This window comes from Suillus subalutaceus, assembly GCF_016647625.1.
Source record: "Suillus subalutaceus strain FC151 chromosome Unknown DFJ58scaffold_8, whole genome shotgun sequence".
Classification (NCBI taxonomy): domain Eukaryota; kingdom Fungi; phylum Basidiomycota; class Agaricomycetes; order Boletales; family Suillaceae; genus Suillus; species Suillus subalutaceus.
The window spans coordinates 28,320-150,215 of NW_024540257.1; the positions used below are offsets into that span (position 1 = coordinate 28,320).

Here is a 121,896-nt window from a genome sequence, read left to right on the forward strand (position 1 = left end):
ACCATCCGGTGAGAACGAGACTGACCAAACCAGACCAGTGTGCCCACTGATTATGGTCTGAACAACTGCCCAGTTCAAATTACGGCCGGATGCCAGATGAAGATTATTTGGAGACCTTGCCATGAATTTGGTAGCCATGATGGAGTTGATGGGCGAGAATGGGAGCACTGATAAATATAGATGCGGCGTGCTGTGCAAAATCATGCCGCCAAACACTTGGAGGAATCTTTGTACATCCATCGTGGTGGTCCACAGATCTTCGTATGCAGAATGGCCCTATATTTATTTTATAAGTTGTTTATCCAACACTGCCTCGTAGGTGTGTGCTCACCTTCAGCCACTTGGCAATGAATGGGAGCACAATAATGGCACCCCTGATTGCATTGAGAAGTCCGAGTGCTTTGATCCAGAACAGCAGTCGCTCGTCGCCGAAGAATGATCTGATCGCCTTTGCAAGCTCATTGTCAAAGTCCGTTGTTTGAACATGCATAGCCCAGAATCGACAGGAATAAGAAAGATGTGGGGGAATGGATGCTTTGACTCGTTGAGACAGTCCAGTATCTTCGTGATTAGGGAGGAATGATGACTTTAAATCGCATAGTATTGAAGCGAAGGCCATGTTCCATCACTCGAAGTGATGCCAACGCTAAGTCGTGGTGTTGCGCCTTCGTCACCTCAACAAAAAAGTCTCCGCTGGATTGTTTGTCTGTGAGGAACTCTTGGAAGGATGCGTGAAGGGGTTTGACAGGGATATGTGAGCCCGTTGTACCACTGAGGAGGGATCCCATATGTTTCAAGATATCCATTTTGTAATGTTTGTTGTGGTTTGGAAAACAGTCCCGCATGGCATTGAGGGAATTGAAAGGGAGGGGTTCAGCTGTGCCGAGTATTTGTCCTATCACGGAATGAAAACCCTCTAGTGCTTCCTGGTATTCGATGTCGCTACACTGATCTCGTGGCCAGATATCTGCCAAAATCAGCCGATACATATCATACAACTTGTTTGTCCATTCCCCAGGATTGTGCTTCACGACAGTTTCAAAGCGAGACCTTGGGTTTAAGCCGGAAAGGCTTCCTTGAATGTATTCGCATGCAAGACGTGCCCACTCGAAAAGTCCATCGGCTTTCATAGTGAGGTTTACAAACTCTTTGTCCCCAAAACACGACAGCCCTTCTAGCTTGTCAGATACAAAAGTGCAGATGTCGCGCTCTGCCACTGCTGCTGGAATTTCATCCATGGATAATTGTAGAGTATGCTGAGCGCCGTGAAATGCATCTTCAATATCATAAAGTGGGCGAGAGGTAACAAGAACCCGAAAGTTAGATGGGAGTTCTGTGATTTGGGGAAGACCTTTGTCCCGAAGTTTCCTGGCAAGTATGCAGAGAAGGTCCCGCCGCGTCTCTGGTCCGCCGCTCTCGTCCAGCGCTTCGATCACGATCAAGACAGGTCCCACATTTGACCCAGAGGACTTCCGAAGTGGTTCCATGAGAAGCTTCTCCCACTGCTGGAAAATATCCTTCGAGTTCTTCAGTGAAGTGGAATCTTTGACCGCATCCGCCAATGCTCGTCTCATCTCCGGATTATGATCAGCTAGGTCATGAGTGATGGTGGAGAAAACATTTTCATGGCGATTCTTGGTCTTGTCGAAGCAGGAACATGAACCGAGCACCCTCATGTCACTGAACCACTTAGCAATCGTGTGAGTGATGGCTGATTTGCCCGTGCCTGCAGGGCCAGACAGCCACAGCACACGTTTAGTAGCATCATCACTGCCGTTGATCCAATCCGTAATCTGGGAGAGAATCTCCGTGCGCATCCCTGGTAGGCACTGTTTCATGGTATTTAGTCCTGCGCCCTTTGCATAAGCGATATCCCCAAGATCCAGGGTATCGCCTAAAATGATGTGAATGGATATAAAGAAAGAAGCGTGTCAGAATCCTTACTCGTTCGTTGGACGAAGACGGCAACGTCCCAATCAGTTTGGTCCCGGAATTGTCGCATAAGTACGTTGTGGTGAAAGAAATAGTAGTCAGCTAGATATACCAACTAACTTACTAAATCCTAATGGGTGCAAGTGCAGTACTTCGACCCAAGGGGACTGCTATTGAAGCACTTCCTTCTAATAGTGCGAGGGAAGAAAAAGGAAGAACTAAGATCTAAGACCTGAGATATCTGACTGACTGAAGGTCTGAGTCTGAGAATGTCCGATGTGATATGGGATACCGATGGTACACCCGACGCGAGATACCAATGTGAGATACCAATGCGAGATACCAATGTGAAAGAGAAATAGCGACTAGGCTGGTTAGAAACTAGCGCTACTTATCCAAATAGGCGCGAGTGTAGTATTCAACCCAAGAGGACCACTATTGAAGCAACTCCCTTCAAATATGCAAGGGTAGCGATGATGCAAAGGGCTAATAACCTATAGCGACCTAAGACCAAAAAAAAACTAATGAGTAGCATTGTAGCGATCAGCGACTAGCGACAAGTGAGTTCCGACAGAGAAATGTGCGTATAAGTGAGGAGCACTATGCAAGTTGTCCTATGCGATAGCGCTATGTGATGCCTGACTAGCGACAGTGGGAAGAAATAGAAAGAAGGGAAAGCGAGGAATAAGGTATGATGGTGCAAGTGGAATGCCCGATAGCAACTAGATTATAGCTCGACTACCGATAGCGATCCCGACGTTGTGAAAATCAAACTTATGAGGGAACTTTAGCGACGCGCACTCAAAGCAAGTCAAGCGACATGCAATCAGAGAGATTGGCAAGAGCGGAATCGATTGCACCAAAACTAGGATATAGCGACTAAAGTGACTCCGACACCAGCAAAGGTCCGGGGAAGGGAAGTACTGTACTGTATGTGCGACGGGTCATTTTATCATACTGTGTAAAAGTTTGGGAATGCGTAGGTGAGAATAGTAGCGACACTGATGAAGGCACAATGTCGCGACAGGTAATAAGACATGCAGCACAGCGGAACACGAGGATGCATGTAATAAGACCTGCAACTGATGAGTAGCGACATTTAAGGAAATATAACGCACCAGTGGAGGTAGGTGGACATAGGCAGGACATGGGAGGACGGAATACCTAGGTGTCGGGCCAGGCAGCGCGCTGTGAAAAACACAACCTGACTAGGCACTTGTTAAGGTACTCAGCCAGTATATGTCTAATGCTCTGCCTATGCTGCTATACTTGCAACAAGGGTGCGGGAACGTTCGACCCGAGGGAAAAGCTACTAAGGACAACTCAAGATCAAAAGACCTGAAAGAGCGCTAATGCGCGGGAAAGAGTGGAAGTCAAGAAAGCGGACACTGAGTTAAAGGAGGGTAATGAACAGCGAGTGAGATCAAGGGTATTTGATTGCAAGGGTAAGGAAAGTCAAATAGGGGCCATAGAGCGCAACTAAAGGGTGACTACTTCTAAGTAAAACCTAAGGGAAGGAAATACAGTCCAAGGGAAGTAATGTCAAAGTAGTCACCATAGGCTTCTTATACTAGTAAACTATACCATCTCGGACTCGGAAGGGATAGGATATACATGTAATAAGACTGTAGCACTTTTTACAAACTTGAGGCAAGGCAAATTACATACCAATGAGGTAGGATGGACCATGGATGGATTCCGACATTTCGGGTGATTCCTAGAGCGCGAGAACAGCGCGCTGGACTAGCGCTAGGCGCGGGAACAAGCGCTAGATAGAGCGGACAAGCACTAGGTAGAGCGGACATGCACTAATGCTCCTATAGATACATTGCTGGTAGTTCTGATAGCGCTATAAGCGCGGGAATAGCGTCGGATAAGTCGCGGGAGCATGAATAGCGCTGCGGGAATGTGCGCGCATAGTGCGGGAAAGTGCGGAATAGCGTCGGACATGGGTTATGGCTGAGACAAGTGAAAACTGCTGATAGGGGAGTAGTGAATAATGTGAGGGATAACTTTGGTCCACCTATTTATGCAGGTATACATGCCTAGCGCCAATATGATTGTCACAACGGTGTTGTAGGAATTCTGTGGGAAGAAAGTGTATGAGGGCCAAAGGTTGGCGGTTGGCTGGGGATCTCATGTTCTAGATCGTTCCTTGGGACGAGAATTCGTGGTGGCGAGCTTTGAGGGTGGGTTGAGGAGAGAGTGAGGGGTGGATGTGTTTTGCTTGCATGTATTGCAGTACAGTGTTTACTTTTGGGGTATATCAGTTCTGATTAATTAGGATGGTAGCGGGACTTCACTGAATGTTGTTTTCAGTCTGGCTGTGGCATTGATGTATCTTACAAGATGCGGGATGGCGTTGCGTTCCGATAGGAGAAATTGGAGAGATGTGGCTTTGTGACCTGAGGGTGGTATGGAGTTGATGACGAGCGAGTTGGTAATGAGGGCATTGCAGGAGAAAATGGTGGACAGTCTCTGGTGTTCGCGGGCAGTAGTGACAGTAAGGGGTGTCCGATTTTCTTAGGCGATGGAGGTGTTTGTTGAGAGGGATGTGTTGAGAGCGGAGATTCATGAGTAGGCTGGTGAGGCATTTCGGGTATGATGAGGTGAGTTTAATAAAAGAGCGATGGAGGATATTGGGGTCGATTTGGTTGATACGTTGGAATCTGGGCGATTTGTTCCAGGTACTGATCCATCTCTGGTGTGTGGATTGGCGATGTTCTTGGAGGAGGGCAGATATGCTGAGAGGGAGGGAGTTGCTACGGAGAATTTCAGGTAAGAGTTCCTTAGGGCTGTTGTTGGTGTTCGTTTCTGCTGCTCTTTTCACTGCTTTATCCACCTCTTCATTGCCATGTAGACCTTTATGGCCTGGGATCCAGTTGACAGTGACATTGAAGGTGGGGTGTTCGGGTGTGAGTTGGCGCATCATTTTCCTGAATCTATCTGCTAAGTATGTTCCAGGGTGTGCTATCAGGCTCTCACTGGATAAGATTGCTGCTTGGTTGTCGATCGAGATAGAGGTTGGGAAGGTTGGATCTTCTTCTGTTGCGAGCAGGTGGGCAGCTAATACCAGACCGACTTCTTCTGCCTCATAGACGGTGTGTTGTTTGTCTGTGCCTAGGTGATATCTTAAGGTATGGGGGTGTTTTCCTGTTCGGAAGAGAATGGCGGCTACTCCGATGTTACCTTTATATCCAGATTCGTCGCAGTAAATCTGGATTTGTTCTGCTGCATTCTCGTTCTCCTTGATCGCTAGCTCTCTTGATTCTGCTATGTGGGTCCTGAATGGGAGGCGGGTTGTCAGGGGGCGTCGGTCTGGTATGAGGGTTTTGATGTTGTCTGGATTAATGGAAAAGAGATGGGTGAGTTTGTGGAGTGCGGATTGGTGAGAGGAAACAAAATGCTTAGCAGCTTGTCTGATAGGCTGGTGGAGAGGGTGGTTCTTCAGGTGTGCGGATAGGCGGACTATGGCTTGGTGACATGTGTTTTGAAGCAGGAGTGGTATCGGAAGGAGGTTGGCAGTGGACTTCAACTAGCTCAGTTGCGGTACTTTTCATGGCTCCTGTCATGGCTATTGCTGCTATACGCTGGACTGCTGTTAGTTTGCGGGCGGTTCCGATGGAGCCTCGTTGTAGCGAGTCTGATCCAGTCCAGAATGCTGGTGTGAACCAGAGATCTGCAGCGTATAGCATCTTCGGGACTGCTACCGCTTGGTAGAGTTGTCGCATGAGCTGGAGGGGGAGACCTTTGGACAAAGTGCCGAGACACCTCAGTTGGAGGACATAAGCTGTTCCTTTGGCTATGGCATTATTGACTTGAGGTTTCCATCTAAGTTCCTGGTCAAGGAGGACTCCTAGAAAGCGATGAGTGGGTGACGGTTTGATTGTGGTTCCTTGAACTGTCAGAGTCGGTCTTTCCTTGTTTCTATTCATTGAGAAGTCCATGAGGGCGAACTTGCTGGGTTCAAAACGCAAGTTGTGGTTGTAGGACCAGTCGAAACCTCCTCCTGGGTGTACTAACATGTCTTTGAGGATTTGATGAGTGGTATGGAAGTCCTTGGCTATCGCCACAAAGGCCGTGTCATCTACAAAAGCTAAGGTTAGTTCTTCAAGAGCAGCCCTACCTTTACAGGGTTTCGCAACTTCAACTAGGTCTGCGTTATAAAATGATGTAGAGGACCATCGAGAGGGGGTCGCCTTGTCCAATGCTGTTCCTGATGGGAATCCAATCAGGTGTGAATCCATCGAAGTGAAGACGGGTTGATCTGTTTGTTAGTAGGTGTTCCGTGAAGTCTACTAGTTCTCTTGGTAGCTTCCTCATGTGCATATTATGTAGTAGTCTCTTCGTAACTGCGTTTGGAAATGCCCCTTCTATGTCTAGGAATAGCACAGATGCTACTTTGTGGTTTCGCCAAGCATGTTTGACGGTGCTTTCAAGCAGATGGAGCGAATCTGTCGTGGACCTGCCTGGGCGTCCTCCAAAGTGGGTATTAGGCAGTAGATTGTGGTGTTCCAGTAAGTAGACGAGTTGTTCTGTGACTATTGCCATGAGGAGTTTTCCAGTGGTGTTCAGGAGGGCGATGGGGCGGAAGGCTTTTGGCGTCGCATAGCTGGGTTTACCTGGTTTCCTGAGGACTACGGTGGTGAATTGACACCATTCGTCATAATATGTGTTGTAGGTGAAGGTGGCGTTGAAGAGATGGAGGAGGTAGGGTACAAGGATGGTGCTACATTTTTGAACACTATATTGCATATGCCGTCGGGTCCAGGAGCTTTGTAGCCGCTGAGTTTGCTGATTGCGCGGGTGACTTGGTCCTTGGTAATGCGCCAGTGCGGGGCTATTGGATCTGGATAAATATGGTCAGCGGGTACAGTATTGACTTGGGGAGGAGGAGGAAAGAATGCTTCAGCTATTAGGACACTTTTCTCTGCGATTGGTGGACAGCTTCGGTGATCGTTCCATCAGCGTTGGTCTTGGTGAGGGTCGGGATGCGAGTTTTCCCCCCATCGCTTGGGGCTGAAGTGAGGTATCGAATTTGCTGTCCAGAGGTCATTACCTTCCATGTTCTCTAACCAGTCAATCCAGTGCTGTTTTCTTCGTGTTGGTGATTTCCTGGGCATATTGATGTCTTGTTTTCTTGAGCTCATCGTGGCAAGGGTGGTTTGGGATTGCTCGCATTTGATATGCTTAGGCAGCTTAGGCCACTGACGTGTTTGCGAAGGTTTGAGAGGTCTTTGGTCCACCAACATTTGGAGTGAGGGCTCGGTTTGGAGTGAGGAATGCATAGGTCGATGGTGTCGGTGATGGCTTTTGTCATTCTTTTCGCTGCAATCTGAAATTCTTCATTAGATGCTAAGGGTATTGCGGGAATGGGGAAAGGAGGATTTTGAGCTTATCATTAAAATCTGTCCAGTCTACGTCACGCCAGTTGCGTCGAGGCGTTTCAGTCTGTCTTCAGGGTTTCGAGCTCTAGAATGGTGATAATTGGGAGGTGGTCGGTGCAGGGGCCCTTTTGAGAGGGGTATGTTGCGCATTCAATAAGAGCATCGATGGTGTGTTCTGTTCCGAAAACATTGTCTGGTTTTGTCCAGTTTTTTGTGCTTGTGGATTGTAGGGTGGGAGTGCCTAGAGGGAGGAGTTACATCATGCCGAAGTCAGCGATTAAGTCTATTAGAGGTTGTGCGAGAGTATAGTTAAATAAGTGTTGGTTTCGGGTTTCTTCCCATAGGGGGTGGTGTCGGTTGAAGTCGCCTAGCCAAAGGACATGGTCATTGTATGTGGGGCGAATTGAAGCTATATTATGTGCAAGGAATTCGTTTAGCGTGAGGAGCGTATTTTGTTGTTCACAGTCGTTGTATATGTTCAGGATGGTACAAGTTCCATAGGGTCCAGTTAGTTGTACAATAATGACATCGGATGAGGGGAAGGGTATCTGTTTCCAGTGGTTAGTGTCAAGGGACATATTTACGAATGTACATGCGCGTGTTCTTGTTTGGGGAGAGGTATGATGATGGGTCGGATATAGGACGTGCCATCTATGGTTGGCACGGGTGTTACGAGAGAAAGTTGATGTGAGGTTCTTGAAGGGCGATGATGTCATATTCTGAGAGTTTGCGTCCGTTCAGTAGGGATTCTTGTGTGGCGAGGGATTTATTGAGGTTTTGCTGTCAGATTTTCAGTCTGACGGGGTGAGTGTTAGGTTCGTTTAACATTAAAATTGATGGTCAGGGGTCTCACTGTCTGGTTCTAAGGTCATCGTTTGGAAGCATAGAGAAGAAGTTGGAGGTCGAGGATAGGGTGGGTGATAGGATGGGTTGGTGGGGGCAGAAGTTAAGGGTGCTTTGTTTGAGGTTTCTAGAGCTTTGCGTTCTGGCATATAGACTTTGCGGGGGGGGGGGGGGGAGTTGATTGTGGGGATTGTGGTTTGGGGCTTTGATGGGCGTATGACCTAAGTCCATTCTGTTTCCGTAGGGAAATATGGCATCCTGTTCTCGGGGAACTTCTCGTCGAGTTCATTGCATCGTTGCTTGAAGACCGGGCATGAACGACTCCAGCTGGCGTGATTTTGAGTTTTACAGTTGACAGCAGCATTCAGTGCGGTAGGCGTTGCAAGTGGATGTGCAGTGAGATCCCCCGCAAGTTGCGCAAGTGTCCCCAGTCGCTTTGCAGTTGCGTGCAATGTGTCTGAATTTCTGACATTTGGCGCATCGGATGGGTTCTTTCTTGTCTTTATTCACTGTTATAATGTTCATTAGTGATGCATATTCCCTCTCTAAGAATGGAATTGGCCAGTGTCAGCATCTCTTAGATGTATCATTGCAAAAGCTTTTCTTTGCTCATTGGATCGATGTTGAGGAGGTTTAATCCAGCGCATGGATGCTATGGAGTTGTCCAGGAGGTTGTTGTCCTTTTCGATTTTGCATAGTAGATTGCCGTCTTCTAGGGGGAGATTGATGGGCAGGTATTGAGCTACTATTGAGAAGGTTTGTTCGTGGACAAGAGTCGCGGACCCTAATTGTTCAGTTAGTAGAACCTTCCCTTCTGGACCACGGAGCCATTGAGCTATGTTCTCATTATCGAATTCGACTATCAGTCCCCCATTGCAAAGGGGGAGAACAGTTTTGATGTTGCCAGTCAGAGTGTTTTCTCGTTCCATGATCGCGAGGGCAAAGTGATTTTCTTTGCGATTTCAGAGCAGGGTGTGTTGGGAGGGAAGATCTGAGTGCCGGGGTTTGGGTCGAGTATGATTTGTCTTTCTCGTGTGGCTGCTCTGGCTAGTGCTCGATCTACCATAGGGGGGAGGTTGGCTGAGGTTACTGCGCTGTAGGATTGACAATTTGCCATCATTTGAGGTGGAACGGATGTGGTTTTGGTCGCTAAGTTATCAATCTTGGTCTTGAGTGAGTTGACCGCCGGAGATAACATTTCAATTGTGTCTTGACATCGGCTATGCTGCTGTAGAATCCATCGGCTGCTTCTTCGACCCTTTTGATCGTGGCTTGTAAGACTGTTTGGTCAGAGTTCCTTTCAGTGATGGTGTTGGCTAGTTTTTTCCAGGCGTGCAATGGGTTCTTCTAGTTTCACGGAGATACTGTTGGAAATGAGGTTAACTTTACGGTCATGATCGGTTTTAAACAAGAGAATAGCTATGGCTCTAATAACATCCACGTGCATGGGCATTAAGGAGTGGGCTTGAACAGAGAAGTCGAGGAGCGCAGTGGTCAGTGACTCCAGTGTGATTTCTGTGGTTGGTGTTATGAAAAACTTCTGTTCTAGTTCTGCTCTTGCCGTTTGTTCATCTCTGACGGAGGTTTGATTAGTTGGGTCATTTATTAGGTCGGGGATTGATCTGTTCGATGGGCAGAAGGTGTTAGCATGACAGTTTGGGTCTACTACTTTTCGAGCCTTGGGGCTCGTTTGGTTCTTCTAATGACATATCTGTGAAGTGATGTTAGTTAGGAGGGTACTTGATATGTTGCTTGGGTCTGAGAGGTCGCCTCTGGGCGACGTTGACGCTGGTAGGGGCAATGTTGACTTGAACTTTTTTCAGGGTCCTAGTTGGGGTGCCACTTAGTAAGAGACTAAGAAGCGATGATCACTTCATTTCCTTCTCGTCCAGCCTGGAACATGCCCTGCCCAACCCTACTGACTTGCTCGAACCCACCTCTCACCATAATTCTAATTCATCCCCTTTCTTGCTGCAGGCTGATGGATGGATCATGGGACCCAATAATCGACTCCTTTTCTGGGTACCTCCGGCTTCCCATCATGCATTTTATACTCCTTGGACTTCATTGGTGATACCCAGAGGATATCCCGAGCTTGATTTGAGCCGCATGGCACATGGGACACACTGGTCGAGTTGCCGAGATGCGTGAGTTCTTAGTCTCTACCACCCGTCCTTGCAGTTGCTAACATCAGGACCTCTAGCTCTATGTAAAGAAAAATTTACTGTCGCAACATCAAGTGTACCGTTTGATTCTTTGATTCCTTGTCAATTTCTATACCTAGCACCGAGCCTGAACAATTGCAGTTGTCCGACTGAATGATGTGTTACAGAGGTGCACTAGTTAGTATGTACTACTCTAGTTACTAGTGTGCATTTACACTTGTAGCGTTTTTGAGCCGTCTTCATTGTCTTCTGTTTTTGGCTTTCCAGTGAACCACATGTGCGCAAAGAGCTACTGAGAATTCGACGTAGCCAAGTGGCGAACATGCATTATTGAACAAGACTGAGCGTAAGTCAAATGAAAAGCAACTATGTACCATATTGATGGGTTGATTTATTAATGATAACATTCCCAACACTGTTTCGATGATATCAGAACTTCAAACCGACTTCAGCTGTAGTGCAGATGGCAGTGCCTCATGTTCAAACCAATGGCACAATTTTAGGCTCTATTGTTACCCACAAAGCACCTGCAAGCGGGCATATTTGGCTCCGAGGCAACAGACTGGGAAATACAAATGGGTGCACATATTGGAGAGGTATACAGTTCCGAAGTTTGAAATATGGAAATTTATTTTCTTGGCAACAAGCTGCACGAAACCGTGGCTGGATGCTACCGAAGTCGTCAAATTAACACGTTAATCAACAAGCTGGGTGTACGCACAAAATTGATCACACGCCAATATGCATGAACACTATGCGCTGGTCTAAGGGCATGTCCTCGTCGCGGGCCAACGACTGGACTGCTCGGTGCAGCACTCGGGCAGCTCGTTTGGACCTCATTTTGCCGTCCCCGCACAAGTGTTTGTAGAATGCCTCGACTAAGCATTGCACAGTACTATCATTGACCTTCCATAATGTCCCAACGATGCTCTTAACCCGAGCGAATTTCAGGCCAGTATCACTTCATCGGGAGTTCTAGGGACACCGACTGCTGTTTCACAGACCGAAAGAAATGCAAATTGATGCCAAGAGAGATCCATTTGGGTAATATCAAGGAGTGAAAGCGGGTGGTCGCGCATAAGAAAGGCCGAATTGAGGGGTTCGTCAAATTTCTGTGTCCCGTGACATGCGAAATGGACCCAAGTATTATTTCACAATGCGCACTGTGCTTTCGATTTCGTGGCATCGATGCTCATTATCTTGGTGATAGAAACAGTTGGGCAAAATACTCCACACCAATTCCAGCTCAGGCTCCACACTGTCCAAAATGAATAAAGCACCAGCTGGGCGATTCTGGCCAATGATGACGAAGAACACCGACAGCGACCTGTCATGACTTTTGCAAGCCCTCATCAGCACGGTAAGCAATGGGGTGTATGAAGATATATTGTTGTGAAAGGGACTCTCCATGTGCCCGTATTCGCCAGCAGCGTGCATGGCAAGAAATTGCCAATTTCTTGCCGTTGCACGCTGCTGGCTGAAGAGAGACGCCGGGCACCACCACATTCGCGAACCTTGTTGTGTAAATCCGCCCAGATTCTCGACCACCAGGCGGACAACATCGTTCCACAACTCCCTGAAGGCTTTTATCAGCACTGGTTGGTTCCATTTAGGACCGGCCTCTTTCGATTGCTTCTCGGAGTGCGAGCACCAATCTCTGGAATTTCTCAAAATTGGTAGGGAGTTGAATGCTAGTCAGAGGTTGCTTGTGTGGGATAATAATGACATCGCAGGACGACCCGCTTGCAATGAGCATGATGATAGGCCCACGAGCTGCATCTTGAAGATCGGAGAACAAAGGGGGAAGTAGGAAGCGAGAGAAGTCCTCGATCTTGCGGATCTCTTCTGCAGCTCCATTCAGTCCTCCACTAGACGTCTGTGCCGGGTTTCTTCTGCTTCTGTATCGACTCTTGGAGTCCCTGAAGTTCTGAGCTCGTAAGTATGGTGGACGATAGGTTATGGTTAGATTTGCCAATTTGCCACAACTTATTTGGAAGTCCGATCGATGCTTCTTCTAGTATTACAAGTATACCTAGGTATACCTGTAAATTCATGTCACACTCAGTGCATTCCTTGCTTGCAGACCACTGCAGATGACCAGTTGACCTGCAAGCACCTCACGCAACTCCCACAATCTCTCGCTGACCTCAAGGCCTGATAAATCCAGTAACATAAATTATCAGCTTCGGAAGATCGCAGACTCTGAAACAAACTCACAACTGTAGGAGTCGTTATGTTGAATCAACGAGTTGTTCGAGAATCTCACCCCTGTATGGTAGTTCAGTTGTTGGACAAGAATGGAAGGCATCGGTGTGGAATGCTCACTGTGCCAGTCGCCGAAATTGTTGGAACACTGACTGTATGCTGCCCATCACAATAAAGAAACAGAGCCTATGCGAGGATACACACCCAGCATGTATATCCTGATTATGAGAGATGGATAATGAGCGCAACATCAATAGCTTAAACATCCAAATGTACACAGCATATCCCATTCAACCATGGCGCACCTAGAATAGTCAGCAAAACCTGGACTTGCTAAGCGTAAATATTGAAATACAAGGTACATACACCAAAGTAGAGAAAGGTCATACTATCAGAAGATGGGAGCGAGTGAGCGGAGGAACTTAGTGGACGGATAACAATCGCATTCATGCTTGATATACCATAATCCAGTGTTTACATCGCCAAAGTGAGATTTGAGGAATGATATCTGATTGATTGAAGTGTTTCAGCCCACATTCCAGTGCAAAGACAATGTGCATCCAGGGATACCAATGGGATCAAGGGTTGTTGGTGAGATCGCAACACAGTGACTCACGAAGAATGTTTGAACGCCGCATATGATTTGGGCGCGGTGCCCGTGCGATCTTCGAAGTATTCTTGCTAGTGTCCAGTGTGCGATGCAACGTTCAGCCTCGACGCATTAATAAAACCATGTTGTTCATTGACCCAACACAGGTTTGAACGGCGCCCACGTCGAGCTTGTGACAGACACTGATTATAATTTTTAACACAAAGGAACTGAAGTGGAGTACATGCCTGAGCCAAAGTGGAGCAGAAGAGGGGTTCGGGTGGAGCGCATGGTGTCGACGTGAATTGGTTCCACGGGATTAAACAATCCGAGTCCGTTCTTACAATATGTAGATAGATATCTGCTGGGTAACTTGCAAATAATCATCGCCTCGATTTGATTCGCCTCTGCGGCATCACTACTAGTATGATACTAGTATTAGTATAGCCCAGAGAAAGATCAGATATAGCTGCTGCTCCTTGTTATCACCTTTCATCAGGCCAGGGTAACATGCTACTCGAATCTCGGACAGCAGCGGTCTGAAAGTAAGGTAATGTGAGAGCCAGTTCGGTAACCCAAGGTAAGGTGAGTTTGCCACCTTGAAATGATTATATAATGTCGGCGTTGTAGATGCCGATGACTGAGTCTCAATTGAATATCAGTAGTACTAGACTCGTTATCGATGATCTATCAGACCATTGCTCACTGTATTGATGGATGCCATCAACCCATTAATCCAACAGCTGACTCTGGCTCAGGCTGCTCAGCCGCCAGGCGGTCGGGCATCCAAGCGAGATCATGCACGAATTCTCCAACATATTGCACTGGTTGTCAGCGTCCTTCTTACTGCTACAGAGTCCTTGCTAGAAGACTCTATACCCAAGCCATATCACACATCGGCCCTCTCAGGTCAAGGGTGGGTCATGGAGCTCATTTTGGGCCACCCAGAGCGTATGCGCTGTGAACTTGGGATGCACACAGATGTATTTCACTCGCTTATAGCGGAACTTCACACCTTGGGTCATGCAAATTCGCGCTATGTTTCCCTCGAAGAACAACTCGCCATCTTCCTATACACGTGTGTTACGGGACTGACCATCCGCCATGTTGGTGAGCGCTTTCAACGGTCTAATGATACCATCTCAAAGTAAGTCAATTGTTATTGTTATATATGATACTAACGAGCTCACACTTAATTGTAGATATTTCCGCAAGATGTTGACCATTTTCGCATCTCCCCCATTCTACACCAATCATGTACGCTCTCCTGACGACACCTACCACGCCCCACACAAGATCCGTAATGACCCTAAGCTCTGGCCCTATTTTAAGGACATTGTTGGCGCGATTGACGGTAGTCACATCCACGCTCACCCCCCATCATTTGATCGTCCTGCATATCGGAATTGTAAAGGATTCCTTTCGCAAAATTGTCTCTTCGCCTGTGACTTCGACCTCACATTCTCTTACGCTCTCACTGGCTGGGAAGGATCTGTTACAGATGCACGCCTTTATGATGAGGCTCGTTCAGGTGGCTTGTATATCCCTCCCAGCAAGTATTTTCTGGCAGATGCGGGGTTCCCTTTGTGTCACGAGCTCTTAGTGCCCTACCGCAGTGTCCGGTATCATCTAACTGAGTGGGGGCGTGCTAATACCAGGTATGTTTTATTTCTTTTTACTTGAAGCTTCCTAATATCTATTCTATTTTTGCAGACCAGTCAATAAAGAAGAGTTATTCAATTTGCGACACGCATCTGCTCGAAATGTGATTGAGCGCATCTTTGGCGTGTTAAAAACGCCGTTTTCGCATTCTCTTACTGTCACCTGAGTATCCTATGACCATCCAGGCACGTATACCTGCCGCGTTATGCGCGATTCACAACTTTATATGCGCCCACAAACCTGATGAAGGAGAGTACGCGGATGACGATGAACACTTCGATTATGATAACCCTGAGCACCAAGGGATCCCTCAAGACGAGGAGGAGTTTGAAGAGGATGGAAGCATGAAGGAAGCGCGTGAACATATCGCGCGCTGCATGTGGGAGGATTATCAAGGCATTTTGCAGCAGCGGGGTTCGTCAGACGATTCCTTTGATGACAGCGACAACGAGATGTAGTAGCACATACAATTCATTCATTTATTCATGCAACTAGTAAGACAATTGTACCGCTAAGAATTGGACCCAGGAGGCAGTATCATAGGTTGGATTCCCAACCGCTGGGCCGTTGAGATAATGAAAGCATGGCGCATCTCCTTGTCAGTGGTTTGTGTATATATGTCAGTAGCTGCAGGGTCCATAGCAAAAACTTGTTGCATCATAAGCCGCTCCATGAATGGCAAGTCAGCATCATCAACCTGCAACATCTGCATGGCCCTTGAGCGCTGGTCCATCACCCGATCCTCGGGATAGACCATGCGCTCAGAAATCACATCTGTTAGGCGGTTAACGGGGCTCTGGAACCCCATCACAGCTACAGCAGTGGTGGTCTTCGACATCTTGACATCCGCTGTACCACTACCCCCAGTGGCACCGCTCCGAGTCTGTGCACGGCCTGATGTTGTCTTTGCTCTTTTGAGAGAGCCTGGCTTAGAGGGAGGCAGCGGCATCTGAGGGTCTTCGTCTCGCATAGAAACCGAGGTAGAAGGAAGTGAGGTAGTCGACTCTTGAACCATGTCAGAGTGAGAGCGTTTGGAGCTAGGCCGAGATACTAAGGATGTGGAAAGGGTGTTATTGCTGTCAATAGAGGCGGGACATTGAGAAGTAGGAATAGAAGTAGGGGCAACTACTGCAGGGGTGGCGCTGGGACCAGCAGGAGCGGCACTGACACTAGAAGTAGCAATGGTGGCGCCCATGGTATGATTTTCAGCTGCTGGTATGCTAGCGCTGGAGCTTGAGCTTAAGGGAGGGGGAGCTGTATGCGGTTGGTACCCGGTATGCCCTCGCGCGCCACTGTTTTTTGGTATGATATCATCCATTTGCTCAAAGTATCTCCATCCCGATACACGAAAAGGGCGCATGTGCGAATTTCCCTAGATATAAAACAGTAAGCTACCAGTACAAAATGTAGATGACACTGTGAACTGGACATACCTTCTTTGTAATATATTCGTTCCATACCGTGGTTGCACCCTCGCTCGTGATATTGGCTCCTCTGACATTATCCCAGTGGACACCAGACGTCTGGCAATACTTCTGAATAGCGTTATAGATCTGTTTTAACTATACAATATCTAATCAGTCTATATCTAAGCGATATATTGGTATATGACTTACTGCTCCCCATTTCGTCTTGCACATCGTTCCAGTCTTCTGTGGACCCTGCTGCAGGTGCGCAGCAATAGCCTCTGCAGCACCATTGTATGTTACATCTTTGAAGTTACCGGTGTCAGCGACCTTCTCCCGATTGTCGTACAGGTATTGGACAAGCTGATCAGTCTCTGTGTCAGTCCAGACCGCCCTGTCTGCATGAGATGATTGCTGAGCCATAGAAAGAATGTGGACTTGAGCAGATAACACTATAGACACGACACTAGCCCAGATGTCGTTCCGATCTCGTAGATCTTTAGTCGTATACCGAGGTATGCATGCAGACATGTCAAAGGGAAGTTCAAGCTCCGTCATCGGGCTTCAAACCGGGACCACCATGCCGACATTATATAATCGTTTCAAGGTGGCAAACTCACCTTACCTTGGGTTACCGAACTGGCTCTGAGAGTGTGACACAAATTTGCATGTATACCTAGGTATGCTTGTAATACTAGAATAAACATCGCGCGGACTTTCAAATATGTCGCGGCAAATCGGCAAAATCGAACCGTAACCTATCGTCCACCATACGTAAGCTATGAAATTTCGACGCAAACTTGACGCCAGCGAGTTCTCATGGAGCCACGTCTAGAAATATCGAGTTGCTATGGAGCATTATGCTGCTCCGTCGGGCACGTAGCAGATGCGTGTTTTAGCCCGTAGTGTTATTGGCAGAACTCGGCAGTTATGCCAAGTGAGTACGGTTGAACCGGTCTGGAAAAATTGGTTGTGGCTGGCCCACGGCAGAACTCGCGCGAAGAGAGGGTAGCGGCAGAACCTGGCAGCATTCCAGGGTATCGTATCCGGACGCGAGTCTTGCGGAGATATAATTTAAGTAGATCTGATAGCACAGTTCCGAATTCAATAGAACAAGAAAACCGGTTTGCCCGAGTAAGACTGTGCATGCTAGAGGACACCCCCTTGGAAATGACAATTTCGACATTGCGGCTGTCGAGACTGCACAGAATCTTGAAGCATAATTCGCGTGGGCACCTCACTCTCGACCGAGCCTCGTGATGCAGATGGCCTTCTTGCTGGTCAAGAGAGTATCTCGCCTGACGACGTTGCTGCTGAATTCGCGGCTTTCAAGGAGTCGAAGAGGACCAAAGAAGAGATGAGGGCTTTGACAAAGTTGAAGTGCTCGAGGGAAATGCTTTTGATTTTGGCCAGTTGGATCGTCGAACAAGGAATAATTCCGCGTGCTATTCTAGATGAGGTTAAGGTGGTTAATTGCAATAGCGAGGATGACGGATGGGATGAGGCAACATTGATGTCGCCGTTGGGAATGCCATGCACATTCTACATAGCCTAGGGTTCTGCCGCCCCGGAAAAACAAGTTTTGCTAGTTCTGCCGGTTGCAACCAGAAGAACTGACCCTTTGCAAGTAGTTCTGCCCTCTACACTAGTTTCGAGCCTGACCCCCTTTACTGCCTGTGCATAAAAGTAAAGCAATAACTTTCAGTTCAATAACAAAGAACACCCAAGTCGTCGAGCCCTATCCTGAAGTGCAACAATGAAGTTCATCTCACCCGCCACTATTATTATGTCTGCGGCAGTACTGGCGGGCATTGTTATAGCACAAGATCCTACCGGCGGTTCATGCAACCAGCCTGGTGAATACTTTCATCATACCAGTATTTTGATCTTAGACTGCGTACTTACGAGTGTTTGCAGGAAAGCATGAGTGCGGTCGATCCGCGAGCTATAACGGGGGCCATGCGTATTTGTATCTCTGTTCGACAGACAACTTTGTCACGGAAGTTGAAGATTGCAGCTGTATTGAGTGCTGTTCCGTGGCCTCTGATGGGACCACCAAATGCACATAATAGGCGAGTCCGGGTCTTTCTTGCTGTGTCAATAATGTCATAGTGATAAGTTACAGCTGTCTCCGTAGGTTATACCCACTATGGCGTGGTACGATGGGTTCTGAGATTGTACCGTAGTTGATATGGCCAGATCGGGTAAACAACTTGTTGTCACATTGTTTGGCGTCGTTCCTTGTATTGCTTTGCATCGTGCTTACACGACGGTGTTACATGATATCATCATTGTATCTGAGTTGTACGACTTACTAGTCACCTTCATCTTATCTTCTTGCTACTACAATCATGTAGGTATATGCGTTCGAAAAGCGCATATGGGCACCCGCCAGTTCCACGTGAGTCATTGGAGGGTCTCTGGTGTCTTTCTTCGCCAAAGGCTGTTAGTGTGAGTGGTGTTGCTCTTCTGCGTGATTTTTTTCAATGTGAGACGGTTGAAGGGGCAGGTATATGCGTTCGAAAAATGCAAGACTGTGCGGCTGTGGCATGCAGTGACTAGACAGCCATTGGGTGAACCCTTGGAGGGGCACACTAGTGATGTTTCCTCAGTCTCGTTCTCACCGGATGGTACTCGCGTCGCATCTGGTTCTTGGGATAAGACTATGCGGCTGTGGGATGCGGCGACGGGACAGCCATCATGATGGGTGAGCCCTTAAAGGGGTACGCTGGTTGGGTTGAGTCAGTCTCGTTCTCACCGGATGGTACTCGCATCGCGTCTGGTTCAAGGGATAACACTGTGCGCCTGTGGGATGCAGCGACAGGACATCCATTAGGTGAGCCCTTGGAGGGGCACACTAGTGAGGTTTGGTCAGTCTCGTTCTCACCGGATGGTACTCGCATCGCGTCTGGTTCTTGGGATATGACTGTGCGGCTGTGGGATGCGGTGCAAGTGCAGTCATCTCCCATGTCCAGAGAGCCAGATTTCTCCACATTTTCGCTGCATCGAAGCACTGCATCTCCCACCCAAGAAAGCTGTATCACGCCAACCGACACTCGCAACGATCACTTCATTTCCTTCTCGTCCAGCCTGGAACATGCCCTCCCCAACCCTACTGACTTGCTCGAACCCACCTCTCATCATAATTCCAATTCATGCCCTTTCTTGTTGTTGCCGAGATGCGTGAGTTCTTAGTCTTTACCACCCGTCCTTGCAGTTGCTAACATCAGAACTTCTAGCTCTATGTAACGATAATTTTACTGCCGCAACATCGAGTGTACCGTTTGATTCTTTGATTCCTTGTCAATTTCTATACCCAGCACCGAGCTTGAATAATTACGGTTGTCCGACTGAATTATGTGCTACAGAGGGGCACTAGTTAGTATGTACTACTCTAGTCAGTCTAGTGCTTGTTCACAGTAGCGCTTTCGAGTCGTCTTTATCGTCTTCTGTTTTCAGCTTTCCAGCGAACTTAATATTTCCACATGTGCGCGAGGAGTTACTGAGAATTCGACATAGCCAAGTGGCGAACATTACAAAACTGAGCGTAAGTCAAACGAAAAAGCAACTATGTACCATATTGACGGGTTGATTTCCAACATTAATAATAACATTTCCAACACTGTTTTGAAGATATCAGAACTTCAAACCGACTTCCGCTGTGGGAAATACAAAGAAGTCTACGTTGGGTGCACATATTGGAGAGGTATACAGTTCCAAAGTCTGAAACATGGAAATTTATTGTCTTGGCAACAGGCTGCAAGTAACCACAGCTGGATGCTACACGCGAAGTCGTCAAATTAACATGTTGATCAACAAGCTGGGAGTATGCACAAAATTGATCATACGCCAATATGCATGAACACTATGTGCTGGTCTAAGGGCATGTCCTTGTCGCGAGCCAACGACTGGGCCGCTCGGTGCAGCGCTCGGGCAGCTCGTTTGGAATTCATTTTGCCATCCCCACACAAGTTTGTGTAGAATTCCTTGACTAAGCGTTGCACAGTATTATCGTTGACCTTCCATAATGTCCCAACGACACTCTTAACCCCAGCGAATTGCAGGCCAGCCGCTAGATGTATCACTTCGTCAGGACTTCTAGGGACACCAACTGCTGTTTCACAGGCCAAGAGAAATGCAAATTGATGCCGAGAGAGATCCATTTGGGTGATATTGAGGAGTGACAGCGGGTGGTCGCGCATATGAAAGGCCGAATTGAAGGGTTCGTCAAATTTCTGTGTCCCGTGACATGCGAAATGGACCCAAGTATTATCTCGCAACGCGCACTGTGCTCTTGATTTTGTGGCATCAATGCTCGTTATCTTGGTGAAGGAAACAGTTGGGGGATGCAGCAAAAGACTCCGCACCAATTCCAGCTCAGGCTCCACACTATCCAAAGTGGATAAAGCACCTGCTGGGCGATTCTGGCCAATGGCAGTGAAGAACACCGACAGCGACCTGTCATGACTTTTGCGAGCCCTCATCAGCGCGGTAAGCGATGGGGTGTATGAAGAGGTATATTGCTGTGAAAGGGACTCCCCATTTGCCCTGTATTCACCAGCAGCATGCAACGGCAAGAAATTGAAGAGAGACGTTGGGCACCACCATATTCGGGAACCTCGTTGTGCAAATTCACCCAGATTCTCGACAACCGGGCGGACGACATTGTTCCACAACTCCCTCAAAGTTTTTACCAGCGCTGGTTGGCTCCCTTTAGGACTGGCGTCTTTTTCAACTGCTTCTTGGAGTGCGAGCATCAATCTCTTGAGTTTCTCAAAATTGGTAGGGAGTTGAATGCTAGTTGGAGGCTGCTTGTGCAGGATAATAATGGCATTGCAAGACCACTTGGTTGCAATGAGCATGATGATAGGCCCATCACGAGCTGCATCTTGAAGATCGGAGAACAAAGGGGGAAGTAGGAAGCGAGAGAAGCCCTCAATCTTCCGGATCTCTTCTACAGCTCCATTCCAGTCCTCCACTAGATGTCTGTACCGGATTTCTTCTGCTTCTATATCAACTCTCGGTGTCCCTTCTGGACGGCTCGCAGGAGGTTTATCAAGGAGGGAGCTGAGATCCTTGAATCTCTTCATCAAGGTCACTGCATGATCGCCGCGAGTCTGGAGGTCGTCAAGAGGCGTGCGGAGTCGTGTCATCTGGGTCCAGATAACAGTCCTGCCTTGTTCCAACAACTCAACAGCACGATGCACGTCACCACTACGAAGAGCACATGATGCAGCATCCACGGCAAACATGCTTGGGAAGTGGCTCATGACATTATGACGAGACGATACTGAAGCTGTTGCAGGCATGTGAGTGTCCAGAAGTCGCATAGTAGTCGTACAAGCCTCCAGTTCAGTACCGTGTGAGTGTAGACTAGCATGGTGAGCCCAGAGTAGAGCTGCTCACAGGCGAGGTAGCAAACATCCAGAGACAATATTTGCTGCTGCCTGGAAATGATCCATGGCAGCATTCAGACTGTCAATATCTTCATCCGGACCATTGCCGTCAAGTCTTGATCGATGGAATAACAAACAGACCTCAGCTAGAGACTGATGGACTCGTAATTGATGAGGATCATGTTGCGTCAACAGAGTCAATAAGCAGTGGAGAACATCCCGTGACTTGTTGAGGTCTTTGACACGGCCTCGGTGATCAAAGCGGGTGGAGAGTCTATCCGCAAGACCATTTAATGACCAGGGCCGATCTGCATGACCGACAGGGTACAAAGCCAGCGCTTCTCTATGAAGCGCGATAGCCTCATCTAAGTCTTCATCATTGCCTTGGTGATCAAAGCGGATGCCGAGTTGAACAGCAAGTCCATATAATGACAAGGACCGATTTGTGTGACCGAGAGGGCACAAAGCTAATGCTTCCCTGTGAAGCGCGATAGCCTCTTCCATTTCTTCATCATTACTACGTCGGTGTTGAAAGCTGGAGGACAGTCCCTGCGCAAGATCATGTAATAACTTGAAATGATCTGTGTGACTGACAGGGTGCAAAGCTAGCGCTTTCCTGCAAAGCGCGATAGCCTCAGTGTTCAAAGCGGGTGTTGAGTCCACTCGCAAGGTTATCTAATGACGAGCACCAATGTGTGTGACCGACAGGGAGTAAAGCCAGCACTTCCCTGTGAAGCGCGATAGCCTCATCCAAATCTTCATCATTACCTCGGGTTTCAAAGCGGATGTAGAGTTGACTTGCAAAGTTATTTGATGGCAGGTACCGATCTATGTGACCAACAGGCCGCAAAGCTAGTGCTTCCCTGTGAAGTGCAATAGCTTCATCCAAGTCTTCGTCATTGCCTCAGTGTTTAAAGCAGGTGGAGAGTAAAGTCACAAAATTATTCAAGAGCCCATACCAATATGTGCGACCGATAGGGCACAAGGCCAGTGCCTCGCTCAGAAGCGCCATAGCCTCATCCAGGTCTTCGTCCTTGCCTCGGTGTTCAAAGCAGGTAGAGAGTCGACCTGCAAGGTCAGTTAATGACCTGGACCGATCTGTGTGACCGACAGGGCATAAAGCTAGCGCTTCCCTGTGATGTGCGATTGCCTCATTCAAGTCTTCATCATTGCCTCGGTGTTCAAAGCGGGTAGAGAGTCGACCTGCAAGGTTATTTAATGACCAGTACCGATCTGTGTGACTGACAGGACGTAAAGCTAGCGCTTCCCTGTGATGTGCGATTGCCTCATCTAAGTCTTCACCATTGCCTCGGTGTCCAAAGCGGGTGGAGAGTTGAACTGCAAGGTTATTTAATGACAATGACCGATCTGTGTCACCAACAGTGTGCAAAGCTAGCGCTTCCCTGTGAAGTGCGATAGCCTCATCCAAGTCTCCATCATTGCCTCACCATTTAAAGTGTGTGTGCAAGCAATTCGCAAGATCATTTAATGATTGAGACCGATCTGGGTGACCAACAAGACGTAAAGCTAGTGCGTCGCTCTGAAGTACAATAGCCTCATCCAAGTCTTCGGCATTGCCTTGGTGTTCAAAGCGGGTGGAGAGTTGCTTTGCAAGATTATTTAATAACCTGGACTGATCTGTGTGACCGATGGGGCACAAAGCTAGCGCTTCCCTGTGAAGTGCGATTGCCTCATCCAAGTCTTCATTGTTGCCTCAGTGTTCAAAGCGGGTAGAGAGTCGACCTGCAAGGTCATTTAATAACCAGTACCGATCTGTGTGACCAACAGGGTGCAAAGCTAGTGCTTCTCTGTGAAGTGTGATTGCCTCATCCAAGTCTTCGTCATTGCCTCGGCGGTCAAAGCGGGTGGAGAGTCGACCTGCAAGGTCATTTAATGACCTGGACCAATCTGTGGGACCGATAGGGTGCAAAGCTAACGCTTCCCTGCGAAGTGTGATTGCCTCATCCAAGTCTTCATCATTGCCTCGGTATTCAAAGCGGGTGAAAAGTGCATTTGTAAGATTATTTAATGCCCCCCAGCGAAATGTGCGACCAACTGGGTGGAAAGGCAACACTTCCCTGCAAAGTGCGATAACCTGATCCAAATCTTCGACATTGCCTCAACGCTTGAAGCGAGTGTCTAATAATCCACCCAGATTACATAACAATACTCGGCAAGCATGCATGTTGCAATATCTGAGTGCATCGTAATGAAGCCATATCACTTCATCCAAGGCATGTGGATCATCTCTACGCATACACTGTACTGTCATATCAACAAGTTGATTCAGCGGTAACGGACGTATAGATGCAGTGGGCTGCTCCTGCCCGAGATCATTTGCAGTAGTGCTTCCAGCCGATGTTTCAATTGCAAGCAAAGCTGCTCTGTGAATGAGGCTGTTGGCGTGGCAGACATTGAGAACCTTGCTCAGTAACTCTTCAGCCGCATCAGCATCCGTCAGAAATCCCTGTTTCATGAAACGAGACAGCAAAGCAATGGCAAGATGGAGTTGGGTGGCAGGTCGGTCTGGATGACCAGTGGGACGCAATTCAAGAGCATCTTGAAAAATAGAGATAGGGATGTCGAAGTTGGGGTATGTTTCATTAGCCTGGCAACTGACAAACTTTGCGGTAGCTAGATTGAACAGTGCTGCAGGGCGGCAGGGATGATCCATGGGGCAGATATCCAAGGCATGTTCAAAGTGACTTATGGATTGATCGAAATCCCAACGGTGCTGCATTCTGCGGTAGCGTGCGAGAAGATCATGTCCGGCATCCATCCTTAGTAACAATGCATGCATATCGTCAGACATAGGCTATACATTACAAGCCCTCAGCATCAAGATATCAGATTGCATTTATCACTCATGGTAGTAAGGGGGCAAAGAGCTGCGGCATCATTTTCATCAGAACGTCGCTCTACTGTTATGAACAGTAAAGTGCACAAAGATACGACTTCCTCTTGTTCTGGCTGAAGGATGATGGCTGGGATATTCATTAACATCCATTAGGCGTTATTTGCAGTAGATAATACTGACGATGCAATTTTTCGCTGCGATCCAATAATTCTCCGACAGAGATCTCGAATGTGCGGAGGATTTCTCCATGACAGAGCATGGGACCCAACTCAAACGAGGCATACACGCTGACACGAATTTTAGAAGATGACTCACACGGCCTAGAGTCATTCTCAATACCTGCAAGAAAGACAAGATTAAGGACAACGTACAGAAGTATGTGCTCGTTCCATTCGATAACAGTCTGATCAACGTGTACAGGTTTATTGCTCGTCTGGCATTCAGCACTGTCGGTCTTTACTACTACGTGGAAACCAGCGGGGATCCGTCGGAGACCAAGAGTAAGATCGGTTGCGCGAATGGCTTGGAAATCGACAATACATGCTGAACAGAGATTGATATCACATACCAGTGATGACGACTTTTTGTACTTCAGTGATGTGTGTCTCTCCCGGGTCCTGGGTTTGTTCTGGGTGGCTCGGCCCCTCTCCCAAGGGTGGAGGGTATTCACTGAAATGACCAGGGACGAAGCTTGACATATGGCTGAGGAATTGATTCGATTTAACACTTGAGAGGGAGATGTGTGCTTAGCGCTAGAGGTCACGAAAACTGCAGTACCTGTGACTCCTGATGCCCACATGATGGACTATATATATAAGGGATGTAAGGAATTGTATTCCCTTGGCTATGGAACCGTACCTTTATCCCTTGATGGTGCGACTTCCCTTCTTACGTCTTCCGCTACATATAAAAGTACAATTTTATGTAGTAGTTCTACAGAGAATTGTCACCCTCTCTCACACGGCGTTCAAACTCGCAGCCTTGTCCCTACAACATGTAGCAGACTTACAACAGCATGCACATGTGCATCAGCAATGTAGGCCGTATCAGAGAAGCGATGAGTACTAGTCCTTTAGGGTACGTTGATTGCGCTGCGGGCAATTTACATATGAGATTGCACTACCAGCTTTTGAAAAACTCGACCGCACTGCCTTTACTGGGACTTCTTGTACTGCATTTTCATATGCTGTATAAGTTTACAAGGTCACGTAGGGTCCGATGGGTACACCAGTTGCAAATGAAAAGGGGATTCACGCTTGCCGTGTCAATAATGATAGTGGCCCATCAGCGAACCGGTGAAGAGTATGTATATCAAAATAACAAGAATCAACACAATTTTGCAATGATGCTGCCAGTAGTGGCAGTAGAGGCAACTAAAATTTATTTGCTTTTGTTTGTATCACGCGTGACGCTCACTCCCAGCAGCGCCCTCAATGCTTCACCCGCTCCTTCGAGGATGTCCTACTATTCACGATCACCCCCACCTCTTCAACACCCAGTTCCGACTCATCCAGCTTTCATACCAGAACCGCCTTCAACGCCAGCTTCACCTCAGGGTTATCAACGCTTTGCTAGTTCACCACAAAACCAACAATATGGTGCACGAACTCAATACCATCCTCCTCCATTTCAACCAATCCCGAATCCTCAACCCCAACACATTCCAGACTTTGCAGCATGGGGCATGAACGACACTACCGCTCAGTTCGGGATGCACTTGGGTCAAACAGCTGTTGCTGCAGGCCAGGACTATGTCCAAAAGAATGTACGTGTTCCCGATTTATTTTTAATCTACTTGCTCACCATGAACAGTTCGCTGGCATGATACAAGTCACCATGCTCAAACACCACTTCAACGTTTCAAATTCCTATGTCATGCACAAACTCCAGCTCGTCATATTCCCCTGGCGACATAAACCCTGGACACGAAAAGTCCGTCGCACAGAGGCTGGTCACACAGAGTGGCAGCCTCCTCGCGATGATATCAATAGTCCCGATTTGTACATACCCCGTGCGTCTTTTTCCCTTTCCATTCACCCCTTCTTATTCCTTGCGCAGTCATGGCACTCGTCACCTACATCCTCGTAGCGGCCTTTCAAACTGGTCTTCAAGAACGATTCCACCCCCAAATCCTCGGTTCAAGTGCAACACGTGCTCTCCTTGTCGTCCTACTCGACTTTCTCTTCGTTCAATGTGGTTGTTACCTTCTCAATGTCCAAGGCACGGGTCAAGTGGTAGATTTGATTGCTTATGGTGGATACAAGTTTGTTGGGTGAGTCCGCTCTTTACACCCTTTCACTTCATTGCTAACTCGAGCCAGCGTCATCCTCACACTCTTCGCGGGTCTCCTCAATCTAAACCCGACAATATATGCCCTCGTATTCCTCTACGCGTTCGCTGCAAACGCGTTATTCATAGTATGTCCCTTCTATATACCAAATACCTTACTCACATTCGTGTAGCTTCGGTCTCTCCGCTCAGTAGTTCTTCCCGACTCACCCGCCAACGTGGGCACCGTCAATCCCGCATCTAGAAAACGCCGCATCTCGTTTTTGTTCCTGGAGGCTGTTTTGCAGGTCGTCTATATGGGTATTTTGGTGAGGGTGTGAGTACTTGGCGTGCTTTCGAGTCGTCGCGCTATGGTAATATAAACTATGCATGTTTTTTCGTAAGCGTTGATTGTGGTGATATTAATTAACCGCATGTAATAATATAGCTCATTGATAACATTTGCCTTACATCTAGCGCTTGATGTGCCAACACAATAGTGCGTTGAATGACATGCAGACGCCATGACTTCGAACTATGATTCTTGGTCCAAATGATTTCTCGATATCAATTCCCACTAGCCAGGCAGCTCCAGGCCGTGCTCCTCGAAGTTTATATCTCTGGCAACAACTCATCAAAGAAGTTCTACATCGTGGGTGTATAATCAATTAGTCGTCGTTTTTGGTCTGTTTCCTCTCAGCTTTTTTTCCAGTCTTCTGTCTAGAAACTCGACAGTATAATGAAAAAGGAAGCAGTGGCCCGGGATGCTCAGCCTCATCATAAAGTATCTCACTGAGATATTGTGCTGGCAGCGACGAGCGGCGCTGGCCAGTTCTCTTCATGGTTCAACTTATGTACTCACCGCCACAAAGGACCCACTAACACAGAACAAGGCACCTGTCGCTGCCCACACCAAGTCAGATATCAATGAAATATCTGCTGTTCTCTACAATGTCGACGTCAGGACCTCGGAAGCGAAGAAAGGTAGCACTGACCGCGTCTCGAGATGATGCCCTTCAGTACCAGAACCTAGTGTTGTGAACACGTCCGCGATCGTGCCTTCTTCGGCTACGTGTTTCGTCTGTGCGGCTGCTGCGATCATTGCGGGAGTGGGTCCGAGAAAGTAATGGAGTGCCGAGGGAATATCGTGCGTGAATAATAGATGATACGATCATGTTAACGACAGGGATGCTAGATGCAAGGATTGTTACCTCTGATTGTTACAATCGTGCTCCGGTTCGAGTCCTCGCGCAAAAGGCTATAGCATCCTAGTAACAGCACCGTTTTGCAGCTGACAAAATCTACAGATCAAGTTGAAAGCGTACGAGATGCTGTCAGTCATATGAAGTAAGAATTGGGTATGAAATTAACTCACCTCGCCGTCTTATCATCCAATTATCATCTGCCAGAATTGTACTGTGCGCCACTGCACCGGATTCGATGCCTTTCTTTATGTGTTCGTAGCGAATTTCCAGTCGGAACGCAAGAACCGGCATCATGATATGAAGTCAGGTGTGACTCTGGGGTAAAGACACCGTCTCGTGGCCAACTATCCCCAACGTTCTCGTTAACTACCCCATCAAAGGGTCATCAAGGGTTGGCATGAACTAATCGGGTGGCACTCGGTCATGCATACACCACTCCCTTCCCGAATCCTAAACAGCATTGGAAGGTCGATCAGATGTTCGTCTTCCAGGCCTAACAGAATTCAGAGCACTAGTACTATCATGCAAAGGAGACGGCTGACTTCAGCCGCAGGTACGAATGATACGACTTACCCCAGCAACTTGGATGGGGCAGCTGCGGCTCAATCGATAGCTATACTGGTCGAGGTGCCGAGATAGTATTATGGTACCATGGTATCAATCAAAGAAAAATGCCAAACACTGCTTAGTACAGTGACTGATGTGGGACTAATGATACAATACAAGTTGAGCTCTGAGGATATCAGAGATTACAGTTCCTGTGTTCTTTCTGTAAAGGGCGAGCGGTAACTGTTGATATGTCGATAAGCAGCCTCGTTACAACTTCGTGAAAGGATATCTTCATTGTCTTCTTTGCAGTCCTTTGTCCTCGAGCTTGTTGCAATCATTCATTGTGCAATCCCCTGTCCTCGTTTCTAACCCCATGCCATATCTATACGGCAGTCTTCCGATTCAGGCCAGTGCTGCTCTTTCTTATTATAAGAAGTTCTCTGCATCGCAACTTGTAGGTCCCCAGGTGGCACAGGACCACAGCTTTGTGACAGGAGTCCCAATGGTTCTTTCCGATGGCAGCCGCTAGAACTTTCCTTCTTTTGTTTCTTCATGTTAGTCACGGTAGTCCGTAGTCTTACTGGCGCCGAAAAATTATATAAGAGGCCATCGATCTATTAGTACTTGTGTACATAGATATATATCCTTCTAGGATTCGAATTGTTAACCATTGCTTTTTGAAATGAAAAACTCATCTTCCAGCGTCGACCCTACAGCGTCTGCAGACAATGGCGTCGGGCTCTCCGACTCCACTTTATCACAGCACCGCCGGAGGATGCTCGACCTCATCAATCGCCTACATACGACAGGGTTAGTTTTTTCCTCCCTTTCTGTCATGTTCTTGGGCTCATTGAGTCAATGTAAATTCTAGTGTACAGACGGACATGGACCTGCCTATGATTGCAGTCATTGGCTCGCAGAGTGCGGGCAAATCGTCTCTTATAGAATCTATATCGGGGATTACACTCCCTCGCTCAGCTGGAACCTGCACGAGGTTAGCGCATGCCCGTTTTATTTTTGGAAACGCCGTGTCTAATCCTATTGAAGGTGTCCAACGGAATGTAAACTTTCACACTCGGAAGATGCCTGGAAGTGTGTTGTCAAACTCCATATCACCACCGACGCATCGGGCCAACCCTGTGATGTGGCCACGATTCCATTTGGATCGCCTATCACCGATAAGGCGGACGTGGAAGATCGAATTAGGCGTGCTCAAAGGGCAATCCTCAATCCCAGCACCAACGCCCAGAAGTTTTTGCACGAGCTAGAAGATCAGACTGCTGAGCAAGCTGAGTTATCTTTCTCGAAGAATTGCGTCTCTTTGGAGATAAGTGGCAAGGATGTGGCGGATCTTTCATTCGTGGACCTTCCTGGACTCATCGCGAGCGTCGGGAGTGCAGGAAAGACCGGGGATATTGATCTCGTCAAGGGTTTGGTTACGTCTTACATTAAGAAACCCAGTTGTGTGATCCTCCTGACGGTTACTTGTGAAAGTAAGTGGATTTCGCGTCTCAATTACTTATCTTTACATCTCCTATTTTCCTAGCCGACTTCGAGAATCAAGGAGCGCATCACTTGACGAAGCAATATGACCCCGAGGGCAAGCGCACTGTCGGTGGGTCTCTGCATTCATGAAACCTTCGGAAGCGATAATTAACTTCTATGTCGCAGGCGTGCTCACAAAGCCGGACCGCATTCCTGCTGGTGAGGAGAGCACTTGGCTAAGGTTCATCCGAAACGAGCAGGAGCCGCTCGTGAACAATTGGTACTGCGTCAAGCAGCCTGGGTCTCAGACGCTCAAAAACGGGATCTCCTGGGCCGAAGCAAGGAAGCAGGAAAATGACTTCTTTGCTTTGACACAGCCCTGGTCGACCGTAGAGCCGCAGTACCAGAAGTTCATGCGAACGAGCAACCTGACGGAGCGGCTGAGCACGATTCTGTCCGAGCTTATCACGAAAAGGTCGGAATTCTTATCTTGGCGCTTTTTGATGCTGATATACACGTAATAGGCTTCCGGAGATCCATAAGGAATTATACAATATTTTGCACAAGACTCGAGACGAAATGATAAAACTTCCCAAGGCGCCGTCTAACGACCCTGTGGGTGAGGTTTGGAGTGTAGTCGGTCAATTTTCGAGCCAGTTATCTCGACGACTCGAGGGGACGCCTGATCAAGACGGTATATTGCAGACCATTCGACCACACCAGCAGGCATTCAAACGTGCTGTAAGAGCAACAGCCCCAAATTTTATTCCATGGGGAAAGGGCGACACTCGTGAACTGCCGGTGATTGATTTCCTGGCGAACGAGGAGGACGAACCACGGGAGCCTCAAGTGGGCCCGGGAGGGCCCGTGCTTACTCCGAGGTCGCCCACGCCACAATTGGAGGAAATTTACATTGAAGATGTTCTCAATCACGCCCAGAGGTCCTCGGGGTTCATTCTTGTGCTGTAACAAAAACTGACTAGATCCCAGGGCTCGTACTCGCGAACTTCCCGACAACTACCCTTTCATTGTGCAACAGACATATATAAGGGAGTTTACCGAGAAATGGGAGACGCCCTCGCTCATACTTTTCGACAAATCATACGACATTCTGAAGAAAGAACTGAGCGATCTAGTCCACGAGCATTTTGGGAAAATGGGAAGGGGCGGCGCACTTCACAGCGTACTGTATGTGCATCCCGCACTATTTGACACCTCTACGCTGACACCATCGTTACCCCAGGATGATAGTGAATGAGCACCTCGACAGCGCCGCAAAGCAAGCAAAGGAAAAAATCACTTGGCTCTTGGAACTCGAGAAGGCACCAACGACTTTGAACGTGCACTATTACTCTGACTACAAGACCAAATTCCTAGGATATTACAAAGGTTGCAGAGATCACGGAGAGCTAACCACAAAACTGCAGAATTATCGGGCGCCCGCCACCATTCACCCAAACCCAATCCACGGGCAAGCGTTCCAGCAAGCCGTCCACAAGGCTCTCGCTGGGCTGACCGAGGCCGGTCTTTCCGTGCAGGCCGGTGATCTTCCAAAACTTCTGCCCGTGGATCCCATGGAGCCTGCCCTTCTGATCATGGCGGGAGTAAGGGCGTACTTCCAGGGTATGTTTTTGCACGAAAACGTAGATTTAAACTGAAGGAGTCCCTTTGTAGTTGCCTACAAGCGCTTCGCTGACATGATTCCATTGGCCATTGACTATGAAGTAGTCCTCGGTTTGCATAAGGGCATGCAACAGGCGCTTGTTGATGGGTTGAGCTTGACAGGGCCTGATGCATACGCGCGGTGTCAACTGATGGTGCAGGAGCATAGTACTGTGGCCTCGAAGCGCACAGAGTTGCAGAAGAAATTGGACAGACTTCATGCCGCCAGTTTAGAATTACGCAAGCTCTTTGTATAGAATTTCGCATGTCGATAGTGTATCTAGATCGTATCTAGATAATTATGAATGTTTGAATGCTTCTCATGTAACAAGTGTGCGCTTACACAACGCGGTGGTCTGTGCGTGAGAAATGTACCAGCCAAGGAAGTGTGTGACTTTTCAGTATGAGAGTGACGGTGACCCGAAATCGAATCTGTGGTCCGGCTGTCTACCATACGCTAATCAAGGCCTAGGTCCACTTCGCACAGGATACTCAGATAATGGCCCCCTCGCCGTCGACGGCGTCAGTACCCCTTTCAACGTCGTCCACAACATCAACCATGGCCTTATCAACGGCGCCTGCTACGACTGCGAGCTACTCAACCGGTGATCATATCTACAAGGGTAAACATACAAACAGATCATGGCAACAGCTCCCTCCAGAGCTCATCAGGTACCTCTGCGCCACTGCATGGCATTGCAGCTATTTCTAATTAAACACGCCTGCATAACAGACATATTGCGTCTTTGTACCTCAAGGATGTCGCTACGCACCTATACTGTCCATTCACTTGGGAAGTTAGGGAGGTTTGGCCCTCAAGAATGGTCTATGCAGCTTTATGTCAGGCCATAGAACTCGAGAAGTTGATGAATGTCACCCCTTCTTGGTGTACTGCTCGTGTGTTCACCTCCTTTATCTTATCACTGTGACGCGCTAATTCACTGTGCTAGTCAAATCCCATCTATTTTGGAATCATGCATGCGCACTCCTGGATCCTCATGACATACTTCACCAATATGCAATCGTACGCCCTCAGGCCCCCGCAGATGGGGCTGCCGGGGCTGCAACTATCGCTCCACAGCCTTACCGTTTACCCCCTCACACCCATTTTCGCACTATGACTTACCATTCCTGCATCATCTGCCGCATCAATTCACCTTGTTCGTCCGTTGGCCTCGGAGCCGCAAAGCGAACACATGTAGTCCCAAGGTTGGGCGTGATATCCGTGTGTCGCGAGCATCGCAAAACCGCTTTTTGCGGTGTATGCCTACGTGAGGCTCCCGCCGCCGAGTGTGATCCCCAGTTTGATATCCAGAGTAACATGCGTCTCAGCGGTTATAATCAACTATACAGCCATGGAAATTTTAATCTGGCCTTGGGCGGCTATAACCCATATGCAACTACCCTCAATCCTGCCTTGATGGTATTGTGTTCTGAAAACGAAGATGATGAAACCTGGCCTGGCGTTGATGCAACGTGTAGGTCATGTCGTTCAGAGGGGCTTTGGAACCGCATCAAATCAAGTGCTCGTGACCGCGAGGCGATTGGTGGTCCACGTTTCGTTCAATCCTCGTCCTCGTCACGCTCCTCACCCGCAAGCCCGCGACAACTCGCATTAGCACGTGTTCCACCCTGGAAATATGCATCAGCAGATTGGGAGACGCGTCAAACAGTCGATGCGTTCATCGAACTGGGCGAAGGCTCAATTACAGAGGTCCTGAACGTTGCCCGCGAAAAGCTGTGGCTACGGTCATACACGAAAATGCCGGAGCTTATGGAGCAAGCTGTCGCTGCTACCCGTTGGGCCAGCGAAGGCATGGGGACTGACTTCTCGCAAAATTCTTACCATCATCGTGAACCGGAGAGTGTAGCAGCGCCGCCGCAAGATCATACACGCACTACAGAAGGGGGGGACTCGTATAGCCCCGTCAACAGCCTGTCTCCTTCACGTCGTTCGCGCTCACCGTCTCCGCGCTCAGCGTACTCCTCAGATTACGAGGGCTCGGAGGATGAAGATGATCCCGACTTGCTTTCTATGACTGAAGATGCTGGTGGTGTGCGCGACCTGGCCATTGCTGACTGGGCACGGACACGAATTCTTGACGGACACTGGTGTAGTCCTGCCGATCAGTGGTATGGTTACGCTCGACCAACTGGTGGAGGTGTCAGAGATCCTGGCGAGGAACCTGACTACGAGTCGGAAACTGACGACGACGAGCCTCTTGAGGGTGGACAGTCTCGCCGCCGCATCAGAGTTCCTGCTACACATCCTTGTCCGTGGACACTCTCCAGGCCGTCATCCCCGTCATCACTTCCTTCACCCACCGACGACTCGCATCCACGCCTCTCGACTATTCGTTCTCAAGCCCCACCTTCGTTCGGACTTTGTGAGCAGGCTTTCCGTGCCTTTTCAAAACAGCTGCGCCAGATCCTATTGCCTGGGATGAACAATATTGTCCGACGGCTCGTTATTGAGTCTGCGAATGGGATAGGAGGCGCTTGGGTAGACCCTGCTGTGCGCGCATCGAAGATGAACCTTGAAGATGTGCTTGCTGAGTTGCGCACGCCTGGAGTATGGTTTGATGGCGTTGATTGGGCGGCCGGCGGCTTGGACATCGGCGGCAAGCGCGAGGACGATTCTTTGAGTAGCACCAGTACGTCAACGAGAAGCGATGGATCGCACACGACGAGCCCTGTTCTTTCTACGACAACGCTGCACACCACGCCGTCGCCTCCACCATCACATCCTGAGGAGAAAGAGCATGAGCCTGCAACGATAACACCAACAGCAAGGCCGAAACCACTACAAGTCGTTATCCCCATTCCTGTATCACCGGTGCTAGAATCACCCAAGCTTTTACATCCTATCCCTTATGTACCGGTTACACTGGCCCATATGGCACAGTACAGTCTCGAAGCGTTCAAACAGGTGAGTTTCATTCTGTGCCGCAATGCTACCTCGTCCGAACCAACCACATTAGGTATGGCGCGAGGCATGTGCACCGTTGTATCACTGCCGATGCTCTGTCTGCGAGCGTGCTATGATCAAGGCAAATGTTGCCGCTGGTAACCCTGTCACTCCTCAGGTGCGGCCTGCGCCCAAAAATGAACCCCAAGCCCGGGTACCACAGCCTCCACCACAGCAACCGCCGGAATATGAGAATCTAAGTGAAATAATTCTAGAAGAGGTACGTGTTCCAAGAAACAAAGTGGTGAAGGAAGAAGAGGAAGAGGAGCTAGAAGGAGAGGAAGAATTGTATGAGGACGAGGAAGAAGAGAGTGAGGAGGAGCAGTATGAGCTCACGAACACACGTTCCCAGACGCACACTGTCACACCCCGGAAACGCTCTTCTGGAGACCTCGAGGCAGAGAACGCTGCTGCTGGTGATCCTATCGAGGTCCCTCGTACCTCGACTCCGCCGAAGCGTCCCCGGACAGACTCGGATCGTCCTGTTGACGACCGAGCGCGGCGTGGAGAGTCTGTAGCGCCAATCCCTTCGCCTCGCCAACGAAAACGCTCGTCAGAAGAGCTGGACGTGGGCAATGACTCTCCGTCCCGGGGTGATTCCCTACAAAAGCGACTGCGCGTTGAGGAGTCCTCGCCGGGCTCCCACTCAGCGCCTCGCACACTCAGCGTCTCACCTCCTGTGGTGGATCGCGCAGATGGGTATAGCAGGAAGGGCTTTGTTGACGCTGGGGATGGTGATTTTAGCCGTCTGCGAACGGGCCTGGTCAATGGTGGCGAGCTAGACGGATTGTACGTGTTCGAGGAGCCGTAGGTTAATTTAAAAAGTGGAATTGTGTTCAGCATTAGCATGCTTTCAACTCTTGTATTTTGCATTCTGTACAACTATACCATATCTCCTTGGTTTTTTCTACGGCGACAATGACGACGACTAACTCTGTTTATGTAACTGAATGGTTATAGATTTGGGGACAGGTTAACAGCAAAATAAAAATCCATCGTGCCCGCTGGCTGGATTGAACAACCGACCTCATCATTACGAGTGACGCGCTCTACCACTGAGCTAAGCGGGCAACGAGGAAGGCAAGCTATCAATCCTACAAAATACCAGTGATACCTGGGACCTCATACTCATTATCATCGACCCCATCACTCTTCACCAACCATGGCAGAGACGAGCCCAAAAATCAAGATTGTGCGTGCACGAGCTATAACTCAGACCCTCCCACGATAACCTGAAACTCTCCCAGATGGCGGGTGCCGCGCCAGACCTATCTGCGGCTACATTCCAAATTTTCGATGAGTCACATACGATTGGAAATGCTCTGCGGTGGATGATCATGAAAAAGTATGTTGTGTTCTTTGGTTGACGAATGTTGAGTTGATGATGGTATTGGAAGCCCGAAGGTGGAGTTTTGCGGATATAGGTCAGTGAATGGTATCGGCTTGTTGTCTGCGGTCTGCGATTTGCTTTATTCTCCTGGTGTTGCTTGGTCTAGCTGGTCGATGCCCTCCGGACCTGTCATCGCGAAGAGACACTGAGATGCGCTAGCATGGCATCCCTTGCTTCATGTATGACAGATGTATTTCGATTTACTGATCTGCTGACGCTTACAGCGTGCCCCATCCTTCCGAAAACCTCATTCAGCTGCGAATACAGATGTATGGTATGTAATATTCGTTTGTTCACATTTTTTCTCCTGAGGAGCTGATCCGACTTTTTTCAGATGGGCTCTCGTCCTTGAATGCGCTCCTTGAAGCACTGACGAATCTTGATGCTGTATGTGAAACCGTCGAAAACAAGTATCACGCAAGTCTTGCTACTGAATGACTATGAGCGGTGGGAAGAGAGGAGCTAGGCAGTGCTGGTGTGCTGGTGTGTGCAAGCCACTTTCACGACGAGTACACTACGGTCGTTTGTCCGTTGTGCACGCAATAATCCCTTCTGGAGTTTGGCGCAGTATCACATATGCATCGTCCTGTACGTAACGATTTGTCTTGCGAACTTGTTTATCAAGTGGGTATCATTGATCAGCTGGGACGTTGACTTTGGCGATACATCCTGTGGTAGTAATGGCAGTGTTGAGTGCATCGTGTGTGCTATTCGAAGTGATTACTGACTGCGGTGTTAAACCCAGTGCCCGCAGCCGAATAACAATGCATGACAGGCCAGGCTTATAATTTAATTAGCATGCTTTATAAATCCAAATGATTGTGGTTCTTTGTATACGTATTGCGTGTTCCCCTTACCGCCAGTTGATGTACTGTTGGTATTCATGATCCTGACGGACAAACTTTCTGCAGAGGCAGAGCCTGAGATTGATGTACCTCCTCCTGCTTATGACACATTGTCGATCCGCAGGGGTGCTCCATCGATACCCGCCATCTCCATCGCCTTCGCTCACGACAATGAGGCAGCTTCCACTGGCAGGACTAGTACTGTTGTAACGGATGCGCATGAATTTGAGCCTCCTTCTCGGGGTCGGCTGTGGGCACGTACGTTGCCCTAGGAGCAGGAGCAACATTGACTTTACAACACAAGTTACACAACCTCAAAACGATGCAGTGATCCCGAATACTGGCCGCAGTGGACGTGGACAAATTACTCCCAGAGCGCCCACAGCTTGATTCCCGCAAAACCGTTCCCGCAGAGTCTGCGTCCTCCTCCTGCCAGAAGCGCAAGCATGCCAAGGCGTGTAAAGTAAAATCCTGCCCAAGCTCATGGCTTTCTCTCCTCCCATTTACATCCTCCAAAGCTACGAAACACGTCCGTCAGTCTGTGCTTATGCTTATCCACGATCTCGTCGTTCCCCCGTCAACCAACTCCCTCAACCTGAATCCCAAATCTCCGCAACTGACCCTCCCAGATCCACACGAAATCCTAGCCTCCTGCGCTCAATCCTGCTCTGCCAAGAACCTGTCTTTGTCTACGCTTCTTCAAGAGCCAGCTGTAGCAGGTCACACTGCCATCTATTGGGCTATCGTCCACTATCGCCCCTCGCTCCTTGATGCTTTGCTCAGACACTCCTCCCCTTTAACGCCTGCAACGCAAAGTGAGATGAGGAAGGCATGTTTGGTGGCAAGTAATCAGGCATTGTTCCAAAACCTCAGACTCAGTGCGGGGTTATGCGCAAGTGGGTTACGGAGTGGTGAGTTTTGAGTTGAGAAACTGAATTGGAGCTCATGCTTTTGACTCATTAGCTGCTGATAGTCTCCTTCTTGGTCAGCGCCCACCAGATGACGTGCGTATCGAAGAGGGCCCCAATGGTGCTTTCGCTGCAACACTGGATATCGCGATGTGGCAGAAACGTATACGTGCGGTTGGGAGCGTGAGCGTGGAATTTATTGCCTCTGGTGAATATCTTATGCTCCTTCTTTAACCCTCATTCCTGCTTTGATTCTTCCTCAGTTCCTTTACCAATGGGGAAATCCAACTAACGTTCTTTGCTTCTCAGGCCGTATATTCGCACTAACCTTCTTCACCACCGATCGTCCCCAACCCAACACCAAGTCCACCAAAGCCAAAAGAGCTGTAGGGCCATTGCACGTCTCACTCTCCCTCCTCGAGCACAGCCTACCAACCTACGTGGATGCAGCAGTAGTCATCGATCGGCCTCCTCCCCTTCCTTCTCCAGGGCCTTCTTCACGTTCACCAAACAAGGAAAATTTCCTACTCGCCAAAAGGGCACATCTACAGGGCCAGTTTTTCAGGCAGAGAAAAAGGCTCTGACTTTGAGAACGGAGCGGGGCTTGGGGGCCTGCGAAGCGAAGAAGTGGGACTTCAACTATGATGGACAAGCGCACGCGCGCCTCCCTTCTCCTCCTTCGCCCAGCTCCCCAAGCTCTCCTGGCCCTGCAACGTTCTCAGGTGCATACACACCTACACAGAAACATGTACAGAAACAGATGTTACTTCCACCTCCCTCGCACCCCCACCGCGGATTAATGCAGACTTGTTCATCTCCCTCGCTCAAGCAATTGTCCCCGTCCCGTTCCTCGCATACGTTAACATCTGTATTGGATAGTAAGACTGCAGCACTCATGCCCAAGAAGCAGCTCGTGAAGCTGAAGAATACCTCGTTGGGATCGCGTGCCAGTGGGCGTGCTCCGGTGGTGCTCCGTTTTAGTGCGGGCGAGTCTATGCTTGCTTGTCGTACGAGGAATGGAGGTGAGGATCTTTCAATACTGTTCTATTTTTCTGCAATGAAGCGAGAAGCTTTTGTTGAATGAATCTTCATAAATTCTGGCTGTATATTCATCATACATAGAGCAACCTGACCAGTGACGTCTCTAGCAGCAGATCCACACGCCCTACGTCATCCTACCGCCAAACCCGATACCTGGTCCGAACATGGCACGTTGTATGTCTCTGCGATCGTAGTGCCACTCGGCGAACAAGATGGAGGCGGGTTGATGTTTGAGTGAGTTTTTCCACATGCCATCTCATAATATGCAACGACGATCGGGGAATTGAAGTGATAGACGCTAATGTCCGTTCGCAGCACATCCCCGCATATCGCGCCTGATGGTAGTTTACGAGCACGGCTAGAGGCGAGGTTGGTGAAAACTGAGGAAGGAGGGAAGGAGTGTATTATTTGTTAGTTTGATGCAGGGCGATAGGCTTTCTTAGTGTGGTATTACCGTATTGTGGTCTGGTTAATCTTGTATAGGATTGTATTTTGATACAACTGCAGCTTGGATGTGTTCATCAGTATACGTAGTATCAGCACTTGGAGGGCAAAAAAGCCTGTATGAACGAAATAGATGAATGAAAGGGCCCGGGCATTCGCCGCTCATACTAGGCACGGGATGTGCGCATACGATTGTCCCGCGTTTCAATATTAATACTTCGAAGATCGCACTGACCGCACTGTCGCCAAAATCAAGAACAGTTCTCGGAGGTCATAGTATCAATGGAGTCAAATACTCTGTTGTTCCACAGAAATTTGTTGTCGCATCCTTGCAGACTCACTGTCTCCAGGCTAAAACTCACTGTGAGAGGGGGGTACCAGGCGCAGTCGTCGCGGCTACATGACAAAGCGGGAAATGATTAATGATTAGTGAGTCTCAAACAAACTAAACACCTATGTGAACGAATACGATCTGCTGTTCAAACGGAATCTGCTTGCGCAACTTCTTCACAGCCTTGTGCAATGCCCTTGCAGCACGCTTGCAGTCCAATCTCCCTGAATCGTCAACCAAGTTGTCGTAAAAATGAGAGACGATCTGGCCTGCAACATCGTCGTCTACAGACCACATGGAACCTATTACGCTACGAAATCCGGAGAATTGCATGGCTGCAGCGAGATGAATCGCCTCATCCGGACTCCACTTATCACCCACAGTAGTGTGGCAAGCCGACAAGAATGCGAACTCCGGATCCTGCAAGCGAGTTCGTATGATATCCTTGATCATTAAAGACCCGTCGTACATGGCGAAGGAAGACTCAAACGGTTCTTCTTGATTCGGCATACCATGACAGGCCAGGTGAAGCCACTGTTTTTGGCTTAATGTGTCGAATGCTCCCTGGACTGTTGCATCACTGCCTGCAAGCGATGTAAAGGACAAAACGGGTGCGACACGCTGAGCGACGATATCTAACTCAGCAGCGACACACCGAAGTTCCTTTGCTCTGTCCGGGCTCGCTTGACCGATGGCAACAAAATGCTGAGAAGAAGCATCTCGAGAACCCTGCCGTCTTGCGCGAATGAGGGTGGCCAAAGTTGGGGTGTAAGAGGAGACGTAAAAGTGAGAGAAATTATGACTATTCGGCTCGTAAGGCCCAGCGGCATGGAGAGGAAGCAGGGTGAACTCAGCAGTAGGACACCACCAAATGCGTGAGCCACGGGGGACGAACTTCCTGAGCACTTCAAGTATGGAGGCAACTACACGCCTCCAGAGTGTGCGTAAAACACCGACAATCTTGTATGATTCGGTTTTATGATCAGAAGTGCCAGCATGCGATGTGAGGGACTGAAATGTAGAGGTCAACTCAGAGACCTCAGCTTGCGTGATATCGAGTGACACGTGTGCAGGATCTTGGGAAATCAGGATAATCAAGGCGTCGCAGCTGTACCGGCTTGCGTTGACGATAATGACTGGGCCGTCTTCTCCTGCCTTCTGCAGGTCAGAGAACAGCGGAGGCAGCAGAAACCGGGAAAAGTCGGGTAACCTGCGGATGCGGGAGATAACACCATCCCATTGAATTATGAGTTGCCGGATTTGCGAGGACCGGTCTTCAAGAGATACATCTAGTGCGTCTAACGCTTTACGAATCCGAAAGCTGAGTTGTTTAAATTCTTCTGCCAAGGCTTCACCAGTGCCGCCTGATGCAGAAAGTTCATCTAGTGGTGTACGGAAGCGGGCCAACTGGGTCCAGAATACTGCACGACCTCGTTCCACCAGTTCCACAGCAGTGGTCAGAGCACCATGGCGAACATTACATGAGAAAGCATCCATTGCAATGGAGGAAGTGGCCTCCCTGATCACATCGAAGTGGCGGGAAAAAGAGGACAAAACAGTGACGTGCCGATCAAGGAGCTCCAATGCGGTTTGATAGGCAACCAATGCAGAGTGATGGTTCAGCTGCTCGGCAGAGGCAGCCCATGACTTTGCAGCGTAAAGATCCTTACACCAGACTGCATGAGATATTTCAGGGAGTTGCAGATAAAGCCCAAAGGCCTCTTCCAAGTCAGATGTCATACTCTGTTGTTCGAATCTGACTAGAAGGCTCTTAGCAAGGTTGTTGAGAGACGATGATCGAAGAAAATGGCTTGGGGAAAGGAGCGCGAATGCAGCTCGATAGAGCTCAACTGCCTCATCCAGGTCAGACAGCTCACCCTGTTGCTTGGATCTGACTCGAAGGCTGTTGGCAAGATTGTTGAGAGACTGATATCGAAGAGGATGGCCAAGTGGACGGATCGCAAATGCAGCTCGATGGAGCTCAATGGCTTCATTGAGGTCAGGCAGCGCCCCCTGTTGCTCAAATCTGGTATCAAGGCCGATAGCAAGGTTGCTGAGGGAGATGGATCGATCAGGATTGCCGAGCGTACAGAGTGCGAGTGCAGCTCGATGGAGCTCGATGGCCTCATTGAGGTCAGGTAGCGCCCCCTGTTGCTCGAATCTGGCATCAAGACTGTTGGCAAGGTTGTTGAGAGACATGGATCGATCGGAATGGCCAAGGGGACAGAGTGCGAGTGCAACTCGATGGAGCCAAATGGCCTCATCGAGGTCAGGCAGCGCCCCCTGTTGCTTGAATCTGACATTAAGGCTGTTGGCAAGGTTGTTGAGAGATATGGATCGATCAGGATGGCCAAGGGGACAGAGCGCGAGTGCAGCTCCATGGAGCTCAATGGCTGCGTCTAGGTCAGATAGCGCTCCCTGTTGCTCGAATCTGGCTAGAAGGCTGTTAGCAAGGTTGTTGAGAGACATGGATCGACCAGAATGGCCAAGGGGACAGAGCGCAAGTGCAGCTCGATTGAGCTCAATGGCCTCATTGAGATCAGGTAGCGCCCCCCGTTGCTCGAATCGAGTATTAAGGCTGTTGCCAAGACGGTTGAGAGACATGGATCGATCAGGATGGCCAAGGGGACAGAGCGCAAGTGCAGCTCGATAGAGGTCAATGGCCTCATCCAGGTCAGACAGCGCCCCCCTTTGCTTGAATCTGGCATTGAGGCTGTAAGCAAGGTTGTCGAGAGACGATGATCGAAGAAAATGGCTTGAGGAAAGGAGCGCGAGTGCAGCTCGATGGAGCTCAATGGCCTCATCTAGGTTAGGCAGCGCCCCCTGTCGCTCGAATCTGATTCGAAGGCTGATGGCAAGGTTGTAGAGAGACATTGATCGATCAGGATGGCCTTGAGGACAGAGCGCAAGTACAGCTCGATGGAGCTCAATGGTCTCATCTAGGTCAGGCAGCGCCCCCCGTTGCTCGAATCTGACATTAAGACTGTCTGCGAGGTTGTTGAGAGATATAGATCGATCAGGATGGCCAAGGGGACAGAGCGCGAGTGCAGCTCGATGGAGATCAATGGCCTCATCGAGGTCAGGCAGCACGGCCTGCTGTTCAAATCTGAAGGTCATTGATAAGGTTGGTTGTCTAAAGACATGGAAAAGACCGTTCCTCACCGCTCCATATTGTCTGCCATGTATTATAGTGAAATATATAAAGTTAGATGAGGACAGCACAGAACGCAGGGGGCATCAAAGTAATGCAGCACCGCAGGGTAAACAAGACGTAATTGCAAATATCTCAGCTCACTGTTGAGTATCAGTACAAAATCAAGGATACCCAGGGCAAATAGTACGCACAGAGCGATCAGAAATTCAAGCAGTCACTTCCGAGCGAAACGATACGATGAGTCCTAAGTCCTGACTTAAAAGGGACTCGAGGGATAGCTGTCTTCCGGGCCGTCTTACAAGATCTGACTACGGCGACGAAATACCTAGATGCAAAGGCGTGAGTATTCTGTAGGGCTGAGTCAGAGTTCGATGGGGAATGCAAATGATGAAGAGAGTTGTGAAATGACGTTGAGTAAGAGAGACGATGAACTTTTCGTGCGAGGCAGAGAACGTCGGAGTCCTGTAAACTTCGATAGAAAACATATGGTAATTTTGATGATCTAGTGCATATATACGGAAGTGAGTGGCAATTGCAGTTTCGGTTTTTTTGTTTTTGTTTTTGTTTGTGTTGTTGGTTTTGCGTGCGGGTGAAAAGTACAAGCGAGTGGCATCTAAGGGTGACGGAAATGTGAAAGGAGCGGTGGAGACATTGTCAAAGCATAGCTAGTAGGTACAAAGAGAGAAGCGAGAGGTGGTGGTGATAACAGTTGTTATTCACTTGAGGGAGGCTGCGCGCGCGCGGCGCCGGCAGACACCTTGTTCATCAATCTTAGTATTAGGTCTTTAGGCCTCGTCCATGATGCATGATGCATGAAATTTGAAAGTCGGTACTATGGAAAGTTGATTGTGATGGACTCCTGGAGTTATGTACTTTAAAAGTCGGAGTTTGAATGTCTGTTACTGGTACTGACGATGTAGTTGAGGTCGGAGTTAGTTTTGTCAGACAGGAGTTTGACAATGGAATTTGAAGCTCAGGCTGGTGATCACCGCGTCAACCCTCCAACAAATGCCTCTACAATCATTCCAAAGCCTTCATGGAGTGATGTCTAGTATACAGATGTGACCAGATGTTGTTTGCTGATATCCCTCTCCATTGCTCTTGTTTGGCTTGGTACAGCCAAGCAAGACGAACAGAGTGATTGTGGACGTACCAAACGGTCCAAACTAAACCGTATCAATATATCCCTTCCGCCCCCGCAATGCAATGCTCAGATGTACGGTTACCACATATCTGAGAAATGGCTTTATGAGAAAGCTCGTTTCTTCCTCGCCAAGCTATGATATCCCAACCTTCCCGAAATCAAGGCTATGACCAAGGCCAGAACAAACCCCAGCTACAGCTTCAGAAAGACCTTCCACATTCACTCGCTGTCAACGGGTTATACAACCCTACCTCTCGAAAAGATTGTTCCAGCAGAATGCATAGTCAATGATTTCGTTTATGTATTGTACATCTTCAACGACCTGCCAGACAGTTATCACCAGCGCCCTACTCAGAAACAGGTTGATGAACTTACTAGGTTCATGGGCAGGGAGCCTCAGTGATGGGTAGACACTTTGCCAGCAAGGTTCTACAGATGAATGAATTATGGCGAGGCTGGACTAGGGGTCACGCTCGATGTAACATGGATCGTCCAAGTATGCAATGGACATGTGGGTACTGGGTTTGTCGCATAAACATAAACAACAGAATTTTGGCCCCTGAACGACTCGGTCACAGTTCTGTCAATGGAGCTAAATACTCTGCTGTTCCACAGAAATTTGTTGTCGCATCCTTGTGGACTGACTATTTGGAGGCTAAAACTCACTGCGCTAGGGGTAGGAGATGCAGTCATTGTGACTACACGACATGGGAACTGTTTTGAGACTGCCAAAGCGAAACACTCAGGTGAGTCAAGTTAGCCCCCTCATTCTTCAAAATCGGTGCCTCAGTCTCATTGTAGCATTCAGTGCAGAGCCCCGGCGGGTCTGTCTGCGTGCCACCCGAGTTCCTTAAGAAGAGGCCGTCTGGCTCAGGTTGTTGAAGTTCATTCCCTGAGCAGGACTTCTTCAACTTTTGTGAGGATTCTTGTGGACCAGCGGGGGCTACACTCCAACAAGAATGGATGAATCAGTGAGGTGTCTTAAGATTTAGGTTCCGGGCTTAGTAGGAACAGCGACAATAATAGGAGTTCGTGGTGCGCAGAATATACTCGGCTGATTCCGTTTATCTATTATATCAACTAACTACTCCGCCACTCAGATGCTCTCGTAACTCCGCTAGGAAGTGCACGAACCATGTCGGCTGATTGCTATGTCACAACACTCCCCCTCAATCTGGAGACATGCCCATCATGTTGGAGAGTCTCTGATGTGATGGTTTAGCTAGCGGTTTTGTGAGTACATCTGCTATCATCCTGTCTGTAGGACAGTATGTCTCTTGTATTATTTTCTCGCGAATCTTATTCCTGATGTAATGATTTTTTACATCAAAGTGTTTTGATCTTGCATGATATTGAGGGTCTCGAGCTATCGCTAACTGCTGCCATATTGTCTCCGTATAGGATTGTTGGTCCTTCTTGGGCCAAATTCAAATCTTCAAACAAGTATCGAAGCCATACCGCTTCCTTCGCCCCATATGCCATTGCTGTATATTCTGCCTCTGTTGAGGATAGTGAGACGGCATTTTGTTTCTTGGAACTCCAGGTAATGGCTCCTTCACTTAGCTTGAATACATATCCTGATACTGAGACTCTATCGCGGATGTCATTAGCATAGTCTGCGTCTGTCCATCCCTCAAATTTGACTTTGGCGTTTGTGGAATCGGTTCCTCGATACTTAATTCCGAGGTCTTTAGTCCCTGCTAGATATCTTAATACTTGTTTTGCCACTGACCAATGTGTTAGTCCAGGATTTGCGGTAAAAGAGCTCAATCTCTGAATCGCATACGCGATGTCGGGACGTGTCGCCACTGCAAGATACATTAAAGATCCAACTAATGAGGCGTAACTATTACTACGCTCGCCTTTTGCGTCGGTATCTTCCTTTTCTAATATGACTTTCAGATCCATGGGCATACCTACTGCATTGCAGTTCTGGAGACCGTATTTTTGCAGGATTGAGTCTATGTACCGTGCTTGAGACAACTTAATTGTTTTCTCAGCACAGTTTCTTGTTATCTCAATTCCTACTATTTTCTTAGGTTCTCCTAGATCGGTAACGTCCAATATCTCTTTTAACTGGTCTTTAACTGACTCATAAGATCGGGATTATTAGCAAACAGGAGTAGATCATCTACCCATACTGTTATGATCTGTGTGCCTGTCTCGGTTTGTCTTATATAGACGCATGGATCCGACTCAGTACGTTTAAATCCTATCTTTGTTAGATGACTATTTAATTCAATGTTCCACTCACGTCCAGATTGTTTCAATCCATACAAGGTCTTTCGAAGTCGGCACACTCTTCCTGTACCGTCTTCATACCCTTCCGGTTGGACCATGTACACCTCCTCTGTTAAGGTGCCAGTTCAAATACGCTCCTATTACGTCCATCTGCTCAACTTCCCAATCTAGGGCAGCTGCAACAGACATTGTCGATCGAATTGACTCAAGACGTACTACCAGTGTGAAAGTATCTGTGTAGTCCATACCAGGAATTTGTGAGTATCCTTTTGCTACTAACCTTGCTTTATATTTAATAACTTCGCCTTCTTTATTTGTTTGCTTAACCAGGACCCATTTGTTTCCGACGAGCGTCCTATTCTCGGGTGGTTCTACCAATTCCCAAGTACCCATTTCGTTTAGCTGGGTAAGTTTGGCTCGTATCGCTTCCTCCCATTTTGGCCAATCAATTGACGCCTGTGCTTCTCTTAGGTTCTTTGGCTCATTGGGTTCAATGTGTCCTCCTTCTACCATCGCTATCAAGACTATATCTTCCTCTGTGAGTTCTGGCAATGGCAGTTCACCGTTTTTGACTTCATATGACTTAGCTTTATTATTCTCGTCATCCTCGAAGTCTGGTTCATTCATCTTGCGGTAGTCTTTTCTAACCGTCTGTCTTTTAGTTCTTCTGGGCATCTCTTGTGTCTCAGGCGGTTCTTTCCGCTTATTACTTGCGGATGTATCCTTATCTGAGTTGTTTTCTGGTAAGTGTTCTCGTATATCTGATTGCCGTTCATCCTTGGAGTGTTCTTGTATAGGTGATTGCGCGTCAGCTCCCCATGATGTCTGCGCATCTAATTCTCCCATATCATTCTCCCCCTCGCACTGCACATCACTAGCGCTTTGTGGAGAGTTTCCTGGTGAGCTTATAAATTTATAATTTCTGCTCACTCGTATCTGACGTGTTCGGGCGTCATAGTATCTTATTGCCTTCGGTCCATCCACATAACCAACAAAGACTTGTTTCAAGGACCTAGGCTGCATTTTTGACTGATTGGCGTTCTCCTGGAGAACATAAACAGGTACGCCGAATTCTTGTAAGTATGACACGTCAGGTTTTTTACCACTCCATACTTCTTCAGGGGTTATATGATCTAATGCTCGGGTCGGTGCCCAATTTCTCACATATGCGGTGTGTGCAACCACTTCAGCCCATAAGAACTCTGGTAGGTTTCTATCAGTTATCATCGCTCTTGCTAATTCTGTTAGCATTCGGTTCTGTCTCTCAGATACACCATTCTGTTGTGGTGAATATGGTGCCGTGGTTTGTAAGTCTATTCCCTTCTCTTTGCACCATGTTATCAGCTCATGATTGATATATTCAGTACCATTGTCTACCCTAATCGCTTTGGGTGTTTCATTTCTATGTTGTTCAAGGTAGGCAATATATTCCTTTACCTTTGTCGACACCTCATTTTTGTGCTTTAGAAATTCAACGGTACACCTTCTGGAACAATCGTCCACGAAGGATACATAATAATGAGCTCCTCCTATGGATTGGGTCCTAGCTGGACCCCATACATCACTATGCGTAAGTTCGCATGGTTTCTCTGCTCGTTCATCTACTGATTTTGGGAAAGATTCCCTAGTTTGTTTCGCGCGTATGCACGCTTCACATTCAAATGAAGGTTCGCTTCCATCGACATTAAAGCCTTCTACTAACTTTTCATTATATAGCTTCTTAAGGCCAGTAATAGCTACATGTCCGTATCGTTTATGCCATGTCAGCCAATCGGCTGCTGGTCTTCATTGTACGGTATGTGCTCTTGCTATAGGTTTTAATTTTGCTCTCACATTTAATTTATATAGGCCATGATCAATATTTCCTTCTGCGATGTGATGACCTTGTCTAGCATACAAGGACACTTTCCCACCGCCGAACTTAGCACATCCGCCGTCTTTATCCAACTGGCATACGGATAACAAATTGTTTGATGCGTTCGGTATGTATAGTACATTTTTTAAGTAAAATTTGATCTTCTGATTGCCCATATAGCTTTCAAGTTCAACTGTGCCTCGCCCTTTTACTTCAAGGGGTTCATTCCCTATCCCGACCACCTCACTTTTCGTTGGGGCATAATCTGTGAGTGCAGTTTGAACTCTGGTTATATGTGATGTTGTTCCTGAATCTGTGAACCATTCGTACCAGATCATTGACTCTTGGTCCCTCTTTGGGGCACAATCAGACTGAACCATAAACGCAATGTTAGGTTCGTCTTCGACTTCCATATCAGTCTTGTCACCCTCGCCGCGCACTTGGTAAGCACGTTTTGGCTTTTGAGGTCTGGATGACGTTCCTGAAGTCTTCTTTCCCCAGCACGCCGAAGTCTCATGTCTGAATTTATCACAGGACGTACACTTCGGTGTAGAGACTCGCGTTTCTGCAGGCACATATAGGCACATTTTGCACCTTTTCACAACTCATGACAATTGGCCTGCAATGCACGACTTGCACCATCAGCTATATTCGACTTCTATCATGTCCCTAGTCGTTTTACACATAACGCGCAGCTTTCCTGCGAAACGCGCCATAGGCGCGGTACTTTCCCGCACAACGCGCAGCATTCCCACATGCGCACCTTGCGCGCTTTATTGCACTTAAGCGCCCTGCATTGCCCTGCATTGCCTATCATCCAGGAATGTCCCTCTATGTCCATCCACCTCATTGGTATGTCATATGCCTTGCCTCGTGGTTTGTAACAAGCATTGCAGCATTATTACATGTCATTACGTATTCATAGCGCTTATTGCTCCTATCCCTTCCGCTTCCGATGCGATTTCCATAGTATAAAGTTGCTGACTTACTACACCATCATTATTACTCCCCTTTGCTGTACTTCCCTTGCTATTGGGTTTTACCTTAGAGTAGTAGTCACCACTTGGGCGCACTTTGTGTTTCCAATGGTTATCGTTATCCACCTATACTAGACCTTTATCCGCGCTCGTTATAACACTCGCTCCGCGTTTGCACTCGCTTTGCACATCCGCTTCCTTATCCGTTTCCTTATCCGGTATTTTCCGCACAACGCGCGCCTTAGCGCTCACGTTCCCACGCTCGCGCTTACCTTAGTGCGCTCTCTCGCGCTTCACGCTCACTTCGCTTTTCTTCTTGCGCTTTCGCGCATCCATCGCACTACAAGGGTCTTTCTTTCATCTGGTTCTGTGTTCAGTAGCAGTCCCCTTTAGGGTCGAACGTTCTTGCATTCTGCGAGTATAGCAGCTAGGCAGAGCCAAGACTCACTTATACTGGTTGAGCATTTTTAGATATTTCATATCAGCCCAGCCAGGTTGAGATCGCCTCATCAGCTTGCCTTTCCAATAACATTTCGCGGTGGCATGATTATGCCTACCGCAAATCAAGCATTCTAGTAAGTTCTGTTTGGGTCTTTCCTTCTCAATCTTACGCTTTTTCCCACGTTCAGTACTCTTAGCATAATATCCTTTCTCCTGCGTACCGTGTGTCTCCCTGCGATTATATTCATCTATAATCAATGAGGTAATCTCCTGGGAGGTTATGCCTTTTGTCCCTTGCGTATCCGCATGTGTACCAAGGTACGAGGATGTGAAGGCATCCCAAGAGTCCAGTAAGGACATCACGAGCAAGGACTTGTATTCCTTGTCCGTAATCATCTCGCCCATAAGATGTAGGTCATTTTGTTGCCGTTTCATCTCATTGATATGTTCAACAATATTGACGCCTTCAGTTGCCCGCATAGCGAATAAATTTTGCTTTGCGACGACGATGCTTTGTTGTCCTTGAACTTGATGAATACTCATCAGGTTTGTCCACATTTGTTCGGCCGTTGCAGCCTCTGTAACATGCACCATCTGCTCGTCAGTGATGCTGTTCATTATCAAGGTCTGTGCAACTTGGTCGAGTTTGTTCCAGGTCGCTAACTCATCCACCTTGCCTGCATCAGGCTTTTTCGTCATGCCGTCGACATGTTCAGCCACGCCGTGAAGCTTGAGAAGGCCCATCATATGGGCTTTCCATCCACTCCAGTTTTTTTCTTTCAGCGGTGTAGAGATTCACATTTCTCCAGGCTCATATGGGCCAAATTCACGGCTTTTCACGACGCACTTGATATCCTTACAATGCGCTTCTAATACGACTTCCGTGCAACGCGCACTTTGGCGCGTACCAGCGCGTTCAAGTGCGTTCGAGCGCGTTACGGCGCACTTCGTTGCATTTCCCTAGGATCCGTCGCCTGTCCTCTGCATGTCCCGTCCCAGTCCTCCAAGGTCCATTGGTGCGTTTTCCCTTCTTCAGAACTCATACTCCGTCACGCAGGCACTAGTACTTATCGTCATATCTCGTTATGGACCCTGACTTACCTCACCATTTACCTTAGTACTTCCTATTCGGCTCCGAGCCGTGGGAACTCGCTTAGCATACCTACACGTCACCATGTTTGTTTTCCGGTCACTTAGTTGTGCTCCACTACCATCGAAGTGTATAGCTCGAGTTTCTATCTGAATACACCGGTTTTCCTTCCTATTGGCGCTTTGACACCTTTAAGTGTCTATTTCTACATCTATCAAAGTCCTTATTCCCCATCTTGATTGTCATCTCTACTCGAAGCACTCCATTGTGATCGCACGAAGTGCGCTTTGACATTTGAAGCGCGCTTTTCCGCACTTTCCGCCTTGTTAGCGCGTTTAGGCGCCTTTAGCTAGCGCACTTCGCTTTTGGGTGCATTATTTGCCTCAGTGTCCCATTCAGACTTCGAGACCAAATCGCTGGTTATAGATCCCCCTCACCATTCACTAGAGGAATCTTTCTCAGTAGCAATCCCCTTGGGACGACTTTCCACTCGTATCCAGAGGAGCACTTGAGAGCCCACTTCCCACTCTTCCCCCTAGCACGCAGCTATCATTCCTCGCCCTCAGCGGTTCAATTTTATATGACGACAATGCTCCCAAGTTTATTTCTTTAGGTTTCTGAGTAGCTGCAGGAACAGGTACTGTTGCAGGGACAGGTACTGTTGTGGAAGCCCCAACAGTTGTAGAAGTCGGAGGATTAGGATTGGGATTCGACATCTTGCTTGTTTGTGTCAATGTATTGCTTTGACGTTAACTTTATAACATATCACAGGGCTCGTAACCTCTTAAGATTTAGGTTCTGGGCTTAGTAGGAACAGCAACGATAATAGGAGTTCGTGGCGCGCAGAATATATTCGGCTGATTCCGTTTATCTATTATATCAACTAACTACTCCGCCACTCAGATGCTCTCGTAACTCCGCTAGTGTCATATACCATATATCCGGTTACAGATCTGATGATCTGGATCTCAGATCCGATCCAGATCCGATGAACATATCCGTCGTCCGGTCCACAGATCTGCTTTGATTCTTATTTCATTTCCTGTTCATATAACTCTAACTATTGTTCATCTCCTTTCGGTATTCCTGTACACCGGTATACCGGTTATCCTTTACTTCCGCTTTGCTTACTGATCCGCTATGCTTGCTGATCCGCTACACTTACGAATCCGCTTTTACTTGTACTTCATTCCCGGTTCATGATTCATGATCCATCCGACTTACCAATACGCTCCACTTAGACTTTGCTTATACTTTCGTACATAGCCTCGCACCTTTGTTTATTGATCATTCCGTTGGCTATCCGTAGTATATAAACCTTTGTATATGCGCTGTAGTAGATCAGTTCGAATATCATCTTAGATTGCACTCATTCCGTCTGGACTCTAAGTCCCTCCATTATCCGTCCGGACTTGAGTACGCTACTCTTGTCTATTCCGAGACTTAGGATAGATTCCTATAGTCTACATATCCGCCTCTGTCTTCGGACAGTCCTCACCCATTAGTTTCTAGTCCGGATCCGATCCGGATTAGCCGTTACTCTATACATTCGACATCCGGAAGTCTTAACGGATCCGTTGCAATACTTATCCGTTGTGATACAAGACTTATCCGTTACGATACTTATCCGTCTCACTAGACGCGATACTTTAGCTCTCTGAAATAAGGGGCAAGACTCGGGAAAGGGGCACAGCGCACGAGCTGAGGCCGAAGCCCTTCGGATCCGATACTACTTGAGTACGGTCTTAACAGCTAGGAAGTGCACGAACCATGTCGGCTGATTGCTATGTCGCAACAAGGTGGCTTGTGAGGGTGCTGTTGTAGCTCTTAAGGATCTAGGGAAAGGCATGTCTCATAGGTTTTCATCCTACAATGAAACTGGGTCTAACAGTAAGCTAACCCACACTCCAGGAAAGAATGTTACTGTCTCTACCACCGAAAACACATCGTTCAAACTTCAAACGAGGCGGACATAGCCAATACAATGAATGTCACTGATGGACATACTATTTGTGTTCTTCTCATAGACTAGGATCACGAGGCAGGACCATAGAAATACCAATAGTGAGAAATGCGAGCGCCATGAAAAAGTAGTATGCCAGCCACGCATCACGACCTTCCTGCATCGAATAAGAAAAGACCATTGCACATACTGGTGCAATAATCCTCACTACCCCGTTAATGAACTGGACAATGCCATTGGTTACTCCAATGGAGGCGCAATTAGGAGCAGCTGCTCTAATAAACAATCCTATGCTTGCTAAGGATGCATCTCAGCCAAACAGAACACATGAAATGCTGGATTGGCATATGGATGCACATATCCAAGATAATTATTAGCGCACGTTGAATGCCAATGGCCAACCACATAGCGAAGTTCATTCCATAGGCTCGAGCCAGAGCATTGATCATGGGGAATAAAAATATAACAGGTATACCAGAGCCGAGACCAACCATATACATGGCGCGTGCACCAAAGCGATCATGCAAGCGAGCATATAAAAGGAGCTGGAATATGCCATCGGCGAAACCTGCTGTTGCAAGTATAACGCCAATGCAGGAGGGTCGAGGGAAACACCACCGAATTCAATTGGTGTCACATAGAAAAGTGGCTAGAGCTTGTCAATTGCGATAATAAAAAAGGTTACAGCACCAGAATTTGCTGCTATGGTAAGGACCTTTGGAGTGAGTGCAGCGCTGAGTGAAAGCGACTTTGATGAGTCCTCTTCAGAGTTTTCCTCCCCAGAACGATCCAAGGCATTACTTGATAGTACAGAACACTTTGCATATGGATGTTGCAAGAACCATTGTTTGATCATCTCCCAAAGCAGTGCCCTGGTCGAAACGCTCTTGTTACTGCAGTCAGTGTGTTCTAGATATGATTTTCAAAATCATTCTCACCTCTTTGAGATGGCAATACATGACTACACAAACAAAAGAAGCACATACATCAGGAAAACTACATATTACTTAATGTTCCCTTAATAAGGTCAGAGTCGCTGAAATCGTGAACAAAGTCCAATTCAAGTCCAGAATGAGTAAGAACACTGCACTTAAAAAAATTAGATCCATTTTCTTATGTTTGAGCTTAGAGTTGTCTTAACGCGCTTTGAAAAACAAATGTCGAGATTGTCCAAAATGGTAAGTGTGTAACAAGATGCAATCAAGACGAAGTCGGAAATGTGTAAAGCGCAGGTCAAAGCAAGATGAAAGATGAAGCAACAGAAAATTGTGGTGGAAAAAATCAAGCAGCATGTGGCTCAGATGGTAGTCATGATCAACGAGATGTGGAAGAGATGGTACAGAAGCAAGCAGCGATACCAGAACATCATACTAAGCTTGAGAGAATGCAACAAAGAAGTGATGTACCGGCGAGGATCCAGGGAACAGCAATCTGGAAATCAGGATGAGTGAATGCCAACAGTTAATACATGCAGTGAAATAAACTTACCTTTAGCAGAAAGCAAGGAAATTGACATATTCCTCATCAATCTCTTCCTCCACAGGCTCGTCAGCGCCCTTGGACCGTCCTCCACGAGGGGTAGCTTTCATGTATTCCTGGGCTTGCTGAATGATGCCCTCCATGGCTGTGGAGGGAACATTCTTGATCGCTTGCATGAACATGTGCGTATCGTAACCCCAGAGCGGCTCAGAGAAGCTCTCATTCTCCCCAATCACAGCCTCCCAGATGTCTCCATTAGAAGCGGATGCCTTACCCTTGCGTGTAGTATTAGCAGCTTTCTTCTTTCCCTTCCCAGTAGCCGCTGTGATGGTAAAACTCATCGATCCTACAGAAAGGAGGTACAGAGCGCATTTTACCTGTTGAAAAATTAAGATGAGTAAGGGAAAGTGAAACATAAAGGTAGGATAGTTACCACCCCTGCTGACAAAGCAAGTGATGCCCGCATGATTTCCTCTTCGCTGTTGAGCACTGGAATTTCCATCCAGCCTTGAGATGTGCAGCAAAAGTCTGCAACATAAATGTAGACTGCCACATCCCTGACCATGCCTGAATTATAAAATTGCATTAGCATGAAGCAATACAGAAACAACACGAACCTCTGGGTCATCAGAGCTAACATCTGAGAAAAGGAAGTGGTTGTCTTCGAGCCAGAACTTGGCAAACTTGGTATGCTCTTGGTCAGTTTTGTACATAGTGTCAGAAGCCATGAGACTTGTAATGATCATGACAGCGGCAGATCCAAACCCTCTGTGCCATTCACTGAGGCATTGTTTAACCTACCATTTGTGAAGTAAGTGTTGGTATAAAATTGAAGACACCGTTGACGTACCACATGATGGATGGCACCACCAGGTACGATTTGGTATTTCATGAGGGATGGATTGTCTGCATAAATGATGTTCCATGCCTTAGTGAGAATTGGAATGAGTACATTGTCCTCAATCAACCAAGGGTGGACATTCTCGCCACCAGCTGCATGCGCCACTGTGGGGATAAACACCCCGCACCATAAATTTCGGTCCAAGCAGCCAGGAGGAAGGTCGCTGTTCTTGTATTTTGCCCCCAAGGCCTCTCCAGCCATCACGTCACCTTCTGCCTCTCGTTTGATATGCTTGGGCGGAGGAGTGTTATCCACAACTTCCACGTTGGTCTGGAATGCAAATCTTGTTAGTAGTGAAGTCTTACATAATCAGCGTGACCTACTGATGCTGTGACTCATTTATTCCCACCTGTGTTCCTCATGGCAGCGCTGGCATCATAGTCTTCAAGATCAAAATTGTCAGCATCGTCTGCAATCATGATAGAGTCCTCCTGGCCCTCAGGGTCCACCGTGGCATCCTTTGGTTCAGACTGAGTGATATGGGGATGGGTGCTACCCAAACCATGTTGAAGGAGCCTCATTTGCAAAGGAATTGGTGGAGTTGGAGGTTTGGAAACATCCTTGACTTTAATCACATCCTAAAAGTAAGTTAGTATTGAACAAATTTAAAACTAGGTAAAAACTTAGCTACCATCAATTTCTGGATGCACTTTGGTTTACTCATCTTTGTGAGAGTATACACTGCTAAGCGCTCGGGCCCCTCAGCCGAGTCTGGTGTGTGATCTTCAATTTCAACATCGTCATTGAACACAGAGCTTTCAGGTGTCGCAGGGGGAGCTGTAGCAGTAGTCGTTGCATTAGTCGTTGCATGAGTGACTTGAGATAGTGCAGATCCAGTGGGACGAGAAACAGAAGAGGCACTTTCTAAGTGCAATGGCGCCTTGAATGGGGTAGACTCAATCTTTGTATTGACTCATTGAGCCCAACCTGAAACTGAAGATATTTTTCTTAGATCGCTGGTAAATTCATGGAGCAGATTCCAGTAAAATAACATTGTTTCAGTAAGTAAAAGCATGATGGGCAGTTGAAAAACACCCACATCAGCTTGTTCCATTCCTGGCAGTGTCTGGTGCACGTGGGTGAGATGGCTGCATTGCAGTTCAGACTGCATTGACAGCATTGCAGTGATCAGTCTTCTGGATGCATTTCCTCTGTCCCAGGACTTGAGAGTCTTCATCTTCATCGTCATCGACTGCAACAACATGAGCATGAGAAGATGTCGCTGCAGCGCCTTTGCCAGTTGGGTGGGGTCATGGCTTCTTTGAAGATACCGTGTTCTCCTGCTGAATGGCAGCTTTCTGCTGAGCGGCAGCCACTTGCACAATGGCTTGCTTTGCCTTCTGGTCTTGTTCCTCTTGCTCCTTCTCAGCGCGTGCCCGATCTTCTTTAACCTGAGCTGCAGTCCACCTCTTCTGTTTCGTGTCCAAAACTACCTGAGCAGGCCTCTTCAACGCATTAGTTGGACGTGTGTGAACCATGACCAGCAAGACTCAAGAAAGATGGAAATGAAGACACCCAAAAGGTGACAATGAGGTCAACTCGCTACTAGTAGGACTCAGAGTTGTTGAAGGGTGTTTTACGTGTACTAGTACATTGTGTTTTCGTGACATGCACTATCATTACAAAACTCAATTTCTCTGCAGTAATTTTATGATCAAGTCTCTCCCACAATGTCTGCACACCCTCATCACCAGTCCCGAAAGAACACTCATTCACGCAAGATATTTCAGGCTAATCTAATTCCTTGTCCTCACACTGGCTGTACACGTTCCTTCAGAAACCAATCTGGACTCACGCAACATCGCCATGCCATGCACAACTCTTCTTTCAACATCCCAGATCAGCAGGCAGCCCAAGAAAATTCTGAAGAACCAAACCTCGAGACCAGGAGAAGGCCTTGAGGCAGGAGAATTTGGCCTTGAGGCAGGAGAGTTGGGCCTCGAGGCGGGAGAATTAGGCCTTGAGGCGAGAGAATTCGACTGTGAGGCTGGGTAATAGAACATCGGGGCGAGAGAATTCGACTTCGAGGCCGAAAACATGAACATTCCAACTCCAGCCCTAAATCCCGAGGAGACCTACCGAAATTATCACTTAGAGCTCAATGGTGCGTATCTGACTATTTTATCACTGATGTGTTTCTTATTTTTCTATCAATACAGGGCAAATCTGCGATGAACATGGACAGTTCATCCACCCAGATGCTCTGCCACCTCCATTCACATCAAGAGAGCATGGTGACTGGACACCGTTTTGCGATTGCACAGAGTTCGAGACCACGGAGTTTTTATATACGAAAAATCAAATGTCTGGCGGTGATATTGACAAGCTTATGTACCTGTGGGGACGAATCTTGCGCATCATGGAGACACCCCACCATTCGCTGACCACAAAGACTTGTATTCAACCATTGATGTGATACCCCTTGGAGAAGTCGCATGGGAGAGCTTCACAATGAAGTTTAATGGAGAAGGCTCAGTTCCCAGCGATTCTGACTCGGAGGCTCGCGCCCCATGGATGGATACTGCTTACACTGCGTGGTTCCAAGATCCCCATGCTGTGGTCCACAACATGCTCACCAATCCAGACTTCAAGGATGAGATGGAGTATGTGCCTTATTGTGAATGGAAGGGAGAGGGAGGTGACGCAAAATGGCAGTGGCGCAATGTCATGTCGGGAGACTGGGCATGGAATCAAGCTGTAAGTTCTTTACTATTCAATATTTGACATGACGCTGATCTAAATAATCTTAGGATGAAATCGCCAAAGATCCAGCAACACATAGTTCGACTTTTGTACCTGTCCTTCTTGGAAGCGATAAGACAACGGTCTCGGTCACAACCAGACAAAATGATTATTATCCACTCTATGCATCAATCGGCAATGTACAGAATAATGTTCGCTGCGCTCATCGCAATGCTGTCACTGTTGTTGGCTTTTTAGCCATACCAAAGAGTATGTAGTGTTTTCACTTTCTGCAGTGCCTCCTGTACAACGTTTCTACAGCCGTAAAACAATATTCCGAGGATGTGCAATTTAGAAAATTTAAGAAACAATTATTTCATTCATCTCTCTCGTGAATATTGCGGTCTTTCAAGACCTTCATGACTGTTCCTGAGGTCGTGCGCTTTGGGGACGGTCACTTTCGACGCGTCATTTATGGCTTAGGACCATACATCACGGATTATCTGGAACAGGTCGTACTTTCTTGTATCATATCAAATTGGTGCACTAAGTAAGTGTTCTTTTTGCATGAACTTGTCTAAATCTAACGTATCCCTAAGATGTTTTGCTTTGCCAGCAGATCTAGATGGCGAAGATGCCCAACTTCGTGCTCAAATAGTCACAGACATCCTTTGTGATAATGTCGACTTCAGTACGCTGTGGTATCAGTGGGGTGTTGATGCTGATGTCGTGGTAAGTTTCGTTTTGATCCAACTGCTCGAAGCTTTCTAACAACAGTAGCCATTCACGAACAATTATCCACACGCCGACATTCACGAACTTCTGTCCCCTGATATCCTGCATCAACTTATCAAGGGTACGTTCAAAGACCACCTTGTCATCTGGGTCGAGAAGTATTTAGAACGCATACATGGAAAAACCCGTGCTAAGGTGGTAATGGATGACATAGATAGAAGGTACCCTTACAATATTTCTTCAGCGACTCTTGCTAACCCACAGACTTGTTTCTCTAGAATTGCTGCAGCACCATCATTTGCAGGCCTTCGCCGGTTTCCTCAAGGCCGTGGATTCACTCAATGGACCAGCAACAATTCAAAGGCCTTAATGAAAGTCTACTTGCCTGCAATCGAAGAACATGTCCCCGATGATGTTGTCTGGTGCTTTTGTGCCTTCCTTGAATTTTGCTACCTCGTATGACAGGATATCATCATGGAGAATACGCTTGAGGAAATTAAGGAGGCCCTTGACCGCTTTCACTGTTATCACAAGATTTTTCAAGAGACCGGTGTTCGTTTTGACGGATTCTCACTACCACGTCGGCATTCTCTTATGCATTATATTACGCTTATCCGCATGTTCGGCGCACCAAATGGTGTGTGTTCATCCATAACAGAGTCAAAACACATCAAGGCCGTTAAAGAACCATGGCGATGATCAAGTAAATTTAATGCACTTGGACAGATGTTACTAACAAACCAGCACCTTGATAAAATTGCTGCTGCACGTACAGACTTCATGGCACATGGAATGTTAGGTCCACATCCTGGTACGTATATCTCTTATCATATATAATATTGCTACTGAATAAAAAATTGAGTAGATATAAGCCAACAAGACCCATCACACGACAACAGAGATGTGGAGGACAGTGGTGAGGCAAACGACGGTGGTGAAGTGGACGATGATGGCGAAACAGACGACAGTGGCAAAGTGGACGACAGTGGCAAAGTGGACGACAGTGGTGAGGCAGATGAGAGGGGCGAGGAAGATGAAAGTGACGAGGAAGATGATGGTGCAGTGGAGGGAGCCCAAGTGCAATGTGATGTGAAACTGGCACGCGTACCTCATGCGTTATCTTTTCTTTCATATATATTATTATCTGACCCAACAAAAGAACGCAAACGAGCATGCACCATTCATGCGCTGGCAGAAGAACTCAATGTACCAAACTTGCCCCGACTGGTCCGCCTTTGTCTCTATGACCAACTCCTCGCAGATGATGAACATACATCTGATACCATCCCGCTTAGTGCTTGCCCCAGATTTGAAGGCCGTGTCAAGGTTTTTGGATCTGCAGTATCTACTTTCTTTGCACTGAGCGATCCCAGTGGTATTGGGGGAATGCAACGCGAACATATTTGTTCTGTCCCTTTATGGCGCGGAGGTCCAGGATGCTACGACACCGTATTTGTGAACACTGGAAGTGAGGATGGAATACATGGTATGGAAGTTGTCCATGTGCTATGTTTTTTTTTTCCTTCTGTTATGGCCGTGATTTGGAGACTTTTCCGTGTGCTCTGGTACACTGGTTTAAGCTTGTCTCTGACGAGCCTGATCCTGGAAATGGAATGTGGATGGTCAAGCCATCCTTTCTCGACTTAGAGCTCAACACTCTGGAGCTCTCAATCATTCACGTTGACACTGATCGTTCGTGCAGCTCACTTGCTGCCCATCTTTGGTGAGGAATTTGTCCCACAGAAAGCTACATTCCACGAGACTCTAGATACTTACTGCGGGTTCTATGTTAACAAATTCGCAGATCATCATTCTTTTGAAATAGCGTCTTGAATACATTATTTGCAAACTTTGTCACTTAACTACTTGATAGCCTTGCATTTTTTCTCAGTCAGACTAGTAAGTAGTGTTAAGTAAAAACGAGGGTAATTTGAAGTCATCTTAGCTGACTTAGTGCAAATTTTCAAGTGTCAAGCTGAATTAAGTAAAGTGTACATTTCCTGATGCTAGAGCTGGAACAGTGCATGGCAAAAGGTATGGGTAGGTTTTCAGGAGTTCTGATTGTCCAAATATTTCAGGGAATCTGTCTGCTGGTCAAGAGAGCGATCCACCAGTGAGTGACCTAAGATATTATAAATCTTACTTCAAGAACAAGCGGAAATACTGAATGCACCTACCCAACGATGCTGGCTAACATTAATGGGAGTGGGATGTATCTGTATGCCTTTGGCAAATTGGTTGCGTCAGTCATGTCCATCATCATACTTTTGATGACACCATTTTCCCCATTGAATGCCCTGCAGATAACATGACTGATCAGGACATCAGTAATTGACTAGTAATTGACAGACGAGATGACTATGTATCTGAGATGCAAACCTGACCAGCAGACCGAGAAAGGTTCTTGACAGCCCAAACGACAACATGGTAGTCGCTATCGCGAATGAAGCGATGAGTATTACAGGCTTCCGCCCAATGTGATCAGACAGTTGGCTCTAGTAGAGAACAGCCAGTGTTTGAGGGACATGGTACGATAAGTGCTCGAGATGACATCAGAAAGGGACAGAGGACACCGAAGGATGAAAACATGCTCACCAGGAAGCTGACATAGTATCCAACCTGTTGTTCGACTCCATTCGTCACGCCAATGTCTCTGATTAGCTTGACAAAATTTCAGTTGGCCGATCTTCGATTCCAAGCAGAAGACAGCATGAACTCACTTGGGGGGTGAATGGGGCAAGGGTCTTAAAAATAAGCGGGGTGTGAAAATATTGAACACCAAAATCATGGCAGGACCAGGATTTGAACCTAGGCCTTCCCAACTCCAGGGGGACGTCTTAACCACTAGACTATCCAGCCGTTACAGTTTCCCTCACTGCATCCAATGTGTGGATTACATCATATTCCAACAAAAAAATGCAAAACCAATATGATCCAGAACTGATCCCAGGGCAGAGGTGTCTTAGATGCCATCGGCTGCTCTGGCTGTTGCAGAAGGGGAGTCTCCTCATTATCCTGACGTGGTATCATGGTTGTGAGGGAAAACAACCGGATGCAAGATGGTAGATTCATTATATGTGATCTCAAACTATTCCAATGAGGCGATCGCTGACTGGCCCGTTGGCAGAACATGTTCTTTCCAATCAACTAATACGTGGCAAGTACTGTATCGGGGTAGGTACATACCCCAGCTACTCCACTATGTGTACGACCAGTGTCTGGCACTGGCACTAGTACCAGTGGATTTTGGAGGGTGTATATACTATAATTGAAAGCAGATAAATCAGTAAAAAAAATCGCAAATCATTAAGTGATTTACACGCACAATCTCAGGCTCTAGAGAATTGTAAACCAGATCAGTACCAACAAAACACGTTACAGTAGCAGACATCAGTGATCATGAGGCATGCCACATGCAGCACTTTGTTTGCTTTGCGGTACAGTGATCCCACGGTCCTTTGTACACTACTACTCCACTGTACAATTTGATTTTCTCATTGCATTCTTTGTCAACTCCCTGCAAATCATATATCATCATGTTCAGAATACATCCTGCTATGTGATGGTACCAAAATTACAGTGCTCAAATTTATAAATCCATCCGAAGCTGCAAATTATACCTCTAGGGCAATATATTTGAATTTCTCGAGCATCAAAACCTCACCACTGCACTAAGTTTCACCCGTTCTACTTTATGTATGAACATTACAGATGGATTAGAAGCAGTGGAGATGATTTTAGTCAAAGTTTCATTGGTGAAACACGTTGTGATCCACGAGTAACTTCATTATACAGACTAAGCTTGGACACGAGGTGCCTTTTTGACTCAGTCTCGCTCAACATCTCCCTTTTGCTGCCAGTATTCAACATATATCTTCAAAACACGCATATATTCTCTTAATATGGTTGGGAGGCCAAAATCATTGACGAAGAAGGCACAGGTCTTGTGTGAGGAGAAAGAAAAAGTCATGGCTCGTGCTGTGGCTATGTACCAAGCTGAACTCGCAAAACCAAGCTCAGAGAAGAAGCAGGGCCTTTGAAAGGTGTGCAGGGATGTTCAGAAGGCATACCTCAAGGAAACGGGCCAAGTTGTCAGTTTAAATCATAATACTCTGGCAAATCTCGCCAAGGGAGGGGTTCGGCTTAGCGAATTCAATAGCTCCACGAAAAGCTGGCTCACACCCACAGAAACAGACAAAGTTATCGAATATGTTGTGGAAATGGCTCGACAGTGGCTTTCCACTTAGCCACAAGCGTCTCAAGGAGCATGTTGATGAAATCTGTCGAGCCCGACTTGGAGATGCCTTCCCGCAGTCTGGAGTGGGAAAAAACTGGACTCAGCGCTTCGTTGAGAAGCACTCTGATCACCTACGAGCTTACCGAGCACATTCACTTGATACTGCTCGTGGCCGTGCCGTGAACCCGACAACTAACAAGGCATGGTTCGAAATGTTGAAGGATCTCCTGGAGAGTGGTGACGACAACAAACCAATGGCACCAGAGTGTATTTGGGGTGTCGATGAGACTGGAATTCAACCAGGAGGAGGAAGCACCCAAGAACGAGCACTTGGTAGTGCTGGAACGCAGGTTCAGTATCAGCAGCGAAACGGCAATCGTGAAAACATTACTGTGTTAGTCACAATTTGCGCAGATGGAAGTACAATTGCACCTGCGGTGATTTTCAAGGGAAAGGCATATCAGTCCAAGTGGAACGAAAATAATCCACTCAAAGCATCGTGAGTTGGCATGCATTATGTTGTGCTCTTAATCACTCATATAACACTGTTCTTTATAGTATTGGTTATTCAAAGAAGGGTTGGACTGACGGCGAGATTGGTGCACTCTGGATCAAACAATTCGATGAGCAGACATGTGACAAAGCTAATGGTCGTACTCGCCTACTTCTCGTTGATGGGCACAATTCTCACTACACTCGCGCATTCCTGGAGTATGCTCGGCAGCACCGAATTCACGTCCTCTGCTATCCTGCACACAGTACCCACATCTACCAGGGCCTAGATGTGGCAGTATTTGGTGTCCTTAAGCAGTGTTGGTCAGAAGAACGAGACAAATGGGAGCGCGAGAAAGGAGAGAAAGTGACGAAAAGCAACTTCCTTGCAATCTATGGTGCTGCCCACATTCATGCACTCACATCAGAAACCATTAAATCTGCATTCCGAAAAACCGGTGTATGGCCTTTCAATCCTAAAGTCGTCACAGATGAGATGTTAGCTCCTGCTCGCGAATCATCTAACCAGGGCCATCTTCCAATCACTCCTGAATCTCCTGTTCGAGCCATAATACAGCTGCTCAGAGACCTGCAACCAAGGGCGGAAACTCGTAATTGTGATATTCAACTTGGTACAATCGCTGAAGAAGATGGTAGTATTAACGACGAGACAACTCCAGGTAATCCTCACTGTTTGCATTTCAAAGATCAGATCAATAATTTATCAAACAGCAGACGAGAATACTTACGAGAACGATAGTCCTTTTCAGACTGGTGATAGAACCATTCCAAATGTCTTTGCACGACTCGAGGAAACATCTGCACTGATTCCTTATATCATCATCTCCCATCAAATCAAGTTCAAGGTTGCCTACCATGCCACTAGCAATAGTCTCACCCATTAAACGTGCGAGATTTCACTGTAACATATCTTCAAAGTCAACACGGGAGAAAAACTCGAGGAGACAGTCAAAAAACTCACCAAGCAGGTCACAACACTCAAAGAGCATGTAAGCGCCCTTCAAGCAACTGTAATTCTCCAGGGACGCTACTGTGATCGAGTTCGCCGTCATCTCGAGACACAAGAGAAGAAAGGCTGCCGAGAGGGTGACAATGTCAAGTTGAATGGAGATGGTATGCCAAGGCTACTTACCAGTGACGAGGTCTTCGAGCAAGTCCTGGTATACCAGGAGCGTCAACAGGCAAAAGCGGCCGAGAAGGAAACAAGGAAAGCAGCACGGATGGTATGAACTCGAGAGATGGAGTTGTGGATGCAAGAGGATGAGGCAAGAAAAAACCGAAACAAAGCCAAAACAGAGCAGTGGAAGGTAGCTGTTAAAGAGTGGGAGGTAGAACAACGGCTAGCAAAGCAAGAGAAACGAAAACCACAGTGGAAGAAGCCTGTCCGAGGACCACTCGAGAAGCCTTGTCCTAAGCCAAAGAATCCAAGGAGAAATGGTGGAAATATTGATGAGGAGGATGGGCAAGATCAAGGAGAGTTCATTGACATTCACGAAGGGTCGATTTGCGATGACAGCGAGTATGAGGATGACGACGAGTACGACGAGCGGTGAAATGTGACATTTGTCACACGCTGTAACATGGTTGTCACACCAACTGTACAAACGAATCAGGAAGGCGAGAAAATGACTCGTTCAACCAAGTGAGGTGCTGCCAACTAAGCAGGGCCCCAGATGTTTTAAAAACTTGGTATATAGTAGATCAAACCCTGCTCTGTCAGATGTACCAGATCAATTTTTGTATATTAAAGATTTCATTTTTTTACACTCGTTTTTTCATTTCACCGTCCAAAGGAGCGGTTGATCACTGTAACTGCCGCGATTTGCACTGTAATAACCGGAACTTGCCGGATGTCATCTTCACTCAACCAGGTCTGCCCAGGAGACTGCAAGTTGGTGCTGGCGCTGTCCTTACATATTCGAGATAGCAATTCTCAGCGCCATACGTTTTCACACATGGAATATAACTAATCCAAAACGCGTTGATCGACTTCCCTAACTGTCAGTCTGTGGTGAAGTAGCGATTCTCAAGTTTCAACTGCCCTGTATTTGACGCATGGAAGGCAGCTGGAAGGAGTATCCAGTGCGTTGTTCCTCCTTCTCTTTCATGTAGATTACTATGCTAACATGATAACGCTAATGATATGAATCTATGGCAGCCATTGTACACTCGCCCTCCTATCCTCAAACCCGCACAGTAGCATGAATTGCTCTTTTACCCATGTCGGATGCCCTCTACTCTTAAAATGCTCGTAACTGGTCGTGTCGTGTCGACGTCTCCCTGGCTCTATCCTTGAAGGTCGGACAGCGTGTTCAAATTTCAGAGCGCTTACTCTCTGCGAGGCGCAAAATAGGCAAAATTTAGGCAAATGATGATCTTTGAACATCGAACGGGTAAATTTCTGGCTAAACAACAAAGGGGGCTTTCAGAAGCCTATATCAATAGCCTCGAGGTTAACGCATGGATTTTTTATTTCACTAGAGCTCTAGAAGTTTCATGAACATTGCATTGACGATCGTTTGAAGCTCCGTCTGTATTGTAGTACAAGTCCTTCGCCCTAATCTCATGTTCGACCCTCAGTACTGTCGTTCCCAATACTGAGCATACGTTCTACAATCTCTACCCAAGATGCCTGACGTAACAGTGATCAACGACCTGAAAGAAGATATCCACATTGCTTTCTTCTTAGGTGTCCCTACCAACTGGAAAAATCATCTCAAACCTGGAGAACGTTGGACAACGCACCTAGCCAGCCTCCCGCTTCACTTTGAAGCGCGCTCTGTAACGGAGAGTCGCGAGTTCAGCCACGACGAATCCATGGAGATGTTTGCAACCATCGGAGGTGCTTGTGCTGCTGGTACTGCTTCGGTAGTTTCAGCAGGTGCATTGTTTGCTGGTGACATGGTTGCTGGCATACCCATGGTTTCGGGGCCGCTTATGGCTGTTGCGAGTGCTGGTGAATTTTGAGGTTTTTTTGATGTGATACCATGATGTTAATGTTGTCCATTGACAGGTGGCGCGAAATATGGTGCGTGGGGTGCACATGGGAGGAAGTTTACCGCGAGAGTCTGGGTGCCGTTGTGGCACCAGCCTCAGTATTCAGTAAGAATTGTTAATGGGAGGTGTGTTCTATGGGATGTCGGCGCCAATAGAGTGGTCTGATAGCTTCTGTATGTCCGACTCGACAACATGTTTCATCTCTCTGTACATATCAGTAGCCACCCCCTGAAATGTGTACGCATGTATGCAGCTCCCATTATGTATTCTCTCCAATGCGTCGAGCGTACTGTAACATAGCACCGACTGACAGAATTGGCGACAAGTTTGAGATGCCAGAAGAGAGAATTTCGGCTGCATCCAGTGCACAGTGGGATGAAAGGGCGACTCGAATGTTACAGTAAGCTATATGCATGCGTTCGAAGGAGTGACATAGTGATGTGCTGGAGTAGCTGCTCGATATGAAAAACAACGATATTCATGCGGTCATGCGGAATATAGGGCTGGGAAGTACCAACTGCTCGATTGGATGCGATGTGATACATTCTGGAAGATTTGAAGACAAGAGTCGGATGCATGTATGCACTGCAACGGCGCTGGGGGGGTACAGTGTTGAGGATGGCTGGTATGACAATAGAGTCTTTGCAGCATTGATGGAGGTGTGGAGGCCTCGTGTCCTGGGCGTCTGTGGAAACGAGGCAGTTGACTGAAGCAGTATAAAACGCACAACACACGCACCTCTGCAGCTTAGAGAAAGACGCCCACCTCCAAAGTCCACCTCGGTCCTCGACCGTGTCCCTCCAGTAACATGACGAAGCTCATTCCAATGACTACACTCCTGCGAGAGTTCAAAGGTCATGAAGAACGTGTAATGGCAATGACAGTTTTCCCCGATGAACGACGGATGATTACGGGCTCATGGGATAAGACACTTCATCTGTGGGACTTGAAGACAGGTGCTATATTGAAGAAGATGGAGGGCCATAGCAATTTGGTGTGGGGCTTGTCGGTATCACGAGATGGGCAATTGATAGCAAGCAGTGATACTGGCGGAGAAGTCATCGTCTGGAACGGAGAAACTGGAGAATCGCTCACTCGACTCACCAAGGTCTACTCTTATATCACCTCACTGGATTTTTCTCCCGATGGGACAGTGCTGGCCACTGGTTCAAGGGATGGAAAGACGAAACTATGGGACACCAAAACTTGGGAGCTGCAAGGAGATCCAATTGACTGTGGTTTGGTTTTCTGCGTACGGTATTCAACCTTTGGAGAACTTCTTGCCATCGCAACATCCAGCAATATCGAAATTTATAATCCAGGCACGAGGAAACGCGTCACATCCTTCAAGGCTCACACATCGCGCAACTACTCACTCGCGTGGACGCCCGATGGCACACGCCTTCTCACAGGCGGCGATAAGCGCGATCCTACCATACGTGAATGGGATGCATTGACCTGGCAGCAGGTCGGTGATCCTTGGATGGGCCATTCTAGCTATCAATGCCATTGCAGTTAATCCTGCTGGCACACTCGTCGCCTCCGCTTCTAGTGACAACCACGTCCGTCTCTGGCAGCTCTCAGATCGACGAATCATTGCCATCTTCGAGCACTCATTTTCAACGATATCCGTCACTTTTTCTGTGGACGACAACCACATCCTAAGCGGAGGCTCCGATGGGATAATCTCGGAGTGGGCATATGGTATTCATCCAAAGGCATGTTTCTGTCCTTGACTCATATACCACAAATCGAGCATATCTCGTGCAGATCCTAGCCGTCACAACAGCCCGCATTGCATGCAGAGATGGAGACTTATCTACCGCTGAAGAATTACTCACACAAGATATCAGCACCGATGCGAACAACCATACTTCCTACGCCCATCGCTCTTTCGTTATGGCCCGAAAACACGACTGGGACCACGCTCTTCAGGATGCAATCAAGGTGAGTTGTATGCACTGGTCATGCCCCCCTTACAAAAGGCTAACTTGATTTTTGACATAGTCCATCAGCATCCAGCCCTCATTGGTAGGCTATATCTCCAAGGGCATCGCCCTCTGCGGAAAAGGCCATGTCCGGGATGCGAGGGCAGCATTTGATGTTGCATCGATGTACACTAACCAAGATTCAGAAACTATTCATTTCCTGCTCTTGATCAAGGTATGTTGCAGTTGCCTCGCATATTCTCCACTTCATCATGTATTTCAGGCCATCGCGCTCTTCAGTGCAGATCAACATGACGAGGCAAACCTGCTCCTCAAAGAACTTGCTATCGGTTGTCCTAATGCCGATACTCTCGCGTGTCGCGTTGTGCAAGTAAGTATTATCCACGCTTCGTCATCAACACTAATCGTTGCAAATTCGCACATTAGGCATATCTACGTGTTCAACTCGGAATCAAAGCCTCGGATGGCGCACATCATGATGAAGCTGCCGACCACTTCACTGCCGCTATCAACTCCGGTGCTTTCTCATCGAAATCCATTCATGAAATATACGAGGACTTGGTCGTGGTGCGTTAAGATGATACGTACATAATGCTTTTTATAACTGAGTGTCTTTTACAGCTTTTTGGCTGGAACCTGCAGTCCTTGTGGCAAGAGGCACACCAGAAACGGTGTGATGCACTCCTTCGAGCAGGCAAACTTCAAGATGCCGTGAAATCATACCGGTACATGATGATTTCGAGTGACGAAAATACCAAGGCTGACTGTCTTGACTGGTCCAATGGCAAGTCTAGAATTCGTAATGTCATGCAGGCTACAATCCTCACCTGCATTTCTCTTAGATTTCAAGCAAGAATGCAGCGCACTCTGCATTGTCAACGGAGATGCTGCCCTCACTGCAAATGACTATAACAGGGCTATTGACCTATACTCAGCGGTGATCGATCTGGATTCTGCATCCGATGTCGTCTTCGCAAATCGCAGCAAGGCAGAGTTAGGTAAAATGCTATGGGAGGATGCGCTCCTCGACGCGCAAAAGGTGCGATGGCATCTACGTTTTCGCAGCCCATATTGACCTCGGCGATGCGTAGGTCACTGAACTCAATCCTTCGTCATACATTGGATACCAGTTGACATACACAGCTCTGCGTGAGGCGCGACGTTACAACGAAGCCATCGAGACCTTCACAATCATGTTGTCCAAGATGGACAATGCTCCCGAAGCGCATATACGAGGTAAGCCTTGGAACACTCCTGCATCGTCCCGAAATACCTATCTCGTTGTGCAGATCTGCGTCAGCAGTATGTCTATCCATCTGAAGTAGAAGACGATATTCAAAGAGCGGTTTGGATGGAACTCGAATATGCTCCCCTTCGTCTGATCAACACCTCTACGGGTCTTGTGTGCGATAGAACGACACAGATAAATGCCTTCAAAACGAGTCCGGAGTACATTGAGCTGATCTCATTTCCAACGAAGGATTCGAATCTCCGAACGGAGCGCATCAAAGATATAGTGGCAACGTACTTCCGCTGCGTCCTGCTATCACACAGGTGGGAAGAGACGGAGGCGCTGCTGCACGACATCCAGGACAAAGTTGTGTACGAGTTGAATGAACTTGGTGGCATCGTGAAACTGCAGTCATTCTGCAAAATCGCTCGTGATGCTGGGTATTACTGGGCATGGATGGACACATGCTGCATCGACAAGAAGAGCAATACCGAGCTTCAAGAATCGGTCAACTCCATGTTCGTCTGGTACCGCCACTCAGCGCTTACCATCGTCTACCTATGCGATGTCCTTCCTTCATCCCAGCCCGGTGCACTGGCGAGGAGTGTTTGGAACAAGCGAGGATGGACCTTTCAAGAATTTGTCGCTCCGAAAGTTGTTATCTTTTATCAAAAGGATTGGTCGTTATATCTCGACGATCACACTCCCAACCACAAAGAGTCCCCTGAAATCATGAATGAGTTGGAGGGTGCGACGGGCATAGATGCACGGGCCCTGATCTCCTTCCGTCCAGGGATGTGTGATGCCCGACAGAGACTCCAATGGGCATCATCGCGCGTCACTACATTGCAAGAAGACATCGCGTACTCATTGTTTGGTATCTTCGGTGTCCACTTGCCTGTAATCTACGGCGAGAAGAAGCAGAACGCGCTCGGGCGGCTCCTGCAGGAGATCGTGGCTCGATCGGGCGACATCACCGTCCTCGACTGGATTGGACAACCTTCCGAGTTCAATAGCTGTCTTCCAGCCTTTATTACCTCTTACGCCACTCCACGCACCCTTCCATCTTTGTCCGAAGACCAGATTCAGACAGCTATATCTTCGCTGCGAAAAAATCCTCTGGCTGTGGAATTGGCTTCCAATCTTTACGACCGACTTGATAACACGAGCGCTGCTCGTTTCGCGAACTGCAGACTGCAGTTGCCTTGCATAGCGTTCTGTGTTACAGAAGTCAATCTGAGCCACGATGCATCCCAGGAGACACGATATGAAGTCAAGGCAGAACGGGCTTCATGACCAGCTGATCACCACCAAAGAGCCGATTGAGTTCTCGCGGACAAGGCCCCTTCATCAAACGTTTATGCTTGTCCATCCCTGGGATCGGTCTCTCCTCGAGCCACCAGACTTTGCAGATCTGTTAGACGATACCGAGAGCGAGGGGGATTATTGGACGCCACCACCTTCTCCGTCAGACGACTCACCTAGCTGGAATCGTGTAAAACAGGAGGTGGATGATTTAGAATCGCGAGCTTTGCGGTTACTTGTTCGCCTTGGGCAACCTTTTGGCGCATTTTTGCTAGCGCGGCAGCGCGGTGGAGAATACAAGAGGGTTGCGTCGGATCGTGATATTATTGCGCAGGTCAAAGATGTGGCTTCTGTTCAATACCCGATGGACGTCAGGACGATAGAAATACTGTAGATGCATGTTTTTCCCGAAGATTAGTGATCTGAGCGGTTTTCATTGGTGCTTCGTATATGTGATACTAGATACTACATGCATGTGTTGGACTATAGTTTCCTACCATTGAGATCTATGTGCATCACTTCTCCGTCCGATACTAGACTAATGCCCCTTCATGCTCATTACATCTACCTGCAATGTGCATGGGTGCTCGGGTTCAATGTGTGCTCCAAGCCTCATCGCTTCCCTATGTATGATATCTCTACAATGGCTACTAAGTCTGGAGGCCGGCCTCAGTCATATACCAAGCGCTGCAATATATCTGTCGGCATATTCGAGACACTTGGCAAGGTTTGCGCTAACCTTTCCACTTTGAGAATGTTGCTGACGGCATGGCGGGGAAATTGCGCACTAACATGCGCTCAGGATATGTTTTGAAAGTGTTTGTGAAAAAAAAAACATAAGAGAAAGTGACATAGACTGCCCCGTCTGATTACATTATTATCATTTCCATCATAAGATTTAACAGAGATGGAGAGGGCAAAGGGGTAGATGACAAGCTCTTGGCTCAGCATATGGTTACATAGACAACATTTGTGACAGGTACCGAAGCTGATCCCGTATCCGCATCCTTGAAAGCTTGACAAGCCCATGCTAACATTGGTTCCCAATTTAGAGTACACGGTTCTTCCATTTATCTTTCACGTTGTATAAAGCTTCGGTGATAGTCTGAGGAGCAGCGGATGACTGGAACCCAACCCTGACCAAGGGTTCAGTGGTGAATCGGTATTGCGCATACAGGCAGGTGCTGTCCTCAACTGCGGTGCCTAAGGTCGCGCCTTTCTGCCAATCATAGCCTCGGGTGAAGACCATCTCCTGCACCCGATTATCGACAGTGATGTAATACACGCGGATCTGTCATGATGAAATGAGAATGAGATTACGGGGTATGGAAGGGCTAGCTTGACGAAAACTCGTACCTGTTGCAAGTCATGCCACGCCACGGCTGCGATGGGCGTGTTGATACGGGCAGCGGGCATCGTAGAAGTAGTGAGTTGCCGGAGGTCATAGGTCGTGCTCTTTGGGTCGTTCAACGACATTTCGTAGATATGATAGTCTTTGTTCTGAAAGTAGACTCGAAATCTCCCGTCCTCGTTCTGCACGCCAGCCATAGTAGTCCCGACGAAGTTGGTAGGCAGAAGGTCTGAAATGCCTGCTGAATCGGACATGGTGGCTACAACTCGTGAAGATGAATATAATCAACCATGGATGTGTTGCTAACTGTGACTCACATTGGTAGAAGGTCGATGACTGTTATACTTCATTCTGAATGCAAGGTGGCTGTAGATAGAATTTCCATATGTGTACAAAATATTTAATTACCTTGTTTGTTTGCCTGAAAAAGTGTGATCATGTCCGCTGCGCACGCTGGTATGCCGTCTGGAGAACTTCTTGCCATCACAACATGGAGCAATATCCATCCAGGCACGAGAGAGTGCGTCGCATCCTTCAAATTCAAAGCTCACACTGGAATCCGAAACGACTCACTTGCACGGACGCCCGGTGGCTCACAGACGGCGATAAGGTCAATCCTAGCATACCACACTGAGAGCCTAGAGGTGTGCGTTTGCAAAAGGGACAACTCACATGGTTTCTCAATTGGGTAATCCTGGTAAAACACGGACAAGTCCGAGTCAGTCAGTCCTGCCAGTGGTTACAACACGGTTCTTTCGGTCCTTGTATCCTGACCCCTCTCGGATCCTTACTCACAGAGTCCAGCACAGACTTGACCCTGGACTTTCCATTTCCCAGACGTCCTCCCTTGCTCTGGCCTTTTGTGTGTTGACACTGTTGAGTCCTTGCTGCAGGTTATGAAATCATGTGAACCCAACGATCATCTATACCAACTTGCCAACTTTGGAGTTTGCGCATGCCTCAGTGATTGTGATTACTGTCCATTCATCGGGCGTTATCTTCTGCAGGATAATTTACTCGTATGACAGACCAGCTATCACTGGCACCTAGTACAGGTGGATCGTTCGACCTAGTATGCTTTCGACGCAGTGCACACCTTCGCTGATACTGATACTCTTCCTTCGCCTCAATTTCGTGCGCAATCAGCTATGGGCCAACCCGCATGAAGAAACTCAGGCATACCTCCACCATATTTTTAGCCACAGTCCACCCACAGCGGTCAAGACCGGTACATCCGAATCATGTGTAGACACACGCATCGAAGGCCTTGGCAACCCCAGGTATGTTTCTTTCACTTTTTACTCGTAGCCCACTGTAACCTGACTAAACATGATGTGACAGACATGCTCTTGAGTTGCACTCAATGACGGCACAACAGCTAAATTTCTCGTGATCATCCTACTTTCCATGGCATGAGTTCAATCAGACTCGTATAGAACAACTCGATTTTTCCGCCTGCATCACTTCCAGCGGTTTGTATTGTTTGCAGTGAAATACACTGGATTCTACATCTTGACTTAGTGTGCTAAATGAATAGTACGACTCGTTGATCAAAGCCAAGTACAACCTATGATAAGAATAGCAAGGTTCACAGGACACTCTGGGACTCGTATGTCTCCTCCAACCCTGCAATTGGCTTGCCACTGTCATTGAGGACTGACTACAACATCGCCTGTTCCTTTAGTAAGGCTCTCTTGCTAACGCTGGTCGGTCATCTTTGGGCTTCAGCGCTTGGTTTAATCACATCAGTGTCTATCATGCCGAACCACCATAGCCAACACGGAAATACACACAGCATAATCTGAAACATCAACTTCTCCACTCCCACTCACTGGACTTCATTGACAGTCCCCATATCTCTACGTGTTGCTTCACCTGCCCATACCATTATGTCTGGTAGCGTAGAAGGCCGGTATATCAGACTTGAAGGCTGAGGTGAGTCATTCCATAGTCATCTTTATATCGTTTTGTGATCCTCACGCTCAATCTACAGCCCTTGGGCTCGTCGCAAATATCTTTTTAACCTTCTTCTGAGTGCATACCCGCAGGAATTTACGCGTCCATCAACTGTCGATTCGAGGAGGTGCTGGAGGCAATGTGCTCTTGGCTGTCGACAGCGAGCTCAGGCTTGTCCTGGAGCTCGTTGCTGTGATATCCAACCGTCCCACTATTCCGAAATTTTCTGGTGACGCAGCTACACGAGCAGGTGCACTCGAAGTTTTGCAACAGAACACCTGGGTGCACCTTGCTTGCCACTGGTAAGCAGGACCGTGCGCATCCTTACAATTCTCGTTTCGTGATGAGCTTTGATGACTTATCTTGGATATGTTGCTCGCAATCGCCTTTCCTTCTTAATTACACTTACCATAGACCTCTCACACCAAATACACATGATGGAGACTGTATGCTCCATGAGCCATAAGCTGCACCGTGATCTTGGTTCCAGATCATCGAATCGACAGAGTGAAAGGAAACCAATCAAAGCAGGTGCCCGATGAACGACCGCATTCCTTTTCAAACGAATGAGTGATAGACCATCAGCAGACAAAGCAAACAATTGCATAATTTTTACGCTGAAACCATGGACCAGTCCCTTTAGCCTGGTTTGACCTATGTTCTCTGTCGATGCCCCTTCCAGAGTGCCGTTGAGTTGCAGTCGAACTCGACAATACCAGAAAAAGCTAGAAAGTTTTTGATTCGAGTCTATATGCATAGAATACGTACAGTGTAGGGAGTGGTCTTTATATGTACGAGGCAGGATATAAGCTTCAATGTTAATAATCTTAGTCACTGAAGTCGTATACGATGGGTGCGTTGCGGCAAAAGATGCGAATTACGCTGAAAACTGCGAAGATCCGGTTGCGGTGATAACCAGAAGGATGGGTCTAGTGACAGACAACAGCCTATGGCATATCAGCCGCATCTCGATGTCCAATATCACTGCAAATGGCTTGTCCGATCTCGGCGAGCAGGCTCCTCTAATTTAACAACAGGAGAAGCGATTCTCCAGCGTGACTTCAGTCGCAAACCTAGTCGCAGTTGTAACAAATAACCTGAGAGCACGGACGTGAGCTCAGAAATATAATTAGATGTTGACTAACCATTAAACTTTGCAAGCGGCATGAAAAGAGGTCGTTGCAACGAGGAATCTGATTGTATTCGTGAACCATCACCAATAATAGATATTGCAAGGGGTCGATATTCTCGGAGAGTTGCTATGAGCAATGCATCAGAATCAGACAGATAATGATCATCGTCAAGGTCACTATCATTGCCAAGCTGCCAAGCTCATTGAGGTCATCGTCATTGTTGTCTGGCACACCCACGAGCCTCATGAGTTGGGCTTGCCCTGCGAGATGTGCTTGAAGTTCGGCCTGTGTTCAGGTCCGGGCTGGGCCTGCGAACAAGAATTGAGCAGCCCTCTCCCTTAGTAGAAGGTGTCACGTCCCGCGACCCGAATAAGATGATTTTCGGGCGCTTCAGCTACACAGCCTATATTGTATATAAGCTGTGAAGTGAACACGTACCAGGAAGCAAATAATTGAACTCTGACTTGACCAAAACAACCATTATTCCCTGTCGCCCGCCCATTACTGCTGATAGACCCCCTCGTACGTGCTGATTTTGAAATTTGGCGGATGAAAGCTGAGACAGCGCTGCACTCAGTACTTGACTATGTCTTCATCCATTGCTGGGACGCAGGATACATCAGAGATAACACCCCGCCAGGAATTCAGAGGACACACTGATTGGATCTCTGGCGTCATACACCTGCCCAACAAACAGCGGATCATCACTTGTTCATATGACAGCTCACTCCGAGAGTGGAACTTGGAGAACGGGGAACAAATAGGAGAAGACTGGAGAGATGAAGAAAGTAACGTGCACAGTATAGCATTGTCTCCAGATGGGAAGAAGGTGGTTAGCGGCGGCGGCAGTAATGATCACGCAGTGATGCTGTGGGACATTGACACCGGCAAGGTTATAGCTAAATGGACGGGGCACAGAAAGGAGGTGGTATCTGTCTGCTGGAGTCCAGATGGTCGGAGAGTGTTAAGCGGATCTGATGATCAGACTGCAAGACAATGGGCCGTGGAAAGTGGAAAAGCTAGTATGCTTCGAGCACCGATCATCATGACTGCGCACACAGCAGTGTGGGCAGTCGTCTATTCACCAGACGTGACCATGTTCGCAACTGGTGGACGTGGTATGCCCTTCAATGGACCATACCCAATTCAAATCTGGAATGCAAATACTGGCGGGCATGTCGCCACTCTCAAAGGACACACGGACTCTGTGCGTTGCTTGGCTTGGACCAAGGACGGAAAAACGCTCATCTCCGGGTCATTCGATTGCTCAATTAGGACATGGGACACAGCCACGTGGGAGCAAAATGCGGTACTGACAGGACATGCTCAATATGTTTTTGCCATTGCAATATCTCCAAATGACCGTATCCTCGCAAGCGCATCGGGTGACAACACAGCGCAATTGTGGAACCTCGAGAACGGCCAACCCATCAGATCCCTCCTCTGGCACACAGAGGGAGTGTACTGCTTGTCGTTTTCCACCGATGGAAAGCTACTATTCACTGGCTGCCAGGACAAAAACGTGTACTCATGGGATGTTGCTGTGATTGTTAGAGAAGCCGGCCTCGACAACCTTCTGTCAGATTCAAAGGTTAGTTGACAGACATGTTTCATTGTATTACATTCTCACAACTGAACGCATTCTGCCAGGCCAACAAGTCGGCACTCAGTGTATGTCACACTCTCATTCAAAGATCTCATTGTGCTCAACCAATATACTCTAGGTTGATGCTACTGGCATAGCCACGACTTCAACGCCCCCACACCCAGATGCAATGATAAGAGAAAAAGTTATTCGAGAAGCTGTTTGGATTGAACTCGAATATGCCCCGCTACGTCTGCTTAATACCTCCACGGGTTTTTTGTGCGATCGAACGGCACAACTAAACGCCTTCAAAACGAGTGCAGAGTACAAGGAGCTTTTATCATTCGATTCAGACCTCCAAATGGAGCGCATCAAGGAAGTGGTAGCAATGTACTTCCGCTGTGTCCTGCTATCACACAGGTGGGAAGAGACAGAGGCGTTGCTGCACGACATCAAGGACAAAGTCGTGTACGAGTTGAATGGAGCTGGTGGCATCGCAAAACTGCAGTCGTTCTGCAAAGTCGCTCGTGATGCTGGGTATCGCTGGGCATGGATGGACACATGCTGCATCGACAAGAATAGCAATACCGAGCTTCAAGAATCGGTCAACTCCATGTTCGTCTGGTACCGCCACTCAGCGCTTACCATCGTCTACCTATGCGATGTCCTTCCTTCATCCCAGCCCGGTGCACTGGCGAGAAGTGTTTGGAACGAGCGAGGATGGACCTTTCAAGAATTTGTCGCTCCGAAAGTTGTTATCTTTTATCGAAAGGATTGGTCACTATATCTCGACGATCGCACCCCCAACCACAAAGAGTCCCTTGTAATCATGAAGGAGTTGGTGGGTGCGACGGGCATAGATGCACAGGCCCTGATCTCCTTCCATCCAGGAATGAGCGACGCCCGCCGGAGACTTCAATGGGCATCCTCACGCGTCACTACACTGCAAGAAGACATCGCGTATTCATTGTTTGGTATCTTCGGTGTCCACCTACCTGTAATCTACGGCGAGAAGAAGCAGAACGCGCTCGGGCGGCTCCTGCAGGAGATTGTGGCTCGGTCAGGCAACATCACTGTCCTCGACTGGATCGGACAACCGTCCGAGTTCAATAGCTGTCTTCCAGCCTATATTACCTCTTACACCACTCCTCCACGCACCCTTCCATCTTTGTCCGAAGGTCAGATTCAGACAGCTATCTCTTCGCTGCGAAAAAATACTGTGGCTGTGGAATTGGCTTCGAAACTTTATGACTGGCTTGACAACACGAGCGCTGCTCGTTTCGCGAACTGCAGACTGCATCTGCCTTGCATGACATTTCGTGTCACAGAAGTCAGTCTGAGCTACGGTCCATCCCAGGAGACTCGATATGAAGTCAAGGCAGACGGACTTCATGACCTACTGGTCACCACCAAAGAACCGATTGTTCAGTTCTCACCCATAAAGCCCCCTCAGCAAACCTTCGTACTTGTCCGTCCCTGGGATCGGTCTCTCCTCGAACTACCAGACTTTGCAGATCTGCCAGACGATACGGAGAGCGAGGGGGATTATTGGACGCCACCTTCTTCTCCGTCAGACGAGTCACCTAGCCGCTCTCTTGTAAAACAGGAGGTGGATGATTTAGAATCGCGAGCATTGCGGTTGCTTGTTCGTCTTGGGCAGCCTTTTGGGGCATTTTTGCTAGCGCGGCAGCGCGGTGGAGAATACAAGAGGGTTGCATCGGATCGTGATATCATTGCACAGGTCAAAGATGCGGCTTCTGTTCGAGGCCTGATGGACATCAGGACGATAGAAATACTGTAGATGCATGTTTTTCCCCGAAGATTAGGGATCTGAGCGGTTTTCATTGGTACGTCGTATGTGATAATACATGCATGTGTTGGACTATAATTTCCTTTCAGAACAGACTATGGAGACCTATCTGCACCACTTATCCGTCCGATATTACTAGACTAATCCCCCTTCATGCTCATTACCCCTACTTGCTCGGGTTCGAATGTTCAATTTATGCTCCAAGTCTCGTCACTTCCCTATATACCACCCTTCGTTCTTTTGTGCCGTGAGGGAGCACCCGGAACTAGCTGGAACTTCATGCTAAAGCCTGTGCTCGAGTGACTATGCAAGTTAGTGCTATCCCTATCCTTGCTGTACGAGATAGCGATCGATTGCAGTCGCTACCACGTGTGCTACATGTGTTTTCACGTTGGAATCACTATGTTCTATGCTAATTCAAGACTTTCCTAACTGTGATGACCTTGGATCTACAATATTACGATTCCATGCCATAAAGGTCGAGTTCGTACGTTCTTACACTCCGAGTGGTTTTTACGCGTGGATTTGTACGCTAGTCCAACATCAAGTTGTTGCATTAATTACCGTGATGCTCTCGTGGTGTGGTTGTCTTGCTTTGCATGTACCTTTATCTCACGTTGTTCTCTACTGTAGTCACGGTGTCATTTCCTCAAGTCACAATTAAATCTTGTGGCATCGTCTTCTAGGTGAGTGAGTCGAGCCGGGACTTTTGACCCAGTCATCAATTTGAAATCCTTCTGTACTTCGACACAACCTTAACTAGTAAGCACCCATACTTTGAACAACCTCAAGATAGAGGCGCAGCTCATACACTGACTCACCTGCGCAGGGATGCTCACCAATCGAGGTTGGCTGTTGCATCTACTTGTGAAAAATGTACCTCCGAGTCGCATATTTTATACTTTACCAAGTATCCTTGTCACCTGCTACTACTCGAGTGCAGTGAAAATTTTCCGCAAACAACTCAACTCAGTGAACCATGCATTATAAGAGTTGTGTCATGACGAAACCCGAATGAGTCCGTGTGCGTGCCATCGAGTCTGGTCGGAAGGTGGGCTCTGTGGTTCGTGCCGCATCCGCATCATTGCTATGATAATCTGTGGCGACTAACAAATATTAATTTCCACAGGACAAGAGTACATTGTGCGACCTAGAAGGAACAATAAGTCTACTCTGGGCCACCAGTGGCTCACAACTTGTGGTCCCACATACAATGTGCATCTAAATATTGCTGTGGGTGTGATGCCACAACTCGTGAGGCGCGTATTAAAGGCAGGGCTCCTTCTAACCAGCTTAGCATCTTACTCCCCCATCATGGAGCCTGCTATCCGCTCTCGATCTAGCAACCTTCCTCTTGAGATTCTCCTCATGATCCTCGAAGACGCGGCAGAGCCGACGTTTTCCCAAAAAGAGAAATACGACGATAAAAATCCCTATGCAACTGCCCTCTCCCTATGTCTCGTCTCTCGACTTGTGAGACGCATCACACTGCCCAAACTCCTGCACACCATCTTGCTCCGCCGATTTCACAGCGTAGGAATGTTCGCAAATGCTCTGCATATTCAAAAAGCATACGCTGTTGAAAAAAGCGATCTTTTCTTTGACTATACCTCCGTCGTACAGAGGATGTGGATTGGTAATTCTCCAGAATCTCAATTACAAGATTCTGAGCTCGCGCCGGAAATCAGCGTGCTGGTTCCGGTGTTACTGGCCGGACCGGCACTTGCGATCGACTGCTGCTATTTAAAGCTTGTTATTCATAGCGTGGAAGATGCATCGACCTCCTGCGAAAATCCCAATGTCGACAACGGACCCTCCTTTTTTCCTGGAAAAACCCAAAGTCTAACGATAATGGGTCATACCACCTCCAGTACGATATTCCAGACCGTTCAGAAAGGATCCGGTTTCCTCGCATCAATCCCCCATCTCACCTACCTGATCGATCTGCCTTTTGACTCGGACACTTTTCGTGGCATCAGCAGGGGCTTAAAACCCCCATCATTCCTGCTGGGTCTGTGGTTGCGCGACATTCCGTGGACTTGTATGAAGAGCCTTGGAACTTTTTCAATAATCTACCCGCATCTGGCTGAGCCCTACAAGATACGCTCATATATCGATCACACAAGGGGAGTAGACTTGCATGTGGAGCGGCTCACGGTATCTGCTCCCCTGTACAAGCAGGATCCCAGGTCCTTCCCGTGGATGGTACCACCGTTTCCTGTGACCCATCCTGGACAGAAGACGATTCATTCGGATGGTGTTTCCTTCGAGGTTACGAACTGTCGCGAACACTTTTGGAGGTTTTATTATACGTGGGATAAACCTTGGGCCTGTGGGATAACTGACGGATTTGAGGGGCAGCTGGTGTTGTGAAGATGATGGTAGATGCTTTGATATGACTTATCTTGGATATGTACTTGCTCGCAACCGGTTCTCCTTGCTGTACACTTACTATAGACTTCTGATACCCAATGCATGTGATGGAGATTGTATGATTCATGAGCCATAGGCCGCAGCGTGATTTCGGTTCCAGATCCCCGAATCGACAGAGTGCATGGAAACCATCAAAAGCGGGTACCTGATGAACGACCGCAAGCCTTTTCAACTGAATGAATGATAGATTGGCGGACAAAGTAAACAATTGAAGGGGGTTGTATAAATCTTACGCTGAAACCCAACAGATTGTATTTAAAGATGTAAAATTTCCTGCTGAAACTATGGACCATGCACGACTCACTCCACAAAGTAGCGGGGATTTTGCAACGGATGCGTTTATGATGTGCGCTAAGAACGCAACTCGAGTAGGGCGGCCTAGCGTGGTTTCTTCGCAGGCTAGTGGTGCGCTTCTGAAAGCTTTAAAAAATCAAATTTATTGCCCTTTGGGGTCGAGGAACCTACGTCGGACATAGCCTGATTCGAGTGTGGGACGTTTACTCGAGGCTTTTGATCGTCTGGAATGTTTGGATAATCAGTTGTAAGACCTTGAGTTGTATCAACCAACAGGGAGCGACCTACCGAAACACCCGTAGTAAAACTATACAGGGTCAAATATGAGCTCTGGCTTGATTCTGAAGGTGACAGCACGAAGCTTCGTCTCCTAAATTTGCGCTTTGAAGAAGTCATCTTAGAGGCCTCTTGGTATCATTGACAATGATACATCACACCGACAATAATACCAAGAGTCTCGAGTTTGCAAGTTGCACATATGACGATGAAACACTCACATACACGTTTCCTTTCAACAAATCTATAATTTTTTATATGAAGCTACATCGGTGACACTAGTATATCTATGGACGTATCATCAGCCGAACGTCCTCTATATAGCCAAGGAATGACCGCAAAGACTCACCCAATATCCTACATCTTCGCCTTAGTGCTGACCGAACCGTGTATGATTACATCCAGGATCTTGATAAGCACCTCTCCAAGTCCGTCTCATTCGTCTTGAGGAGCCTACATTCGGAAGAATTAATATGCTGTGACCCATCTCGAGTCCTCGACGGGAAAATAAGATACTGTTGCACACTAGATGTCTTGCCCCCAAGTTGATATGTAGTCCACTGAGACACGACCCTGTGCTCTGCAGCGTCAAAAACCTCATTCGTGGGGAGCAGTGCCTTGAATATTATCTGCGACGGGTAGAGTCCATTTCTGGTTTTGCCTGTGTTTATAAACGTTCCTTCCCGAGTGCAGTTGTACTCGACAGCACCCGGAAAAAGCTGGTAAGTATCTGATTCGAGTCGATATGGATAGAGTACGTTCAGTGTAGGGAGTGGTCTTTGTACGTACCGTAGAGGCAGAATGCAGGTTTCAATATTGATCTGTCACTGAAGTCCTGTACGATGGACGCGTTGCGGCAAAATATGGGAGTTGCGCTGAAAACTGCGGTTACGGCCGATACAAGCAGAAGGATAGGTCTAGTGTCAGATTCTTCCCAGCCACATATCAGTCGTATACATGCAATATAATGGCTTGTCCAATCTCAAGCTCAAATAGTTGACAACTTTTAAAGCTTAATGACGAACATGCTCACGACCCATATGTAGTGCTCTATATATATATCCTTGCTGTACGTCATAGCGATTATTATTAGTGCCGCCACATGCCATGTTGACGCACCGCAATCATTATCTTGTACACTAATCCAAGACTTCCTTTAGATCTCCGAGATTGCCAAAACGAAGTGGCCAAAGTGATATTGTGCAACTTGACCGACCAAGAGACACCGGACAGTGGTAGTATGGATGCTAACGGTGCGGACGCCATTGCAGAAATATTGTACATTTCATGGAAACAACCATTTCACCTATGAACGTGAAAAGCGAGGTAAATACGAACCTATGAGGTATACTTATACATCTGTCATGAAGGAAATGCGATAGTACTAATGATGGAGTCTGAAAAGAGGTCAAGAAAAACACTGCGTGAGCTCGAAGATAAGGAGAATAACATGAAACCAAGTCATTTGCCTGTGATCTCACTGCAGTGCATAGAGCGGATACGGATTCTTCATAAGGCGCTTCTTTTTCTTGTCCAGCTTCATTAAACTCCCCAGATACCCAAAGATGTTTCCGCGTATCGCAGCATCGTGCAGCGCTAGCGGATTCGCATCACGGCGCTCAAAAAACGTCCTATAAATTTTCTTTAGCGCCCGTATCTCAGCATCTTTCTTGCAATTCATGAACCCATAATCAACCACAACAGAAATCGCGATTCTATTCTCCGAATTTTGTCCATCAGTCTGGATGACAGACTGCTTGAGGTCCCAGACAGACTTGCGCATACGGTAGTTTTGCAAGACGTCCGCAAGGTAGCGAAGATCCACGTTAATTCCATTCTTGCGGAAGAGATCAGGAATACGTGCAGAGCGGAAGGCATTACAGAATTCGTCGAATGTGCATCTGGTAATGAGGGCCTGATAATGTTCGCCCAAATACATCTCCTCCTCTTTGCAAGCGCATGAGCAGAGACCGAAGGGAATCCAGAAGTCATCGAACGGTACAGGATGCACTTTGCTCAAGAGCATCGTATAGAACAAATGACATGATTGCCTGTCCTGAGGCATGCTAGCTATGCGGGCTCGTATGTCCGCAGGCGAGTCTGTTTCTGCGCCTCCGGTAAAGCGCCATGCGCGCAGAACTATGGCCATGGCATCCCCTTCGTCATTCGACTGGCTAACGATAACGGCAAACGGATCAAGAATGTGCTGGTTCTGCAAGAACCAAGGGAAGTAACTGCCTCTGGATTCGGCGGGGATCTTGTAGTACGCTGCTTTGATCTCTTCTACAAGTACGCCGCTGACCCGCCAATCATTGATGGTCTTTGGGGGGATTCCTAAGTGTCGCACTAGTCCTGAAAATGAGACACGCATTAGGGGCAGTGTGATGATAGTTTCAGGGACTCAATCGACCCAGTCGACTCCAGATGTACATACCAATATACAAGCCAAGAAGCTTGGACCAGTTCTCCGCCGTGAATGCACGTTCAAACCCATAATCCTTGCAAGTCTGTGGATCTTGCGGTAAAAGGTCGTTCGCGACGGCAAACGCTAGATGGTCTGTGGTGGTGATGGGGTGACGGTGTTTGCAGGCAAAGCTGAGCGGTATACACATCACTAGAAGTCCAAAAAATAGATATGGTAAACTATGGTAAGCTCGTGTGATAACGTGCCACAACATGTCCATCATGGCGGCCAGGTGGCAACAACTCGAAGTAGAGCTGTTCACCGTGAAATTGAGTACGGGATTGCTGTATACCCAAGCGGAAGTTGACACAATGACAAGTTGACAACTGCTGACGACGAAAAATCTGCACGGCAACGCCCGGGACATGTACATGAGCAACTGGAGCTAGCCGGAACCTTCTAAAGCTCTGCCATGTATGATGTTTGTCTTATCCTTGCTGTACGAGATGGCGATTATGGGTGCTGTCACATCTATGCCATGTTGACGCACCGCGATCATTATCTCGTACGCTAATCCAAGACTTTCCTTAGACTAAATCTACGAGATTGCGATTCCATATGCTGAAATGAAGCAGTGGTTGTCACAGTCATTTCTGTCTATGGATTTGCTATCTCTGATCCGAAATGCGTGTTGATTGATTGATCTTTTTAAAAGTGGCGGAACGGTGTTTAAATCGTCTCGGACTTGGATGCGTGGAGGGAGTGTGTTGTAAGGTGCGTTGTCCTTCTCCTTCACTTCCACATAGATTGGTACGCTGATATGGACGTTCCCTGAAGTAACAGTGGCTAATGCACACGTAGTACCCTCCACGCCTCTCTCGCTCAAAACCAGTGTATACTTACAGCAAGAATCGCTTGTTCAGGACTGGCATTCTTATTGACTAAATGGTCGAACCGACGTCGCTGTGTACCAAAAATCCTACCGTGATGATACACCACCAGATCAACCTTCGACTAGTGAAGTGGTGTCGACATCTCCCGGCTCTTGTCCCTGAAGCTTGAAGGTCCGCTCTTGACTGGGTCTTGCCTCAAAGTTAGATTTGGACAGCATGAGATGATGCTGAAACTTGCAGATCGCTCGCTCGCGATTAGGCAACATGGGCTGCACTCGTCCTACCATGGTTTAATGTGTCCTGACAAAGTTTAATTTATGGTCTCGCTGCGAAAAAAAAAACTGACTAGTACTATCCTCATTTATTTGGAAGTTATTTGGACCATACAATGATTTTCCGGAGGGCGCCTTGATACGAGAACCCCTCGACATAGTAGAGATGTGCATTGTGTTACCTAGAGGCTAGCTCAAACCTGTTAGTGATCGACAGAGTCTAAATATCAGCCACCGCTGAGATTCAACGGGGGTTTTAGGTTGCTGTAACTGTAAACTCCGCGCAATCAGTGGTAGTGTTTCTGACGAACAAGATAATACCTGGCTTCAAAGCTTCATCTTTGCGAGTCACTTGGAGCAGTTCTGCTTGGAGAATCACATTAACATTGTCTCGACTACCGTGCTATGAATACTCGATGTTCGCGATCCTCGACATATCCTATTTCTGAGCGATTTGGGCGAAGGCGCGCAGCGCCTCCCGGTCCCGAGTTGCGTGTCCTGCCAGATAAAAGGTGAGCTGCGGTTCCCAAATGTCTAGGAGTTCGACGACGCATCGAGCGAACCGAAGATACCCATAGAACTAGGAGGAGGATGGATGCTTACATGAAGAACCCGTCACCGAATGCGGGGCATTGTGTGCCGCAGGAATTCATCTTGAATGGCAGGCGTTGCTTGAAGGTATGGTGCGAGAATCTGAGCGTGATCTCGAAGATAGATCTGGAAGGCATCACTGGCCCATCTTCCCATCGTCTTGACGACCTTCGAATGGGATGTTTCGGAGGAGGTATTCCAAGGTGGCGCCTATTCTGATAGCGTGGCCTTGCAACGGGTCAAGGCCAGCATCCTTTGCAGCGCGAGCGAGCCGTGTGATGAACTTCGTTTTTGTCAAAGGACGGTGTGCCTCGCCGAACTTATAGGAAAAGAGTGCGATATCGAAGTGGGGGTTGTTGATGTTGAGATGGTTGGATAATGCTGCCTCAGGATCAGTAGGGCCCTCTTGTTTCGCCCAGAAAAACATCCTCCCCATTTTGCGATGTTTTCGTGCGGGGCAAATGAAAAAACTGTAGTCGCGAGCCCATTGCGGTCTGTTTCATGGCGAATGTCGGATCGTTTGACATGAATGGAGGGATCGAATGATGAAAGGGTTCGGACCGTGAATTCTCCAGCTCTGGCCATTGAATAAAAGGCTGTTGTGAGACAGCTACCCACTGTGGCATCGAGAGGGTTGTTGGGGTCTAGTTTCTGCAAGATGCTAGTTATGAAAGCCACAGTGTAAGGTGGTCTTTTCTTCCTTCTTGATGACGAGGGCGTGAGGTTCTTGGCTGCTCTTAGCATGGCATCTATTTTGTCGTCATCTAAGGACCATGATTTTCCATGTAAGATGTGCCATGCACGAATACCGTGGACATAACTCGATATAGTTTTCCCTGAATATGATCCGGCTAAGTCTGAAATAAAGCTGAAATGAGTTCAGAAGACGCTGGTGCACGCATGGCTTCGTTGATGGAATTTGAGTCACAGTATACATGGTAGGCAAGGATGCCACTTCCATATGCCTCCTGGGTGCTGCCGGCCCATGCGTGGATCATGACATCTTGAATGCGCTGTGCATCGGCGTGAGGAAGGGAAGATAATGATTCGTCATCAGTGGCTGGTCGCCATAGACGGAGCCTGTCCTTAGCTGCACAATGGGGTCTTAGGACGGAAACCCGAGGGCTGAGATTAGCAGGATAAGCCGCAATAAGCTTGCGTCGCTTTAAAGAGCTCTTCTCCTTGGCGACGGAGCTCGTCGTTGAGGTGCTCAGCTGATTCTCGCGAGCGGGCTCGGTCATTGACATGTGGGAGCGCTTTGACGTTCTTGCTGCGTGCATGGCACTCAGAAGGGATAGCGGGATCGTCGAAGTTTGTGATGAAGGGTTGGAGTGGCTGGGGAATGCTAATTGGGGGAAGCAGTAGGTCTGAGGGAGGGTAGATTCCCCTGGACGGAGCGTCTGCTGGGTTGTAGTTACTGGGTACATAGCGCGTGAGGAAAGTGCATTGTGCGGATGCAGTGAGCTCATGGATCCTTTTGAAGACAGTATTGGTGGCTCTGTTGCGGCTACGCCCTTTCCACCACCCTTCGACAACTCCTCGATTGTCCCCGAATATTTTAATGCAGCTGCCCGTTGGGCATGAACCGAGGAGTGCAATAATGAGGAATTCCATACCGACAGCCTCTGCCCAGCCAATGTCTCTGTCCTCGGCTTTCCAGCCTGGAGGAGATGCCATGCTCGCCATCTGCCGTTGATCCAAATCGCGATGCCAGTGCCTGAGCTAGCGTCTGAGTAAGCCGAGGGGTCAATGACTTCGACGGGCCCTGGATTGGCCGAGAGACGAGTGATTGAGAGAGGCTGGCTTTCCACCACCGGAGGTCATCACCTGTGTGCTTGGGGGGGGAACGAGGCATGTGTGGTCGGTCGTGAAAGATGGATAGCATGGTTTCGAGAGAAACGAGGTAAGCTCTTCCTGCTGGGAGGACCAGAGAAGCATGTAAGAGTTTCCCATAAAGCTCCTGGACTTCCCGTAGTGTGTGCGAAGACCGAATCTCCCATTCCCTGATAGCTGCCACATACTTCTCCTTCTTGCTCTGTGGGATCGAGATAGAACGCGACTCGATGTCCCAAAGGAAACCGATAAAAGGGGCACATGACGAGAAAAGGATGTCCTTTGCCAGTTCCCAGGGTATTCCAAGAATTTTGGATAGGCGGTTGATGTCGTCAAAGCAAAATGTGAAGCGAGCATCTTCTGGCAATCGCGGGGAGGCTGTTGAGAGATCAATGATGGGAAATGAACAGTCTTCGTCAAACTCTTCAATTCTGCCGTCAGGCATGGTTGAACCACGATACCATTTTCGACCTCCTTCAATAAGCATGCCACCATTTCGTGCAATGATAGCAGCACGAGATTTGCGCAGGTTGTTGTAGCTGGCAAGGTGCTCTCGCAGAATCCGAATGAATAGGTGATCATCCACCCATTTGGATACAGGACCAATTCCTTGTGATCGGAATATGTCTGCACCAGCATCTGCAACCTCGCCATAGGTTCCCGCTGATGCCGAGAACCCGAAACAAAAGCTAGAATCAATTGCAAAGCTGTCTTCTCCTGTCCTGATGACCAAGCCTGGCCATTGAGAAGGATGAAGAGGTACTGTGCGGTAGGCTTCAGCCACGTCACGAACAGCTGCCTGAGATCCTGGGGGGAGAGACCAGATGAGTAGACAGATTGTTGATGCTGTGCCCCACGTGCATGGATATAAGTTAGAGTCGATAGAGGAATTAATGGATGATACTGTAGCTGATGGACGAAGCGGGAATGAGAGGTTTTGTACGAGACGGAATCTTCCTGGCTTTCCCGGCTTAGGAACCATGGAGAGTGGGGCTGTCTGAAAAGGACCAATGAGTTCTTCAGTCTCTGATTTAGATATAGGTCCGATATAACGACCAGTGGAATATTCACGGTCCAGAATGGCAGTAAAGGCGTCAAAATGTGCATGTAGTGAGGGGTTATTAGGTGGGGTATAAGTTTGAGATATGGTTGGGATGCTGCCCATGAAACCAAAGCGAAAACCATTCGGAATATGTGCATATTTACGTATGAGATTTGAAGAAATGAGAAACTGCAGCCAGGCCTCAGGCCTATAGGGAGTGATAGCGTTAGATGCTCTCGCTTTGAGGGCAGTCTTGAGCTCCGTGATCCTTTGCTCTGCATCCTGAACATTCGTGCACGTGAGTTCGAGAGGGGTTGGTGCATCCCTTGGGTCTCTGCCAGTCGTAGCAGATTTCGAGGCCTCTGGATTGACCAAGTGACCCTCTGCGTTTCGACGACATCGAGTCTTGGTTCGTTTGTCCCATAGGAACTCGGATGCGCATTTGTGGATGGGGTGACGGAACCGGCCGAGGCATAGGGCGCAGGCTGATGGGCTGGTTTGGCCTGCGCCCGCTGGAAAAAAACTGCTGCGACTTCTGTGGTTTCTTTGCCATTTGGTTAGCGGGGCGGTACGGGTGATAGCGGCCATCATTCACAAGAGGTACCGTCTCTGCATGCCCATTTCGGCTGGAACTCATGTCTCTCCCCCGAGAACGGAAGGAAGTGTTGGGAACTGCAAGCGAGTTTTGCAACTGAGTGAGATAGAGCAAGCATGAAAGGATTCGAGTAAGCCAGGGTTCGAACAATTATACGAAAGCAAAGATTTGGTTAAACCATGGTATACAGGGATGTGCGAAAGCAGTGTGGGCATAAGCGAAGCAGCGGTTAAGTTGTTTGAGAGGGACACAGGAAAGCGGGAGCACAGGAGTTTGTGTCAGCATGAGGGTAGATAGAGCGGCAGCATAGCGAGCGCAAGCAAGGGAGAGCGGAAGACAGAAGACGAAGTCATATATGTGTTAGCACGTGGGAAGCAGATGGGAATTGTACCCCGAAAGCAGGGATAGCCAAGAGTGAAAGCATTTAGACAGCCAGCAGGGTCCGTTTCCGAAGTGAGATTGAATATATGAAAGAAATTGGTCAGTGATCGAATGTTGGTGGGTGATGCACTACGCACCATTTTGAGACCCTCATCTCGTTCAGCCTCCCATACGTCGTCAGATATCGAGTTGTATAGGGCATTATTGAATAAACCAATGTTGAACCCTTGGTCTTGCGCTAAGCAATCATGCCATTCACGGCGCACAAATCCTGCGTAGCGAAGCAGAGCCTTTTCTCCTCGTGGCCGCATGCGATGCTCATGGTTGGTAATGAGCGTGAAAAATAATGCTAAGCCTGCTGATGCTTTTGTGGCCAGTTGTTCTTTTCAATGTGCACAAGAAAGCTGGTCTTTGCGAGGTCAAACTGCCACCAAGATAGGTCATGATCCTGTAGAGCCTTCTGAGAGGCTTTGAAAAGACGCGATCGTCTTGAGGGCAACTACACCATCCACTTTGGCGAAGCCAAAGCGTCATCTGAGTCTGACGTGGACCTAGAGGTGGTGGAAGCCTCGTGGCAACCGTCAGGGCTAAAGTACCACAATTCTACATACTCCATGTTCTTGATCCTTTGGATAGCATACTGGGATGGGCGAGGTATGATAACATCTGCAACGAGAGCCCCTTCATCAAAATCGTTGATCTTGGGCTTTTTCTTCTCAGCTTCACGCCTCTCTAGCTGTTCCTCGGCCTCTTTTTCAGCTCTCTCGCGCTCTAACTGTTCTTGCAGGGTGCGAGCATCTTCCTCATTCTGTTGCTGCCAAAGGATAATGCGTTCCTGGCGCTCGAGTCTCCAGCCTTCAGCCATTTGCTCGAGTGCATCTTCTCTGGCCGTGCCCCCTGCCACAAGGGCGTTGAGCCATCCCGCGTATGCTGCTGACTCGAAATTGGGCTGCGCTTCCAGCGCTGGGTCTGCTAAGATGCGTTGCATGGTAGGCCGGGTGAATTCGGAGAGTGTTTGCTAAGAGTGTGTTTTGGAGAAATTGACTGAGTGTTTCTAAGAGTAGTAGCGAGAGTAGGAAGAACGGAGAAAAGAGAAGGAGGAAGAACGTCGTCGTTGAGGACGACTGAGACGATACGGCGCGACGTTGCAGTACGAAGTCAGAAGGTTCGTACTGCCTCCGACGCTTGCGCAAAGACTTAACTCTATTCCTACACTCGTTCCTCGTTACATAATAGACTATCAACTACGCTCTCAATTCAGCGCGTTGATACTGGATATCAATATTCAATACCAAATTTTGCTGAACAGCTTGTCCTGTGAGTTGGCTGTCTGACATGTCTGACCCATTTGTAGCGTGGTCCGAGGAACGGGTGAGGGACCTCATGTGATACTACAAGAAGATCTCCAGTGAAGGAGTGGTTAGTATGCGTGGATAGGCTCAGCGAAAAACGTATGATGTGAGATTATCTTTAAGCTAATGACCACCAGGGCTGCAATACCAGACTGTCGTCCACATCTCGTGCTTTTAAGTGGACACGGCACCAGATGTTTGATATGCTCAGCACGTTTACCACTGCTTGGTACTGTGTTCAGTTGGAGGGTCCCCATTACTCAAGCACAGTGGAATTTTCCAAGGAGCAACTCAACTCAACGAGCGACCATGTACGATGTGGGTTCATGTACGTGCATCGAGTCTGGTCAAAAGTAAGAATGCAGGTAGATTATGTGGTTCGTGCCACCTGTTCTTAATTCTAATGATAATTTCTGGTGATTAACAATGTGGAATTTCCACAGGGTCAATCACTTTGTGCGACCTAAAGGAACAACAACGCAGCCATAGCCACAGTGCGTGATCTCACCCACAATGCGTCCACATTATTGCTGTGGACGACGCTGTAATTTATGAGGGTATTAAAGGCAGGGCTCCTTCAAACCAGCTTCTCATCTTACTCGCCCGACATGGACCCTATTGCCAACTTTCCATTTACCAACCTTCCAGCTGAACTTGCCTTCCTCATCCTCAAATATGCCGCGCAACCCACCTTTGACCAAACTGACAAATATGAGACTAAAGTCCATACTCCTCCACACTCGCACTCTGTCACGTCTCCAAAGCTGTCAGGCGCGTTGCGCTTCCCGAACTCCTACACACCATATCGTTGCCGAAATCCGAAAACCTGAGAATGTTCGTCGATGCTCTATGTATGCAGCAAGAGTACACGGAGATCCAAAACAAAACGAATCCCGTTCGAAGTGCGGGGAGGAACAAACACAAAACGACCTCTATTTCGACTACACACCTCACATACACAAGATATGGATTGGGTGCTCTGGTGCGAATATCGTACCAGATCACCTGCTCCACCCGGACTATGCACCGGCACGTAAGCTTGCCATCAGCGTCCTGACACCGGTGCTACTCGCTACGCCGTCCCTTGCCCTTGCTTGGACAAGTCTGGGGCTTTTTTCAGAATGCCTGGAACATGCATGGAAGTCCCATGCAGACACGAATGCCAACGACGAACGTTCCCCGCGTCCATGGAACACCAAAACCCTGACGCTGTCGGGTGAGACGACCGCCGGCGGCCAATGGGAGCTCCTCAAGGACACTCCCCAAGGATCCGCTTTCCTTGCCTCGATCTCTCATCTCACCTACGGGTCCCATACAACCACATTCGACCACTTTCTTTTTATATCCATGTCTCATGGCTTACCTCGGAGCTATAACCTACCTTCATGGATGAAGAGCATTCCATGGCCTCATCTCAAGAACCTTCAAACTTTCTCAATGGCCTACCCGTATATCAGACCTCCGTTCGATATGTACGATTTCGTGCATCTCACAAAGAGAAAGGGAAGAAGCTTTCACGTAGAGCTGTTGACATTATCTGCAGCCATGCTGACGCGCCGCCGCAATGATCGCCGTGATTGGAGGATAAGTGCGTTTGGTGATACTGCTCCTGGAAAGGAGTATACTCGATCGGATAGAGCTGTTTTGAAAGTGTCCGATTCTCCCATACAATTTGGTTTGATGATGATGATTGGGAGAAAATTTGGGCATGCGGGTTGTGCGCCTGACGAGGGGTGTTATGAAGCCGAGAAGGGATATTATGATATGACTGATGTTACATGTATGTACATGATCGCGATACCCAATGGACATGGTCAATCCTTGGTTACTGTGCAGATCTTCGAATCAACTTTCAACTGACAAAAGGCAGGCTATGATGAGACATGAAATAGCGAAGTCCGGTGTCTAAAGAGTTCCTTGCCAAGTCAATAAGTGATGGAATCCACGTCGAGTAGGGCTAGCCTTAGTCTTCGCGGGCGGGCGCGCTTCCGGGACGTTTTGACAACCCCTGGCGAGGCGTTGAGGGGTAGTAGCGAAAGCGGCCTGCTGGAGCAGCACCAAGCGTAAAGCTTGATCTCCGAACACAGTGTTTTCAAAGAAGTCACCTTAAAGACTTTCCGTGTAATATTTGATTGTGCAAGCTACACTGCATAATGAACTGCTACACCAAGAGCCTCAAGTTTAAAATCGCATACATAACGATGAAGCGCTCTTACAATATTTGTTGATCTCTCAGCGCGTACGCGTTTCGTTTTGATATATTTACAAATTTTACATGCAAGCGATATTAGTGAGATCATATCTATAGACGTATCGTCAGCCGAACATCCTCAACCACCAAGGAACAACCGCAAAGACTCACCTAACATCCTACATCTTCGCCTTCGTGTTCCCCGAACCATTCGTAATCTCATTCAGGATCTCAAAACTGGTTGTGCCCCCTCACATCCGAGTCACTGATCAACGACAATTTCGAGCACCTGGGACGAGTTGACAACAGCTCGCATTGTTACTACTGTAATGCAAACATTGCGGCGACACTGATAACTCATCGAGAGCGCACATTCTGTGATCTCGGCACAACCACCGTGACAATCTGCACGGCGGTGTAATCTCTTAGTTGACACATTTGAAACACTCGGCAAAATTCATGCAAACCTTCAACGTCACAGCGCCGTAAGAGCTGCGGAGGCTGGGAAGTCCACCCGCCGTCGACATGCTCACATGCGCACTCGTGAAGAGATTGTCGAGACTGCTCAGGATCTTGAAGCATCCTTCGCATGGGCACCTCCGCTCTCGACTGAGCCTCGCGATGCAGATGACCTTCTCGCTAGTCTAGAGAGTATCTCGCCTGACGACATTGCCGCTGAATTTGCAGCTCTCGAAGAGTTGAAAAGGACTGAAGAAGTTCAGAGCATTAACGAAGTTGAAGTGGTCGTGGGAACTTGAAATGCTTTTGATTTTGATGAGTTGGACAACCAGACTGTTCTAGATGAGATTGAGGTGGTCAATTACATTAATGGCGAGGGTGAACCGGTGACAGCTGGGACGAGGCAACATCAATATTGATGTCATATAGTCTAGCTAAGCACCTAGCTATTTTGCCAAGTTTTGCCGGTTATAACCGGCAAAACTAAAGCCAAGTACATAGTTTCTCCCCCCCATGGTGAGGCCAAACAAGACCTACAACAGCGCGATCCTGGACGTACCAAAACGAAATCGTATTAATATAACCCTTCCACCCCCGCAATGCAATGCTCATTTGTACGGTTATCACATATCTGAGAAGTGGCTTTATGAAACAGCTCGTTCCTTCCTCGCCAAGCTACATCCCGACCTTCCTGAAAACAAGGCCATGACCAACGCCAGAGCAAACCCCAGCTACAGCTTCAGAAAGACCTTCCACATTCACTCGCTGTCAACGGCTTATGCAATCCTCCCTCCCACACAGATAGTTTCTGCGGAATGCATAGTCGATGGTGCCGTTCTCGTGTTGTACATCTTCAGCGACCAGCCAGACAGTTACAATCGGCGCCCCTACTCAGGAACAGGTTGATGAACTGACTTGGTTCATGGGCAGAGAGCCGCAAGTGGTGGGTAGATGCTGTGCCAGCAAGGTTCTACAGATGATTACCCTACGTACGTACTGGTTCCGTCGTAGTCGTTCCCACTGTCAGTCACGAGGGCGCAGCAGTTAAGCGCCTATCTTGCGCAGCCATCTGCGTAGCCCGCAGCCTCTAGATCTATATAATTTTGATTATCTTCAACGCGTCAAGTCACAGCACCAATATGGTCTTGCTCGACAAATTCCTCGATGAAACCGACGACGAAGTTGACTTACCTCCCTCCTACGACACCATCGCCTCTGTTTCAACCGTCAGAGATGAAAAACCACGTCCTTCACCGCCACCTTCACCAGCACCGCCTACCCGTCCTACAGCTTCTTCATCGTCCTCAACGTGGCTCTCCCTACTTCCAAATGCTCGTACCAAACAAACACGTCAAACTGTCATAATCCCTCATCCGCGATCTCGTTGCTACATCCACTACTGATAACTCTGCTGCTACCCCCAATCCTGGCCTCATGCGCATCTGCCCTATCTCCTTCATCCTTCTCCGCCATCCTCCAACAACCCACCTTCGAAGGACACACTCCCATATACTGGGCCATTCTCAACCGCCACACCCACATCCTCCCTGATATACTCCAATACGCAGGTCCGCTCAACAATGCCTGCGTTGCAGACATCCGTCTTGCCTGTCTTGCGAGTGGCGATCAGCTATTGTTTGGGAAGCTTCGCAGGGGAGAGTTGCCGTTTATAACCACACTCAGAGCAGGTGAACACGCTGTTTTACCTTCTATGTAGTTGGCCTGACGCACAAGATCCAGACGCCCTCGTTCTAGGCTCCACATCCGCGGATGACATCGACGTCCGTGAGGTCGATGGTGAAGCTGCCTTTAGCGCATCTATCAAAATTCGTCTCTGGCAAAAACGAATGCGCGTTGCTGGCGTGGTAGGTGTAGAGTTCATTGCACGAGGTGAGCATTCTTTCATTTTCATCTTCGTCGAACTCAGACTTTTTGTAGGACGAATATGGTCACTCATTTTCTTCTCTTCCCCCTCCCCTTCCCCCTCCTCTGGCTCTCTCTCAACTCGTAGTGCGGGGACTGGACCTTGGCAAGTCGCACTCGGTCTCATGGAGCACAGCCCACCTACGTTTGTAGATGGAAGGCTCGTCATCGACGTCTTTCGTCCTCTTTCATCCTCAATACCAGACTCCCCCGAATCGTCTTCACCCGCACACTCAAGATACCCATTTCTTCCCTCAACACCTATACCTACCTCGCCTACGCAAGCAAAAACCACCTGTGGCGATACGACTTCAATCTAAAAATCGACTTGCCCATCGCACGTCGGATGGGTCTGTGTTTAGTGTGTTGGAGCTTGGGCGGGGTGGTCTAGGTGTGTCTTGTTCTTGTGAGATGCGTTGTGTTGACTGATGTGTTTTTGTCTCTCTTATGCATTCTCTCATTTTCACCGTTCTTCTCTCCCCTACACCATCCATTTACCCTACGACATCTATGCCCAGCTTACAAAAACCCTGCAGACCTCCACAACCAGCTGCGTGGTCCGAGGAAGGAACGCAGTATACGAATGCGTTGATTGGTGTACTGAGCGATGATCTTGGGTGGGAGTGAGTGTTTTTTGTTTTGTTTTGGTTGGCTTCTCTATTTCCTCCTTATCTGCTGCCTTATCGTTTCGTTCTCTGCTTTGTTCCTCCCCCATTATCTTGTTCACTCATCCCACATCTCATCTACTTCGTTCCTCCTCATTCTCCGTTCCTCATATCTACGCCGCCCGCTCCGTTCCCTTTCATCCGCCTCCCCACAAACCAACGCTAACAACGCCCTCCCTATAGCAACACACCCTACCTCGCACCCGACGGTACCCTCCACGCACGACTAGATGCAAGACTTGAGAAGGCGGAGGGTGGGAGCTGTATCATTTGTTAGCGGTTGGATACGAGGTGTGTTAGTACTGATTTATAAGGAGCGCATTGGGTTTGGGGGATTGTTGTTTGTGAGGGGTGGAGTCCCTCTTGCCTGCGATGCGCGTCCTATTGAAGTTATCTACGATGCGTAGAGTCCCTGATTGGCACTGATGCGTAGCTGGTTGCATTGGCACTCGATGGCTGCTGTATGTGTTCTGCATATACCCATGTCCCGGGCGCGTTTGAAGTAGTGGAATGGATCTATCCATATCTATTGTTTCAAACGCGTGAGGGAGAGCGAGGGATGCAATAATTGAACAGGAAGCGCATGTTATTTTCTTTGTTGTGTGCTAGAGTTGTTATCTGCGATGGGATACGTCGAGTCTTTTCAGGCTACCGTCGTTAATGTGCATCAAGTACTTATCCTTCCCATATCTCTGAGTTTGAGATTTCAAAGTTGAGTATATGTTGGTGAAAGATGTTGATTTGATACTGTACAGTACGGTGCAGGGAGTGGTGGACATAAGTAGCGTACAGAACTATACGAAACTTATGACACCATTTCCTACATCGATATCGTACGAGTGGGATGTACATTGAACGTGAACGCAAGTGCTACGAGCTTCAATATCTGATCAATCTGTCAGCGTGAAATTTTTCGACTCGTTTTGCCCTTCCCATACTTACCTGATCAATGTCTTCGTCGCATATGTTCCAGTACCCCCCTTGTGCGTTTGATAAATCAATGTAAGAGCTTTACCTTTACTAAGACTTATCAAACGCACGAGGGAGTGCGAGTGTTTTGGTTCGTTCGAAGTTAGGTTTGTTGATCCAAGTCGGTGAGTGAAGAGTATTGGAGGAGTTGTCCAGGGGCGTACTTAACTTGAGTCTGTTTTCCCTGCTATACCGCCACATGGCGTCCTTTTAAAATGACCGTTCGTAGCCTGACTCCGACTTTGAGTGCGCCTTCGACTGTCAAGAATTGATATGTCAGCAGACACCACGGAGTAGGAGTTTTTGGTGGATAGTTGAGGTGGTGTAGGAAGTGGTTGCTCCGTATACTGTGAACATCCACTGGCAACAACACTTCAAGTTCATACATCGTACGAGCAGGGTATAGGGCGCTATATATGACGCGGGTAAGGCTGAAATTCCCTGGCGATGGACGCATCGGGGACAGTTTAAATGTGGATTGTGAAGTGAGGCGAGGTAGGGATGGTCGATGGCATGAGAAGAAAACCTTGAAAACTCGCATAGTTTTGTAGTATGGCTAGAGGATGCGACTCACTTGCGACTCACCGGGGTGTTGCTGACCGTGCCTTCGTTGCTTACCACGTGGTTGGCGAGAATCCCTGATTCTAGTTTGCTTCTTGATTTGCTGTTCCCATCTCCTTTCCTACTCCCTACTTCGTTTCTCCGCTTGGTGTTATGCGCCTTTTTATCATAATTCCAGACCAACTGTAATTTATGTGAGTAAAAACTATTACACGGTAATACCTTGCAGCTGATGACACCCTTCAAGTACGCACGAGTCACGACTAGATCATCGATGCAAGGTTGGAGGGAGAGGAAACAGTGAGATTACATAAGTATTAGATAGGTGGGAATTTGGTACGGTGCCTTGGACTGAAAGTCATCCGAATCCCAGTACTTGTCTTCGTTCCGCCACCTATTCCTCCTGATGTATCTTTGGTCTTATCATGAGGAGTATGTCGTGTTCTCCGAGCGTATGATTTTATAGTATGCAGAATGCGACTCACCGGTGACCGACTCGGAAGTATTAATAGTCAGGACTTCAATTTGGATGCTGACATGAACGTTGGCGAGGAGGGTGGGTCGAGAGTCCCTGCGTTGCTACTTCACGTTTCCCATTAATACTTCTCGGGTTCGTTTCGCCCGTTTCTTCCTATGTATATGTACCTTGCAGCTGACTCGGATGGCACCCTTCACTGGGCTCCACGCGTGGGATGCAAGATTGGAGGGCGAAAGAGGGACTGACGACAAAAGAAACACGTCGTCTTTCCCTTTCTTGTACAATTGGGCTGCGGGCGCTTGAACGAGGCTTGAGTTTGAAATTTGAGCGTTGAGCCTGTGTATTGTGCACAACTACGATCAACCTCGTGGCTGTGAGGTGCTGTATTCAAGTACCTCAAGTTCCTCAACCACCTTCCTTCCTTGCTCTCTTTACGTCTCATACATTAGGCGAAGACAGACAATCACTTATCCTCTGACCTTGCATATCTGATCGAAATGTACTTTCTGTGGGTCAAGGATTTGGACAAGGTCATTCCCCTTCGCCTGAGGCGAACCACAAAGAAAGGACGCACACAACACAGCTCGACGAGTCAGACAACCACCGGCCATGAGGGTGATAGCTCCACCCCTTCAGATATCTCTACGATTTCCCCTTTCTTTACCTATGCCCCCCTTCGAATCCATCACTAATGCAGCCCATTTCTACGACCAGAGAACCAGATCTCGAAGCCTCTACCAATGTTTCTTCCGGATCCTCTGGCGGTGTACCACTTGCCCGCGAAGCTTCTGATATGGCTCAGATAGCTTTACCATCTGTTTCAGGCCATTGTAGGTGCAATTCCACTTGTTGGTGCTCCGATGCAGGCGGCTATCGGTGGATTATTGTCAGGCCTTCAAGCCATAGATGTGAGTACTTAGGCAATCGCGAGGACGTTTCTTGATTTTAACGTACATCATAGAGACATAATCAGAACAAGGCGGACCTCGATAGTCTGACATCACGACTCAATCGACTGAGTTGCAATTTGTGCAACGCCCCCGCCTGCCTTTAATCCTTCTGAACAATCCCGGAGAGGTTCATTTGTTTAGGTATGTGCTTTCTCGGTGTGCTGAAATGTATCTGACATCAAGCTGCACTTAGGATGCTGCAAGACACTTCAACTCGAGTGACTGCGTTGCATGAACGTTGTCTCGCATCTCCATCTGTCACACAAGCTATCGCTGGATGCTTCAGTGAAATCGACCGTTTTCTGGCGGAGTATTTGGTTGCGTTCTATTCTCTTAAGATTGTTTGCCTTCACTCACTACTTTGCTTAGTGGTCATCCCAAATGCAAAGTCAACATGACATGCACGAAAAGTTGGAAATCATACGGAGGCAGCGGGAGGAGGATCGGAGGGTTGCTGATCACAATGCAAAGCTGATGAACAGAACTGTCGCACTAGTTGGTTGTGTGACACTGGTGGACGCAACAGGCCACGAGCATGCAATACCAGTGAAGTTCTGCACCTCATTTCAGGTCCGCGCGCCAGCCTCAAAATCCGTCTTGTGGACGCTTACTGATCAAATTTTCTTTAGCAACTCAATAAGATGCTCCAAGTTCTGTTTGAGTGTGACTCCATTGAAGCACGTCTTCAGAGACGATATGTAGAAGAAGGACAGTACGATTTGTGCATCGACGATGGTAAACAAGTAACCCGACTTACAAGCCATGGATGGTCATGCATTGCAACAGGCACAAAGATTGTCATGAGGGTTATCTTCGAAGAGGAGGCGACCGAATTTGACTATGAATTTGACTACAAATGTCATTTTTGCGGCACTGTGAATCACATTGCCGTCTGGTCTATTATGTATTCGCTTGAACGGCAGGCTGGTTGTTCGATTAATTGGTAAGTATGTTTGTCTTCTATGGGCTGATGATGCCTAACAATCAGAAGTCGAGGGTGCGAACGACGGTTTCAGATCTCCGTGAACCTCCCAGTGCGAAGCAGAGCACACGATCCTCTAATGGGAATTCCACTGGGGGGAGTGACGAAGACTCAGGAGATGCAACTTATTCGCAACTTCTTGTCCAACAAAGTGTATGTCATCAGGAACTTTTCTAGTCTTAAGCTGAAAACTTGGTGCATCTGCTGCTTCCAGGTTGTACGTGATCCCCTGTTTTTGAGTTGCTTACCCGATGTTGATGGTGCCTTAGGCTCGCCGTAATTCCTACGGAACCTGCAACTCGCCGTCCACTACATTTCTCTTGTGACTGGCTTGTCGGAGAAGATACGACCTGTGGATTTGAAGGGTCGTGGATGCATTGAGGATGCATTCCAGGAGTCACTTGTCAGGGGCTTCAGATGCGAAAATTGAATGTCATTGGCAAGGTTGCCGAACCGTCGTGAGGCGCGTCAATATATCGCGTCACATCTCTGAGCACCATCTGGGGATGAAGAGGAGGATCTGATCCTTTGGTGATATACATTTTCTTCAATTTATCAATATACAGGCTCGTGTGCTGTTACACTCGCTATCACCGCTATGATTCGCTCTTGTTTTCTGCTATGTAGTACAAGTGCAGGTTCATGTTTTGCGTATACATCGCTCAATGTGTAGCGCAAGTGGCTATACCTGTGATTTATATTTAATCTGCCATCGGGAACCTCCAGAGGTTGACTAGCCGACTCTTGGAAAGTCGTGACGACAGGTATCACCTGAAAGTTATCAGATGTCAAGGAATCTCCATGATGTTAGAATAAATGCACATCCATTATCTTCGATATCACAAATGAGTCTCGATGTCCTGATGAACTCTTCATAAACGTCACACATGCGGAATAATTACAACTACGACCGACTTGGCATGGCCTTTAAGCAACCTCCAATGGTATATCCTCGAATCCGAAGAGTCCGTGGATATTGGACGACCTCCAAACGAAACGGAAAGAGCAATCTCTTGGAGGTAGTTGCATATGCCGATGCCGGAGCTATTGGTAATAGATGTGGTGTTCCACTGACTTTTATTGCATGCAATGAACACAAGAAGATGACTCATCTCAGTGTTGAGCTATTACATTCACAAGGACACAAATATCTAGAACTCGACTCGCACAGGGTAGCCGCTTTATCTCGAAGCGTGCACTGAAATCGTTGGAAGTTCGATTTCCATCGTTCGAAACATATCTTCAGGTCGCCTCCCTGCGTTGAGTCTAGTAATCGTACCATGAGTTATTGTGGATGATCGGCTCGTAGTTTTCACCTACATGGACAGTAACGAATTTGCATATGCTGTTTATGCATGTCATCTCAGACTCTGGAACGACAGTAACTCAGGAGAAGACATCACTCACAACTTCTGAGAACCGTGCCTACACCTGCGGATGACAACAGTCGAGTTTGCCCAGTACTGAGATTATCATTTAGTTGAGAAGTTTTGTATAGATCATGCTGCGTACCAAGATGCATATGCTGATAGCCAACAAACTGTTAGGTCACGAAATAAGGTGCTTAGTGGTTATCGCATTAAAGCGGTGCAAAACTTGCCACACAAGACAGCCCATGCTGGTGAAATTCTTAATTATGCTCTGGATACGGGTGTCCGTGCTACATCACATGGGTAAATACCTTAACGGTCAGGTTGCAGCACATCGACGTACCGGTGGACACCGGATCTTGCAGAGCGTAGGTAAAAGTAGACGGAAAGGCTGATCATGGAGTCACACAAAACAGTCTGAAGTGCTCTTGCGACAGAGATTTTGAGTACCTACCAAAAATATGTCAGGAAAGGATTTAGGGAAATACTCCAACGTACCGCGTCGTTCAAGAAAGCCCCGGCCTGCCTAGATATGTCGTTGAACTAGGTTCTTCGAGCGTTATCGAGAAAAAACTTACTGCGGTGGAATAAGTACTAAACGCAAAAGAGAACCGTCAGTCACATGCACAAAGTAAGCACTGTCCAGCCGACTAACTCAAACCGAGCACTATCATAAACAAGTCTGAGAGAACAGCCGAGATGTAGTGCACGATGAAACTCACCATAAGACGAAGCTGCAAATAAAATCTGTTGCTCATCAATGTAAGGTCATTGATCTCTCGTTAATGCGAAGGAACACCTACTATCGGTATGGTGACGTAGATGTTGTTGCCGCTGACTGTGTACGCAGCTGAATTACAGATGGCACATACAACTAACGCATGATGACGTACTTATCCATACTCGGTGACAATAAAAACTGCGGCGCCAAAAGGTAAGCATCACTCATATAGCAATCAGCACGGTACCTTTGCACGATGAATGGTAGGTATACTGGAAATAACTCAGATAAATGATCCCGAGGACGTATTTGGAACTCACATTCACAAAGAGAAGCATCATCGCCTGCCGTAGGTCGAGTTCAAGTTGGGTATGCTCGATCTGAGAGTAAAGGTATCTTGCTCACCGCCATGCTCCTGCAACTGCGTTAAAACCGGAAGACGCCATAATTATGCACGTGAGGCAGCTCACCATGCCTGACAACTCGGGGATGTACTTCGATGACAATTGGAAAAGAACGACCAGTACATGAAACTGGTCAATAGCGCCCCGATGGTATTCAGAATTCTGGATCATAGTTAAACAATGCATGCGATAAGTATGATATAAAACGAACAAGACAGTGACGACCTAAAAGTCTTCAGTTGGAGGATATATAAGTGATATTGTTGTGTACTCACGAGATACTTGAGCAGTGGTCTGTCAAGAGGGAAGGCTCGATAATAACATAAGCCCTGAGCAGCAGCAACACCTAGTTGCCTATCAGAACTATCTAAGTGGGTGTCGAATGCGTTCGGCAACCGAGACAGACTGACACGAAAGAGATGGTCAACCCTAAAAGTTTGGACGATAATACCAAGTGAATCGAAGCACAAACGTTAACGCTCTGCTCCTACCTATGAACTGAACGGCAAATGCACGTGGACACGTCACTCATTGCTGAAAGCTGGGAGGAAGGCAGCTTAGTGGCGCTGCACTGGAGGGAGGTTACACAAGACAAGTTAAGGCAGATTGCATCTACTTACTTGTAGTTCGGGTACTACAGGGTACTACTAGTATTGGCAGACCTCAGTTTGCCAAGTCAATTGAAACTTAAAGCCTTGAAATGAAACGTTAAAACATTTCAACACAAATTGAATATAAAAGATCAAATACACATTGCAATGCCGTAACAATGAGCGAGCATCGGATAGAGGTAATTACCTTTGTACAGGTGATACCTGGCAGTGTTGTTACACGCTGGGCTGAGGCTGACGAGCCTGCGTGTGGTGCGCAAGGCCTGATCCGGGATGATAATTGCTACTTGGTAGGTTGTTCTTCCAATAGTCTATGATGTCTGAGCTTTTGTTACTCATGAATCAGCTGCCACTGATTACACTGTCCCCTTTTCATCAATCAGAGTCAGTCACGGGTGTTCAGGGAAGTTTGAGGGTTTGACGTACACGCGAGCGTCATCAATCGCAGCCTAATTTCCTTTCAAGCCCATCTTTTGCTATGTGGTCCCATCTCCACTGGCGCAAGTCCCCAATCCTCCCCGTGAAAGTGACCCTTCTCTGACCCTTTACAGAGACCAGCTTGTTCCAACGCTATGTAGACAGGATAGAGGTCGGGGAAACTTTAACGCTCGACCATTCATCATGCCATGCGCAATTGCAAATCATGACTCTGTTTTCCCTTGATGGTGGCTGCACGTCAGACACGCCGGAGCATCGTACGAATAGGAACGGGTGACCTTCGTACGTAGAAGTAGTTGTGCCTTCAAGTCCCTGGAGGCTAACGTATGAATTCGAATAGGGCTTTGTTTGACATGGTAGGTCCTGACAATAAATTTGATTTAAAAAAAAACCAAACCTCCGAGCCCCGGCGCGTCCACAGCCATCAATAAAATAAGAGACGGGCGCCACATTCTTCCAAAAAAGTGAAGACCGGACAGGCCCCATGATGATCACCACGAGAAGCAGCAGCAATATCGACGATTCGTTGAACCGTTCTCTGGGATATGTTGTGTAATAGACCGTGGTTTTCTGATCTAGTGAACTTACAGGCGTACCATGCAATCCAGTACTTGGTCGGAAAAGTTCAGCGTGCATTTGATTTACCTGCACATCTAAGGCATCTCCACCCGCAGCTCATGATTGTTGGCATGCCTTCCAATGGGCTGACGAGGGTACTTACTATATATACGTAGTGCCTGAGTTACATCACGGCGTAGTCAGCCTCTAGCGAACTTGAATGACGAACAATCTCACCTTATGCTTATATCAAACCATACAACGGCCGGTTTAAACAAGTCTTGAGGCTAATATCACCTTGATCAGCCGCATCTCGATGTTCAAATGTTCATTGTCTAGCTAGTTCGTTCATCGGTTCACAAGTCAAGCTCAAGCACAAATTACCACGCTGCGGCCCCCGGCAACGTCCGACTTCCACGAGAGATGCGACTCGCCGTAGTAATCGGAATTTTGTTAACATGGTTGGGGAGAAAGTGGGCGCTACTAGTACTACTACTAGTAGCGCTGTCCTTGGTTCCTCTATCAGTTTGTTCCTCTCTCAACGAACGTCCTATTATAAATTGATTTTGGTTGAACACCTGGAACTAAATGTCCCAGCTTCCGGCGCCTGAGAGGCGCGTCCTCTCATTACACACAACTCTAGGCTCAGACCCAGTCGAACTCAAGTGTTCTACACTGTACTACCCTGTCTCCTGCGCCAAAGATGGTCTCACACTCGTGTTCACGCACGGACTTGCTGGTCGTGAGTTCTTCCATTCATTGACGGCCATATCTCGCACCCTGACCTAATATGTGCTTCAGATAAGGAACAGTACGACCCTACTATCGCGCGCCTGCTATCGCACGCTCAAACTTGCGCTATGATCCGAGATATATGGGTGCTTGACCTCCCCAACCATGGTCAAACGGCACTTCTCAACCGTTCCGTGTTTGATGCGCGCAAGGCAGCCGGGAAAGCGATGTGCAGTACGTTCTTCCCCATCATGTATTACTACTAATACTAACATCACCTCAAGCAACGAAAGATATCTCGCTCTACCTCCAAGCCTTCCTCTCTACTCCCTTGCTCAAATCCAGCACAGTAGTAGGAATCGCACATTCAGGAAGTTGCACGCTCTGGATCTTTGCGCTCACATCCATGCCCCCTTCTCTTACGCCCTTTGCTCTCATAATGGTCGAACCCACATTGATGTTCCCTTCTCTTACTCCTACTGACCCTCGCTCCATCCACGGAGCCGCAAACGTCCGAGGGTCACTGACTAAACGCGATCGCTGGACGGATAGGGAAACGTTGACGAAGTGGTTGGTGGTGGGAAAGGCGTTTGGAGGAAGTGGGATAAGAGGGTTTTGAGCAGTTATCTGAGGTATGGATTTGAAGAGGTGAACGAGTCCGAACTTGGTGCGGGGAAGAAGAAGAGTTATGTGACGCCCACGTTGAGGAAAGAGGAGGAGAGCCCGTTGTATGCGTGTTTATCGCATACGGTGGAGCCCGAGTCTCTTGGGCGTGCGTGCAGGCGGTGGAGGAGGCTGGGAGGGGGGTTCATGTCGTTTGGGCTGATTTTGAGGAGTTTATGTGCGTTGTTTTCTTTTCTTTTTTTCTCGTGGTCGACAGTGGCGTGACATAATTTATATAGATCTAAAGTGGCGAAGAAGGATATTTTAGACGCTGCGGAGCACAGGGTAGTGTCTCAGCGAATTATCAAGGGGGCAGGACATCTGGTATGTGTCTTCCTCTTATTTTCCTGTCGAAGTGAGTTGTAAGATATCGTTTTCCCAAAACCTATTAGATTCCGCAAGAGAAACCAGACGAACTTGGTGAGGCACTTGGCGAGATCCTGAATGAGATTACGAATGGTTCGGGGAACACGAAGGCGAAGATGTAGGGCGTTAGGTGAGTCTTTGCGGTTGTTCCTTGGTGGGTGGGGATGTTCGGTTGACGATACGTCTATAGTTATGATCTCACTATATATATCGCTTGCATGTAAATATATCAAAACGAAAGGCGTACGCGCTGAGAGATCAACAAATATTGTAAGAGCGCTTCATCGCTATGCATGCGATTGCAAACTTGAGGGTCCTGGTGTAGCAGTTCATTGTGCAAGTGTAGCCTGCACGATCAAATATTACACGAAAAATCTTTAAGGTGACTTCTTCGAAGACACTGATTCGGGAGATCAAGTTTCACGTTGGTGCTACTCCAGCAGGCCGCTTTCGCTACTACCCCTCAACGCCTCGCCAGTGGTTATCAAAACATCCCGGAAGCACACCCGCCCGCGAAGACTAAGCTAGCCCTACTCGACGTGCATTCTATCACTTATTGACTTAGCAAGGAACTCTTTAGACACCGGACTTTGTTGATATCATGTCTCATCATAGCCTGTCTTTTTGTCAGTTCAAAGTTGATTCGAAAATCTGGGATCGAGATGTGTTGTTGCACAGTAACAAAGGCTTGACCATGTCCATTGGGTATCGCGGTCATGTACATACATATAACACCAGTCATATCATAATATCCCTTCTCGGCTTCATAACACCCCTCATCAGGCGCACAACCCGCACGCCCAAATCTTCTCCCAATCATCATCATCAAACCAAAATTGTATGGAAGAATCGGACACTTTCAAACCAACTCTATCCGATCGAATATACTCCTTTCCAGGAGCAGTATCACCAAACGCACTTATCCTCCAATCACGGCGATCATCGCGGCGGCGCGTCAGCATGGCTGCAGACAATGTCAACACCTCTACGTGAAAGCTTCTTCCCTTTCTCTTTATGAAGTGCTCGAAATCATATATATCGAACGGAGGTCTGATATACGGGTAGGCCATTGAGAAAGTTTGAAGGTTCTTGAGATGAGGCCATGGAATGCTCTTCATCCATGAAGGTAGGTTATAGCTCCGAGGTAAGCCATGAGACATGGATATAAAAAGAAATTCGTCGAATGTGGTTGTGTGGGACCCGTAGGTGAGGTGGGAGATTGAGGCAAGGAAAGCGGATCCTTGGGGAGTGTCCTTGAGGAGCTCCCATTGGCCGCCGGCGGTCGTCTCACCCGACAACGTCAGGGTTTTGGTGTTCCATGGACGTGGGGACTGTTCGTCGTTGGCATTCGTGTCTGCATGATACTTCCATGCATGTTCCAGGCATTCTGAAAAAAGCCCCAGACTTGTCCAAGCAAGGGCAAGGGACGGCGTAGCGAGTAGCACCGGTGTCAGGACGCTGATGGCAAGCTTACGTGCCGGTGCATAGTGCGGGTGGAGCAGGTGATCTGGTACGATATTCGCACCAGAGCACCCAATCCATATCTTGTGTATGTGAGGTGCGTAGTCGAAATAGAGATCGTTTTGTGTTTGTTCCTCCCCGCACTCCAAACGGGATTCGTTTTGTTTTTGGATCTCCGCGTACTCTTGCTGCATACGCAGAGCATCGACGAACATTCTCAGGTTTTCAGATTTCGGCAATGATACGGTGTGTAGGAGTTCGGGAAGCGCAACGCGCCTGACAGCTTTGGAGACGTGACAGAGTGCGAGTGTCGAGGAGTACGGACTTTTAGTCTCATATTTGTCAGTTTGGTCAAAGGTGGGTTGCGCGGCATATTTGAGGATGAGGAGGGCAAGTTCAGCTGGAAGGTTGGTAAATGGAAAGTTGGCAATAGGGTCCATGACAAGTGAGTAAGATGAGAAGCTGGTTTGAAGGAGCCCTGCCTTTAATACCCTCATAAATTACAGCGTCGTCCACAGCAATAATGTGGACGCATTGTGGGTGAGATCACGCGCTGTAGCTATAGCTGCGTTGTTGTTCCTTTAGGTCGCACAAAGTGCTTGGCCCTGTGGAAATTCCACATTGTTAATCACCAGAGATTATCATTATAATGAAGAAAAGGTGGCACGAACCACAGAATCTACCTGCATTCTTACTTTTGACTAGACTCGATGCACGTACACGAACTCATATACATGATCGCTCGTTGACTCGTTGAGTTGCTCCTGGGAAAATTCCACTGTGCTTGAGTAATGGGGACGCTCCAACTGAACACAGTACCAAGCAGTGGTAAGCATGCTGAGCATATCAAACATCCGGTGTCGTGTTCACTTAAAAGCACGAGATGTGGACGACAGACTAGTATTGCAGCCCTGGTGGTCATTAGCTTGAAGATCAACAATCTCACATCATACATTTTTCGCTGGGCCTATCCACGCATACCAACCACTCCTCCACTTGTAATATCACATGAGGTCCCTCACCCGTTCCTCGGACCACGCTACAAATGGGTCAGACATGTCAGACAGCCAACTCACAGGACAAGTTGTTCAGCAAAATCTGGTATTGAATATTGATATCCAGTAGCAACGCGCTGAATCAAGAGCATGGTGAGGCTTTGAAGCCAGGTATCATGTTGTTCGTCAGAACACACTGCGCGCATACACTGATATTGCGCGGAGTTTACAGTTACAGCAACTTAAAACCCCGTTGAATCTCAGCGGTGGCTGGTATTAGACTCGATCGATTAACAGGTTTGAGCTAGGTAACACAATGCACATCTCTACTATGTCGAGGGATTCTCGTGTCAAGGTGACCTCCGGAAAATCGTTGTACGGTCCCAATGACTTCCAAATAAATGAGGATGAGCCGCTGATTTCCTTCTTCAACCATTGCCTACCCCGCGAGCCCCTCAGCGCCGAACTTCCACGCCGTGGCAATGGATGCAGTGCTGACCGCCTCTCCATCGATTGCGATTCCCTTGGAATTTCTTTCCGGCGCACAGTCCGCGTACCCGAAACCGGGAAGCCAAACAATCTTCCACCTGGACTTGGGCTTTCCCACTCTATAATGTTGCTGAATTTTCTCATGTCTTGCCACAAGATATGGTAGAGAAGGGTGGCTTGTTCTTTGCAATGTACCGTGAGTTTGGTCGGTCCTGGTTGAGACCTTATCACACATACATCACTGCGGGCCGTAGAACGGGAAGCAATGTGGTTGCAGTTTAATAGCAAAAAAAAATTCGCTATTCGGATATATGTTGGCGGCGTCAATGGCAATCACTGGCGAGCCTATGATTCCAAACATGGCCTACTCTGCTCAAGCGGCAAAATGGCGTTGTGAAAAAAAGCAGGACTACATCATCGTACCTGAACAGCCATGGGTAGATGGTATTGCAACTGGTCCGGGTATAGTTAAGCAGTTTGTTGCTGTTCCTTATGGATCGGGTTATTCGATCGAGTACCAGGTACATTTTTCAGTCTACGGAATTAGTGATGTCTAAGAAATATCCAGATCACCGGGTCGGAGGAAAACGGGCGGGATCCAATTCGAAGTCATACCGGCGTATGACACTTCTGTGCATTTCAAGGGAGCAGACATCTATCGCACACCTCATGAAATTGGACTCTCTCTCGGCTCCGAAATGACGATGGTCAACCCGAAGATACCACCTTCACCTACAACCGCTTACAGCGGTATGCAGAATGTGCCAACTTGCGGGGGGCAACTTTTGTGAAGACTCTCACGGGAAAGACAATAACTCTCGAGGTAGAAGGTTGCGATACTATACAAAATCTCAAATCAAAGATTCAAGACAAGGAAGGAATTCCGCCGGACCAGCAACGGCTCATCTTTGCCAAAAATGAGCTTGAAGATGACTGGAAGCTTTCGGACTACAACATTCAAAAGGAGTCGACGCTCCATATGATCTTGAGACTGAGAGGGGGCGGGGGAAATGATGCCAACGATGAGTTTCGGCGCTGGTGGGATGATCAAGCAGGCCATCAACGAAGATCACAACAATCCACGTATCTGGGACGTCGAGAGGGCAAAGGTCTTCAACGTACAAGTTCTGAATGCGACCCACTTTGAACATGTTACCAAGATGATGGCACCCCCAACCCCAGTTGACGTCAAAGTGTATGCGGCAGCAGGTTTTCCCTTCTTCGACATCTTCAATGAAGTGCCAACTGATATCCACGGATATGACGCATTTAAGACGATCAAATCTGTTTCTACGTTAGATTCCGTTATGGGTGCGGGGACAGGCGTCAGTTACGAGCCCGGCGTGGATGTCCCTTTGCAAAAATGCAAATGCCAAAACAATATGCTGGGCTGTGTGTACGTACTAGATAGCAAACCTTATTTTTCCTCGTGCGGATGAAGTGATCGCTTACCGGCTTGTTCTGTAGCATTCGTCCTTGTCACCACGCCGTTTGCTCGGAGTGCGCATCGTACGGTTCCTGCACTCGGTGCCCGGTTTGCAAGAAATCGGTGACGAAGGTTGTGGGCATTGCTGCCCCAATGGGCGCCCCCGGCATGGAGTCAGTTCCAAAACTTCCAGTAGTATTATTGGAGATGACTCAAGTCGATGATGGGCGGGAGAAATTCGTCAGCATTGTCCGCAGTGGAACGAAATGACGAAACTATGGTTGGATCGGGAGATGGAATAGCACGGTGGAATATGCTCCGTTGGGTTTGGGCAGAGGAATACCACGAACATTCATTATATACAATATTGCGCATTGTACTTCGTATCGATTGTATGCAAACTAAGGCGTGACAAGGATGGTGCGAAATGAACGATGTGCAAAACAGCTGAAAAAGCCAAGTCGAATCAAAACTCCCTTGCACAGTTGATTGTTGCACTCCCTCGTGCGTTTGAGAAAGTGATATACTTACTTATCCCACTACCTCAAACACATGAACATGCGCGCAACGAAAGTCAGGGAACAAAGCCAGCCAAGCAGCCTAGATGGACATTAGGAACGCATTGCAGATATTTAATATATCTACTACGTGCTGGGAAAATTCAATGAGAACTTGACACGTACACTAATTCAAGTTGACCAGCTCCACAAGACCCACAGCAAAACGCACGGCCTCCGCATTCTTCCGACCCACCCAGATCAAACGAAATTCTGAGCCACTTGATTTGAGCGCACATATGATTCGGGTAGGCCTTGAGAGAATCGCCATGGCCTTGATCAGATGCTCAAATTGGATGGGGCCTTCGACGTTGTTGGATTGTCCAGACATGTTGAGGGAGGTTGGCTTGAGATCGATGTAAACTTTGACGGCCGCCAGCGCAGGTTATGGATGTCGCTGTCGCCAGTTGTGATAATACTTAACGATGTAGCCCATGTACTACTGTTCGTGTGGGTAATCTAAAGCGGGTAATGGCAGGAGCTGGATGGTGGATGAAGGAAGTTGGTTACTGCGTTGGGGTATGTCGGGGAAACGACTCCTATCAGTGTAGTTAGTACATACTCACTTGACGAGGAGTGTGTGACCACTTGTTAAGGTGAGTATCTTCAAGACCCAAGGTCATGACAAAGTCTTGGAGATGCTCACTTATTCAAGTTGACGCTTCAAAGCTTCAAGAAGTTGCATCCTCGCTCGTATGCCGTATGGTGGTAAAGAATGAAGGCTATGGCGAAACTTCTCTGCATGGCGTTTATTCTTTGCACATTTTATGGCAGAATCTCAACTTACATTACATCGTTCCCTACCTAACGTTCTGGTACTTCAAGATATGTAGGTGTAACAGTGGCGCCATCAGGCGTCCAATATACTTTCCAGTGATTAAGCTTTTCTCACTCTTGTCCAAACCTTGTAACAGTCATTTATTCGTTATTGCTTCAGAGGCCTTCGGCTGAGCACTTTACAACATGTCCTTTCCTTTCGTCTTTTCTCCCCGTTTATTTCCGAGTACTGATTGGCTTAAATACCATACTTACCCGTAATGTTAGCTTAGTGTTTTCTGGACCCCTGAATCGCAGACTTTCATCCTGTCATTCGACAGAAAACATTATTCTATCTGTGTCGAAGGGCTTACGACGAGTCATCAATCATCGTCCAAGGTGTGTTCTCATCATCCGATTCACCTGACGACTCACTCGTGCTCAAGAAAGGATTCTCGACAATTTTATTACTAGTTGGTTCCACTAGGGAGGTCCAATCACGGGGACTGGCCGTAGCGCTGCTAACGCTTGCCGAACGCACTCCAGCACAAGGCTGGGGTGTGACGGACCTCGTTCGTACCACGTCGCTGTAGGAGCGGACGGGTTTGAGAACGGACTCACCAACACGTGAGACGGGGCTCTCGGTTGGTGAGGGAGTTGGGGTTTTGTAAGTCTCTTGCTCAATCAAGGGAGACTCTGCTAATGTTCTGGGTATAGTGGGCTCGACGCTGGTGACAGCGGAGCATTGAGGTTGAAGGTTGTAGTGTGATGACATCGTCGTTGGTACTGTTCGGTGGGCCAAACCGATAAGATCCAGATGACGATGTAGAGTAGAGATTGTTTTGACAAAGGATTCAAGTAGACTTTTGGATGTCAAAAAAGATGTGGTATTGACTATTTAGCGTGTGCGGCTCGAATGATAGAATAAAAGTCTGCAATTCGAGGGCCCAGAAAACACCAAGGTAACGTTACGAGTAAGTACGGTATTTAAGCCAATCAGTACTCGGAAAGAAACGGGGGGAAGAGAGAAAGGGAAAAACGGGTTGTAAAATACTCGGCCGAAGGTCTCGTAGAGTGTCTGAAGCAATAACGAATAAATGACTGTTGCAAGGGTTTGGACAAGAGCGAGAAAAGCCAAGTCAGAAACTATATTGGACGCCTGATGGCGCCATCGTTACGGCAGACAGGCTGAGACAGCCTATAGTTGTAGCGTCCTCGTATATGTGCACATCATCCTTGACATCGGCATCCATTCAAGTTGAAACGGCAGCTAATGAAGGGAGTTTGGATAAAATACATCCACTAACTCATCTCATTATCAACCATCCCTACCCTGTGTTAACAACACCCTAAGTCTGCCGCGAGAGCTTTGATAACGATTTCGCAAGAAGGAAATAAGTTAGATTGCTTGTTACAAGACTGTGATGGTAGAACAGATGAGGTTTGAAAGCAAAGAATGAAAACTATTCCTGGACCCCCCGTCTCCCGTTCATTTTGTTTCATATGTTTACAGTTTCTCACACCCAGTTTCCTTTTCTGGCTCGTGTAACCTGTTTTGAGGGGCTCGTCTCTGTCCTCTTTGACTCCCGTTTTGAGGGACTTGCCGCTAGTCCCGGAAAACAGTCGGACCGTCCTTTTCATCACACGCTGCTTTGATTCACTGCCCACTGCGGGCAACACATCCTCTACCGCGACCTTTCAACCATTCCCCAATGCGTCCATCATAAGTGATTTTCAAGCTTGCCTGTATTATCATGTCGCCTTACATCATGTTCTTACGATGTTCGAAGTGATATCCCATGCTTGCATATAGAACACGCACATCGAGCATAGTAAGTCACCACTCCCCACACCGTTTGCAGTCCATCGCCTCGACCGTCCAGTAAAAACCCACGCTAACTTCTTTCCCCCCACTCCGAATGTCTTGTAGCTACAATCTCGTAATTGAGAGCACATTCGGGGGATGACCGGTCTGTCACCAAGTGATGACCGGTCTGTCACCAAGTGATGACCGGTCTGTCACCAAGTGATGACCGGTCTGTCACCAAGTGATGACCAGTCTACGAATGACATTGGCAGTCTTATAGTTGAGGGACACCATACATAAGCGGGTGGCAAAATATGTACGTCCTGCACAACCACATACTCTTCATGGACAACAACTTAACCCGACTCTTCATCAACAAACCCAGCTCGAACGAAAAAAAAACGCTCTCTCGCTCTCCCTCGTGCGTTCGAGATCAACGGTATTGCAGGTTGTCAGCTCTACTATCTCCAACGCACGAGGTGGTGGTGGTGGTGGAACATTTTCAATGAAGACATCAATATTGAGAAGACAGGGTGAGGCCCGGGCTAGAGTGAGTTAATTTCTGGCAGACATTGATATTGAAGCTTGAATCACCCGCGTTCAAGTTCGGGTTTCAACTTACATCCTGCTCGTATGATCGATGTAGGAAATGGTGAATAGTGCTTCGGCACGCACAGTACTGTAGATATGTTCACCACTCCCTGCACCGTACGTATACTGCGTAATATCAACTCTGATGAAATACCCTTCCCCAACTCCAGATATGTTCTCAGCTTTGAAATCTCAAACTCGGAGATATGGGAAGGTTATAATTAATTAACGACAACCTAAAGAATATAAATGACAGCTTAAATACTATGCGTCGCAGTGGACAAAACGACACGCTTCCTGCACTTCCTGTGTGACAACCACCGTAAACTCTCTTCCTCTCCATGCGTTTGAAGTAGAGAAACAGAGTTTGTTCCACTACCTCAAACACACTCGGGATGGGGAGAGGACGAATATATGTCTGTGGAACGCGTGCAACGACGACTCTAAGTATCGCATGCCAATGAGGTCAGGGAAAGACTCCACGGATCGCAGATAATCAGATGCTCATCATGCCGATCAGGCTAGAGGCCCCCCCCAAAAAAAAACCTTCCCACTTCGTTCTACTCTGCCAGCCGCCAGATCGGGGTGAGACGCAATAGCGAGAAGAGATGCCGATTGGAAGGCGAAAATTAGCAAGACAAACATGAGAGGCAAGCGGATGTGAATTGCAAATACCTTACATAAAGGAGAGATCCATCATAGAGCAGAAATCGTAGCAAAGGAATTCGAAAAGTCACCCGCTTTGTTGGTTTCGGACCAGAATCATAATGAGAACACTGGCAAACCAGTGATAGATACGAGACGTAGACACGTCGATTTCGGCGAGAGAGCTTGATGTCCGTCAGATTGGCGACATCCACGAACTCGGACAGGTCATCAAAGCACCACAACTGTTCATGCATCTAGTAGCATGCTGTGCATGCAGATATCGAAAACCACACAAAGGAGACGTAAACTGAGTGGTGTTTCAATTCCATGCAAGTAAGTAAGTAATAATGTGGTTTACAAATACGTGAAGTGCATGATGGTGAGGGGGGCGTAGCGGCGTGCAACAACAGAGCAAAAGTATAATAAATCAGCATAAATGAGGTGACTACTGACGGCGGATAGAAATTACTGTACCCCGCGCATCACAAGGTCGCAGGTAAGGCTCAACATTGAGTCCTTACTTAAACCCGCCCATGCCGCCCATACCACCCATGCCGCCCATGCCACCGGGCATACCACCAGCAGGTTTCTCCTCCTCACCATCTACAATGCAACATTCACTTGTTGTCAGCAAGCTTGCGACACCTGCAGCATCTATGAGTGCTGTCCGTACCACCTTGAGCGGGTCGACGATACCACGCGCGATCATGTCGGTGTACTCGCCCTTTGCCGCGTCGTAACCATATGCGAAGGAGGTGTTGGACGAGTTTGTAAGCGTGCCGACGATGACGCTTGCTTCCTCACCCGCGTTGGTGAGGATCGTGCGTGCGGGCTGTGCCAATGCGCGGCGGATGATGCTAACGCCAAGGCCTTGGTCAAAGTTGGCAGTTGGGATGATATCGGGGTCGGAGGAGGCAGGTTCGCCAGCTGCGGCTGTCTTGAGCGAAAGACTGGCCTTGAGAAGTGCGACACCACCACCCGGGAGAATACCCTCCTCGACAGCTGCACGCGTTGCATTGAGTGCATCGTCGTATCGGTCTTTCTTTTCTCCGACCTCGACTTCAGATGATCCACCAACTTTGATGACGGCGACACCTCCTGAGAGCTTCGCAAGACGTTCTTGGAGTTTCGTTTTGTCGAACTCGGAAGTGGTGGGGTCGTTCAGGAGTGCACGGATCTGCTCGCACCGTGCTGAGATGGCATCCTTGGAGCCGGCACCATTGAGGACGATGGTGTCCTCTTTGGTAATGGTGATGCTGCCAGTGCTGCCCAGGAGGTCAGCTGTTGCGTGCTCAAGCTTGACGTCCAGTTCATCAGTGAAGACTGAGCCGCCGGTGAGGATGGCGAGATCGCCAAGGATGCTCTTGCGATTGTCACCGAAACCGGGTGCCTTGACGGCTACGACCTGGAGCTGGCCGCGGAGCTTGTTAAGAATACAAGCTGCGAGGGCTTCGCCATCAACATCCTCTGCGATAATAACCAGCGGTCTGCGAGCGGAGGCGGCAGTCTCGAGGGATGGGAGAATGTCCTGTAGTAACGAAATTTTCTTCTCGGAGAGGAGAATGAAGGGCTTTTCGAACTCGACTTTTTGAGTCTTGACGTCGGTAATGAAGTACGGGGAGATGTAACCGCGGTCAAAGCGCATGCCCTCCGTCACCTCAATCTCATCCTCGATCGTCCGGCCCTCTTTTACGGTGATGACACCCTCCTTCCCAACTTTCTCCATTGCTTGTGCAATCAGTCCACCAATATGCTCGTCACCGTTAGCAGAGATGGTGGCGACTTGTGCAATCTCAGCTGTGGTGGTGATCGTTTTGGTGTTGGCTTCCAAGAACTGGACAACCTTTTGTACGGCGGATTGAGCACCGCGACGGAGGTCCATGGGATTGCACCCTGCCGCGACGTTCTTGACGCCCTCAGCATAAATAGCACGAGCGAGGACGGTTGCGGTAGTAGTGCCATCACCAGCAATTTCGTTTGTTTTTTGCGCGACATCCTGCACGAGCCTGTTTCGCGAACGCGTAAGTGGTATGTTGACAGTGGGACAAAAGGAACTTACCGGGCGCCGAGATTTTCAAACTTGTCCTTGAGACTAATGCTTTTAGCCACGGTTACTCCATCTGATGGTGATTCAGGTAAGAGTAGACCTAGAGAGAGAGAAAGGGCTTACCCTTCGTAATTTTGGGGCCACCAAAGCTCTGCTCGATAATGACGTTGCGGCCTGTGAAATCGCGATTTTTTTTAGTTCTAGTTCGGTTTGCAAGAGTGAAAGAGGTGGTACTAACCTTTTGGACCAAGGGTGACGCTGACTGCATTAGCAAGGACGTCGACACCCTTGAGGATGCTAGCACGACCGTCGTTGCTGAACTTGATCTCCTTGTGTGCACCGCGGGTCAGAGTAGGCTTAACCTTTGCGGCAGCGCGACGGAGGGCACGGGAAGACGTGTGCATAGCTACTTCAACAACAAATTAGAACTTCAGGAAAAGAAGAGAGAACGAGCAGAAGAAAGAGTTGGTAAAAACTCGCAATAAAAATGTTCGGGGAAAAATCTAGAACTTCACTGATTATGTAATCAAATACACAGTTATGGAAAAGGAAATAAGTACTATATTTGGTACAGAGTGTCGGCTCTTTGTTAATAACCATTACTACCTCGCAGCGCTGATGGTCCTACGGACTATGCGCTAACCCGTAGCTCACAAACTGCAGTCATCATTAACAACCTCAACGGCTACCACGAGCCCTCTATGGAGGAGCTAGAGAATGAGCTCCCTCGAGTTCTTGATGGCCAGGTTCCGCTGGGCGACCTTCTTTCTAGAGTGGCCCAGGCCATCTATGCTGAGCTGTCTGAACTTGCTGAGACGTGAGTGTACCCCATGTTCACTCCATATATGTCCTTTGAACTACCTCCATTAAGCCTTCCAAATATGTCCGATGGTGCTCGAAAACGCACGCTCGCTGATTGGGTCGTGAAGACTAAGAAGCAAGTTGTAAAGCTGTATGCCATCACTAAGTGGGCGCGGGATGCAGATACCGTACAGAAATGCATGGCGAGTGACGCGTTTTCATCAGGGCTTTACACTTCATGATCTTTTTCCAGAACATCACTGCTTTTCTCATGAATCAGAACCAGCAATTCGAAGATGTCATGAGAGGTCTGACGTACGCAAAGGAAAGCTTGGATCCTTCCAGGTACAGAAATATTGCACACCCTCACGCTTGTCCTCACGCGTTCTATGCCGTAGGCTACGAAATCATGACTTACTCACCTCGCTGGATGTTCTTACTACGGGCAACATATCAGCGGCTACCTTCTGGCATCAAGGTTTTCCCCATCTTGCCATATGCTAGGATTATGCTCATGTCTTCCCACAGAAATCTATCATTCCAATTACTCCCTTAACAGACGCTGAAGTTATAAGTACGCTCAGTGACATGGAAGACGCCATCCGCTACCGTCTCCGTATGTCGGAGATAATCCCGGTGGAAATGTTTCAGCATCGCATTGGTATCTTTCTGAGCTTATAATCCCAAGTCCCTCACTCAATTCATCTCAGCTAATGGACGTGTGCACTTCTCGGTCCCCAAGTTGTTCGAAACTGCCATCTACCTAGGAGGTGCAGAGAAGAATGACAGCTGGTTCTTTGATAGTGTCAAATTCCTGATCACTGTTGGTGGTGACCTCACAGGCATGCAAGGTATTGATGTCGTTTGATTCACTGCATATTGTCGTTTATGGCGTGTACACCTAGAGTTCCCTTCCGAGCCCACCGGCCTCCTCAGACGACACATTGCAGACGAGGCTGATCGACGGATGTCATGTTACCTTCCGCTCCCAGATAAACAAGAATTTGCTCCGAATCCAGAAGATCCACCGCGACCGCAGCTTCCAGAGGGAACGGTAGATGCACCTCTCGTGAGGCTCTTTAATTTCCTTCGTAAGTGAAAGAGTTTCTTTTCGTTGGACGGTAATTCACGGAGACGCACAGAAATGATGTCCATGTCCTATCAACTTGAAATATTGTGCTACCAAGTAAATCTTCATGATCACAATGTTGTTAGCTGACGGCTTTCCACAGGCTCAGAGGATGCGCTCCCTTGGTTGGGCCTGACTTCCTCAAAGTTGAGATGCGTGATGGGCGTAAAACACTTGCTGTATCGTATTGGATGTAAGGCCCTCAGTTTCATGGATCATTCTCCTGTTGCTCATGTGCACTCAGGCGACCTCCACAACCCGGAGCCCCCGTGGTGGCCCCCAATCGTCTCAAATTACCACCGCATGGTGGTACCTTGACTATTTCTATTGTCGAGAAGGTTGACAAAAAAGCTGCGCGATCACCTATAGCGCGGATGCTTGCCGAGCTTCAGCGAAAGTCAAAATTAGGTGACATGCGCCCTTCTGATGATGTTGAAAGCCTGCAGTTTGACGCAAAATGGGAACCGATGAAGGGCGTGTTGGCTGCCAATATCGACGCTGAGGAAGCGATAGTTGCGGTTAACGAGCTTGCGGTTGTATGTCAATATTTCCTCCATGACGAGGCTGCTCACAACATACGTTCGATAGGAGTCTGATAATATTGACTTTGAGTCAATGTTGAGAAAGGTGATCGAGGTGCACACACAAGCAATCCTGAGATTCTACCTGGTCCAGCTTCAACGGGGTCTTATTCGGGTATTCTCCCCTGCAGGCAAAGTGGTTCTGGTTTCTGAGAGTGGGTACAAAACAATCACAATTCTGATCTCGCGTTAAATGTTACACAAGGGGGTTATCATTCTCTGCGGGTACATCTCTGTGCCGACGAAGTCGCGATCGTGTCCATCGACACCAGGACAGGCCGGCTGAGCATTCGAGATACTGGTGACCTCGCAGCAGCTGGCCGAGGACCACGATTTTCTGCACTATCTGACAAACTCAACGAAGCACCCAATCTGCTTTTCGATGTTACTCATCAGACTACGATTTAACGTACGCGATCTTACTTTTACACTGATTACGATCCTCACGGCAGTATATTGGCAGACGATTACAGATATTGTGGAACAAAAAGCCAATTACCTTGGCTTCCAAGTGTTTCCGACATCGAAACTTCCCAAAGAAGGTTTGGTGCTCTTAATTCATATTTATGCTCCGTCTCACGTCCGTCTCAGAAATTCAAAAGCTTGGATCCGCAGCGCGCGGCATGATGTATATCCAGCTTGCCAACTTCCCTACGCACTACCTCGTGCTTGTCCTCACAGACGAAGAGTTCAGGTACGCGCTTATATCAACAAAAATGCTCTCGGACACGATGTTTGGCAACATGATTATGGAGGATATCGGCTGGCTTGATGTGAGACGAATACGAGGTGATAGGAGTGTTGGCGTTGGCATGGATGAAGTTGTGATATCATCTATGTCGCACGAACCACTGGTGTTGCAAAAGAGAAAACGAGATGATATCCCTTCAGAATTATCAAGAAGCGAAGATAGGTGAGATATCTTTCAGCTCTCCGGTTTGTGTTGCTAACATGTAAGCATAGTTTCAACTTGGAGACGCAAGTACTCCGGGAACTTTATGCATATTGTTGGTATGAAAGCCTTATTCCGTCGTCATCCAATAATTCTCAATTGTTCTTCTAGCGCACGCGTTGCATACACCCGAGTCGAGCGCCAGTTTAAGCTTCGTGGCATCCCCTACACCCATGTCAACCCCACTGTCACCCTCCCACAGATATCCGAACTTGGACACATTCAATCATCCCTTGCACGTTCTGTACCGGCACTTTGTGTTCAGTCCTCAGACATTCTATCAGGCGCACCAGCAGCCGAGGCGGCCATGCCTAACATCCGCGTCATACCATTGAACTGGTGGTCAGACAAGAAGGCGCAGGTAGTGACATGCGTGAAATTGAAGTACGTACAACAGCCAGTTGGGAAGCGTGCCGCGGCAGGGTCTAGCAGTAAAAAATATCATTCGTCCATCGAAAAGAATCATCTATGACGCGGCCGAGGCTGTGGTCTCCTTTTTATCTGAAGAGGTCGATACCTGTGTGGACGAGTTTTTAGAGGAGTGGGCCCGCGTTTCTAAAATGGTCGTCATTGCCCGTGAAGGTATGCCGTGCTTGAAGTTGTCGATGTATTATTGATGCTTAGCAATGCAGTGGCACGAATGGCGAAAGGGAAGAAATGGCCGGACGTGAGACTGTTATCATTTGACCTACAAACTGTGGAGTTTGCGTACGCCTCAGTGAGCTTCACCGTTCATTTGTCGAGTAATGTTTCACCCCACTTCTGCAGGATTATACGGTCTTAATTACTTGTACGGATCAGCTATCGCCTACAGGTGGATCTTTCGAGCTACGCTTTTCACGTTGTGCGCCTTCGCCGACCCTCCTACAACCTTCCTCTCTCGCTCCGCCTCATCTTCGTTTCTCAAATCACCAGCTACGAACCAATCCCCATGAAGAAGCTGAGCCATATCTCTGCCACGTTCTCCGCCATGGTCCATTGGCATCCTCACTCGACCGCCTTGTTGAACTCCTTCGAAACACCCTTCCTATAGCAGTGGAACTTGAACACATGAGAGCGAGCTCCCGTGACACCAAGCAGTCGCCAGGACGTGGTAGAGGTCGACCACGTATAGCGGCTACGACTGGTACATCCGAACCATGGGTAGACACATACGTCAAAGGCTTAGGCTGGTGGAGGGTGCTATATGGCGACCTCAGGTGCAGTTCTTCATTATATGCTCATAATCGGAACTTAACATAACGTGGTAGACATGCTCTTGACTTCCGGTTAATGACGGAACAACGGATTGCTATCCTAGATGCGTCATACTCTCTTTTCGGCTCAAGCTCCTCAATATCATCACCATCTCCCGAGCTTTTCACTCTGCTACCAATTCCAGACTTCAAGACCCTTGTTATTGATGCCATAAAGTCTGTGCGTATAAAAGACGAACATGCAAGGGTGGCCTACATCGACGCCGGGGTAGTTTGTGATAGCTCTTTTGTGAGCGGTGTGGCAAGGGCATTGCATGAACGAGTGTTGAAGAAGTTGCGAGATAGACAACTCTAAAGATTTCTCTACTCGATTGGCATTCTTTATATACTTGGTGAATGCGTCTAAAATTTGCAAAAACACCGCTACGTTGGATCGTGCATGCTGTGGCTACCTCGTTTTGCCGGTTTTGCCGGTTATAACCGGCAAAACTAAAGCCAAGTAGTTTTGCCCCCCTACACTAGGACTCGTTCGTCCTAAATTTAGAATCTTCATGTCATTTTGTATTGCGATGGATTTCAACATGTAGTAAACACCGACATTCTATATTATATTCAACATTCCAAATACTGTAAATACACAAGCGACGCGAAAGGGAAATAGTATCAACGCAAGATAACGACATACAATGCATAAAATCGACAGTTCAGACCTGGGACTGAGATGACCCTGTAGCTTCAACGAGACGTTCCTTTGTGCGCAGGTCAGGTGCTTGATACATGAAAGTC

At 47.9% G+C, this 121,896-nt stretch overlaps 29 protein-coding genes and 2 non-coding genes across 31 annotated transcripts; 18 read left to right on the forward strand and 13 right to left on the reverse strand.

Annotated features, from left to right (window-relative positions):
• Positions 1-11,056: 11,056 nt before the first annotated feature.
• Positions 11,057-12,635, reverse strand: DFJ58DRAFT_837054 (uncharacterized protein; the record flags this gene model as incomplete). The annotated part of the gene is made up of 5 exons (XM_041392332.1): positions 11,057-11,257; positions 11,492-12,018; positions 12,098-12,254; positions 12,387-12,481; positions 12,545-12,635. The coding sequence occupies 5 exons, from the start codon at positions 12,633-12,635 to the stop codon at positions 11,057-11,059; spliced, it is 1,071 nt and encodes a 356-aa protein (XP_041249266.1).
• Positions 12,636-17,869: 5,234 nt separating this feature from the next.
• Positions 17,870-18,353, forward strand: DFJ58DRAFT_762097 (uncharacterized protein). The gene is made up of 2 exons (XM_041388524.1): positions 17,870-18,042; positions 18,095-18,353. The coding sequence occupies exons 1-2, from the start codon at positions 17,946-17,948 to the stop codon at positions 18,256-18,258; spliced, it is 261 nt and encodes an 86-aa protein (XP_041249267.1). The 5' UTR covers positions 17,870-17,945; the 3' UTR covers positions 18,259-18,353.
• Positions 18,218-18,885, forward strand: DFJ58DRAFT_762098 (uncharacterized protein). The gene is made up of 3 exons (XM_041388525.1): positions 18,218-18,261; positions 18,315-18,640; positions 18,693-18,885. The coding sequence occupies exons 2-3, from the start codon at positions 18,381-18,383 to the stop codon at positions 18,745-18,747; spliced, it is 315 nt and encodes a 104-aa protein (XP_041249268.1). The 5' UTR covers positions 18,218-18,261; positions 18,315-18,380; the 3' UTR covers positions 18,748-18,885.
• Positions 18,886-20,023: 1,138 nt separating this feature from the next.
• On the reverse strand, positions 20,024-24,364 carry DFJ58DRAFT_890304 (CHAT domain-containing protein; the record flags this gene model as incomplete). Its single annotated transcript, XM_041394732.1, has 8 exons — positions 20,024-21,562; positions 21,596-22,134; positions 22,292-22,488; positions 22,558-22,988; positions 23,034-23,286; positions 23,329-23,680; positions 23,737-23,780; positions 23,845-24,364. 8 exons carry the CDS (start codon positions 24,362-24,364, stop codon positions 20,032-20,034), a joined length of 3,867 nt encoding a protein of 1,288 aa, XP_041249269.1. The 3' UTR covers positions 20,024-20,031.
• A 1,480-nt stretch (positions 24,365-25,844) lies between these two features.
• On the forward strand, positions 25,845-27,200 carry DFJ58DRAFT_762101 (YIF1-domain-containing protein). The gene is made up of 5 exons (XM_041388526.1): positions 25,845-26,207; positions 26,255-26,453; positions 26,501-26,714; positions 26,763-26,859; positions 26,905-27,200. Exons 1-5 carry the CDS (start codon positions 25,899-25,901, stop codon positions 27,049-27,051), a joined length of 966 nt encoding a protein of 321 aa, XP_041249270.1. The 5' UTR covers positions 25,845-25,898; the 3' UTR covers positions 27,052-27,200.
• Positions 27,201-29,113: 1,913 nt separating this feature from the next.
• Positions 29,114-31,961, forward strand: DFJ58DRAFT_762105 (P-loop containing nucleoside triphosphate hydrolase protein). The gene is made up of 9 exons (XM_041388527.1): positions 29,114-29,274; positions 29,336-29,458; positions 29,512-29,957; positions 30,011-30,079; positions 30,136-30,424; positions 30,474-30,890; positions 30,940-31,137; positions 31,193-31,572; positions 31,624-31,961. Exons 1-9 carry the CDS (start codon positions 29,147-29,149, stop codon positions 31,866-31,868), a joined length of 2,295 nt encoding a protein of 764 aa, XP_041249271.1. The 5' UTR covers positions 29,114-29,146; the 3' UTR covers positions 31,869-31,961.
• Positions 31,962-32,031: 70 nt separating this feature from the next.
• On the forward strand, positions 32,032-35,882 carry DFJ58DRAFT_762108 (uncharacterized protein). The gene is made up of 5 exons (XM_041388528.1): positions 32,032-32,283; positions 32,345-32,508; positions 32,562-34,540; positions 34,593-35,771; positions 35,827-35,882. The coding sequence occupies exons 1-4, from the start codon at positions 32,111-32,113 to the stop codon at positions 35,388-35,390; spliced, it is 3,114 nt and encodes a 1,037-aa protein (XP_041249272.1). The 5' UTR covers positions 32,032-32,110; the 3' UTR covers positions 35,391-35,771; positions 35,827-35,882.
• Positions 35,578-35,649, reverse strand: DFJ58DRAFT_t34. Its single transcript has one exon. It is a non-coding gene; the product is annotated as a tRNA-Thr (tRNA).
• Positions 35,661-36,586, forward strand: DFJ58DRAFT_468773 (DNA-directed RNA polymerase). The gene is made up of 5 exons (XM_041380528.1): positions 35,661-35,771; positions 35,827-35,924; positions 35,977-36,003; positions 36,194-36,243; positions 36,304-36,586. The coding sequence occupies exons 1-5, from the start codon at positions 35,742-35,744 to the stop codon at positions 36,405-36,407; spliced, it is 309 nt and encodes a 102-aa protein (XP_041249273.1). The 5' UTR covers positions 35,661-35,741; the 3' UTR covers positions 36,408-36,586.
• A 471-nt stretch (positions 36,587-37,057) lies between these two features.
• Positions 37,058-39,350, forward strand: DFJ58DRAFT_762132 (uncharacterized protein). The gene is made up of 7 exons (XM_041388529.1): positions 37,058-37,725; positions 37,778-37,930; positions 38,032-38,223; positions 38,261-38,278; positions 38,343-38,744; positions 38,871-38,997; positions 39,079-39,350. The coding sequence occupies exons 1-7, from the start codon at positions 37,362-37,364 to the stop codon at positions 39,176-39,178; spliced, it is 1,356 nt and encodes a 451-aa protein (XP_041249274.1). The 5' UTR covers positions 37,058-37,361; the 3' UTR covers positions 39,179-39,350.
• Positions 39,351-39,617: 267 nt separating this feature from the next.
• On the reverse strand, positions 39,618-43,188 carry DFJ58DRAFT_696717 (TPR-like protein). Its single transcript, XM_041383487.1, has 3 exons — positions 42,884-43,188; positions 42,701-42,832; positions 39,618-42,644 (listed from the first exon to the last, which is right to left on the reverse strand). Exons 2-3 carry the CDS (start codon positions 42,718-42,720, stop codon positions 39,653-39,655), a joined length of 3,012 nt encoding a protein of 1,003 aa, XP_041249275.1. The 5' UTR covers positions 42,721-42,832; positions 42,884-43,188; the 3' UTR covers positions 39,618-39,652.
• A 463-nt stretch (positions 43,189-43,651) lies between these two features.
• DFJ58DRAFT_722470 (uncharacterized protein) lies at positions 43,652-43,975 on the forward strand (the record flags this gene model as incomplete). Its single annotated transcript, XM_041384890.1, has 2 exons — positions 43,652-43,733; positions 43,812-43,975. 2 exons carry the CDS (start codon positions 43,652-43,654, stop codon positions 43,973-43,975), a joined length of 246 nt encoding a protein of 81 aa, XP_041249276.1.
• An 8,486-nt stretch (positions 43,976-52,461) lies between these two features.
• Positions 52,462-52,903, reverse strand: DFJ58DRAFT_837061 (uncharacterized protein; the record flags this gene model as incomplete). Its single annotated transcript, XM_041392333.1, has 3 exons — positions 52,462-52,560; positions 52,594-52,700; positions 52,786-52,903. The coding sequence occupies 3 exons, from the start codon at positions 52,901-52,903 to the stop codon at positions 52,462-52,464; spliced, it is 324 nt and encodes a 107-aa protein (XP_041249277.1).
• Positions 52,904-53,893: 990 nt separating this feature from the next.
• On the reverse strand, positions 53,894-56,261 carry DFJ58DRAFT_722473 (uncharacterized protein; the record flags this gene model as incomplete). The annotated part of the gene is made up of 7 exons (XM_041384891.1): positions 53,894-54,259; positions 54,316-54,449; positions 54,496-54,679; positions 54,733-55,040; positions 55,133-55,361; positions 55,415-55,684; positions 56,055-56,261. 7 exons carry the CDS (start codon positions 56,259-56,261, stop codon positions 53,894-53,896), a joined length of 1,698 nt encoding a protein of 565 aa, XP_041249278.1.
• Positions 56,262-56,589: 328 nt separating this feature from the next.
• Positions 56,590-60,033, forward strand: DFJ58DRAFT_713741 (uncharacterized protein; the record flags this gene model as incomplete). The annotated part of the gene is made up of 15 exons (XM_041383943.1): positions 56,590-56,764; positions 56,943-57,095; positions 57,149-57,480; positions 57,534-57,735; positions 57,787-57,809; positions 57,879-58,015; positions 58,065-58,197; positions 58,246-58,421; positions 58,479-58,656; positions 58,681-58,878; positions 58,927-59,011; positions 59,195-59,284; positions 59,372-59,703; positions 59,748-59,879; positions 59,929-60,033. The coding sequence occupies 15 exons, from the start codon at positions 56,590-56,592 to the stop codon at positions 60,031-60,033; spliced, it is 2,451 nt and encodes an 816-aa protein (XP_041249279.1).
• Positions 60,034-60,373: 340 nt separating this feature from the next.
• Positions 60,374-61,230, reverse strand: DFJ58DRAFT_652367 (uncharacterized protein; the record flags this gene model as incomplete). The annotated part of the gene is given in 6 exon segments (XM_041381679.1): positions 60,374-60,512; positions 60,580-60,693; positions 60,708-60,740; positions 60,788-60,861; positions 60,921-60,944; positions 61,111-61,230. The coding sequence occupies 6 exon segments, from the start codon at positions 61,228-61,230 to the stop codon at positions 60,374-60,376; spliced, it is 504 nt and encodes a 167-aa protein (XP_041249280.1).
• Positions 60,988-61,059, reverse strand: DFJ58DRAFT_t33. The gene has a single exon. It is a non-coding gene; the product is annotated as a tRNA-Ser (tRNA).
• A 4,208-nt stretch (positions 61,231-65,438) lies between the features above and the next one.
• On the forward strand, positions 65,439-66,385 carry DFJ58DRAFT_762143 (uncharacterized protein). Its single transcript, XM_041388530.1, has 2 exons — positions 65,439-65,813; positions 65,868-66,385. Exons 1-2 carry the CDS (start codon positions 65,579-65,581, stop codon positions 65,915-65,917), a joined length of 285 nt encoding a protein of 94 aa, XP_041249281.1. The 5' UTR covers positions 65,439-65,578; the 3' UTR covers positions 65,918-66,385.
• A 4,877-nt stretch (positions 66,386-71,262) lies between these two features.
• Positions 71,263-72,150, reverse strand: DFJ58DRAFT_762177 (uncharacterized protein). Its single transcript, XM_041388531.1, has 3 exons — positions 72,101-72,150; positions 71,789-72,042; positions 71,263-71,723 (listed from the first exon to the last, which is right to left on the reverse strand). Exons 2-3 carry the CDS (start codon positions 72,035-72,037, stop codon positions 71,481-71,483), a joined length of 492 nt encoding a protein of 163 aa, XP_041249282.1. The 5' UTR covers positions 72,038-72,042; positions 72,101-72,150; the 3' UTR covers positions 71,263-71,480.
• A 7,458-nt stretch (positions 72,151-79,608) lies between these two features.
• Positions 79,609-80,232, forward strand: DFJ58DRAFT_631576 (uncharacterized protein; the record flags this gene model as incomplete). Its single annotated transcript, XM_041381211.1, has 1 exon — positions 79,609-80,232. A coding segment is annotated over one exon (624 nt), but the record flags the coding sequence as incomplete, so codon positions are not given.
• Positions 80,233-81,197: 965 nt separating this feature from the next.
• On the reverse strand, positions 81,198-84,233 carry DFJ58DRAFT_910781 (uncharacterized protein; the record flags this gene model as incomplete). Its single annotated transcript, XM_041395203.1, has 9 exons — positions 81,198-81,278; positions 81,492-81,514; positions 81,797-82,000; positions 82,060-82,105; positions 82,390-82,517; positions 82,577-82,608; positions 82,752-83,622; positions 83,705-83,884; positions 84,131-84,233. 9 exons carry the CDS (start codon positions 84,231-84,233, stop codon positions 81,198-81,200), a joined length of 1,668 nt encoding a protein of 555 aa, XP_041249284.1.
• A 6,709-nt stretch (positions 84,234-90,942) lies between these two features.
• DFJ58DRAFT_762213 (uncharacterized protein) lies at positions 90,943-92,308 on the forward strand (the record flags this gene model as incomplete). Its single annotated transcript, XM_041388532.1, has 3 exons — positions 90,943-90,961; positions 91,204-91,355; positions 91,537-92,308. Coding segments are annotated over 3 exons (943 nt in total), but the record flags the coding sequence as incomplete, so codon positions are not given.
• Positions 92,309-93,243: 935 nt separating this feature from the next.
• On the forward strand, positions 93,244-93,516 carry DFJ58DRAFT_616867 (uncharacterized protein; the record flags this gene model as incomplete). The annotated part of the gene is made up of 1 exon (XM_041380980.1): positions 93,244-93,516. A coding segment is annotated over one exon (273 nt), but the record flags the coding sequence as incomplete, so codon positions are not given.
• Positions 93,517-94,706: 1,190 nt separating this feature from the next.
• DFJ58DRAFT_652421 (uncharacterized protein) lies at positions 94,707-95,526 on the forward strand (the record flags this gene model as incomplete). The annotated part of the gene is made up of 3 exons (XM_041381686.1): positions 94,707-94,948; positions 95,001-95,173; positions 95,222-95,526. Coding segments are annotated over 3 exons (720 nt in total), but the record flags the coding sequence as incomplete, so codon positions are not given.
• A 2,850-nt stretch (positions 95,527-98,376) lies between these two features.
• On the forward strand, positions 98,377-100,521 carry DFJ58DRAFT_910784 (uncharacterized protein; the record flags this gene model as incomplete). Its single annotated transcript, XM_041395204.1, has 8 exons — positions 98,377-98,409; positions 98,704-98,787; positions 98,873-98,970; positions 99,023-99,170; positions 99,199-99,399; positions 99,459-99,772; positions 99,826-99,964; positions 100,155-100,521. 8 exons carry the CDS (start codon positions 98,377-98,379, stop codon positions 100,239-100,241), a joined length of 1,104 nt encoding a protein of 367 aa, XP_041249288.1. The 3' UTR covers positions 100,242-100,521.
• Positions 100,522-101,053: 532 nt separating this feature from the next.
• Positions 101,054-102,477, reverse strand: DFJ58DRAFT_837071 (uncharacterized protein; the record flags this gene model as incomplete). Its single annotated transcript, XM_041392334.1, has 14 exons — positions 101,054-101,077; positions 101,132-101,156; positions 101,219-101,274; positions 101,324-101,351; positions 101,525-101,631; positions 101,680-101,707; positions 101,760-101,775; positions 101,904-101,928; positions 101,985-102,031; positions 102,075-102,100; positions 102,150-102,174; positions 102,223-102,246; positions 102,308-102,323; positions 102,373-102,477. The coding sequence occupies 14 exons, from the start codon at positions 102,475-102,477 to the stop codon at positions 101,054-101,056; spliced, it is 552 nt and encodes a 183-aa protein (XP_041249289.1).
• A 2,024-nt stretch (positions 102,478-104,501) lies between these two features.
• Positions 104,502-105,796, forward strand: DFJ58DRAFT_837072 (Alpha/beta hydrolase fold-1; the record flags this gene model as incomplete). Its single annotated transcript, XM_041392335.1, has 7 exons — positions 104,502-104,655; positions 104,715-104,879; positions 104,930-105,156; positions 105,198-105,395; positions 105,428-105,486; positions 105,548-105,632; positions 105,701-105,796. 7 exons carry the CDS (start codon positions 104,502-104,504, stop codon positions 105,794-105,796), a joined length of 984 nt encoding a protein of 327 aa, XP_041249290.1.
• Positions 105,797-106,367: 571 nt separating this feature from the next.
• DFJ58DRAFT_741927 (uncharacterized protein) lies at positions 106,368-107,876 on the reverse strand. Its single transcript, XM_041387166.1, has 2 exons — positions 107,807-107,876; positions 106,368-107,740 (listed from the first exon to the last, which is right to left on the reverse strand). The coding sequence occupies exon 2, from the start codon at positions 107,630-107,632 to the stop codon at positions 106,454-106,456; it is 1,179 nt and encodes a 392-aa protein (XP_041249291.1). The 5' UTR covers positions 107,633-107,740; positions 107,807-107,876; the 3' UTR covers positions 106,368-106,453.
• A 578-nt stretch (positions 107,877-108,454) lies between these two features.
• On the forward strand, positions 108,455-110,354 carry DFJ58DRAFT_762246 (uncharacterized protein). The gene is made up of 8 exons (XM_041388533.1): positions 108,455-108,683; positions 108,788-108,815; positions 108,874-108,941; positions 108,964-109,133; positions 109,188-109,380; positions 109,447-109,585; positions 109,616-110,015; positions 110,087-110,354. The coding sequence occupies exons 1-8, from the start codon at positions 108,462-108,464 to the stop codon at positions 110,313-110,315; spliced, it is 1,449 nt and encodes a 482-aa protein (XP_041249292.1). The 5' UTR covers positions 108,455-108,461; the 3' UTR covers positions 110,316-110,354.
• A 4,278-nt stretch (positions 110,355-114,632) lies between these two features.
• Positions 114,633-116,947, reverse strand: DFJ58DRAFT_762249 (chaperonin GroL; the record flags this gene model as incomplete). Its single annotated transcript, XM_041388534.1, has 4 exons — positions 116,690-116,947; positions 116,575-116,625; positions 116,464-116,524; positions 114,633-116,410 (listed from the first exon to the last, which is right to left on the reverse strand). Coding segments are annotated over exons 1-4 (1,763 nt in total), but the record flags the coding sequence as incomplete, so codon positions are not given.
• Positions 116,948-117,030: 83 nt separating this feature from the next.
• DFJ58DRAFT_762253 (mediator complex subunit MED14-domain-containing protein) lies at positions 117,031-121,599 on the forward strand. The gene is made up of 20 exons (XM_041388535.1): positions 117,031-117,268; positions 117,323-117,455; positions 117,506-117,597; positions 117,651-117,684; positions 117,781-117,913; positions 117,963-118,103; positions 118,158-118,321; positions 118,355-118,407; positions 118,485-118,574; positions 118,626-118,917; positions 118,970-119,117; positions 119,168-119,346; positions 119,426-119,504; positions 119,554-119,875; positions 119,926-119,973; positions 120,026-120,337; positions 120,375-120,496; positions 120,547-120,632; positions 120,683-121,113; positions 121,165-121,599. Exons 1-20 carry the CDS (start codon positions 117,153-117,155, stop codon positions 121,463-121,465), a joined length of 3,276 nt encoding a protein of 1,091 aa, XP_041249294.1. The 5' UTR covers positions 117,031-117,152; the 3' UTR covers positions 121,466-121,599.
• Positions 121,600-121,896: the final 297 nt, after the last annotated feature.

Coding starts and splice junctions, on each gene's coding strand:
- DFJ58DRAFT_762105 (XM_041388527.1), top strand. CDS start 29,147: ATGAAAAACTCATCTTCCAGCGTCGACCCTACAGCGTCTGCAGACAAT. Junction 29,958..30,010: donor CCTGACGGTTACTTGTGAAA/GTAAGTGGATTT, acceptor CTATTTTCCTAG/CCGACTTCGAGAATCAAGGA. Junction 31,138..31,192: donor GGCGCACTTCACAGCGTACT/GTATGTGCATCC, acceptor TCGTTACCCCAG/GATGATAGTGAATGAGCACC.
- DFJ58DRAFT_762098 (XM_041388525.1), top strand. CDS start 18,381: ATGGCCAGATCGGGTAAACAACTTGTTGTCACATTGTTTGGCGTCGTT. Junction 18,641..18,692: donor CTTCGCCAAAGGCTGTTAGT/GTGAGTGGTGTT, acceptor AGACGGTTGAAG/GGGCAGGTATATGCGTTCGA.
- DFJ58DRAFT_762253 (XM_041388535.1), top strand. CDS start 117,153: ATGGAGGAGCTAGAGAATGAGCTCCCTCGAGTTCTTGATGGCCAGGTT. Junction 118,104..118,157: donor TGACCTCACAGGCATGCAAG/GTATTGATGTCG, acceptor GTGTACACCTAG/AGTTCCCTTCCGAGCCCACC. Junction 120,497..120,546: donor GGTCGTCATTGCCCGTGAAG/GTATGCCGTGCT, acceptor TTAGCAATGCAG/TGGCACGAATGGCGAAAGGG.
- DFJ58DRAFT_696717 (XM_041383487.1), bottom strand. CDS start 42,720: ATGGCAGACAATATGGAGCG. Junction 42,645..42,700: donor ATGGCAGACAATATGGAGCG/GTGAGGAACGGT, acceptor AATGACCTTCAG/ATTTGAACAGCAGGCCGTGC.
- DFJ58DRAFT_468773 (XM_041380528.1), top strand. CDS start 35,742: ATGGCAGAGACGAGCCCAAAAATCAAGATT. Junction 35,925..35,976: donor CGGTGGATGATCATGAAAAA/GTATGTTGTGTT, acceptor TGGTATTGGAAG/CCCGAAGGTGGAGTTTTGCG. Junction 36,244..36,303: donor GCTGCGAATACAGATGTATG/GTATGTAATATT, acceptor GACTTTTTTCAG/ATGGGCTCTCGTCCTTGAAT.
- DFJ58DRAFT_762101 (XM_041388526.1), top strand. CDS start 25,899: ATGTCCTACTATTCACGATCACCCCCACCTCTTCAACACCCAGTTCCG. Junction 26,454..26,500: donor TCCCGATTTGTACATACCCC/GTGCGTCTTTTT, acceptor TTCCTTGCGCAG/TCATGGCACTCGTCACCTAC. Junction 26,860..26,904: donor CTGCAAACGCGTTATTCATA/GTATGTCCCTTC, acceptor ACATTCGTGTAG/CTTCGGTCTCTCCGCTCAGT.
- DFJ58DRAFT_762097 (XM_041388524.1), top strand. CDS start 17,946: ATGAAGTTCATCTCACCCGCCACTATTATTATGTCTGCGGCAGTACTG. Junction 18,043..18,094: donor CGGCGGTTCATGCAACCAGC/CTGGTGAATACT, acceptor CTGCGTACTTAC/GAGTGTTTGCAGGAAAGCAT.
- DFJ58DRAFT_762246 (XM_041388533.1), top strand. CDS start 108,462: ATGTCGAGGGATTCTCGTGTCAAGGTGACCTCCGGAAAATCGTTGTAC. Junction 109,134..109,187: donor GGATCGGGTTATTCGATCGA/GTACCAGGTACA, acceptor AGAAATATCCAG/ATCACCGGGTCGGAGGAAAA. Junction 109,381..109,446: donor CTTACAGCGGTATGCAGAAT/GTGCCAACTTGC, acceptor CTCTCGAGGTAG/AAGGTTGCGATACTATACAA.
- DFJ58DRAFT_762143 (XM_041388530.1), top strand. CDS start 65,579: ATGCCTGACGTAACAGTGATCAACGACCTGAAAGAAGATATCCACATT. Junction 65,814..65,867: donor TGCTTGTGCTGCTGGTACTG/CTTCGGTAGTTT, acceptor TTGCTGGCATAC/CCATGGTTTCGGGGCCGCTT.
- DFJ58DRAFT_762177 (XM_041388531.1), bottom strand. CDS start 72,037: ATGTCCGATTCAGCAGGCATTTCAGACCTTCTGCCTACCAACTTCGTC. Junction 71,724..71,788: donor CGTGGCATGACTTGCAACAG/GTACGAGTTTTC, acceptor TCATCATGACAG/ATCCGCGTGTATTACATCAC.
- DFJ58DRAFT_762132 (XM_041388529.1), top strand. CDS start 37,362: ATGCTTATCCACGATCTCGTCGTTCCCCCGTCAACCAACTCCCTCAAC. Junction 37,931..38,031: donor CGTGGAATTTATTGCCTCTG/GTGAATATCTTA, acceptor TTTGCTTCTCAG/GCCGTATATTCGCACTAACC. Junction 38,998..39,078: donor GGAGGCGGGTTGATGTTTGA/GTGAGTTTTTCC, acceptor GTCCGTTCGCAG/CACATCCCCGCATATCGCGC.
- DFJ58DRAFT_741927 (XM_041387166.1), bottom strand. CDS start 107,632: ATGAGGGTATTAAAGGCAGGGCTCCTTCAAACCAGCTTCTCATCTTAC.
- DFJ58DRAFT_762108 (XM_041388528.1), top strand. CDS start 32,111: ATGGCCCCCTCGCCGTCGACGGCGTCAGTACCCCTTTCAACGTCGTCC. Junction 32,284..32,344: donor CTCCCTCCAGAGCTCATCAG/GTACCTCTGCGC, acceptor CCTGCATAACAG/ACATATTGCGTCTTTGTACC. Junction 34,541..34,592: donor GTCTCGAAGCGTTCAAACAG/GTGAGTTTCATT, acceptor CAACCACATTAG/GTATGGCGCGAGGCATGTGC.